Below are 129,891 nucleotides of genomic sequence, written 5' to 3' on the forward strand. Positions count from 1 at the left end.
TGTTACTTTTAGATTCTCAAATTCCAGTTAAAATGCCTATCAGATAAAAGGACTTTAATCTACAACTGTTAATGAAAAATTAGAAATTATTCATTAAAGAGCTAAGCCAATAGAGAGAAATATAGCAAATGGATACTTGCTGGATGACTTTGGGCCACTCTCTCTCAGCTGAAACAAATTGTCAGAGAATTTTGTACGGAATAGTAAGTATACTGCTTTGAATTCATGGGCAAAGGCAGAATATAAATAATCTAGCAGATAAATTCACCTCTCGTTATGTTACCTACAGATATCTGTAGCGGATTGTTATTAAAAAGACATAATCAGCATCCCCACCTAAAAACTGACAATACATTCTGAATTTGGGTATTCCTTGCTTTGCTCTGAATTGAGGATTAATTGCTTTCCTTCATATAAAGAAATAGCTGTCATTTAAATACCATGCACGAACATTCCCAATTTTCACATTTTGGATTTCATTCCATAGCACAGCATCTACCAGTCTATAATAGGGGCAACATTTCTTGCAAGTTAGGATGGTTCAAAATTCAGCAATAAACTGCACCGTAAAGTGAAGTTTTAAACCTAGCTCTTCCTGGCTGTAGTTCATCAACTAACCTGGATATTCTATAAGGAGGTCAAAACCTCACTCTTATTCCTGATACTAGTTGGCTTGATCTTCACTTACAGAGATGATGAAAAAAAATGCTCCTTTTTCAGCCTTTCTCTTACTTTGCAACAAAACAAAGCCAACTTGGTTCAATGTCTTGTAGGGAGACTACAACCATCAATAGTTATTAACCACAAGGATTATATACAGTATTAGCACAAACATGAAATATATCTCAATAGCAGCTGCTGAACAATGCAAGCAAGTGCATTGTAATTGCTTCCTCATACATGGTATTACACATATATCTGATTTGCAACCTGCCCAGAAACTTCAGTTTGCACAATAGGGAAGAGAATGCTAGGAAATATAATATGAAGCATTTATCTGATTTAGTAGGAAGCGTATTTGTTCAAAGCATCCTTGAGCAGGTTACTTAAATCAAAAAAGAATGAGTGGGGGAGAAATGGCCATTGTCTCCTCCCCTCAACTTTTCTTTAAAGTACTGTTTTTACATGGTTCCAAAGCTAAGCAATTTGCTGCTATATCATTGTGCATAGAATTACAATATGGGATATGTTGTCCTTTCCTCCAGAAAAAAAACATTTATTTATTCAATTATTCTTACAAACTGTCTACTCCATACAATTCTAAGTGGGTTATAATGCTAAGATTACAATTACATGTAACCACTTCTAGCCAAAATGCAGCAGTATGCATAAATAACATCTTTCCATCCATAAAAATTTAATCAAACCAATAAAAATCATCCATCAAACAACTGGACAGAAGGACAGACTTTGGGCTCACACTTTCCTGGTTTGTTACAAAAATGGGAAGATATTAATAAAGAATATAGTACATGAAGGTTTTAAAAGTCTTCATAAAATTCCCTTATATCTCTTACTCCAGTTCATTGCATTCAAGGCACTGTTAAAATTTAAGAGATTAAATCTTGTTTGTTGATGCTAAACAGGTCTGTATGATGCTGAACAAATTCCTCCATGTGACAATACTTACCAGGACTGGTACATCTGTGGTTCAGCAACAATTTTCACCAAATGTAAGGCTGCTGTTTCCTCTTAAATCATCACCATCCCCTCGTATTTATTTGGCATGAGGAAGTAGCATTAAGGATGGGGCCCCCAGGGAAAGGACAATCTTTTTTATTTCCCATATCCCCTAATGCAGGGGTGTCAAACTCAATTTCATTGAGGGCCGCATCAGCATTGCCGTTCCCCTCAAGGGGCCGGGTGGGTATGGCCAGGGTGGGCCTACTGGGTGGGCGTGGCTACAGTGCATATGGCCTACTGGGTGGGCATGGCCAGCTCTACATTGTTCGCATCAAGGGGGCAGGAGTGGGACAGATCTGAGGGTCTCTGGCAGAAGGAGGGTCTCTGGGCCAGGGCCAAGGCAGTTGGGGCCGTTCCCTCACTGTTTCCAGGATGGCTTCGTGGGTTGCATGAAACCACTCTGTGGGCCAGATCTGGCCCCCGGGCCTTGTGTTTGACATGTCTGCCCTAACGCTACTCCAGCGAGTCACTGGAGGAAATCCAAGAGGCAACAAAATCGAATCATTCAACTTAAAGATCCAGGCATAGAGAAAATCATTAGAGAGCTTAGTGCAGGGGTCGCCACCTCGGCTCTTTTATGACTCGTGGACTTCAACTCCCAGAATTCCTGAGCCAGCATAGTTGAAGTCCACGAGTCATAAAAGAGCCGAGGTTGCCGACCCCTGGCTTAGTGGGATCGCAACACAAAATTGCTCACAAGAGGGGTGCCAGAATAATTAAGATGGCCACTGCCTTTTGACTTTTTTGACACATATACCCCCCTCACCAAGATTTCTGGATGGGGACCACTAGCGTCTCTCCCCGCTCTTAAAGATATTCAACTTCAGGCGAAGACATAGAAATAAAAGCATTTCTCTTAGCAGAGCAACGGTCAATGGTTCCACCTCACCCGTCGTGGTTACCAAAACAACAGCCGGCCGGGTAGCGTGAGCAGGAAGGGCCCTGCTAAAGACGCTACGAGGGGCCTTTGCACCAGCTCTTTCCTGGGAGCGAAGCGCGCTTTATTTCGCCCGCTGGCGGGAAAACAGCTCCGCGTCGTTTCTTTCCCGCGCGCTCTCTACCACGGCCCCCCCACCTCGCGGAGAGCGCCTGCGCGAGAGGCGCAAAATTCCCTTCTAGTTCTGCCCTGGAGGAAGTCGAGGGTATTTGGGCTGAGGGGGTCGAGGAGGGTAGCGGAAGTAGAAATAGCCAGGCAAATTATGCCCTTTCCTAGGTCCTTCATCTAGCCCAGGGGTAGGCAACCTCGGCTCTTTTATGACTCGTGGACTTCAACTCCCAGAATTCCTGAGCCAGCCAAGCTGGCTCAGGAATTCTGGGAGTTGAAGTCCACGAGTCATAAAAGAGCCGAGGTTGCCTACCCCTGATCTAGCCTAAATCTGCGATTATCTTTTTTTGCCTCAGAGTTTTCCCGCCGTTCTTTTAAAGCAGGGGTCTTCAAACTTGGCCCTTTTATGACTTGTGGACTTCAACTCCCAGAACCCCTCAGCCAGCCATGCTGGCTGAGGAATTCTGGGAGTTGAAGTCCACAAGTCATAAAAGGGCCAAGTTTGAAGACCCCTGTTTTAAAGGAAAATGCGCTATCACAACTACCCTCTTCCCCTGTCACTTTCTACGCAAGCCCGGTTTTCCATCCTACTCCACGGTGGGGGAAATAACACAAGGCTGCTGGAGACCTTCACGAGCTCCTTAGGCCCGCTGACGCTCAGGTCAGCGCCGCAGAATGCGGGGGAACAGACCGGCGTGGAAACCTTTGCGTCACGAGTCTGCGTGGAATTAAGTTTTCCCACCGTGTTAGGAGAGGAGAAATTGCAACCATAATGGGGAAGGAGGGAAACCTAGAGACTAGAGGGGGAAATGCGAATTCTAGGAGAGCGAAGACGTCCGAATGGTTCCCAACAATTCCGCGAGGGGCAAACGGGGTTACTTGGTGGGAAACTCGACTCAGGAGGGGCGCTGAGCTCAAGTTCAAGGGGGGAAAAAAATCCGTCTAGGGCAGGCGCTGGAAGTTGAAACCGAGTTAGTGACACATCAATTCATTTGGTTCACGCACATCGCATTGTGGGCAATCAATATTTACTCGAACCAGTCAGAAAACACACGGATGTTACAACCCAAGCAGCTTTTACTGAAACACAAAGAAATGCAAAGCGCAGCTCCACGCGCGCATTTCCTTTCCATTAAACCAGGGGTCTTCAAACTTGGCCCTTTTATGACTTGTGGACTTCAACTCCCAGAATTCCTCAGCCAGCCATGCTGGCTGAGGAATTCTGGGAGTTGAAGTCCACAAGTCATAAAAGGGCCAAGTTTGAAGACCCCTGCATTAAACAAAGTGTGTGTGTGTGGGGGGGTTTCCCCTTCTGAATCAGTACACAGAGGAGCCGGATACGTGGCAGTATTTACCGCCGCTCCCTTTTTTTTTTGTCTTTTCGTTGTTTCGATATTTAACTTGCTTCTTGCCTCAACCGAGATATCAGCCCAGGGCTCTGCAGCCGCTTTGTTCCTGCCCCTGCGAAGACGCTCCCGCTCCCCCGCAACTCACCGAGGATGCCACCCGCCCAACTTTCAAACCTTCTTTGCGGGAGGAGATGCGGAGAAGCCGCCAAACGGCAGCCTGTGCGGCCAATGGCCGCTGGGCGAGGGTGTTGCTCCTCCCGGCGGCTTCCTTGAGCCAATCTAAAGCGCAGAAGGTGGGATTTCCTCGCCGTGCGCGGCCTTAACCCCTTGAGCCCCCCTGGGAGGTTAGGCGGGGAGGCTGAGTAAAAGGCGGGAAAGTTGTGTGGTTTGGACGTCAGTCCAATATCAGTCCGAAATTTTAGCCTGCCAGTTGCGAAAGATAGAATCTTAAAAACAATCTGAGTAGCGAAACTCGTGGCTACGATACAGAACGTAATTATTTTAGCTTTTTTTAAACTTTCTTTTCCATTTTCCCCACCCTGCTGTTGCGATGCCAATGGCTGGTGAACAGATTAGGTTTTAAACTAGGTCCTTTGTGATCAGAGAAGCAAACTTGAAAGCGTTTGTTTATCAGGTTTAGACACCGGACTTTCGCTATCCAAGTGACTCTGAGTGACTATTAATGAATAGATTATGTCTGTTGGTCCAGAAGAGGGGTAGGCAACCTCGGCTCTTTTATGACTCGTGGACTTCAACTCCCAGAATTCCTGAGTCAGCTGACTCAGGAATTCTGGGAGTTGAAGTCCATGAGTCATAAAAGAGCCGAGGTTGCCTATCGTTGATCCAGAAAGTATGGATCTGACTGACAGAACTGATCAAACACACCCAAGATGAGCGTCCACAATCAGTTTGGCCAAAAACAGAGCAATAAGGATCCTGTAATTTTAGCACCTTAAGTGCAAGGAGGCAGAGAATATAATGTAAACCCTAAGGAAGCATGGAGGGACATTGCAAAGAAGTGCCCACTGCCTACAGTGGACCGTATGTAGCAATCCCACTAGAAATATTTAGACCAGCTGGGCAAGTGTATTTTTGGAAATGATGTCTAGTGTATCCCAGAACTTCAATTTATAGTGCTTTGTAAGTGATAATCAGCACTTTGAATTAGGTCTGGAATTCTATTGTTAACCAATGTAATGATGTAAAAAAATGCTGGTTTTTTTACAGTGGGGAGGTGGGGTTGCCTAGCCATAGTTTAGCTCACTGTATTTCAAACTTGGCAACTTTAAAACGAGTGGACTTCAACTCCTAATGTGTTGCTGGGAAATTCTAGGAATTGAAGTCCACACATCATAAAGTGCTCCTGTGAGGCCACCAGAACCTCTGAAAAATTACACAAGAATGAGGCATGTCTCATGTGGTTTGCAGAGGCTGAAGTTGCTTCAGAAACAGGCCTTTGTGTGTCTTGAACCAGCCTCCATTAAGCTGCTGGAGCCTATTAGCAGGAGAACACTGCTGAAGGTGAGTAGCGTGCAGTAGATGGGGAGTGCTGGGCTGTGGAGTCAATAGTATTCCCAAAGGTCTCAAACCTGGGTGAACAGTGCAAGGCAGCCTTGCTGAGTGGCAGCAGTGGTAATAGGGCTGAAGTCAGACCCAGCCTCAATGTTACTGCTGGGTACTGCTGGTCAGAGTGGGCTAGATAGGGGGGAGCACAAAATTGGTTCATTTGCTTTGGTGTATGTTTGTGTATGTGACATGCCAACAAAGAGGCCACTTGTGGACTGACAATTTTGATATGTTAATATCCTGGGTGTCAGCTTCCCTTACCTTCAAGATATCTTCTGTGGACATTCAATGCCCCAGGTAGCCTTAATACTTGAAGATAATCATAATCATAACATAGCCTTGGTGTAGCAGTGGGCTAATGCCTCCTTAAGTAACACCAGCTGCCTGCAATTAGTGCAGGTTCGCATCCCACCAGGCTCAAGGTTGACTCAGCCTTCCATCCTTCCGAGGTAGGTAAAATGAGGACCCAGATTGTTGGGGGCAATTAAGCTGACTTTGTAATAATGCCGCTTGGGGGGTGTATGAAAGCCCTAATAAGCAGGCATATACATAGAATGAAGGCTACTGCTAAGCTTGTAAGCCGCCCTGAGTCTTCGGAGAAGGGCGGGATATAAATGGAATTTTAAAAAAATCATTAATTTGGCAGTCAGGTATTGGCTGTGGTTCCATCAGAATTATAAAAAGTTTTTAAAGAATTCATCACAAAATTCAGGCTGTAAGATGTAAAATTGATGTTATTGTAGGGAATGAATGGTGCCTCACCATCATAGATCAAGTGAGAAAAATAAACTTCAGTGCAGCAGTGTGTACAACCTTTTTATTCCATTTTTGTAATATTTTTCCTGATGTAGCAATTTGCAAGGAAACTTAATTTTTTTCCATCTGTCAAATTATCAGTCTTAAATGTTCTCCACTTAACGAAGCAGTGAGAAGCCCATCAGCTGCATTACAAAACAATAGATATTTATGGTGCCTTTCAATATCTATTTAATAATATAAGTGGAACAGAGCAGAAACTAATGGACATTTTTACACAGGCAACAAATTTGTCTCATTGGTTTTCTGGAGAGTTATTTTACTTCAGTGCATTTTGCCTTGACAAAACTCTACTAGTTTAAAACTGGCTGGCTCCAAATGGCTCCTTCCCATTTTTTCCAAGTTCCATAGGCTATAATATTTCAAATACTGGATAAAAATTCTCATGACAGGAAAAGAAATACTGATGATAAATCAATGAATCTAGCGCTTAAGAAAGGATATTGTCATTTTATCCCTCTTTATATTACATAAATTCTTGGTCATTCCAGATTGATTGTATCTTTGGCCAAACTAGAGAGTAGGAGAGAGGCCTTAAATTAGGAAAAGATTAAGGATATAAGTAAAAAAAAGAAAGTAAAACAAGTAAAAGCTTAAAACAAAGTACAACCCCTTAACTACAACTGCACTCATCAACATAGCTTAATATATATTTGCTTCCTATTGTCTCTTAAGAAAAAATGGTTCAATTCTTAATTCTAGTTGGTGATATCAATTCAGATAACTTTTTTGCAGAGAAAATGTGTACTTATACGTATATGTAATTACCTTAATTTAGCAAAAAGGCCCCCAAAAAGTAGACCAGAAGAAAAAAAATAGTTAATTATAGCATAATCTCATTTTGATGCATCAGTCGAGGGTTTATTCTTTACAAATGGCATGTTGAACATAAGAGTTGATCATTATGGTATTTTATATCATATTTGTGATGTCATACAAATGATGCAATGGCACCATTCATGTCATTGATATAATTATATCATTACAGATTGAAATGAATTACCTCAGATGGTGACACTGCTGTTCAGAAAGTCTGTTGAAGTCTATAAAATTAACATTTCCTTGTAATTTTCTTTTTTTTCTTGCTATTGCTGTAAACATTAACATTTTTCTTCATTTTTGTCAGTGTTGGCAATACTATATCTGCCTTTTACCTTTCAACTTTTATAAACAGAGTATACAGGGGTTTCCCCAGAACTTTTGTGGACTGGACTCAACTGTGAAAATTTAGAATGGGGAAAGTATTTCAAAGGCCCTTATGCCACAGTTCCTGACACACATATTGTTTCACTAAGTTTATTTAGACCAGGACTTTATTCTTTGCATTATAGGCCTATTTTTGTTCTTAAAAGCAATTAAAGTATGGCATGAATGTGATACTTCAGTTATAATCAGCCTCTGTTTCAGATTCTCCTCTGAGGTACACTTACTTGTATTGCAGCTAAGCACACCTCCTTGTATGATTAGGGCACTGTAGATTCTCAGTGAGGGACACTCTGGAGTGGCCACTTACATTATGTCAAAGAACTTAGCTACTTGTTTAGTTTAGTCTTACACAAATGTTGTTGTTCCCTGAATAAAAAAAAGATTTTTTTAAAAAAAAGTTAAAGGAAGTAAGAATCGTAGGTAGGTTTAACAGAGACCAGAGTAATATTGAATAGGGTAAAAAATATGAAACATAAATGGGAAAAGTGGTTTCCAGATAAATACTGAGTGAACTTTGAACAATCCAATCTGGGAAACTACATCCATGAGGGGAAAAATGTCTGTTACAGATCACCATAAGTCTAGTGTTCCTGTCTACTTTGCTTTTACCAGGTCATTCCCATGACTTCCTCTATACTACCTGTAACCTTGTTGATAACCTAATTTGTTGTGTCCCTTCTCGTTTTGTATTTTTGTGGGGGCTTTTTCAATATGTCAATTTGTAGAATGCTTACTGAAGTTGTCCAAATCCCACAGGAGATGGGGCAGGGAGCCAAGACAACACCAAGAGAGGTTGCCATGGGCATTCTGTTGAGGACCCAACCCTGCCTAATATTGAAGGCAAAAATGTTTACATCTAATACACACTTTTATGCACTATGCTTTGATAGATATAGGATAAAATCAACCTGAACAAATGAAATTCCCAGTGATGGATTATCATGGGATATATCTGTTTTAAGATAGGGGTGGGCAAGTTGAAACCCCTTTTGCAGCCTTTGGTGATCTGAAAACTGACAGGATAATTGCTTCCCATTTTGAAATGTGGAACAAATGGAAAAAAATAAGGTATCATATAGGTATTTCATAGTTAAAAAGCAAACAAGACCTTCAGAGTTATCCCAAATCCTGTTCTACTCACACATTAGATGTGGTCCTTAGCCTCTTCAATATCTTAGGCTCAGTTCTTGGTCCTGAAAGGTTGCCCACCCCTGCTTCAAGATACCACAAGACTATTGCTTGTTGTAGCCGATTAACACTGCTAATCCATTAGATCTGGTTCTTGAGAATTCAATGAAAAACTCCCTTTATTGTCTGGGCAGTAAAGCAGTCTCAGTCCACAAACTGCCAGAATTATAGAACTGTGGCTGCACACCAAAGATTTGTTGCAACTTTGAGATGGCCTCTATGCAGGTCTTTAAAATCCCACCATAAACATTTCATGTTAAACAATGAAGGTCATTACCATGTTTAAAAAGGTTGTCCAGAATATTGTTTCACTTAAGCCTGTATGAATCAAAGAAGATGCAAGCCACCATTTTTAATAAATGTTCCACAAACAAATACGTAAACAATAAGTTATAATATTTTTATTCATGTTAGAATTTCTATCAGTGTTTGAACATTAATGTTTAGAGAGTTTGTACAAATTTTCATTTATGATTTAAAATTGAGAACCACACTAGATCACAAAATGGTAATCCTAAAACAGTTCAGAATGACATGCAATATTCCACTCTCCTTAATACTGTTGACCTTGATTTTGTTTGCAAATGGGGTATCATGAAAAGTGTGCATTGTATTTTATGTCTCAGCATTGTTCCAAAACATAATGGTATCAAATGTCACATATAAACTCTTTTAAAAATATAATTCTGTCAAAAGAATTGAGGACTACTATGTACACTACAAAAATAAATTTTCATATAAATAAATTATATGGCATACTTTTATCTTTGTAACTGAAATACAAGCCCATTCCTGCTAAAAACAGGCAATGAGAACCAGTCTGAATATTTTTTTCCTTTCGACTTCTCACTCTAAAAAAACTACTGAATGAGCTCTTAATGTAACTGTTATATACTCTCTTGCTATTTAACATTAGTAAACATTCTATACAAATAAAAATTTCAATTAAAAAGTAAAAACATAACTGTAATAGTGTTTCCAATAGAAATAAAATCCCTGCATTTTGTTTGTTATAAACTGGCTTGACAAATACTGTAAGAAAACATTCTTATGATACAAAAATATAAATATCAACAATTTACCATTTAAAAACATAGAAGAGCTGATCACTGAAATCTCCTTTTGCCAATGTGACAAGAGAAAAAGGTCTATACTATGCGCCAAGGAGTAGGCAATCCCACAAAAAAGCAAAAATATCTCTCACACACACTCACACTGAGGACTACTGAAAACTACATTCTTGTTCATTTTCTCCCTTTCTTAAAAAATAATAGGAAGCAACTAACCATCATAACTTGAGTCACCAGTACCTGACAGAAAATACAGTTTACAATTGGTACCAACTTTGCAAGATTGTTTCATTCTTTTTAATAATCTAATTTTACCAAGATTTGCATATTTAGATGCTTCTGTGGCGAAATAAACCTATAGGGTGAGATTTCCTGCCTTTTCGTACCACTGAGACAATGAAATACCCAGCTGCTCTTGAGAAAGTTTTCTTTAGACCAGGGGTCTTCAAACTTGGCCCTTTTATGACTTGTGGACTTCAACTCCCAGAATTCCTCAGCCAGCTTTGCTGGCTGAGGAATTCTGGGAGTTAAAGTCCACAAGTCATAAAAGGGCCAAGTTTGAAGACCCCTGCTAGACAGATGTCCACAACCACTTTGCCTCAATGTATTACTAATGTTGGAGCTGTAAGGACCATACTGGTTAATGTACTACAGGAAGAAATGAGAAGCTGTGAGCAAAAGACAGGTATCATTCTATTCAGTGATTAAATAGGGAGATTAATTACTGAAATAGTCATATCAGGCCCACACAATATGGGCCACCAAGGTTTGTCTGTACAACACTGCTTCTTACTAAAATTAAGTCAAGCTGAATTTAGATATTACATTGATTGATGTAAAATCGCTTAAATATATAATTCCCGCTTTAACTCAAATTATATGTAGGAGATCTGTTTGCATGTTATCTCTCGTGCTTCTCAAGAGTTTTGTTGAAAAGGAGAATTCTCTGGTGGATACGCTGATGTAAGGGCAGCTCATGCAACATGTGGAAGAAACACAGGAATTCTCTTTTTGAGAGATCAGGACACAGCAGTGAAAAAGATTTTCAGCCTCTGTTACTATGTCAAACTAAGATGGAAAATGTTAACAAAGACAGTAGGGAAGCCATGCTGACTCTGTGCTGTTCATGTAAGTTACATAAGTAAAAAAAAAAGTTTTTTGTTTGAAATGCAGAAAGTGTTTAAAATTGAAAACTTTAAGAACATTTAATGAAGGAATAAAACTTTTAATAAATTTTGATGAAGACCTTCAAGTTCATGTAGCTTTATATGGAACACATGGCATGTATTAATTACGTGTATAGCTTACATCTTCTGGTACCATTTCAAGGCTTTGCCTTTCTTACTTGATTGCTGACCTTCCTTCCTATTTTACCATATTTTCTTTTATACACTTGTTACTCTTTCACTCTAAGAAATGAAAGCCATTAAAAAAAATAGTGTTAAATGAACCATCTTACTTTCTTGGTGGGCTAAGCCTAATTTGGCAACTTTTCATTATTACACATCCCAGTATAACAAATTTGAAAAATACTATTCATTATTTAAATATCTAAATTATCAATACTTCAGATCTATTAAGACAGTGTTTCTCACCGTGGTATCTTCCTGATTAAAAGGCCTATATAGTACAACACACCAAGGTTGCCAGCTTGGAGAAGACAATATTAAAAGGGATGTTTTTCAGATCTGATAACCTGAATAGAAATATTCTTTGACTAAGTTGAAGGTTTCATAAAATGCTAGGGACAGAGAAGATCAACTACGTCAATTGTGTTACATATTGCATATTGCAGCCATGACCATATGTGATCATGATGATCAAGTGCAGTTCTAAAACACACCAAACCTTTCACCATTTAGCTTCCAGCATCTCTTTCTTAAATTCTGCTTTGAGTAGGTGGGATGATGCAGTGAGGACAAGAGGCTATTTTATTCTCACTGGAGATATAGCCATGGTACAGATCAACAGAGGCAGTTTCTGTAGTTTGCTCACACCCAAATACAATACTTCAGAAGACTAGAACCTACAAATGCTGGCTCCCAAGCATTCCACTCTTCCTTTTTTTGATGGTGATATATTTTTTTTAATTCCATTTATATCCCGCCCTTCTCCGAAGACTCAGGGCGGCTTATATTATTGCTAAGCTCCATTATTATTATTGGTGGTTTGTCACACAATCAGCCAGCTATTTAGATTGGATGTGGAATTTTATTATCAATTATTATTGACTGATTGCAATCTTACAAACACTTGCTCACACATGGAAACTTGCACTAATGCCGATTGAACTGAAAAGTAGAAATCTGTAGCCTTAGCCAGCATTGGTAGGTTATTTAAAGGCAAAAGGGATTATACAACAGATAATTTTCTGGCCAAAGCTCTTACACGTGAGCCATTAGTTAGATATGAGAGTTATAGGTAAGTCACATACTTTCAGTGCTACATTCATTTCAGCAGGGCATATGTTAGAAGTTCACAATAATCTGTTCTCCACACAACAGTTACAGTACACAAACCACACAGCTATGCCTACTTCAGTCATTAGCGTTAAACACACTGCTCTTCATATCTGCTCATTAAGGAAAAAAACAGAAAAGAAACATTATCACGCATAGCGTGTTTGAAAGTTAACAGAAGTATTCCATACTACCACAGGGCTGTGATATGAAAATTTTAAAATAGTTTAACACACCCTCTCTCTCACACACACACAAATATATATATTTATGAAACTTTACACAAAAATCTCCTAATACATTATCAATATTTGCATAGAATTATACATGTAAATCATACAATTTTTAAGCAGCAGCAACATGCTGAAATTTATGACTAGTGTAAGCTTAATGGTGGCATAGAAATTCAAAATACAGTAAGCACAGAGTACAAACAACAGTCCCCACTCTGTTAAACAGGAGTTTAACACAACTCCAGATTATACTACTTTACAGTTTCTCTCGTATATTACAGATGTGTACATCTTTTAAATATTTATAGAAATCATTCACAAAATTTTACAATAGATTACAGTAAAGGGGAATATTTGTCCTGGTGCAGCATTGTCCTTTTTTCCCCGTAACTCGAAGTAGTTTCTCTTCAAGCGTTTCTGGAAAGACGAGGTCTCCCATCTTTGGCCTCTTTCTTTGCTTCAGTTATTTCCCTGTACAAATAAAGACAAAAAAGGAGCCCCCCTCTTCGCTTAAAGTTCAGCAAAGATAAATAAATCATCTCAGCCAAAGCCATTCAGCAAGACTGCAATTAAAAGTCACAAGACTCCGTATGTGTGTGTGTAAAACACAAGTTATATATATGACTCTGGACTTTTCTGAGTGCTTTAATATGGACATAGAAAATTCCAAGAAAAGCAATTTAACCACCTCTGTTGTTTAGTCATTCCCTTATTAAAATAATGAAATTGTATTTTTCCCCATATTGTACTGCCATCCTATATTCCATAACTTCCTTCAGGAGTCCCAGTATGCTGAACCAGGACTATGTGCTTCAGGCTTCACTCACAGATTTCCCCTCACCCCTCCAGTGTAACATTAAAGGGGAAATAGAAAATATTTGCTTGTTTCTCTTCTTTTCAACTAATTTATCAGCACGTTCAAACTGGGTTAGCTAAATCACAGCAAAGGCAAGCAGCTTTTTCCTTCTTAATCCACCCTGGCTGCCATCAAGTGAACCCAGAAAACTAAGATATTGTCCCAGTATAGAGCCCTTAAATTTGAGTCTAGACCAGTGGTGGCAAACCTTTTAGAGACCGAGTGCCCAAATCGCAACCCAAAACCAATTTATTCATCGCCGGGTGCCGGGTGGGCGTGGCCAACTGGGTGGGCGTGGCCACAGTGGTCACGGCCGACTGGGTGGGCATGGCCATGGTGGGTGTGGCCACCTCGATGATGCTCGTGGAGAGGGATGCCTGTGGGGGCCAGACAGGGCTGGGGGAGATCCAGGGGGTCTCTGGCGGATGGGGCGGTGGGTTGGAGGCTTGTCCTGCAGGGTGAGGTGAGGCGAGGCGAGGCAGGGTGGGTGTGCCAATTGCCGCAGGGCAAGGCAAGGTGAGGCAGGGGCTGGAGCAGCTGTTGCCTGACACCATCGCCCCCCATCATGCACAGAGGCCAGTGAGTGCATGGGGGCCGACGGTGTCCGTCAGCAGCCACAGCCTCCTGCATCATGGCAGCCCCATTGGTGTGGGCGGAGACAGTCCTGGGATGGCTGGAAAGGAGCCCTCACCTGGTGGGGTCCTGTCTACATGGTGGCTCTGATGGGGGCTGTGGCTGTTGCTCCTCATCCTGCTCTGAGCCTCTTGACCAGCCAACCACACCGGTGGTAATGCCTGCATCGCCAAGCCCAGTTGGCCGCAGATCTGGAAGTGAAGCTGTGCCGCCATCCTTGCAGTGGCGGGGGAAGGTGACTGTAGCACACGCCCTTCCCCTCCCTGCTGCCACCCCACATCATCCCGCATGCATGGCCCAGAGGCGCACATGGGACAATGTACGGCAGCACATGTACAGCAGCAGCGGTAAAGGATGGCCGCAAGCCAGATCCTGCCTTCCCACCGCCACTGCCCCCACCAGTGCGAGAATGGTTGACAGAGCTTCGCTTCTGGACCTGCTGCCTGACAGTATCAACCCCTGACACTATAAGCCCCTGCACACAGAGGCCAGTGAGCAGCGCCAGTCAGAAGAGCGGGGCCCTGAGGCGGGGTATGTGTGAATCTCACTCCCTGGGCTGCGAAGCATAGAGCAATTGGGGGTGGGGTGCAGACAACACACAGGTAAGAGACCTGAGAATGAGAAAGACGCAGGCGGAAAGTTGCCTGGCCTGGGCGCATCCACTCGAAAAATCTGACACAGGTGGCTTCTGCTGCGGCTCTGACCGGTCAGCTAGGCAGGGAAGCAGGAGGGGCAGCGGGTGCGTGAATCTGCTGCCTCGTCGGGCTGCTAGCGAGCAGCTGAGGCAGCTCCAGACCCCCAGCTGCCCCTCACTCCTCCTGCTTCCCTGCATGGTTGACTGGTCGGAACAGCAGAAGCCACCCCCGTCATATCCGTCAAGTGGATGCACCCAGGCCAGGCAAGGGCTTTCTTCCGGCTGTCCTGGAGCCGTTTCTGCCCGTGCTGAAGGGGCTCTGTGGCCAGTATGCCATTATGCTGGGCAGCCAGCATGCTGCTCGCTGGCCTCTGTGTGCAGGGGCTGATAGTGTCAGGAGCAGATCCAGAAGCGAAGCTCTGCCGACCATCCTCACACTGGTAGTGGCGGGGGAAGGCAGGATCTGGCATGTGGCCATCCTTTGCCGCTGTTGCCGTACATTGTGCCATGTGCGCTTCTAGGCCATGCATGCGGGATGATGTGGGGTGCCAGCGGGGAGGGGAGGGCGTGTGCCACAGTCACCTTCCCCCGCCGCTGCCCCCACCAGCACGAGGATGGTGGCACTGCTTCGCTTCCACATCTGTGGCCAGCCGGGCTTAGCAATGCAGGCATCACCACCGCCACCTCCTGCTTCCCTGTGTGGTTGGCTGGTCAAGAGGCTCAGAGCAGGAGGAGGAGCAACAGCCACTGCCCCCATCAGAGCCACTGTGTAGACAGGGCACACACCAGATGAGGGCTCCTTTCCGGCCATCCCGGGACCGTCTCTGCTCAGGGCGATGGGTCTGCACTGCAGAAGGGAGATGGTGGCTCTGATTCCCCCCTGCGGATTCCCCCAGCCCCCTGCCCGGTGCCCCTTTTATGCAATCCTATGTGATGCAGTGTGGATGAGAGGCTCAGCCGGTGGGCGGGGCGGCTTTTCTCCGCAGAGGTGTCCCGGCTTTCCCGCCAGCCCCACACAGACCCCCTCACCTTCCCCCAGCTGGGACCTGACGACTCCCACCTCCTGCCCCTTCCCCAGTCAACCCCCCGAGCAGCCCAGCCCAACAAAGACAGAGGGAAGGCAAAGCAGAAAGCTGGTTGTTAAAATGATTGTAAACCCACCACTGGTCGCTTCCAAAGGCCGTTCACTCACTCTCCCGCCCAAACTGCTCCTTTTATAAGTTCCCTGACCCCACCCAGCTCTCGCAGCTGTTCCTGGACTGCGCATGCGTGGAGAGGGGGAGGGGGAGAAGCCCGGCTATAGTGTGCGTCCCCACAGAGACGGCTCTGCGTGCCACCTGTGGCACGCGTGCCATAGGTTCACCACCCCTGGTCTAGACTCAAGCCCCTTTTGGTTTTTTGAATTCATATAGTTGCCCTTCTCATTTGCATGTTCCCCTGTATTTTAGAAATTCCTTAATACAATAAGAAATTGCTTAAAGCTACAGGAGGCTATAACAACAGCAATAGCACTTAGCTTTATAAACTGCTTCACAGTGCTTTATAGCACTTTCTAAATGTTTTACAGTGTCAGCATATCTCTCCTAATAATCTGGGTCCTCATTTTACCAACCTTAGAAGGATGGAAGGATGGGTCAACCTTGAGCCAGTGAGGACTGAACTCCTGGCAGGTGAGCTGAATTAGCCTGCAATACTGCATTCTAACCATTGCGCCACCATGGCTCAGTGCCAAGAGATGGGTAAGAAGTGCATGCATGCTGGCAGATGGTGTGAGTAATGCTACCCACTGGGGATGGAAAGTGTTACCTTAATTTGAGCCCTCGCCATGAGTCCTTTCTTCACATTCAACATCTTGCAGTTCTATGATTTCTATTTTAGAGTTCCTCCTCTCACACCGGACATTAAATGGCACGTGAGGATCCTCAAATTGTCCATGCTCAGCTTCATGGTGTCTCTCATAGGCTGGAAAGCTTCCTCCATGAGGATTGTGGCTGTGCCCAGCAGGATGTACAGCTACAGTAACTGAAGCTGAGGCAGTCACGGTAGTGATAGGCTGGCAACATGATGGCACAGAAGAGCCTGTGGCAGTGAAGGCTGGATTTCTGATGTTCTGACAACGAGTTCTCTGACCAGAGCAATCCCTGTTACTAGAACAGGAATGCCCTTTAGTAAAAGTTTCAAAGGCATCTCTACGTGGCCGGTAAGGGGGTGGTTGAAGTCTTTCCGTTGGTTCTCTTTTCAACTTCTTGCTCTTATGCCATGTTTGTTGGATTCCAGGGTCTTGATTAGAGTGTACCTTTGGGCTTGATGGATAATAGCTTGATTCTGGTTGGATCACCTGGGAGGGGGGAAAAAAGGCAGGGAAACCTTTGAGCAATATTGTGAACCAAAAGCTTTTATCTGGTTCATGAAATAGTTATTGTTGCATTAATTAAATGTACTTTGCCACAGCAAATCTGACAAAGTTACTTAGAAGCCTGGGTGCATTCTTGCTCTATAGTAGCCCTTTTACTTCATAACAAGCAATAAAGGGCACCATCGCAGTGAAACAAAAGTTCGTGCATACATCCACGGAATTACTTTCCAAAACTTTATTCAAGTGTGCGCATGTGCGTACATGAGCGCATGCGCAGAACAGGGTTTGAATGAAGAGTGGAGCCAAGGCAAGATATGCACCTACCCTGCATATTTGAATTGATTGGTTGAACTTTTTTAGACCCACTTTTTTTTTTTTTGGACTGCACATGGCAGAGGACTGGGAGCCGCAGGAGTCGGCTGAAAGAGCCGCATGCGGCTCCGGAGCCACGGTTTGCAGACCTGCGTTCAAGTGTGTTCTCATTAATCCGCTTGAGTACAGTTTCTCCTTTTGCAAAAAAAGTGGAATGGAAACATTTTCTCGTGTGGCTCCATAAGCAAACACTTGATTTTTTGGCAAGTGATAGAGTTCAAGTAGATATTAATGAGATGGCACATTTAACTGATGAGTGATTTTTTTTAAGCATGTAGAATACAGAATCCTTTTAAATTAAACACATTTGATCTAAAAGGGTATCTCTACTCAGGGCATCCACAGGTGGGGTCAGTAATATCAAAATGGCACAGCCAGACAATCCAACTCCTGCCCCTTTTTAATGTATGTTGTTCTCATGTAAACAGGGGTGGGCCTTCAATTGCCCTGTCACGCCTGCTATTTTGATCCTTTTGATTTCTCCCTCACCACCATGGATGCCCCGGATTCTACTTCTTATTGTAATGGCTCTAATTACCTATTCTTCATCTCAGAAGCAGAAGAAAAGAATCCCTTTTTACTTCCTAGATTAGCTTGTTCAAAGATAAATATGAATTGGACACGGTTTGGAAAAAACACTTTGATAAATATTCATCACTTGTGTCAACTTATATCCAGCTAGATTTTTTTTATTTTTGTTCCTGCCCCCTTACATGCAAAGGCTACTAAAGAGAACCTGGCAAAAGTCACTTTTTTACTTAGAAATTATCTCAACCAAACTAGGCCAACCCACTTCCGTACTCAAATCTCTGTATCAGAAGAAATTATACAAATTAAACCATTCATTTAGCACTGGACTATTCTAACACTTCACTTTCTTTCCTTTATTCAGTTGAATTTTGTGATAAGTACAGTAAAAATACAACTAAAGGACAGATGAAAGTAGATTTTGTATTTATTACCATTTTTTGTGTTCTGGAGATGAGATTACGAACACATGCTTTGGTCATTAATCATCTCCTTCACTTACAATCAATTACTGTTTTTTGTACCACTTACAGTCACATGAAATTTATAAACAGGTGTTACCTAACAATGTCCCTTGTTTAAAGATTTATAATTTAGTATTTTTAATTGTGATCATTTTCTATTTTACTCTATCATAAGTATCCTTTCCTGAAATAAATTGATTCCCTACTTCAGGATTATTTTTAACAATAAATATATGGGATCAGTGGTACAATAAATTAAATACCAAAATGGGACTTCAGTTACTCACCGTGGATTTGGCAAACACTGGACTTTCAGTTGCTTCAACAATGACTTGATGGACTGGGGCCCCAGTTCTCTGAGGGCCCTCATATTGATGTAGTTCCTCACTGATTCCTGATACTGTTGTCTGAGAACTGTATTCAGAATCAGATGTATCTGAGCCATTTTGACCATGAGTCGGTGGAACAGCAAACCTCACAATGCTTGGGGGAGGTTCAGAAGAAGGGGTAGGTAGTCTTCTCCTTCCATCAGCTGGAGAAACCTGAAGGTAACATTTTTAAAGCTCTTAGTAGTAGATCAATAAAAGCCTCAGGCATATTCTTAAGCTTGGAGAAATACCCACGATCAGTCTTTGAAGAACTGCAGGTAAATTGTGTCGAGTGTCATTTTCCACTTAATAATCCTTGATGAACAGTGCAGGAGCGTGACATATAAATTAAGATTTGACACACTGTAATTTAAATTGTGTTACTGCACGATACATGGGTTGCTGTTATGAAGTAAAAGGGTTCCAATTATTGTAACCCCACACGCTTCTGTGACATTCTGTAGCATAATTCTGAAGTATCTTCCACAACATACATCTTTACATTCAACTCCTATTCAGTCCACTGAAAGATCAGCTGATCTGTCTTCTAATACTTTTTCATACAGGACTTGTTCTCTCCCGACATTTTTTCTACCTTCACTCTTGTTGCTTTCCCTTATTTCCTTTTCTCCCATCATTCACTAATTTTCATAGTCTCTCAGCATTATACCGTATGAACCTGCTAATTGGTCAGATGCCAACAATATGGTAATCTGGAAAATAATCAGCAGTTTAGGTTCCTAAATTAATAGAGTGGTATAAGTATGCTTGGCCACTGATTGCACTTCTGGCATTCTGGCCACTGATTGCACTTGTGGCATTTGGTCAACATTGAGCCTTGGTGGAGCAGTGGGCTAATGCCTCCTTAAGTAACACCAGATGCCTGCAATTAGTGCGCATCCCACCAGGCTCAAGGTTGACTCAGCCTTCCATCCTTCCGAGGCAGGTAAAATGAGGACCCAGATTGTTGGGGGCAATTAAGCTGACTTTGTAATAAGCCCTAAGAAGCAGGCATATACATAGAATGAAGGCTACTGCTAAGCTTGTAAGCCGCCCTGAGTCTTCGGAGAAGGGCGGGATATAAATGGAATTAAAAAAAAAAAACATTTACCAGAATTGACCCAAACTGTCTTTGCCATTAATAGGGGATGAATCGCTATGTAAAAGCCTCAACTGAATAAAGCCATAAAAGGAACTTAAAGAGTGTCTATGGATCCATCTGGCATGTGGAAGATTGTGTTTTGGAATGTAAAAAAAACAGTGAGGGAGGGGGAGCGAGGGAAAGAAAAGAAGGAAGGAAGATGTCTGTGAAACAAAGAGGAAATAATCTGAATGAAAGTGGTCTCATTTTTAGACTGGAGCCAATGGATACATGTATGACAGTAAAGGTGTAGGTTCAGTTGTGAAAAAAGGGCTAAAATATGTGTCAAAAATATGAATTTCTACCATATAGTAATTCTGGTGAAGTATGAAAAAAGGAATTCAGAGATTGGGATCTTCACTATAACATTATAATGAACAGTAAAAATTTATGGAGAAATTCTGAAAGAATGGGATTTGAGGGGGAAAGTTCTTTTGGTGTTATGAAAGGATGAATGGGAATGAGACACGATAGTTTCAAAAATAGTTATCAGAGCTTTAAAAAACCTAAGAATTAATTAGAATGGTGATTCTTCCATGCATACATGCTTTTTAAAAAGTCTTCTGTTTCAAGTACTTGGTTTAAGTACATAATTTGTGTTTAGAAGAATGCTACCTGAAACACCTCTATGGATACTGCATGCAGTACATTACTTTTCAAGCAGGCATGCTGGTATCCCAGCAGCTGTCTTCTGGGCCTGCAACCGATCAAACTTGATGTCATCATCTGTGCTTCTCATGCCCCCCAAAAATGTTTCAGAAGAAAGGGAAAAAAATGTGAAGATGGCAGCAACAAACCTCCTAAGAAGTAGCTGCAAGTGCTGGAATGAAGTCGACCCTGATTAACAGCAATCAATTGGGGACACTAACTATGATGTATAGAGAGGACTTTAATAGATATATTTTTATGCTTTGTTAAATTTTGTATTATTTGTCTTTCCACCCTCTTTCCAGTGTTCTGTTTTTGAAAAAGGGGCACACAAATGGAAGATAGCAATAGCTGGGCCATAAAATAATATTTCTGATATCCAATCACAAAAGTTCTCTTTCAGAATCAATTTTTCTATATCACAAAAGTTAGATCTGTAAAATGAATTAAGTTTTGGATTTTGAATTATGTCTCAAAGTGCCAAATATTATAAAGCAATATAATTTAAAATGGTAAAAGTACAAAATATGTGTCATTATAATAATACTGACCTCAGGATATGGTCCAAATAGGGAAAGGAGAACAGGAAGCAGTACCAATCCATTCAAAGCGCCCAAGATAGTTAAAATTGCCAAAACAGCAAAGAAATACCTGAAAATTTTAAGATATAAACAGTTACAATCAGAAAGCGTGTTGAGTACTAAAAACAGAAAACAAGGCAGGTAATATACTTTCATTAAATATCCAAGCAAGCATGCTAATATAACATTCATTTTTTCCTATTTAATGAATAAACTCAGCATGCAATTTTGTGTGTGTGTTTTTTTTTACCTTTTGGATTAGAGAGTTCTACGTTCCACAACCAAAGTGTTAGTTCAAAAAAGGAAAGAAAAAAAAAGTTTGTTAATTTGCCAGAATCTTGCAGCATGTAATGTTATTTATGAATGTGTTACACAAACACAAAAATATGGAATGCAAACTGAATGACTGAAAGGATTGAAAGCACAAACACAATGAAAGAGGCCCTCCATTAGTGAAAATCCAGCAGAAGCAAACAAATGAAGTGAAGGGTGTAGAATTTAAACAATTTAGCCTAGAAGGAGAAAGAAAGTCCACTTCTCCCAGCAACTAATCCAGTGTGAAATGCTCCTGCATCTAACAGCAAAATCTCTAATTAAATCTCTAGTATATCAGGTAAGGCTTTCCCTTGCCATTCATTAATCATAACTTTCCGCCTTGAATTCTGTGAGCTCCACTTTTACCAAATAGCTCAAGTTGCAACCTTTTTAAACGCGGGAACCCGGCTTTTGCAAAGAAAATGCGAGCCATTCTGTGGTAAGCCAGAGTATTGTACTGCATAAGAGCCCTCTACAATAGCCAAGCTACATTGCAGGCTAATCTTTTGTTGAACAATTTAGCATCTCTGAACGCTCTTGTTTTGTGTCACCCAATTCAAACATAAAGGCTGGAGGACTATGGAAGAAGAGGAGAGTGCACAAGTGCTTGTCCTTTCCCACCATTGAGGGCTAAGGTCCTTCGTGAATAACACGGCAAACCTGCCAGCCAAGAGGAAAGCTGGACTAGCAAATATCCAGCACGGGGGAAAGTGGGGATGGCAATAGGGAGCAAGAGAAAGGGAGAGAGGGAGTGAGCAGGGAGAAACAGGCTAAACCCAAAGATGCATTTAATGGTGCAGATTTTAGGCTACTGTTTGAAGGTGAAAGGAGCAGGAGGAGGAGATGAGTTGAGTCTTTTGTCAATAGTTTTGCTCACTATGTGGCTTACAACATTTATTTATTTATTTATTTATTAAATTTTTATACCGCCCTTCTCCCGAAGGACTCAGGGCGGTGTACAGGGCAATAAGTATTAAAAGACAAAATACAAAAGTTAAAAAACAATTAAATGTTATGCCCGATATATACAATAATTAAAAACCATGTTTAAACCCCAAACCCAAACCCATCAAACCAGGCCAGATTGCTCAAATAAGTAAGTTTTTAGATCCCGCCGGAAGGAGCGAATCTCGGGGGCCATCCGGAGTTCAACCGGCAAGCAGTTCCACAGGTCTGGCGCACCCACAGAGAACGCTCTCCCCCTGGGGTCCACCAGTCGACATTCTTTGATCGGAGGCACCCTGAGGAGGCCCTCTCTGTGGAAGCGCACTGGACGGAGGGAAGTTGGCGCCGGCCGCAGGTGTTGCCGTAGGTAATCCGGACCCGTGCCATGTAGGGCTTTGTAAGTCATTACCAACACCTTGAATCTCACCCGGAGGGCAACCGGCAGCCAATGCAGCTCGCGGAGCAGAGGTGTAACATGGGAGTATCGGGAGACTCCCAACACAACTCGCACAGCTGCATTCTGCACCAGTTGGAGCCTCCGAGTGGTCTTCAAGGGCAGCCCCATGTAGAGAGCATTACAGTAGTCCAAATGAGAGGTCACGAGCGCATGAGTGACTGTACGCAAGGCATCCCGGTCCAGATAGGGCTGCAACTGGCGCACCAGACGAACCTGGGCAAAGGCCCCCCTAGTCACAGCTCCAATATGATCTTCTAAAGAGAGCTGTGAGTCTAGGAGGACCCCCAAGTTGCGCGCCCTATCAGGAAAAAACACTACAGCTATCCTCCTGTTATGGAAGCATTACATCTAGAAGTTTCTGGTCTGCATTAGTGGAAAGGGGAGGGGAAAACAAACAGCCAATTTCGTACACTGATGTAAAATGAACACAACTTTATACTAGAGTTAATACACCTTCATATAAGACTTGCTGCAGTCAATGGCATCTCATCAGTCTTGCTCTAGAATAAACAGGCTGATTACAGATCTGACCACTGAGTATATAAAACCTCTACCCAGATGTGCTGTTGAGCTTAAAATCTATTCCTTGTGGGGAAATTGTAGTCTTTCTCAGGTCTTGAAACAATGCCCAAGCTTTGCTTTATTTAGTTTCCATCCCTCTTCAAAAGAGAGAGAGAGAAAAAAAATAAACTAAACCCAGATTGTGCTAGAAAATAAGAAAGCCAAGCTCAGTTTTAAAGACACTACAAATAATTATTTGAAAAAGTAATTTTTCCAGAGTAGAGACCTAAGGGACAATAGTGACCACTAGGTGTGCAATGTTCTGTTCTCACAATAAAATGTGAACAGAAGCCCCACTGGTATAAATGAAAAATGCACATCACTAGTAATCTCTTGCCTGAAGTAAATTACAAGGTGGCAATGCCCTTCCCTAAGTTCCACAGATAGAAGCGATAGACAGGTGATTAATATTTACTCCAAGAGGTAAGATGGAAAAGCATCTCTGACCACAGTCAAGGGAAGCAGATAAACCATGTGGCACAGACAACTGCTCTTCAATATCTTTCTACCACTTACTATTATGCTCTGCTATTTTCTTCTGCCCAGTATAAACACAGTAATCAGGATTGCCCAATTGCTGAGGCTGAGTACCCACATGCCCTAATTGCTTCGTGATGAAATCGCATCTGGAGTACCTTGTGTAAACACTGAAAATGCAGGAATGCAATGAAGAACTGAATGAAGGGAAGAGAAGAGGAAAGTGATGGGAACCTAGATGTAAACTAAGTTCAAGTTTGAAGATCCAAGAGGGGTACGATTTCAAAATGTTTTGAGAAATGACATTTCTATGGTGTTCTTTTGACTTTTACTATATTTAGCAATCTAATACCAACAATAGGTTGTTCTCATAATACTCATTCACCTTATTCTGTATTGTGTCTGCAGTGCTATACTGTAGAGAGTTGGTGTTGCTTTTCTGCTCAAAAACTCTGCCTAAACAGCAGATAGGACCCATTTCTAGTATCCCTCCACAGAGTTCTCCTAAAGCAAGAATTAGTTTGATTCTTTTTATCTGAGAAATGAATATCCCTAATTAAATCCACCAACTTCCTTTAGGTTCCAACAGAAAGGCCAATAGGCAGTTTTATGGAATTTACAGGACATCCTGTAGTCCTGCTGACTTAACATTCATTTCTAATTTTCTTTTTTAATTTTGGTCGGGAAAAGTTTTTTATAAACTTTAGTTTGGGGGAAAAAGGGGAGATAAAGATCCAGGGTGCTTGTAGTTTTATAGGCCTCTCAACTCAAAATTATCCTCTATATAAATTATTCTAAACAATGTTTTGGTGAAAGGTCATCTGTGGTTAATCACTTGCAATACCTAGTCTTAGATACCAACTTAATGTTTTTATTAAATGAGAGTATTGGCTCCAAAGAGTCTTTCTGAGTTTAGTGAGATTAAAGTAACCACTAACACAGTACAGTAAAAAACAGAGGCACAAGATTGCAGGCATGTTCAATTATTACAACAGCAGGTATATGGAAATGTCCAAGTTCCCAAAACAGAAATAGGCAAAAGAAATTAGGAATTGTGATAAGCCACAGCCATTAAGGGGGCTGCATCTCTCCCCGTCTCTGTGTGTGTATCATTAATCCAGTTCAATATTAAAATCCCAACACCCATATTGAGACCCCCCCAAAGCTTGCTGGGGAAAAAGGAAGTGAATTATCATTGGTCCACCTTGGGTAAGACAAGAGAGAAAAGAGAGGAAAAACAGTTAACAAGTAACTTCTCCTAACAGTCTTGCCTACAATCCATAACTGGATGATGCCTTTATTACAATAAACCAATATTTTACAAAAAGAGGGGACAGGCAGTCCTGAACTCTTTATCAAGCAAGATGTTATAAAGTATAGAGAAGGGGAAAAAAAGTGTATTGTAAACTTTACAGCTAATTGTTGGGGGTTTTGCTTCTTATGTCCCCCTTGCTTTTGCTTGTAGAAGAATTCTAGAATACTTGACATTTGCACAAATTTTTGTGTCCAGCCATGTAGTTTGGATTTTATTTTATTGACAGATATGGATAAAATTGCTTTTCATTGGTGTAATGTTGGCATACAGTCCAATAGAATATTGATACTCTTATCCACATGTCTTATTAGTTAGTCAATTGTAAGCACATTTGAGTAATCAGATAAATGAGGTTCAACTGCATTCATTATGTTCTCATAAAACAGGGGAAAGACGAAAATGGGTAAGCTCTACCTGACAATAAAGTCAAATTCAGATCCTGCAAGCATTAATACGCCAAGTAGTGTAGACACAGCTCCATCCAACACGGGTGCAAACATGTGTTCTAATGCAAGGATAGTCCTACGATTTTTGTCTCCTATTGCTGTTAGAAATGCCTAGAAAAAAATGTATTAATTAGTAAGCACAGTTTAAGGATACTTGACTTTCCTCACAGAAATCAAAGATGTATTATTTAAGGAATAGAAAAGTTCTTCAACCTGTCATAAAATGTAATTTATAAATTAAGGAGCATTATAATTCATCCCCAACCAGAAATCATTCCCAATCTCAGATATTTAAAGGTTAGCTATAATTATTCTTTTACTCATTTGGGGAATTGCTTCCAGAGTAGAGATAATTCTTAATGCGTACTTACAGGAATTACGACTCATTTCTAGGGATTCTTTGAAGAGGGTGTTTATAATTATTCTAAAATATTAAATGCACCAACTAAATACAAAATAGTTTAACCAAACACTGCAGATTACATTATATTGATGTTCTTTCTTCCTCTTTTGTGTGTCACTAAAATTTCATCCATTTCACCTAACAAAGAGAACTAGGGTATCACTGATGCTGTATATTGTTCTTCCCAATATTTAACATTACTTGTCTTTCTTCCATTTAAAACTTGATGATGATTTCACTTTCCCTTGCATTAATATTTATGCTGGAGCATCTTTCACCCCTATATTCTTAAAATGTGTAACCATACTCCCTTAACTGTACTTTTTGACCATACCATCTGGGGTTGGAAAAGGTGTTGCACCACATATTGTTATACAGCAATATAGTACAGGAAAACATCGTCCCGATAAGACAATGTCTTTCTGATTTTTGTATTGCAATATAGAGCACTTGTACGTTAATGGTTTGGATTTCAACTTCCCTTGACCTTAGCAAGCAGGGACTATGACAGGCCCATGTGAGAGCTGTAATTCTGAACATTTGGACAGCATTGAATTCACTGAAAACATGTACATCGTAGTTGGGCTCATAGAAAAAAATTAAAGAGACAGAGCTTGGGAGTTGTACATGCCGATAATGGATGGATAAATAGTCAGAGCATTTTATAAGATCTGAGTTACAAAAACATGCAGTGTAGGTTTCAGCACGCTAAAATGAATGCATGTGTGAGATGTGAAAAAAACAACAGAAGGGGAGAATTGATATGAATGAACTATTCATTTGTAGAAATTCCTTTTAAGTACTACATACTGAAATTTACTGATAGCTAAACACTGAATATTTCACATTCTGTATGACTTTATTCTTTATGTTCAGCCAGCTATCCTCACTCTTTCGTAGTTTCCCTGTTAAACTTTGGCTGAGGTTTTTCATTTGCAGTTGTGATTCAGGAAGAATGGTTTTAAAATATGTCTTCTATTTTAAGTAAAGCTCTATCACAATATTAGAAAGCTGACATCTAAGTGCTGGATCAGCAGGCATTTTTAATTTTAAAAAGGGGATAGAAGACAGGTGACTAAAACATTAACTTAAGGCTACCAAACAGGACTACAAAAAAATGGTAACATAGTTAGGGCTTTCTGTATCTTGTTTTGTTTTTTGCAATCAAGTGGCCATTCTCAATTCTGCAATCTAAGTTAAAAAAAAATAAAGACACAAACTGGAAGAAAAACACTCTAAAAGAAATCTGGTAGCTTTACTCTAATTCCTACATGACAGCTGCCTGAAGTATTTTGGTACCAAAGGACTACAGGCATGGAGATAAAAGGCAAAAGTAGATGAGATATAAACTAATCACCTTGAGGTATGTCAGCATTTTAAAAAAATAGCACCTGGTGTATTTTGGGGGTGGAGTGTACGAGAGAAAGACAGAGACAGAGAGGGAATGACACAGAAATCTGCAATGCGTGGGAGAGGATATTTAACTTGTTACACCTTAAACTGTAATTCCAACAGCAACAAAAGTCCACAATTAGTGCTATGTAAAACACCCTCCTATAGGTGCCAAGAAGATAAGTGAAATTTACACAGTAGCTTAAAATTTCATCGCTCAAATGGCACAGATGGGAAAACTAGCACCTAGAAAATTTCCACATATGCGTACATATGAGTATGAATATGAGTACATAGAACCATCTGATTCAGGCAACAGGACCAGAATGGGTCGTTTAGGCATGGACCCTTGGCTAAACAGAGGGGAGGGCGGACAACATGGGAAGCCCCTCCCTACTGCTGCTTGCCTGTTGCCCGCTCTGCACAGAGCTTCTGACAGCTTAAAAAAAACCCTGCAGAGTAGCAGCTTCTTTTTTTCCCTTCCATTCCCCCCCCCACCTCCGTCCCATTGCCTCTGCGCCTGGAATCCAGCCTGACACCGAACGGGCAGTTTGTGCACCACCTCTGTTCATCTGCACTGACCCCACATACATACTGCCCACAATTGCAGAAGCCACGCAGTCCTTGCCATTCGCCTGCGCTCTCTCCCATGCCATCTGCAATTGCAGAAGCCGCGCCAGCCTTGCTCCTCCTTGCTCCCTCCCCCAGTGGCTTCGGTGACTGCTACTCCTATCACCACTCCCCCTCTCTCCGGTCCTGGTGACAGATCTACAAGGGCCCAAAACTTGTAGAGCAGCCGCAGTACTTAAAAAAAAAAATCTTAGGTCTCGCGCTGTCCCCCCACAGCCCCTGCAATTGCAAATCACCAATCACACACTGCCCCCCCCCGAAACCATGGCTTCTGCCTGCCACCCCATTAGCTGGGAGCTATTTGTCCTGTGCAACCAAAGGCCCGGGTCAAATGGTGCCTGGGTGAATGGGCCAGGCCAAATGGCGAGGAACGGAGGGCCAGGGGCTCATTGGCCATGGAGAATGGAGAATGGCCGGGGGAGGGCAAGAGGAGGAAAGCTGGCTGTAAATGGGCTGAGGTGGGTGGCAGGGGGGGAAAGGAGGCATGGCCAACTGTCCGTGCCTAAACGTCCTAAACCCAACAAGCATTATAGATTATGCCATGAATTTACTCCTAATTTAAAGGCTTGGTATTTGCTTTCTTCTCAATATAAATATGTGAGCATCTGTGCAAACATGTAAAAGCACATACACTCCACAGCAGAAGTTCCTCTTCCCATTAAATAGATTTTCAAAAAAATCTTCAGCATTACGGGGTGATAGACAAACCAATTTGATTACAATGTCATATATTACAGTAACTCAAATGCCTGAGATAAAGTATATGAATTAATCTGAAAAAATAATTGAGTACAGTGTGTGTGTGTGTGTGTGTGTGTGTGTGTCCTCTCGATAACTTCTCAAAAAAAAGGAAAATACATATATTTAAACATGCACGTGACATACTGTTATACTTCTAGTTTATATGCATTAACTGAGAAATATCTAAACATTTTAACACTTGCATGTACAGTACTGCATGTACAGTATTTGCAATTTATTCACATACTCATATTGTGACATACAAATTTGTACTTGGATTTTGGAAAAGCTGCACAAATCAATTTCCCCCACACATACATGGAAGGTCAGAAATTAGAAGGCACATTGCCACTTACCAAAGCAATATGAACTGTGAATTCCACTCCAATTCCAACAGAGGCAATCAGGATGACGACAGGAACTGCACTTAGCTTTATTCCAATTAGACCCATCATGCCAAAGAGTTCCACTGTCATAAGAGCCAGTACAACCACCTAAAAGATTACAGATGGTGGTTAACTATTTATCATGTTGCAGAAACAAAAGCACAGACAGAAAGCATAACTTCTTTTTTTTTAAAAACCCTTAACTTATTTAGTGTAAGTGTCTGTATCCTTACAAATATTATATACTATAGTAATTTCTTCTCAAGGTAAGCCTTTAATTTGGCACTGCAATCTAAAACTTTGTTAGCCTTCTGCTTTTTTTTTTTTGCATGTTTCACCTCTACTAAATTCAGTCCTAGTGCAAAGATAGATACATAAAAAGATACAGGATTTCCACTAAACAGATAACTGGAGGAGGAGGAGGAGGTCTAAAACTTCTGTACAAAAGGTAAAATTCCTTTCTGTAACCCAAACCCACTTCTGTAGGAATCACAATAAATTATTTTATAAGCTAATGACTCATGACTGATAACATACACAGTCAACCCTTAGACAGCTCTTCTAGACTAAACATTTACCTTTTTACATACCTGTTATACAAATCTATGGGCCAAAAACCAGTAATCATTTTTTTTACCTCTACCATTTTATAAGCTGCAGAGTTCATAAAGTTTAAACAGAATGACATCAAACATTCTGCTTGAAAAGAATACAGTGTGCTGACAGATGTCTGGTGCTTCGCAGAACATATAAAAAAGTCATCTGTCTATACAGTTTATATTCACCATTTTATTTATTTTTTAACACCCTGCCGCACTGTGCCACTTTCTTCCCTTCTGTTGAAGCTGAACATTGTTATCAACAACCAGACTCCTCAAGAGTAAACGAGTGGCACAATACCCACTATAGTCTCTAGGGTTATAGTTACCCTGAGGTAAAATGGGCGGCCTATAAATTTTATAAATCATAAATTATGCTAGCACTAGAGGTCAGTGGGTGGTCAAATGCTGGAATCCAAACAGCCTGCGAGTTTAAGGAGAGTCATGCTTTGGTGATACTCTTTCCTTTCTCATCCGGGATGCCTTAAACCTGAGAACTAACAGCAAAAGCTGTATAGGTTTAAATTAAGATGTTTCAAACTAGAAAATGATTCCCTAAGCCAAAACTGCCCATAACAAATATATACTATACTGAACACGCTTATAAAAAAACATGTTCTAATTTTGATTCCCCCCTCCCTTCCCCCCAGGAATTTAGATGGAAGCCAAAAGTTTAGCCACCTTTATTTTTAAAACTTCAATTTAATACTGGGTCAAAATATTAAGGTTATTAAAGCATATGTACCTTTAGCAGGAAAACCTGCCCCCTCAAGTAAGTAGAATAAATATATCATGAATGGTGCAATATGCACACTCCACTAGTAGCTCAGACATAAACAAAACCTTCCTGAATGTAGCTAGAGCTGCGCTAAAAGGAATTTGACTTCAACAAACTTACAATGATCCCAGCTGTCCAGGGGTTCAGAAGAATGAGGGCACACACCAGAAATGTGCAGGCCAGGACCACGCTAATGGATAAGAGGAGCCAATGACGAAGGCTTATATATTGTTCCCAAAAGAGAAAAGGATACCCGTTTGGATAACTGGGAATCCCAAGGCTTGTGTAATTATTGCAGATTGCTCTCACTTTCTCTATAGCTTCCACAAAATCAGAGGTATCGCGCAGTCCATTGAGGTAGAAAGGAAACTGAGCATATTCAATAGGCTCAGCTTCTGGGACTAAGGGGGAAAAAAAGACAATATAAATACAAATATTTTATACATTTACGTAGAAAGAATCATTAATGCGGAAGGAAAAAGATGGGTGTGATTGTTTAGATGTTCCTGTCTTAGCATAAGGCTGTGTACTAATTTACATTTGAATATGACATTGGATACACCATGAAATACCACACATACAGGTCACTGAATCATAAAAAGGTATTGGGTATGTCAGATTTCATTCATGCATGCCTCCATGCATATACACTGCTTCTATGCAGTGTATATTCGAATGCTGCAAAATAATCCCAAAAGGAACACTCTTTTAAAGGGAAAATAGCAACGGTATTCTAAAACTACTAATCTTTTGTGGCTGAAGTCTTTGTTGTCTCAGAACAGAAAAAAAAATCCTTCAAAGTTGATTTTTTTGTATCACATAGTATTTTTGTAACATTACTGCACATTGTAGGGAATTTCAGAGAAGTTGCTAAGTTTGTCCATTACTATAAAAGCAAAGATAAACATATTTTCTATGGATTAATTTATGTGAATCAGTCCATGAAAGCTGATGCCCTAATGCCTTTTGGCCTTTATGGTTCTACAAGATACTCTGTCATTGTTGTACACTAATTGCCTCTCCACCCATATTCTACGCACTCTCTGTTAAACTTGGAACCAGTTATCTCATAAAAATACCTCCATTGTTTACAAACTGTCAAGACATCAAATACCTCCATTTAAAGTATTTTAGATAGGAAGCCAAGCCACTAGGATGGAAAAGATTTTAAAATATCTATTCAACTTAATCTGTTACGTTTCACAATTTGCTATCAGCAAATACTAAGTCCTGAGTGACAACCGCACAAATATTTGGAGATTAAAATACGTTTAATATTTGGACTGAGGAGGATTACAAAATCTCAAGTACTTTTATACTATTCTGATATAAGGGTAATACTTCTGGAATCCTTGTGTTGCTGACAGCACTATAATCCCAACAATTTACAATGAAGCAGTGAAGAGGGCCAGGATTTGTAATCAGTTAAATATTTTGAATGCTAAAGTTAGCCAGTACATTTGTTACATTTTCTCTGGCTATTGAAAATTAAGCTTGAGAGCATGTTCCAGTCAGTCAAAGCAAGATTAAATACTTCAAGTGTTTAATTCAGGAAATACATAATTTTTATCCTTTAATGACATAGCATATCCACATTTTTCATGCTCTTTTTGAAAGCAATGCTAAGTCCATCATACAACCCATTCTTTCCCTGACTAAAGGAAGCTTTTTATAACTAGCTTTGGGGCACACTAGCTGTGTGTTCCAGACTCTGCAGGGTCATTCCCTTGACTTGCTAAACATGATTTGCCCTATTATAATCTCAACTATAAATTTTCATTAAGACAAGATTTGGCTGGATGCCCAAGAGCTTTAGGATTGAGATAGAAGGAAGGACAATTTCCTTGTTATCCAGTAAATACAACTCCTCTTCTTCCTTCACGCCTGCCACCAATAACTAGCCAGCAGCCCAACCAATAAATCAAGTGTCAAAGCAACATTAACTTGGTATTGCTATTTAGACTGCAGCAGAGAGTTGAGGGAAAATGCAAGAAGAGAGCTATCGGACTTTTAGATGTCTTCCCAACACAGCTCACAGACACAAGGCAGGTGTTAGAGAATGACCTAGTTTTCCAGAAATTCTTTTCATGCTGACAGATTCCTAACAAACATGCAATAATTCCCAACGGCAAAAACTCTGCATTTGCAAAGGCAACATCATGGAACTAAAAGCTTTCCCTTACTGAAATGAATGCGAGGTTTAAACTTTAATGTAAAGTATTACAGAATTCTTTTCCCCCTCAAAATGCTACCAAGGTATAGCGTTCTTCTACTACATTACACAACCACATCTATCTTCTGAGTTTTTACAGAGTAAAGCAATATATATTATGCTGTTTGCAGTCAGAGTCCTGGAAAATGTCAATGGACTTAAAAGCTGCTAAGTCTGGAAGGAAAAGCAGAGACATTTGAATAAATAGCAAGATATTATAATAAAATGTTCCTTACTGGTTACTGGCATATAGTCTGCTTTATCATGAACCCATTCTGGACGATGGGGCCGTATGTTGGCTTGAGAGGCAGCGTATGCCACAGGATCGTTGCTAACCCAGGCTGTTAGATACATGTAGAATGCCTTTGGGTTAATGATTCCATCTGCATCCACTAAGCGCTGTTTAGCCAACTGCAAAATGCAAAGTCTTTCAGAATCACTCTTGCTCAAATCTTTTAACACAAAAAGTCTGAGGCACACAGTAGATGTGCACAGTACACAGAACATATGTTTGTGAGAAACATATTTTTATAGAGAGACCACAAGCATATTATTCCCAGCATGGGAGATATTTTTATATCCAGATTTTTTGAAAGTGCTTGGAATGGTGTAAAACACTTTGCGTGCAATTCGTCAGAAACATTAAATCAAAAGAAGATTCCCGATGAATACTGAGCCAATTAAGCCTAAATTCTCATACACAATCTGCAGCCAAGAGGGGCAAATGACCAAATTGCTGAGAAACATATTTAAAGGTGGTTTTGAGGGAAGGGGGGGGGGAAGGGGGGAAGAATCTGGCAAGAGTCCTGTAGATGTCTGTGTGCAGTTAACCTCTGTTGTTAACACTGAAGGAAATGCCACCCAGTAAATGGAGGAGAGCTATAAAAATAAAACAACATCTGTATAAATTTTGCTAACGCTTGTCTCCTATGACCTACATATTTAAAAGATACCCAACATCAAAAAACAGATGAATGTATCCTGAATGTTCCCTTCATGGGGGACAAATGGGCAAATGAATTGGATGGCTTTGAATAAGATAATCTTAAAATTCTAGAGCAAAATCTGCTTTGTCAAAACTACAAAAATGGTGATACTCAGAAGGTGCTGAAAAAGAAAAACAGTAGGTTTGGGGAGTTGTTTTGCATTCTGCCATAAAATTCATTTCTAAGGTTTTCTAGTTATTTGAAAGAACAGTGGCAAACAATCTTTTTTTTTTTTTTAAAAAAAAGCTGGAATCTGGAATTAATTAATCCTCAGGACATGCAACAATTGTATGTCTTCAAATTGTTTCTAGAGTTACAGAATATAATTATTGGGCCCTGGGGGTTCCCATAGCACAATTTTCTCTCTCTCGGGCTGAGTAAATTATATCAGGAACCATTGCGCATTTGGTATTTTAAGTTTTAAGTCATCTTAAAATTTCATTTTATCTCCCCTTTCTTCCGTCTATTCCTGCTGAATTTCTTAATGAAGGCTGTCACACTAATAACATAAATATAGAAACTGACTTTTTTTTAAAGCCTCAAATGCCAACCATCATCATTTAACTTGGGGCAGGACAGGTTGAATTTATCCTATGCAGTAAAATATGGTGACAAAATTCTGCTTGTCACTGTCTGCTGGGAACTCAGAGGAGAGAGAAAAGGACAATGAGAAATATCCTATTATGATACACGGGAAGACTGACAAGAGAAAGATATACTTTGGATAATCTGGCCCCAGCCTTTCAAGGTTGAAAAATACAACTCCTGCCCAGAAAGCAAACAGAGAAAGTACTTTTGGGTTTGATATAAAATGTAGCCAAGGAACCATTCCAACAATTAATTGGGCAGCTACATTCTGAACTAACTGGAATTTCTGAACAGTTTTGCAAAGGAAAACAAACATAAAATGCATCCCGGTAATCTACTTTAGAAGCTACTCCTCTAAGAAAAGCTCCAGCCAGTAAATCTGCCTAAGCTGCCAATAAGCAGTTCTGGCTATGGCAACTATCCTGAATCCCATAATAAAACTTCCACGGCAGCTGTGCTCCGATTCTTGGAGAATGTGACTCGTCATCAACAAAAGAAGTATACCTTTTGGTTGGTTTCCTGTCATTAAAACAGGGGTGTCCAACCTTGGCAACTTTAAGACTTGTGGACATCAACTGCCAGAAGTCCCCAGCCAGCCAGAAGACCACCCACTGTTTCCAAACATCTATTCAGAACTTTCACAGCTTTACATGATTCTGCTATAAAGAAGAAATAGAGCTGTATCTTCTGCGTACTCATAATCAGAGAACGTTAGACAATAATACCCAATGTCTTCATGAATATTATTACAAGCACACTATTACAAGCTCACACAGAGAAGGCCTCCTCAGGGTACCGTCAGCTAGGCAATGTTGGCTGGTGACCCCCAGGGGGAGGGCCTTCTCTGTGGGAGCGCCAGCCCTATGGAATCAGCTCCCCCCTGAGCTTCGGATGGCCCAAAACCTCCAATCCTTTCGCCGCGGCCTCAAAACACTCCTGTTCCACCAGGCTGACCTAGACTGACAGGCATTTTAATTAATTTATATTTAGTATTTTTAATTTATTTTTTTTAAATTCTCTAATTTTAATTTATTGCACAGATGTTCTCAATTTTATTTCTATCTTGATTTCTGTACCTATTATATGTTTTGCTGTTAGCCGCCCTGAGTCCTTCGGGAGATAGGGCGGGATATAAATCCCATCAATAAATAAATAATAAATAAATAAATATCACACTATACAAAACTCTGGAATCAAGTCCTTTAAGACAGAGAAGCACTTTTTGGATTTTTCCCAGTAGCTAGGAGCAAAGTCACCATAACACGGTAGCTACGGCCCTTGGTCTAATGAAGGCCTCAAAAAAGGCTACCACAGCACCAAAGATAACTAAGAAATATAGATAAACCTTGGAATCATATTATGATTCCTGTTGAATGATGAACAGGCTAGGAGCCATGCTGTCGCTGATAACCAAAAGTCTCTAGAGCTCCACAGCTACAATCTATTTTCTAGAGAAATATATCCAAAACCTGTGCAGTCATTTTTAAGGGTGAGAGGATTCCTGTGTTTTTTTTCCAGAAATTTCAAATTTGCTTTCCTTCAAGAAGGCAATAACAAATAGCACAAATGCTATTAATTCATCATCAAAACAGCCAGCTCAAGGCATACCACTTAGGCAAAGAATAGAATAGTGTTTTATATGGTGAAAGGAAGAAAACGCGGGAGAAGGCAATGTGGTTCATTGCCAATATAACATAACATCCATGAGGGACAATAGTATTTATTGCTCCACTGTGGTTCCTGGGAGGCTGCCCAGAGCTGCAGCTGAATATAACCAATCCCAAAGGTCAAAAAGCAAGCATACTAGTCATCAGCCGGATGTTTTCAACAATTCTAAGCACATTTTCAGCTCAGTGTAGTCAACTGAAATCAATTGGAACTCATTCTAGCAACTTCTTGCTGTGAGCTCATGGATATCTACATTGGTTAAAACAAACAATTTATCCTGAGCTTATTTCTACCATCGTTCAACTCATTACTTCTTTTGTTTTTAGTGTCTTAAATTACCGAGCAAATAAAGGGGTTTTATCATAAACAAGGGGGCAGCTCAGAGCTATTGTTTCCCAAGTTCATTGAAGTTTTAACAGTAAGTGAGTTAATGAATAAAGAAATATACAGTATTCTTCCATATGAAACCACAGACATAGAACCGTATTTTTGAACATACCTGGCTCACGTTCAGGGGTTTCTCTCGGATGTTTGAAATAGTCTGAACTAGAAGTTTGTAAGCCAAAACAGCATCTTCAGATCCATTTTTGTAACTGTGAAGGGTGATCTTCCCAGATTTCCAGTCTTTGTCAAAAGCCTCCTGAAGACCTGTTGGGAGGCAAAACTCCCACAAGTTAATAAATCATCATCCACCCAGCTCATAATGGAAGAGAGAGAGACAACAACACTTTTTTTCCCAACTAATAAAGAAGGTGTTTCAGGAACTCCAAGTTTTTCAGCTCTTAAGTGCTGACAAGGCTCGTGAGACGTTGCCATTACTTTCCTTGTGTTCTTTTTTGACTCTTAGTTCTGTCTTTTCCAGTCTCTCCCCATAGCCCTGAAACAAGAAGAGTCTGGCTAGAGAACTGTCACCTGCCTCCCAAGCAGATGTTTGGGAGGCAGCCCTAAACTTGAGACATTGGCCTCCCAGAAGTGCAGGCCTTGCATAGTTTGCCTTCCCCATCTTCCAACTTGTCTGTGGAAGGCTGCCAGGCCAGAGTTCCAGACAGACCTCCTGCTGTCTCCAAACTAGCCCAATTCTCCCACACCCACTTAGCTAAACTTCTCCACACGTGAAAACATTGACATCATAACACTACTGTGTGTGTGGTTGAACACATGGCTTGCGTATAACAAAACAAGCCTTTGCAGGCACTTCATGCGTGCAAAATTTACTCTGGCACTTGAGTTTACTTCAGCTATGTAGTGTTTCAAATTTGATCTCTAAAAGGTACTTCAGAGCATATGGAAGTGCAAAAACACAGCAGCCCCTAAAACAGCCAGATCCTTTAATGTGTTGCAATAGGTGTTATGTTCATGTACCTATCTGTTCCAAAATATTTCTTGGAGATCAGATATGAAGGACTGCCCAGTCTTAATGCTTATGCATACAGGAAGAGAACGTACGCAACTCGTACAGGTTTGGTAAAACATTTTTTTTAAACTTAAAAAAAACCCCTCCATATTCTGTGACAGAAATCAGATGAGCAGGGTTATTATACGTGCGGTGTGCTAATAAGGAAATGAGAATACACCACAGTAAAGAACCTGACTGGAAATCTATAATGAGAGAAATAAGCAGCAGGTAATTTGCAAACAAACACTTGGAGGGAAAATTACATTGCTTCATTCAAATACAATCCAGGGACTAAGCCAAAAAAAAAAAAACACCCCGTAATAACAAAATCAGAAATGGAGCCATTATCTTAAAAAAAGGTTTTATCCACTCACAACACTAAAAGGAATTACACAACGGGGAGGAGACACATAGGACTTTAGTTGTTTCGGCTACCACTAGGTGCTGAAGCCATAGGTTACACAACAACATGACCAGAAATTCCACCCCAAAGCTGGAGGAAAAAGAAACACACACCGCACCATTCAAACTTCAAACAGCAACCCAGCTCCTGCTTGAGCACAGCATGAGCGAACATGATTTTGTCAATTTGTTCCATCTGTTCAACTTGTGGAGCTAATACAAGTTGTGGGATCTGCTGCCAGCACGTGTAAAGATCACAGCCAACACCTATTCACTCTCAACTGTTCTTTTCCTCTTTGCCATCCCTTCCAAGGGAGAGGCTGGGGTGGGGTGGGGGGGAGAGAATACCTCACAGAGCAAATTTGGATTAGATTTAGAATAGGAAGCCGCAGCCCAGTGCAAGGAGGCTGTGTGAGAATAGATGAACCAACCGCAGGTCTAAAGCAGAGAAGGGAAGGGTGGGAGGGATACACCAACCCACCTCACAGCTGCACTGGGACGCTGTAATCAAAACCATCCTTACAGAGCTCCCAGGTTAGCCACAGCTATAAAGAGGGAAGAACCTTGGAAGGAAGGACGGGACCTGAAGGACACAACCACGGGCACTCATTCTTGTTTGCAAACCCTTTCTCTGTTTCCGATAGAGAAGGGGAGTCCAACCTCGGCAACTTTAAGACTTGTGGACTTCAGCTCTCAGAATTCTGGAGCCAGTCAAGCTGGCTGGGGGGAGTACTGAGACTTGAAGACGACAAGTCTTAAAAGTTGTCAAGGTTGGACCCCAACCCCCCCGCTTTAGAGTTTTCCACATGCAGAAATTTATAATAAAAGCTCCTCTTTGACATCCAGAATAAAAACACTGAGAAAGTGCAACCTACCAGACATAACATGTACAACTTGGCTAGAGAAAAGAGAGCAGCTAGTGACCCTAGTTGTTCAAAATCAATTGACAAAGCTGCAAAGCCCCTAGTGGGGAAAAAAACCACAAAGCTGGTTTTTAAAGAATGATTGGAATAAGATAAAGTGAGAAAAGCATTAGAAATAAAAAAAATCCTAATTTATATATTGAGGGTTTTTTTAAAAAAAAAATCAAATGCATAATATGAATTTATCTAATTAGCATCTGGCATTCTCTGAACTGTTGGGCAGGAAAAATATATAAAAGTAACCAAAGAAAGAGACAACTGATTAATCTGCATGAAATTAAGTGTACGTGTCTCAAAATGATATGGGTGGTCCTTGTTTAGTGACCATAACTGGGACCTGCAACTCAGTTATTAAGCAAAGTGGTCACTAAGTGAAACCCCATCTTTGCATATGATCTTACTTCAGCTTTCCTTTGCTTTACAGACCTCAGGGTAATAAATGTGAGGATTTGTGGGCAAATAAATCTGTATCATTTGTAAATATCTTGACTTTCAGAGATATTCCACAGGAGAAAAGCATCAGTCACAGGTACGATGCATTTAAAAGGCAAGAAGTGCATTTGCGAGAAAGATGTATTATTGCTGTTTGGTTTTACCTTGCAGCCAGTCTCTAAAATAATGCAACCACATTTTAGGGAGTTGCTTGTTTTCTTCCAATAAAACATAGGTCACGTTGCTGAAGCTTCTGTGAAGTTCATAAAGTAAATGTTGGATGTTAGGATAATCCGCTTTCTGGGTAACAATATACATATGGTAGAATGAGAAGTATTTGAACTGGGCTGCAATGAACTCGTACTCCCGAGTTTCCCGTGGCACAATGTCTGTGAGATCCAATCCATCTTTCACACGAGTCGTTCCGTAAAGACTAAGGCCAAGTAAACCCAGAAAAAGAAAAATGACCATAATCTGAAAAACAAAACCACAGGAAAAAAAGCATGCGTAAGTAAATGGATTTTAACATTAAAAAGAAAGTCACGGGCTACAAAAGTTACAAAAGGATAACGCATATGGAACTATTTAAATTTATAACCTATGACTTCTATAAGGACTTGGGGGGGGGGCGTTTCTCATGTTCCGTAAACTTTTTTCAGCAGAGCCAATATATTCACTGACTGAGCTGACAAAATTGTACCAAGTATACTATAGCTTGCTGAGTTTTGGTTTAGCATTTTGTGAACCCAGCAATAGTGGGTTATTTAACAAACCATAGTTAGAACAGTGATTCTGCCAATGTTTAGCCTAGCCCTCCCAACCTGGTGCCACCCACATGTGGCTGACCTAATAATAGTCTCTGTGCCATGTTGTCTGTAAAAGTATTCAAACTGAGCTAACTGGGACAAATGCTTCATTGAAGAATTTATATCCCCAAGTCCCTATCGATACAGTACCATATCCATACCAGAGACATCAGAAGGACAGCTGCAACTGCACATTCAAAGCCCTGCTTCCTTTACTTGCATTGTGTGTACATATAAAAAGGGGACAAGCTTCCATAACATGATCATGATCTCCGTTTTGATTTTGATTCCTTCAGATGCTCATGCTCTCTGTAGTTGCTCATTTTCAACCCAGAGCCAAGAATCTTAATGGTTTGGCAGAAGAAAATGGACAGGAGAAATTGAAATAACAAGAATAATGCAAAAGCTTGAGAAACAACTTCCTATAAAGGAAGTTGGATCTAGAACCACAAATGTCCACGCCATGCGTCTGACCTCCACACATACAGGTAGTCCTTGACTTACAACAATTCATTTAGTGACTATTCGACGTTACAACGGCACTGAAAAACGTGACTTATGACCATTTTTCTCACAAACAAAGTCAGTGGGGAAGCCAGATTCACTTACCAATCATATTACTAACTTGACAACTGCAGTGATTCACTTAACAACTGTGGCAAGAAAGGTCATAAAATGGGGCAAAACTCACTTTACCTTGCTTAGCAACAGAAATTTTGGGCTCAGTTATGGTCATAAGTCAAGGACTACCTGTATCTGAAAGAGAAGGAAGTAAACTTATTTAAGAGCTGTTTCCAGGGATAATCCAGTGTCATTTTTTAAAAACTGAAGTATCTATATATGGAGGCAGAATCCATCATGAACTTTAGAGACTTAGAGTATCTCTAGTTTTTCAAGGACGGCCAATGTATTTTAACTGTGACCCCAAAAGAGAGAGTAACCAACCAAGCAACTTTACCTTTGCTTTTGGTTTTAACAGGAGTGGCGCATACTGCTTTTCAGCAAAAGAGGAGAGTGTCCATTTGGTACAGGGTGGCTCAAGACAATGCAATGTAGTTTCGGAGAACTGAGAAAGAAGATCCCTGGTTGAACTGGTGCTTTCCGGGCTCTGGCAATTGAGGTCCTCCTGGGGCATGGTGACTGGTTGGACCGATATTTCTGACCGAGGTTCTGCTGTGGTGTAATAAACCTGAGTGTGTGGGTCGTACTCAGTGCGCAGCTGGACTGTAGACTGCATCGTGATTTGAGTTTCGTGGGCAAAACTGGGGCTGCTGTAGGGTGGTGGAGGGCTGTAGCGGAAGTTATCGCCAGCCTCTGCATATGCTTGAGGTTCAATCTGAATGACTCTGGTGACACAGGGGCTGAAAGAAAAACAGGGAAAGAAGATATATGCACTGTGTTTGTGGCCGGAATTGTTCTACGACGTATTCCCTGTTAACATTTAATAAAGTGTTTCTCTACAGCAGGGGTGTCAAATTCGCAACGTCATGTGACGTGTCACGACGTATCGTGACTTTTTCTCCATTGCTGGTAATGGGGTGGGCACGGTTTCAGCATGACGCATCCGGCCCGCGGGCTGGCAGTTTGACACCTCTGCTCTACAGAGTACGCCTGCATATATGGAGTTATATAACGTGCAAGAAACACAGTCCAGTGTTTAAGTTCCTTAACACTCACTGTGTTTCTGAAAATAGTACTGAATTAGCAAAACCACCACTGTTCTGTTTTGAAGCCACACAAAATGATTAGAGAGGAGAGTTACTGGTATTATTGGTTAGTATCCAATTATACCAGTTCACCAGCAGAATAAAGAAAACATACTAGACTCTCTCAAAGCCAAAACACATTATTGTTTAGTGATGTGTGAAGTGTATTTTGTGACTGCTATTAGAACTTCCCTAATGACATTGATTTAACCATAAGAAACTAGTCAACCAAACTCTTCCAACCATAGAGCAGTTCATGGCCACCAGGGTGCAATAATGCTCAGTTTGCTGCTCCAGACATTATAGCTCTTGCTTTCCATTCAGTTGGAATATAAGAAGTTTGAAAGTGACCTCAAATTCCACCACAGAACTGTAGGAATAAGTATCTCTGGCTACAGTAGTCCGTGGTAAAATGTCCATTTAAAATGTTGTAATATTTGTAATATTCCTTCCATCTCACCTTGTAAAACAGCAGAATATATCCAGCCTCCGATCTTCCCGGCGGTATAGGTCCATACTCAAAATAGCAGGAAAAATTAACAGAACCATGGCAAAGTTAAATACCACAACCACAGCAGCCTGTATAGTCAAAGAGAGAAAGAAGAACATCAACAATACCAGTACTAAGGCTACAGGAAGGAAGGAAGGAAGGAAGGAAGGAAGGAAGGAAGGAAGGAAGGAAGGAAGGAAGGAAGGAAGGAAGGAAGGAAGGAAGGAATTATTTTTTTAATAAAGTTGTATGTAACTATTGTTATTCCAACACTGAGTTATAATTAGGTTTCCATATTGTAAATGTACATATAGTAATGAAATATTAAGAATTAGATATTGTCCTAATAAGCATCCTTGGCTGTGTTACCAGATCTCAAATCCATTTCTCATGGGAAGAATTAGAACAAATAAAGAACAATTTACCCTCCCAAAATGTGAAAAGCTCTGATGTGCATATTAATTTAACTTTAGTATAATTTCTGTGTCAAAAAAGAGGAGAGTAGGAGAGAAACTAAGCTCCAAGTCAAGACCTACAACTCTACAACTTAACCACAGAAGTGTTCTTATGCTTATGAAACCAATTAGCCACTATTTAGTGTTTCAGAGCAGTGATCCATTCATTTAAACAATCCTTGATTTGTATCACCACACAAGGTACATGAGTCAGGACTTCAGTATCCTCTTTTGTACCTTACTAGGAAGAACTGTCAAAAAAACAAATGGCTATTTATTGATATTGACAGAGGCCTCTTTTTTGGATTTAAAATAGAGAAAGAAAGACTTTGCAAAGGTTAGCTAGGACCTTCATCACATTAGTGTTTTTTGTATCTCACCACATTCCTTCCCTGAAGTTTTTAAACACTTGTGTAGATACTTTGCACTATATTTTTCATCTCTCCAAACTGATTCCAAATGACCAAGGAAAAAAAATTACATCACAGCCTATTTTTGTACAGCATTCAAACAAATTCTTAACAATTAATGAAGATTCACTAGTTATGAATATCAGTTCAACTTCAGACCAAAATATATTGTAAAATATATATCCTTGGACATCCTGAAAGTTAACTCATAACTCGATCGCTATCCAATATGTACATTTTTCCCTACAGAATTCCTTCACTAACTAGAATTTACTCAAGAAAATAAAGAAAAGACAGGCTTGCTTAGGATGATATGCATAGTAGATAGAAAAAAGATGGCTCTTTTCATTTATTTGTTACATGTATGTATGTATATGTATGTAGTTTCTAGGAAGTCTCCTATCCCAGCATTGACCAGCATTAAATACTTTTGATTTTAGGAAAGGCATTGCATTGTTCAGTTCATGTCTTGGTGTCTAATATCAAGATATTGGCTAAGACTATATTTCAGTAATAAGGGACGCGGTGGCTCAGTGGGTTAGGACGCTGAGCTTGTCGATCGGAAGGTCGGCAGTTTGGTGGGTCGAATCCCGAGTGCCGCGTAACAGAGTGAGCGCCTGTTACTCGTCCCAGCTTCTGCCAACCTAGCAGTTCGAAAGCACGTAAAAATGCAAGTAGAAAAATAGGGACCATTACGGTGGGAAGGTAACAGCGTTCCGTGCGCCTTTGGCGTCTAGTCATGCCGGCCACATGACCACGGAGATGTCCTCAGACAAGCGCTGGCTCTTCGGCTTTGAAACGGAGATGAGCACCGGCCCCTAGAGTCGGAAACGACTAGCACACATGTGCGGGGGAACCTTTACCTTTACCTTATATTTCAGTAACCCACACTAACTTCGTCTACCTTCACCAATCTCATTAAGTCATCATTTGCTTAAACAGTTTATTATATACACAACCTTTGGTTACATTTACAATCAGGTTAGCTAAAAATCATGACTTGCAAAGATTTAGAATATGTAGCTAGTTTCAGTCGACACTGAAAGCCACAAAGACAAATACATTCCTGTAAGAATGAGGTCCTTAGAATTTATCAGGGATGCTGTGGGGAAGATAAAAAGGTAGCTTACACCAGACTGAAGCACTACCAGGACTGATTCTCATAAAAGGGATCCCTAAGACTCAAAAGAAATTGTTCCATTATCTCATGATTTGCTCAAATTATCCCCCTGGGTAGTTACCAGCAGTTTACGAACAGTTTTTTACAGAGTTGCCTGAAAACTACTTCACCCCTGTGTAACTGGAATAGCAAAGTTTCTTCAAGTCACCCATCAGTAAGAAGGGAAATCTGAAAGTCTCATACTTTTCCCTTTGGAGTTCCACAGACCTAGAGGGCAGCTATATTTCTTAATCCTAAAATGTAGAAAACTTCTGGCTTCATTGCTCACAGAGAAAGAACGGCTTAGTTGTACTTGACAGCTTTAATATGCATAGAATATTCATTCCTTTTTGGCTTTAGGAAAGCTGTGAAGGCCCATCTGTTCCATCTCGCAGAGTTATGTTATGATTGAAGATGGGGTTCACAGGCATATGACTTTTTGGTATTTCCTAGTTTTATGTTTTCTTGACTTTTTATTTTTGCACATATTGGGTCTTTGGGGATGTTTTTACTGATTGTTTGATCGTATTTATATGACTGCTCTCCTCATGCAGCACGATTCTAGGTGCTGTACAAACAACTATAAAAAGAATTTCAAGAACTTTCTAAGAGTATAAAGATTTAATATTATTAGAAAAAGCTAAAAGAAGGCATAAGATTACAAACAATGGAGCCATCTAATCCAATTACCATTCCCGTGTTGTTTTTGTTGCTGTTTTCGAGATTAATTGCCCAGACTCTTCAGGAACTGGGCAGCACCAAGTATAGTAAATATGTAAGTAATATTTAGAATATTTTATGTATAGGTTCCATGTTGACACACCATCTACAAATCAGGTTGATTAAATGTTTTTTTCAATAATCTTCTGCTTTACAATATGGTAGCTGCTGTCTCATGTATTTGCTGAAATAAGTTCTGAGCTGGAATTATTGAGAGATAAAGTAAAACAAGGCCCTGACTTATATACCGCAATATACTGTACCATTCTTTGCAGGCCAGCCAGAGTTAGTGGGTGTATTGTTTGATAAGAGATATTACAAATGAAGAGATCAGCTTTGCACTTAATTGCTAATCATATGCATCTCCATCCTAATGAAAATCACAATGTTATATTTTCTTCCTCTGTCTTCCTGCCCAGCATTTGCAACCAAAATTAAAGGTATTATGACTGGGACAAAAGAACTTAGGGAACTAGATGTAGACAGATGTAGCTATTCCATCCAGCCTAAGTTGGGAGTAAAATGATAAATGAGTCAGTGCAGCTGGCACTTTTACTCCCACTATGTACATGTACTTAACAGGGCACTGTGCATCATTAAGCAAGTGAAAAGAATATCTTTTTGCTTCTCACAAAGGCTCTTGCTACAGGAAAAAGACCATGCCACCGGGGGTTTTGCGAATAGCTTATGACGGAAGAAACTGGATGGTGTAAATCAAGAGTTCTTAATTGGTGGTATCCCTATCACAGGTGGAACTTAAGAATAATTGAGGTGAAACACTAGGGTAGGTCACTGAAACTTTAATTAAGTCTTTAAGACTTGCCATAAATGATGGGTGTAGTAATAAAATAAAAAAGTTGATCAGCAATTGACAGTTTCAGAACCAAGAGGCTTCTGTAAGCCAAACCTCCTTTTATGGCTTCCAGAGCTACTCCCAATTCACAAGTTTTAGAAATTGATGGTGTGGTTTCCTACGATTTGGAAGCAAAAGCAAACAGAAACTGAACTTGTAAACCTTCATTTTTTCCCCCCTTCTGTACAATCATGTCCAATTCTTAGAGGCAGCCTGGATAAGTCCCTGCAGGGATTTTTTTTGGCAGTTTTTCAGAAGTAGTTTGCCACTGCCTCCTTCCTAAAGCTTAGAGAAAGTGACTCACCCAAGGTCACCTAGCTGGCTTTGTGCCTGGGCGGGTGGGGTGGTAGGGGTGGGGTGGTGGGGGTGGCTAGAATTCACATTCTCCTAGTTTCAAGCCTGATGTTTTAACCATTTCACTAAACTAATCCCCTGCATAAAAAATAGATACCCAGATCCAAGCCATCTTGCATCATCTCATCCACTGGGCTGCTTCGAAAACAAAAAAAAAAAAATAAAGTCACTACTCATGTTTTCATTACTATGCTATGGTCAATTGATCTCCATGATCAGGGAGGTCCCCTATTCATATACAGATCAGTGAGGTACAGGTAGTCCTTGACGTATGGCCACAGTTGAGACCAAAATTTCCATTACTAAGCAAGAAAGTTGTTAAGTGAATTTTGCTCCATTTTATGATCTTAATTGCCACAGTTGCAAAGTGAATCACTGCAGTTGTTAAGTTAGTAACACGGTTGTTAAGTGAACGTGGATTCCCCATTGACTTTGCTCGTCAGAAGATTGCAAAAGGTGATCACAGGGCCCCAGGACCCCTGTCAAAAATTTGAACCAGCTGCCAAGTGTCTGAAGTTTGATCACATGACCAGGGGATGTTGCAATGGTCGTAAGTGTGTAAAATAGTCATAAGTCACTTCTTTCAGTGCCGTTATAACTTTGGTCACTAAAAGAATGATTGAAAGTCAAGGACTACCTATTTAGACATTAAATTCTTTATGCAATGGAGTCTCAGTATAAGGAGACATATTTTTGAAGTTGCTTATGTTGCCGTTCTGCAATGGGATGAATGGGGGGGGCAATGGTATAGTATTAGCAAAGTCCCAAGTAGCAGTACTATAGACTCAGGAATTCTGGGAACTGAAGGCCAAGTTGCCATAGTTGCCCAACCCTGATTTAAGGGATATAATATCATATAACTCCAAAGGTATTCAATCTGACAAAAATATTCAATTAACAGAATTTCTGAATGAACTTCAGTTGTGGGTGCTTGGGATCAGGAATGTCCACTGTGAAGATTAAAAAAAAAGTCAAGATTATGGCCACAATTGTGTTTGAAGCCCTCTCTCTTTTAATGTGTGTTGCCTCATACTACACACACACAAACACCCCTCCATGGATGACAGATAAATCTGAACAAAATAAAGATATAACTACAGAGAGAATTAATCTGGAGGATTGATTTATTTATGTTCTTATCCTATCAGGAAGTCATTTGTTCCTTTCTCAGCAGTTGGATTATTTTACCAATATTAAACTTCAAAAACCAATAGGGCTTTGATTGTTATCTTTTAGTGTCTCAGGGAGAATGAAAAAAGATAGAAGGTTAAAGCAACTTTCTGTTTAGGCCTATCTGATATAGAACGTCTATATAGAGAAACAGATATAAACATTATTGAAAAGAAAAGCAACGGTGTTACATTGCTATGCTTTCTTAACATGGCTGTGGAGGATTTACTGGACAGAGGAATTCTTCATAAAATAAATTTTCATTTTTAAATGAACAAAGGAAGGGTGGAGACCTATAAGAGTAGAAAATTCCACATTTTCAAACAGACCACCCAAAAGTAACTTGCATTCGCCCTTTGATTTTAAATACCACAGTATGCACCATTTGAATTTCACCATAGCTGGTAAAGCATGAAGTAAAATAAATAGCAACTGGTAACAAGAAAAAAAATAGCTTTCCTCTCCTTTCCTTGTGCATGGCAAAATATATATTTAGTGAACAGCATTAAAACGGGTTTCTCTTCAGATCATACAGTATGAAAACTGCACTATTGGAAGACAAAACATTAAGTGAATAAATCTGGCTCAGAAGAGATCATAAGAAAAAATGGCTCTATTCAAATTCCCCCACACACCTGAAAACCCCACAATAATAATTGCAATAAGAATATTTTCAATGATTGATGAACCAAGCAAGAGAAAATTGACTCTTGAGAAAATGCAAGTGCCAGATCTTTACTTAGAAAATATATATATATATATATATATATATATATATATACACATACATACATACATACATATACACACACATATTTGTTTTCTGAGGTTTTCGCGGGTGTTTGTATGTGGATCTTTGGTTATTTGGGTTATTCAGTAACTGACACCCACTATAAAAACATGGCACCACCACAAACACGAAGCCGAACAAAAGCAGCACAACTCACCAGCTCAGGTCTGGAGCTGGCAGCTGAGACCAGTCCATCCACTCAGAACACACCCCCACCCAATCAGAACACACCCACCATTCAAAACACACTCCCACCCAATCAGAACACACTTGGTCCCCCACCCAATCAGAGCACACCTCCACCCACAGAACACCCCCCCCCCTCTGGCAGTTTAAAAAAGAGGAACAAACAGCCACATGCTTCTCCCAGAAGAAGGAAGCTAAAGCCACCAGCCTGATGATGACGGATGGGATTCCGTCGAAACGTTGCGCCTACACCTTTAGTTGTACGCGGGGAAAAACCCGAATAACCAAAGATCCATATATACATATACATATACATATACATATACATATACATATACATATACATATATATATATATATATATATATATATATATATGTGTGTGTGTGTGTGTGTGTGTGTGTGTGTGTGTGTGTGTATACACACACACACACACACACACACACACACACACACACACACACACACACACACATATATATATATATATATATATATATATATATATATATATATATATATATATACACACAGAGAGAGAGAGAGAGAGAAAGAGAGAGAAAATGAGAGCAGGGTGCACATGATAGCATTTTGCAAGGATATTGGTTGTGATCCAGAATGTCAAATCCACATAAGCCAGGCTCTATATTATCAGTTCATATAAGAAAAACAATTTTGTTAGCTCATGGATATCTGTCTATATAAGTCACAGAAAACAGATATGGGTTATGAAACTAAATGCATTTTTAATCAAGGCTTACAAGGCTATCCACAGCACCATGGAATTAATCTAATCCTAGGAAGGAGAAAGCCCCAATGGAAGGTCTTTTTTTCCCCTTTTATGTCATAAATGCCAAATCAGAGCCTGTTCATCTGATTATAATTAAGTCTTGTGTCAACTGACACTTATATGCAGTAGAAATCTATGGAAAAAAAGTATGCATAGAAAGTTATGAGAGCACAAATTTGTTTTTCCAGCCTATCCTACTTATACAAATATGAGGAGAACCAGAAGAGAAGAGAGTATTCTGGGTGAGCAATATCCCTCTGACAAAAGCAGAGTAAAATATGAACTGCCATTTATAGTAACTAACTAAACAACCTGTGACCCTTGGGTCATCATTTCAGAGATGCTTTATTTATTTATTTATTATTGTATTTATCTAATTTATATAGCTGCCCATCTGACAGAATAAACAACTCTCAGCTGCTTACAGGTTAAAACAATTGATAAATACCCCAAATCATTAAGTGATTAATTTAATTATCAAAAACTATGAAAAATCTGAGCTAATGTAAAAGATGAAGAGATGTTAACAATAGCAGAGCCACCTCACTAGCTCACCTGTCCCCTGGAGTCCCCAGGCCTGCTGACACAATCAAGTCTTGAGGGACCTTCAGAAGCTCAGAAGAGATGAGGATAACTTGACCTCAAAGGGGGAGCAGAAGATTCCATAATGAGGGTGCCACCACAGAGAAGGCCAACTACCAAGGGGCTGCTAAAGCTTCCTACATGACAGAATCTATAACATCTGCTGGATCTAATAGAATGAGCAGATTAAATCAGGGAGCAGTGATCCCAAAAATAACATTTAAAGCCTTTACGGCATGGGTATAGGTTAACACCACCACTTTGAATTGGACCTGGAAACAAGCTGATAACCAATGCAACTTGTGAAGCAGAAATCTAAAGTATGTTCTTCAAGAAAAACACATAACTACTCTCACCACTGCATTTTGCACCAGGTGAAGTTACCAAATATTCTTCAACAGCAGTCCCATGCAATGTTCATTGCAGTAGCCAACTGGTTGTGAGTTATTGTGAGCAGGGCCCCTCAATCTAGGAAAGGGGGCAAATGGCACACAATATGAAATTGTACAAAGGTTGTCATGGGCCAGGATTCAGATTCTGATTCTGACAGTATTGCTCCAGCTGAGTTTGTGGATTGTCATCCTCCGGAATCTTAAACCATAATTCATCTAAGAAGGGTGAGCAAGTCAACTCCTGATCAGCTGGAACAGTCAGATGATGAGGCACAACCCACAAACTCCAAGTTTCAATGCATGCAGTGATGAGCAGAGCAATGCTAGTCAATGAGACTTCTCACTAGGCAAAGGGCCAGGCCTGAGTAATTATAGCCAGCTGCCTGCAGACAGGTTTATATAGCTGCTCTGGCCTTCAGTCTTTGTTGGAAACAACTGTTTGGAATCCTAGTTTATGACTTTTGTTCCTTTGCTTACTTACTCTTAAACCCCTGATTATTGAAGTGGCTGACTAGCACTCAGCACTTTAGCTCAGCACTTTAATTCCTGGAATGAATTTGGACCACTCTATTGCTGCTTAAATTTCAAATGGACTCATTCAGCCAAACATTCTTTGCACAGATCCTGATTTACAATCGTATCTACTTTATCTGCTTAACTCAAAACAACTATGTCTGCATGTGAGCGTCTGCAACCTTGCCACCTGACACAGAACAACCCCTCCCCAGCCACACCTGCAACTTGCTCATTTGATAAGTCCTGAGTCCAGGAGGACCCCCACATTGCACGCAGGATCTGTTTGGGGCTGCAAGACCCCATCTAATACCAAAGATTGTATAGTTCTAGAACCAAAAAGCTTCAAAACCCAAAGCTATTCATTCTTGGCAGGTTTCAGTTGAATCCTGTTGTATCCCATCCAGACTCCCACAGCCTTTAGACACTGGGATAAGATGTACACAGTATATCACTTAATTCACCGGGGGCTCAGATGTGCAATTAGATATCATCAGCATACTTCCTTACCTAAACAGAGAAACAGAATGACCATTTTTTTTAAAACCCTACACTATGAATGGGAGTGAGTTCCAGCTGGCTTCCCCATTGACTTTATTTGGGGGAAGCTGTTAAGAGTTAGAATTGAAAATAATGATCCTGTGACTACAACTGTCCCTGGCAATGTGGCAGCGTGGCAGCTAAAGCTGCCACATTGCCAAATTTCAATCCCATGGGAGTCTGGATCCTGGATCTTGGATGCATTATTTTGAGGTTTGTACCTGTTTGAAGTACATTGAATCAAATATTGTTGCTCTATGATACCCCATTTTGCCCAACTGAAGATGACAGAGAGACAAATAAACAGGAGAATTTTAGTAAGGTAAAGGTAAAAATGAAGTTTGGTTAAGAGGGCCAGTCACTCGCTCTCAGCCCAATCCACCTTACAGAGTGGGTTCTTGTGGGAAAAATAGGAGGAAGGAATATCAGGTATATTCAATGCATTGACATATATTAAAAAGGTAGGATTTTTTTAAAAAAGGAAAAAACAAGGACATTGCTATACATGGCATCTATAAATAAATCCTCATACATAAAGCATGTAACACAAATACAGATTTATTTCTGGTGCTTAGATCCCATTAAAAGCCTAATGGAGAACTTCATCAAAAATCACCTAGTAGAATCAGTATTAAAACCCTACAAGGCCAGAAGCTTGAGTGTGGGGGGCTGAATATAGGCACACAAATGTTTCAGTTAGTTCATTTGTACAGGCTATCTCTAAATTCTGCTATTCTGCTGCTTCTATAGTTTTTTTTTTAAAAAAGCTCTTTATTATTTTGAAAGAAGGAATAGGTATTACCTATATAATCCATCCTTCTAAATATAGCTGCTAAAATTCTGTTTCTAGATTTGGAATTGACATGTATGTTAAGATGTATTTTCTACAAACAGATGATACAAACTTACATAGATCTCTTCTTGGGTATGTTACTATGACAATTTAAGAATAAATCCAAAATTAGCTTTGAGGATACTGTGAAAACATTAGCCGGTTGTCAGGAAAGGCCCTCGTCTCTGAAACTGGGGTTTACTTCAAGACAAAGGTACATGTTTGAAAACCTATCCAAAGCAAAGCCAAGTGATCCACCTTTCTCTTATTTGATCACAGAATGTCAGACAACACAAAAAGTTGATATAGACACAAGATTATCATACAGATGGACAACCATATTTTAACATGTTAACTTTAACATTATAATTTACGGAGGAAGAACAGAATGTACCCTACATTTCCCTATGTCTTTAGACGATTTGTGACAGTGATAGATACATTACTAGAACCTATGTAGTTTATTTATTTTGGGTTCATTAAAGTCAGCTTGTCTACTGCCAATTTTGTGTCTACATGAGCCAGGTTTTTACGGCTTGTTCAAGAAACCACAGCTAAAAATCCTGGGAAAACATTATGTGCGTTTAATAGGCCATTTAATTCAGCTGATTAAATCATATAATTAAATGGCTTTCAAAGATCTTTAGACAGATCCTTTGCCAATTTAGGAAATCCACTGCTACCACATTTCCAAGAGTTTCCTAACGAGTCTGTCTATATACTGTACTGTAGAAAAATTTATTTCCTTCTGAGGCAGTCTATTTTCTGTTAGACAGCTTGAATAAGCAGAAAGTCATTTCAAAGGTTAGGTCAAAATCTTGTTTCCTTATTTGAGGAATTTGGATTTCTAACTACTGATTTGTATCCTATCGACTAGATCAAAGGGAAGAAATGGGCTTTATTACACACAAGCTCCATCATCGTTTTCTACCCTTTCAAATATTTAAGTGGGAATCTTTGACATAAATAAAAATATTGAAACATATTTACACATATTCTTCATGTCTTTAATATGTAAGTAATGTTATTAATTTTTTAAAAAAATTGTAAAATATTGCTGAGGCCCTCAGGGTTGAAACTCCTCTCCCAGAAATCCTCTGGATCATTACACATTGTTCCTTGGCCTGAATTGAGGTATCAGCTTAGCATTTGTTGTTGCCACTACTTATCTTTTCAGGTGTCCCTCATCTGATGCCTCCCCCTAATCCTCTCACATCCTGTGTTGCTCTGCTGATGATTAAAATCCCAAAATACAAAAATAACCTCTATTCTGCCACCTTCTGGCTTGGTGACTAGAGGATCTGGCCCTACTTTCCATCCTTTGGGAGACAGAGCAATCTCACCAGGTAAACAAACTAAAATTTTATTTTAAAAAAGAAAATACAAAGTGTAAAAAAACAACAACCTTCTTTTCTTTTCTTTTTTTAATTTTAAAATGCAAACATTCGGTGTGAAGGGAACTGGTCACACAATGGTTTATCAATCAGTAAAAGCAGAAAAAAAGGAGCAGGATTTAAAAAGAAAATATACTAACGCTTTTTAAAGACCACACTGATGGCAATCTGCCACAAGTGTAATATTCTCTACCAAAATCTCTGAAAAGATAGTAGAGTTTTCAAATTATTATTAGAGACCACAAGGAATCCTAAAGATAATTTCTATCTTTATGAACACAGCCTGAGATTTGATTGAGAACTGATTAAACATTCCATTTTGCATTGGTACAGACATAGAAAATCTGAGATTTAGCACAACTCAGCATACAGAAATAAACCATCTTGCACAAATTTCTGGCTGGACGCCAAGAGTCACTGATGGAGATGGGTGGCTATAGAAATTGAATAAAATAAACAAATAAATGCTGTAGCTATTTCTACAAAATCCACAGATTCCTGAAAGAAATCCTTTCCATTTTTCCAGCTTCTTGGAGATTCCAATTAATTAATTAGAAAATGCTGGGGAGAAAGAAACCCCCACTTTCTATTAATCTATGTCTATGGAACTCTGCCATCAAGTTCTTTATTTTAATAAAATCAAACCTCTTCAATAAACAGAGGAAAAAAGGATCAGACTAATTTTAATATAAGAACATACATGATGCACAAAAACCTTTCAGTATAGAGATGTGGATTGTGCATCTGAATTTGTAATGCAGGCTACATATAGAATAGTAACACATTTAGAGAGTCTATCAAAATGTAGTGTCTTTTTGCCCTTCTTTTCCTGGCTTCTGCATTATAACAATAATTCTATAAGTTCTAGTTCATTCCATCAAATGAATGCTACTTTCCTTTTTTTAGCCCAGCACAGAATTCTAAATATTGTGGCTAGGAACTCGCAGCCACAAAGCTACCGCACTGTTCATAGGCTCATCTTTAAAATCCATTGTTCATCTTAAAAAAGTATATTTCTTCTCCTCTAAAAAAATAAATGTACTTACTATAGAGTCAGTGCTATTTTCAGAACTTTTAAAGTACATTTCCAAAAAGGTTGCTAGCATACTCAAGTTCAACTCAGTGTCTATTCTGTGTATCAGGTTTTTTGAGAACTAGCAAATCTTTCACATTTTAAAACATAGACTCAAAAATTACACGAGAAGGATAACTGCAGTTTCAAGTCAATCATATTCATGAAAAGAAGCACGTCTAAAATTAAGAGTGCTCTATAATTGCTCTTCCCAAACTGATGCCCTCTCGAATTGTGTATTAGAGTCATTATTGTCTCCAGTTAGCCTAGACAGACATGTCAAACACAAGGCCCGGGGGCCGGATCCGGCCCGCGAAGTGGTTTCATGCGGCCCGTGAAGCCATCCTGGAAACAGTGAGGGAACGGCCCCCACTGCCTTGGCCCTGGCCCAGAGACCCTCCTTCTGTCAGAGACCCTCAGATCTGTCCCACTCCTGCCCAGGCCCCCATAGGCACCCTTGATGGGAACGATGTAGAGCTGGCCATACCCACTGTAGCCACGCCCACCCAGTAGGCCACGCCCACCCAGGCCATACCCACCCATCCCCCTGAGGCCAACTGTAATGCTGATGTGGCCCTCAATGAAATTGAGTTTGACACCCCTGGCCTAGAGGAAACTGCTCTTACTTATATGCTTCTGATAGGAAGGTCAGTGCAGACCCCATTGTCAGTTTGCTCCCTTCAGAATCATTCTTTAATTGGGAATTTGTGCCCCTCGCCCAATCCAAACGCTATGCCCTTGGCTAACTTTCTCCACCAGTCCTCCCCAGTTGTGTTGAATGAGAAGTGCTTCATCTCTGGACTGTATTGAGAAATAATAAATTAAAAGTTATTTAGTTTTACTTTATGAACTTACTTGGAGTGAAAATGCCCGTAGAGCTGGAATGGGAATTAAGGCAGCCATGAAAAATGCAGTAACATTGCTAATAGATGTAAGGGCCACACTTGCACCCGTGCGTTTCAGACATTCCCCTGTTCTATCCTGAAACAAACAGACAAATACGTGGAATTAATTACTAATTAAACAGCGCATAAGCTATATAAAATTACAGTGCAATAGAGAAATAGTTATTTATTTACAGGCTGCTCTAATCAAAGATGCTGGGTGGTTCAAAGCAAATAAAAACAAATATAGCACAAATAATCATAAGAACATCACATATTAAGGCCAAAATTAGCCATTTGGCAGCAATCTTTTAAACTCTTATGTCCCAGAAGTTTGACAGAAGAGAACTAGCCATTTTTAATGATTACCAGGGAGGCATTCTATGGGGGAGGGGAGAGGGAGTTGATGTTTTATAAAATTTGCCAAATTTCAATTCCACAGGAGCCATGGGTCTAAGAGGGGTAGGCAACCTTGGCTCTTTTATGACTCATGGACTTCGACTCCCAGAATTCCTGAGCCAGCTGGCTCAGGAATTCTGGGAGTTGAAGTCTATGAGTCATAAAAGAGCCAAGGTTGCCTAGCCCTGGTCTAAGATTTTGGACACATTCTGTAAGTTGGTCCATTTGAGTTACCTTGGTTTAAAATTTTATTATTAAATTTTTATCCCACCCTTATTACTTTATAAGTAACTCAAGGCAAGGAACATACATAATACTTCTTCCTCCTCCTATTTTCCTCACAGCAACAATCGTGCGAGGTGGGTTGGGTTGAGAGTGTGTGGCTGGCCCCAAAGTCACACCATTTTGTCCACTTAAAGCAGGGGTCTTCAAACTTGGCCCATTTATGACTCGTGGACTTCAGCTCCCAGAATTCTTCAGCCAGGCACGCTGGCTGAGGAATTCTGGGAGTTGAAGTCCACGTGTCATAAAAGGGCCAAGTTTGAAGACCCCTGAGTTAAAGGTTATGGAAATGAGAATCTTAATAGTATTATATATAGATACTATTACATCTGATTCTACTGTACAACAGAAATGGAAAACTACAATGGAAAGTTAATACAAACAACTTTTTAAAAAAATTTCTAAAGTAGACCGTAGCAGAAATAGCCTGATATCAGAATGCAAAATAAGACTATCAGTTCTCAAAAAATTTGGGAGAATAATTGAAATTTCAATTCAATTTATCCAAATAACTTTTTGAAGAATAATAACTACTTTGACAAATAATCACAAACTGACAACAAATATAATCCATAATCAGCATTTCATTCCTCTAAAATAACATATTAATCATAAGATTTCCAGATTCTTCTGAAGGGGTAATCATATATACATCTCTGCTGATAATGCCAACAGAGTTACTCATTTTTGTCAAAAGTGAAACCATTTAAGGGTCTTTGGTCATTTATACTGCTATTAGTTTACTCTGCATAGTTCTAAGATAAATAACCTGGGGCAACCTAAGAAATGATTTATGTTGTCAGCTGCTAACTGAAAAACTAAAGTGTATGTTTAATGAGCTTGCTGAATGGTAAATAACAATTGCACTTAGACTTATATATTGCTTAACAGTGCTTTACAGCCCTCTCTAAGTGGTTTACAGAGTCAGCATATGTAATGTAAGAAATATCAGAATTTACCTCAAATGGAATTCTCTTATTCTGCCCAGTTTCACTAAATGCATGTGCCAAAAGAAAGACATCATCTACCCCAACTCCAAGAGCAAGAAAGGGTAAAACCTGCATAAAAAGAGACAGCAACAACTATTTTATAACCAACCAAAGAACAAGTTAATAAAGTAGGACAAAGAAGTGCAATCTTACATTTCACTTTAGGCATAAGCAGAAATCTTGAGCCATTGTAGTTAGGAGGGCACAATTCTTTATGCACATAATTTTTTTACACCATTGGGTGTTTCTCTTCAATTACTGATCTCCATCATATTGTCAGGCCCAGTAGAAATTAACAGGTCTTCATGTGGATTCGTAATAACCAAAGGCTATTTTTACAATCCAGTTAAACGAGCCACTTGCTTTGAGCAACTAATATTAGAGGATATGTATTGCAGGATCTCTTTTTTCCTCATTTTAGCTTGCTGATTTCAGAAAGCAAGAGCTTTATTTTAGCAGCTCAAGTACAAGCTTTGCCATCTAATTGCATAAAGGGAAAAATTCAACATGTACCAAATAACAGCAAATGTCCCCTTTGTAGTTAAAAGGATGAAACAATTGACCATTTGATCAATGGCTGCTGCAAAATTCCGCAAATTGATTACAAGCAGTGTTATGCCCAAGTTGCCAGAATTATTCCTGGAAATTTTGTCAGAGGTTTGGATTTGAATGTAGTAAAAAATACTGGGACCCTCACATCGAGGAGGTTTTGGAAAAAGTGCAGGATTAAAATATTATTGAAGTTTTAAGATCCAAACAGACAGGCATCTTGTTCATAATATGCCTGATGTAATAGGAGTTATTGAAAAGAAGAAAATCTGGTTCATTGATGTTGCGATTCCAGACGATGCTAAGATTGAGGAAAAACAACTGGAAAAAAATTCAAAATACCAGGACCTGCAGATTGCAGCTGAACCTTATGGAAAAAGAAATCCGTTGTGATTGGAGCCCTCCAGGCTTTATCTAATGCGCTTTCTCAATATCTGGAAATATTCAATTTGTCACTCCCGAACACCCTGTGTTTTTTTTAAAAACCCTCCACCCACCCTGCTTAATGCTACCTATATTCTTAGACATTACCTTAATAATTCGTAGGTCCTTGGTTAGGACTTTAATTATTAAACTTCCTTAGTCTTAGACTATGAATCCAACTGTCAATTATCCACACATTATAATAATTTCCTGGAGAGAAGATTTTAGCCAATTGTATCACAGTATGCATTTTCACAGCACATATGTCTGCACACCCTGCCTTTGGAAACAGGGTTTATTCAAGCACAATTTGAATTTCCCGGGTCATTGAAATTTTCAGCACAAGTCTTGAATATTCAGCCTTTCCCTCTCTACTTTACGGTTAACAACAAGTTCCTTTCAAAAATTTCAGTGCAAATTATAAAGCCCTTTTTGTCCCTCATTTCCTCTGACATGACATGCCAAAACCTGCAATTTTGTTGTGTGTGTGTGTGTGTGACATGTAAATATACATCCCATAAAACCATACTGTATGCCATGTTCAGAAGTCTTCTGGGCTTAAATAACCACAGCTATGACTAGTTTTAGGTAAACATATTAATTCAAACTTCTGAGGATTGTTCTCTTAAAGTCCGTCCTACTCCCCCATGCACACACCACCCTTAGTATGAGACATTGCAGTACATCGTCTTGCAAACTGTTTGTTTTAATACCTGAGTTGTGGCAGCGTTAAAGGAAATCCCAATCAAGGAACACAGTCCCAATCCGGCAGCTACTGAGAGAGCAACCAACAAGACTCCTGCCAGACCCACAGCACCCTGGGATTTAGCACAGTCCCACCTCAGCATGGTTAAGCAGGCGTAGGCAAGCTGTAAGCAGAACAAAAGAGCATTTTTTTTTCCCAAACCAGGCCTGACATCAGAGAAAGCCAGTTTTATGTTTCCTTTTCCTGACCAAAACTTTCAACAACAAAATACACTTTTAATAGAATACAGATATTGGAAGGCACTGCTCAGCAGTGAGATAGAGCAATGGCTTTGCTTGTCTGATCCTGTCATTAGGTCTGAATCCCACCTCCACACATCTCAAGCAGACGTCTCCTCAGCTCTGTAACCATTTAAGAGGAAACCACAAAGAACAACCCCGTGGCCCCATCCCAAGCCAACTTTGTGCTCACGCTAATGAGCCACAGATCTTCCATGGATCGGAGACATACGTGAGCAAGTGGCATAAAAATGCAGATTTTAAGGCTGTTAAAAACATTGTAAGGATGATTTGTATGACAGCTTAGCATAAAAAAAACTCATGTAGTGGTACATCATGAATTACAGATTTCTCCAGCCTGGTCCTTTCCGTATCTGGATGGCATGAGCTTGAAGAAGACTAAGGAAGAATAAAATTAATATTAAATCTATTTTACCATTAATAGATAGCCACTAGCAACTCTGATGACGCTGACGTCAGAAAATGACTTTAGGATGTCCTCCAGAGTTGTCGTCGTAAAGGAAAGCACCTTCTGAGTAGAGTTTTGTGCAAGACTTTGATGAGCAACCTATGAAAAGAAGATGGGAGCTGTAATTACAGAAAGGAAGTCACTATGATATACAGGTAGTCCTCAACTTACAACAGTTCATTTAGTGACCGTTCAAAGTTACAATGGCACTGAAAAAAAATGACTTATAAACGTTTTTCGCATGACCATTGTAGCATCCCCACAGCCACAGGATCAAAATTCAGATGTTTGGAAACTGGTTCATATTCACTCACGCGCTCGTGACCTCTCGTCTGGACTACTGCAACGCTCTCTACATGGGGCTACCCTTGAAGACCACTCGGAGGCTCCAGCTGGTACAGAATGCAGCCGCGAGAGTTGTGTTGGGAGTTTCCCGACACTCCCATGTTACACCTCTGCTCCGTGAGCTGCATTGGCTTCCAGTTGTCTTCCGGGTGAGATTCAAGGTGTTGGTAATGACCTACAAAGCCCTACATGGCATGGGTCCGGAATACCTTGGGGAGCACCTGCGGCCGGCGTCAACTTCCCTCCGCCCAGTACGCTCCCACAGAGAGGGCCTCCTCAGGGTGCCACCGGTCAAAGAATGCCGACTGGTGGCCCCCAGGGGGAGGGCGTTCTCTGTGGGCGCGCCGGATTTATGGAACCATCTTCCGGTCGAGCTCCGGATGGCACCTGACCTCCGCTCCTTCCGGCGCAATCTCAAAACCTACCTTTTCGAACAAGCTGGCCTGGCCTGATGGGATGGGGTTGGGTTTTATTAATGTGTTTTAACCTACTTTTAATGTGTTTTAACTTATTCGTGGGCATTTTATTTAATCGTTTTTAATTTCTGTATCTTGTTTTTGATATGTATTGCCCTGTTCACCGCCCTGAGTCCTTCGGGAGAAGGGTGGTATACAAATTTAATAAATAAATAAATATTTACGACGGTTGCGGTGTCACTGGGGTCACGTGATTAGCTTTTGCAACCTTCTGGCAAGCAAAGTTAATGGGGAATACAGATTCACTTAACAACCATATTACTAACTTAGCAAATGCAATTATTCACTTAACCAATGTGGCAAGAAAAGTTGCAAAATGGGGCAAAACTCACTTAACCAATGTCTCACTTAGCAACATAAATTTGGGCTCAATTGTGGCTGTAACTCAAGGACAACCTGTATTTCTGAAGCAGACTTCTATTGACACTAACTTTTTAGTTGTTGCTCTCACTTTATCTGTTGCTCTCTCTTCTCACTCACCCAGATCACCCACAGGCGTTCTCATCTACTAACACTACCGCTGCATCCTTGACCCTTTGTCAATATAATTGCCATACCCAATGCAGAGCCACAGCAGGCTGCTTACAGATCAAATAGGAACGTATACCTTGGAAAAGAGGGAAATGTCAATTTATTTAAAATAGTGAAACTGAAGAAGGTTCATAGCTCACTCGGGCCCCTCCTGCACCCTTTTCTGCATTCCATCCAGAAGTCTACAACTGATTTGTTGTTATACCCAATCTAAAAACAACAAATTCTTAAGAGTAGCCCTCTCTTTTTTCATTGGCTGGACACTTCAAAGAGGTCACAAGCAGCTCAGCAGAGGTCAATGCCTGGGAAACAAAGGCCAGATAATGTCACATGACCTCACCAAGGGGACTGCAGCTGTGAACAGATTCTGTGGCGGGCTAATGTTTTCCAGACACCTTTGCTGGGAGCGTGTGTGTGTGTGTGTGTGTGTGTGTGTGTGTGTGTGTGTGCTCGCATGCAAGAATCATCCTAACCAAATGCTCACTTTTTCTCCTTAAGCTTCGGCAGCCCAAAGCAGCTCAAGACAATGGATTTTAAAAGCCATGCATTCTAAGAAACACACATTTCTCTTTCATTTTACCACAGAAGAACCAGCAATATTTCACTCAATTCTTGCTGTGGGTGGCAGGTTTTTTCATGTATTTGTTTCTTCTTAAAAAAAAAAGGTTCTTACTCAGCCAGACCTAAGCATGCCTCTCTCTTTCCTCTTTCTAGCCAGCATACTGGCTGGGAATGACAGGGGTTGAATCTCCATCCTCTAGCTATCTCCTAACAAGATGCACTATCTCACGGAAGATCCCTGAAGGACTGCGATGACAAGAGCTAGCATGGTTTACAATGAAAGTTAGAAAGAAACCATTCTCCAAGCAAATGTCCATTTTACCTCAACATACATCCTCTGCCATGCTTCCAGGATCGCAGCTGCCTTGTCCTCATTCCAGTTGATGTGCGAAACGTAGTCGTAACCCTTGAAGTGTTCATACATTTGCTTTGGAGTCATTAGCTGAAACATGGTCTGTAAAGCCTGAGCACTGCAAGAAAGAATGGGGGATTTAGAAGGAGAAAGGGGCAACCACAGTCTCCCCCTCCAAAAAGGGGGGGGACTGGTTTTACTGCGAGGTGTCACCAAATGCACAATCTTTGCTTACGGGATGGAAATGATCTTTGCTGGGTTTGGAAGACTGTTCTTATGGGCAGCAGAAAGCCAGAAACTGGCCAGCAGAAAGCCATTTCTTCAATATTTTCTTTTTATAATTGCTCTACACATTTTATTTAACTGAGAATCATTTTTGGTGTTGTTTAAAATGGAGGGAGAAATCTAAGTTATAAACTGGGGGTGTCCAAGCTTGGCAACTTGTGGACTTTAACTACCAGAATTTAACCAGCCAGCATTGCTGGCTGAGGAATTCTAGAAGTTGAAGTCCACCGGTTTTAAAGTTGTCACGGTCAGACATTCCTGTTGTAAAACCTCTTTATCTTCTTATATCTTGATATAAAAAGCTGATCCTATCATAGATGTAAAGCAGATGCAGAGACATTGGAATATAAAAAGCCTATGAGCTACCGTCCAGTTTCTCTATTAAAGGGCTGATCTGATTCAGTCTTCTTATGTCTAATCTCTCTGTATAATTTAAATAAGGCACCATTCACAAAGCAGCGGGACCTATAGGGGACTCACACCTATTAAGGAGATGGTTTGGATGGCAAACAATCTGAAGAAAATTGAAGTCTTAAAAGTGAAGTTTTTTTCCCCAAGAAGCATAAAAAGTACACAAATTAACACAGTTGCAGCAAATGGGATCCTTCCATATGCAGTAGGATCCAACAGAAGTTTCTATCACTGAAAAGGATTCTCATCTTCGGTCCAGAAAAGGGGAGGGGGGAGGGGGGATCCTTCGTAATAGCACGTGATGTGACACGGGGGAGAAGTAACAAAGTCATCTCCACCCTATTCCAGAGACCAAAATCTCCAATGGATCATACAAACATTAGTCACCAAAAGATAACCGTGGGCTACATAGGTATCATGAACTCTTCACGTACAAGTGGAAAAGGAGTAAAACTACGAGAGCTCAAATGGGGGATACACTTTGCTGAAAACTGTTGCTCTCTAATTTAAATCATATGCTGCATGGGTTTTTTTTCCTTTGCATTATATGTACTAAGAAGGACTTCAATTTTAATATTTTTACTAAACTTTATCCCCACTATCTCATAAACAAAAATGCATTTTATTGGTATAATAAATAGTAGTACTCTCACTGAGAGTCAGTTTGGTGTATTAGTATTGTTATCCTTGGGTTGATGACACTGTTTGATGAGTGGTGTTTTTTTTTCCTTTCAAGAATGGGCATCGGAATTTCATTTTAATGTGTGCCATTGTGTATACAGAAAAATTACAATAAAGTTCATCTTATCTAACTAAGGTGTCAGGCTAAAAAACTAGGTGACGGTGAGTTCTAATCCTGTCTTAGGCACAAAGCCAGCTAGGTGACCTTTGGCCAGTCAGGAAAAGGACGCAATGGCAAACTATGTCTGAAAAACCTTGCCAAGAATACTGCAGGGATTTTTCCAGGCAATCTCCAAGAACTGGATATGACTGAATGGAAGAAAAAAGAATTCTCACATTACCGACAGTAAATTTTTCACTCAAAAGAAAACAATAGTTGGATTGACACTTCACATTAAGCCATGGTTTGTTTAAAGCAAGATCCGTTGACTAAGAACAGCTGGCTGTAAACCCTGACATATAGAACAAAACAGCTAAGTTGTCACAAGAATTTAAGCCAAGACCACCCAAACCATAGTGCACTCTAGAGCTGTGTAGACCCAAACCAGGATGTCCCAGGCAGGAATTACTGGATTAGGAGTGCTTACCTGACAAGTTTTCCCCCAGTACCATTTTTAACAGTGCCACCAATAATCAGTTCTTCTTGCCAATGCATGTATTTTTTTGACAGCCCATAGCATCCACCGCTTAAAGCAAGGGCAACATCAAGAGGCTGGAAATATAAAAAAAAAGTGTTACAGAATCAAAGACAGGAAAGTTCACAATTCTGGAGGATCACTGATGCCACTTTGGATACCCCTGAAGGTAAGTTTTCTAATATGCATAAATCCTGCAAATATCCTGCTCTGGTTGCAAACTCTGAAAGGGGCGGGGAGAGACTAAGAATGTTCTTATGGAAGTATTTTCATGCTTCCAGGATTGATTCTGGAAGATGTAGCTTTGCATTTTCTCTCAGGTTGGTAGCTGTATATTTTTATCTTTTTCAGGATGGTTTCACCTCTAAGTAGAGAGAAGAAGTTAGTTGCCTTAGGTCAGGGGTCTTCAAACTTGGCCCTTTTATGACTTGAGGACTTCAACTCCCAGAATTCCTCAGACAGCGTGCCTGGCTGAGGAATTCTGGGAGTTGAAGTCCACAAGTCATAAAAGGGCCAAATTTGAAGACCCTTGCCTTAGGGAGTAGATTTTGGTTGTCATGAAAAGCTAGCAAAGGTTGATTTAGTCTGTTTTGTACTTTTATTGCAGCATTTGAGGGATTTTTTTTTATTCATGTGGCACAACAACATGATTATTTGGGGTACCTGAAGTCTGTATGAAAGGAAGCCATTTATTTTCCTTAGGCAGCAAATAAACTTCAGCTGCCTTGAGTTGTCCCTGGAAAATTTATTAAGCGACAACAACAATAATAAAAGCAGAGAATCAAGAGAGGAAAAAAGGAAACTTCACTCCAGCATCACAGTAAAATCTTTATAGAGAAGTCACTCAAATCCTGTCTACTTCCTCTCTACCACTGAAGGAGCTCCAAACTATGGACATTTTGACTTTTTCTATTTTGCTTTAAATCTAAAGTTTGCACAAAAATAATACATTCATTTTTAAAAACAAGTATAGCATAGTCCATTAAATATCTCAACAAACAAAAAAGGCCCTACTTCAGTTTGAGTGTTTAATTTCTTTAATATAAATCTAAATGGTAGAATAAATATTTGTTTTATTAAGAAAACATAGCTACTCATATTATATACCATAATGCTGGGTGGCTTAAAGCAACAACAATAGAATCATGTCAGAAAGAGTTTTACAAAATGAATTAAAAAAACAGTGCTTGGTATCCTAAAGCAACACCCCTCAATACTTCAGACTCCCTCAATCTCAATGTTTGGGGGAATTTCAAAAACTAGAATAAATTTCTTGAGATGACCTGGAATAAAATGCAAATATACCAATTACAGATATTTGTATTTGTATTCTGTAATAAAAAAGATGCTCTTTTGGAAACTTGTTAACTACAAAAGTTTCCATTATTTGATACTACAGCATTTGTATATAGAACTTGATTGGTAGCAATTTGTTCAGTCATATCTATCATTTAACACTGATGAGTATTTAGTGGCTTTGCAAATCTAAGTGCGTTAATATTCCAATATCCCTTTCTCTGCAGTACAAAATTTAGAATATAATATAATATATATTATATATATATATCATTTCAAAGCTATTGTTTGTTCTTAAATCCTTGAAGCTTGTTTGTTAAAGTAGGAATAAGTAGGTGTCTTGGTCTGGAACTCCTGCTAAGTAAGCCATACAAATGGTCATAGTTTCCTTATTATTGCCTTATTTTATTCTGTTAGCAGAACAATTCAAGTCGGTGTGACCAACCATCATTTTATCAACTCCAGAATTTTGAACTTAACGCTGTATGAGAGGATCAAATACTGCTATCCTGAAACTGCATCACATTGTTGACAATCATTTTATGATATGGAATTACAATCTGCTTTGTCAACACATTTTTCTCCTTTGCCTGAAAAAAAGAAGAATTAACTTACTTTGGTTGAATTTTTGTTGGGGGCAGTTATAGGACAGTCGGGATCATCAGGGTTTAGGCAAGGTCGATCCATATATCCATGGCCAACTTCTGCCTTATTCAGCATCTCCTCCCAAGTATCTACTTGGGAGTTTATCTTCTTCAGCTCTTCCAAGAATTCTAAGGGGTCAAAGTTGGTCCACTGCAAATGGGGTTTTCCTCTGTCCCGTGAAGAGAGAAATGAAAAGATATCAAGAGTTGCCAGACTTTTGTAAATATTTATTTACTGCTTCCTCACTCCGACTCACATTCATATTTTTTGGAAACAGAGTTCACTGACATGTGCATAATGATATTTAAAACATTGCCACAAGATTTGTCACAGAAAAGGTTGCTGAAAATTCTTATCTTAAAGCTGGTTTTTAACCGACAAAATTTCTTCTTCACATGAGCATCACATCCATGCCTAAGTAAATGCTAGTAAACAGAGACTCTTGAATCTAATAGTTTGAGGGGTTTTAGAGGTTGCAGTTAAATCTTTATTCTTACCTCAACTATTACATTGTGCCTCTGTTTATTCATTTATTGAATTGAGATAATCAAAGACCCTTGGTGGAGCAGTGGGCTAATGCCTCCTTAAGTAACACCAGCTGCCTGCAATTATTGCAGGTTCGCATCCCACCAGGCTCAAGGTTGACTCAGCCTTCCATCCTTCCGAGGTAGGTAAAATGAGGACCCAGATTGTTGGGGGCAATTAAGCTGACTTTGTAATAATGCCGCTTGGGGTGTGTGTGAAAGCCCTAATAAGCAGGCATATACATAGAATGAAGGCTACTGCTAAGCTTGTAAGCCGCCCTGAGTCTTTGGAGAAGGGCGGGATATAAATGGAATTAAAATAAATAAATAAAATAAATAAATAAGCAAGAAAATTCGTATCTAAACTAGTATTTTAAGTACAATTTTTAAATGAATAATTTAGTAACTAATTGATGACTCAGAAAAAATAAGAAATTCAGCAGTCATAAATAAAGGAAATGTTCAAGTATCAGAGAGAAGTTCATATGATATTAAAAACTGTCTTTCTTTAAAATATTTGCCATATATTAATCAAAAACACACAGAAAGAAAATTATAAGCATTGTGCTCCTTCAGACATGGTAAACTTTTTTATAAACTCCTGAGCCTCTGCTGCTATTTTTTTTTTTCATTTCCACTTTTGATTTTGTGATGTTGCCAGACCATAAAGGCTTTTGCCTGACTTTTCTCTGGTTCAGACCACTGTATCTGCTTAACCAGGCTTAAGATATTATTCAGACTCTCCCAACCAGAAAACGCAAGTGCCTTCATTGTCCCGTTTTTAAAAGTCCACACTGAAAGTTAAGCAATAGCCATTGCATGTTGCCTTTACAGAGACAGACAAACTAGGGCAAAAACTGTACCATATAAATAAGCTATGCAATTAACCTAAATGAATTTAAACTTTTTAAAATATAGAACATGTTGAAAGTAACAATATCCAAAAGAGAGACTTCATGCCACTTAAAGGCCCAATAAAGAAAACTTGGCTTTTGCTCAAGTTTTCTATTACTGGGTTAATTGAAAGAAGCAATTTTCATGTTTTTATTTTACAAGTATTGTTAGTCCAACTGCTGCCATTATACTTTTCATTGTACTTTTATTTCCTCAAATATAATCACCAATAACCATCATATATCTGAGAATGTTGCCTTTGGGAAATGGAAAAAACTATGAATTGGGACCCTTGCCTTTTCTCTCATAAGCATGTTTACAGCATAGTATAAACATTGAAAGAACCAAAGCAAAAATAAATAAATATTCAAATTACTGACTCTTTCTGTGGTCCTGAGATTCTGCCCAAAATTTGGTGACAAACCAGTGACTAACCGATAGGATTTCTGCTGTTGTTTTAAGCAATGAAAATGTTCTGATAAGACTAATATTCCAGTTCTTCTTAAATAAAGGTATTGAAGCCACAAAATTGGAGGAAGAATCAATCATTCAATCAATCCCCTGAAAATGTCACAGCAATCATTACCATATTCCCCCACAGCTTAAAAGCAGGGGTTTCGTACCTTGACAACTTTGTGGACTTCAAGTCACAGAATTTTCTAGCCAGCCATGAATTCCGAGTATTGAAGTCTACAAGTCAAAGCTGCCAAGGTTAGGCATCCCTGGCTTATAGCAATTCATCAACAAAAGGCAAGCTATTTTGGCAATGGAACAGGACTACTCACCATGGCAACTCAATGCAACCAGCTCACTGCCTCCAGCTTGCCACTGACAAGTCGCCTCTGCAAATTCACAGCCGCCAAGGGGTTGCAGGACAACTACACATGGCCAATTTGCCATGGGGACAACTTGCCATGGGCAGCTGGAGGGAAAGTCAGGTGGTAAGCAAGTACGTGGGCAGAACGCAGAGCAGTGGCGGCGCCGGGGGCGTCCCATTTTCACAGACACCCACCATCACCACCGCTGTCACCAGCCTCGGTCTGAAGCTTGGTGTGGTAGTGGCGGGGTGTGTGAAAATGGGATGTCCCCTGGCTACCTCTACCTCCCCGCTACCCACCCCAGCCACTGCCATCATCTCTGGCCTCTTCAGCCCAGAGCTCAGTACCACACTGAGTGGTGGCGGCAGTGGTGGCGGCAGTGGGTGGGTGTGAAAATGGTAAGCCCCTGGCCGCTGCTGCCACTCTGCACTTAGCCCACCCACCCATTCACTCAACCACCCAGCTCTCTCTCCAGCCATGAGTTGTCACTGCAATGAGTTGACTATGTGGAGTTGTCCTGTGGTGACCTGGTAGTGGTGGCATGTTGGCAGAGGCAACTTGTGGTGGCAAGCTGGCAGCAGTGAATTAGCCGTACCGAGTTGCCCTAGACCCTTTTGGCAAAGGTACCCACTGGGAATGGAAAAAGGGAGCAACATTCCATGCATAATGAAAAATACCCAAATTGCATATTTGTACCACTACTATGTTATGATAACTTTATAATACACTTTGATGTAATCATGGCTTCTGCAGGATCTTTGCATTATGCAAGGAGGATTTGCTTTCCTGTGAAGAGCTGTAACCAAGTTCACTTAAATGCTCTCCTTATAGATCTTTTCCATCATAGAGAGAAATCAGAGGTATCAAATTATAGCAAATGTCCTTGTTGTCATAACAGAAGCATTTGAAAATATGATGGAAGTTGCCAGAAGACACAGTAATTGATTTGGGGGTTCTCTTGTAATAGGGCAAAGACCATTTTTTTGTCATTATTTAGTGAGTGCACGAAAGAAAAGAAACTGTTGTATTGATAGATATGAAAAACATAAGCAGGTGATATACCAATGTTGGACACCACTGTCACATACACTTCAACTCATGCAAAACTCAGGACCTGTTATTGTAATTTCTCAGATGTTCAGTACACACTCCGATGACCGAGTTCACTGAAGGTCCTCAAAACACATTGTTTAAAATGTTTTACTCTCAGTGAAAGCTGATACTGAAATGATTATGTCAGTATCAATTCTAACTGAAAATGAAATATGAATCTAGTTCAAATACCTAAAGCCAAGGATATCCAAGGGACCAGATCTGGGTTGAGGGGAATTGTCAAAAAACCAAGATGGCAGCTGCAGAAGTGTAATCAATGTCCTGTCCTTTTACATATATTGTGAGATGCATGTAAAAATGTAATGTAACTTCAGCCATATGATTGTGGCTGCCATCTTAGGTGGTTTTTTTTTGGTTTTTTTGCCTTACAACCTCCAACTTCCAATGCGTGCCCCTACCTCAATCCATATTAAATCATTGAGAGTCTGAGCACATTTTGTGTTCAGTCCAACATCAGAATAAACACTAGCTAAGTGAAGCCCCATTAAACTGGTAAAAAAATTAGAAATCAACACACATTACTCACGGTAGATATGCAGTCCCAGACTGTAACTTTGCACCCTCCCAGAAGCAGTCCAGTGGTGTGATAATTAAACAAGGATAAAGGTGTTCTATAATCTGTAAAAGAAACAGAAAAAAAACCCTTCAAACTATTGTTATACATCTAGTGGTTAAGGCACCAGACTAGAAAGCAGGAGACCATGAATTCAAATTCCGTCTTAGTCATGAAAGCCAGCAGGGTGACTAGGGGCCAGTTCTTCTCTCTCAGCCCAAATCACCTCACAGGATTGTTGTGGAGAAAATATAACGAAGAAAGTTCACTGCCTTTGAGTTATTTGTAAAAATAATAAAGGCAGGTTATAAATAAGTAAAAACGTAATAAATACATTGTCTCTACCTTGTCCATGTAACCTGTTTCTGTGATGGGTTCCCCTGATTTGTGACATAAATGTTCCAATTTCCATTGTCTGCAAAAATGAAGAGCAAATTACATTAACAAATGGTCATAAGTTGAGAACTACCTGTATTTTCAAAGGGGTTTTTTTTGTCACTCTTAGGAGATGCTGCTGTTCGAATTAAATTAGTTCACCTTTATGGGTATAATCACCTTATGACAGTAATAATAGTTAGATTTTGATGGCCTGCTGGTCCTTTTAGCCTCTTCTATTGAGGATCCTTCCTGATTCTAACCATGCAATTCAAATTTCTCAGAAACCACCAGGCAAGATTAATGGAAATTGAATTTGCAATATTGTAGGTCAGACTTTGCCAAACTGGTACAACTCCAGATGTGAGCTACATCTCATGTCTGCTAAAGAGCATCAGAACTTTGGCACATCTGGAGGGTATTAGGCCGCAGAACGGTGCTATAGAGAAAATGCCCATTCTCTTTACCACTTGGTGAATGCAAAGGACTCCCTGCTGCGTTGAACCCTTCCCGTATGTCAGGGTAAATTTATGCTGAACGCTCATCTACATTGGATCAAAAACAGTTTTGAACTTTGCAAAACAAACTCACTGTAAGATCCCTTCAAGATAACTTGAAATTTGTGCTTTAATACTAGCTTAAACCATTGTTTAATATTACTGACTCCCACAACTGGGACCTGTTTGTACTAGATATGTCAGCAACCCAACACAGTCCGAAGTTATACTTTGAATGTTTTATGGCAAAAGGAAAAGATTATTTTTTTAACTTAATAGCTGAAAGCACAATGGTTTCAAACATTGTAAACTATGATGAACATCTAGAGATGTGGCTAAATCAAGATTTTCCCCAGGTCCCAGTTGCCAAAAGAAACAGGGTCAGAGGCAGTGGGGCTCAACAAAATCGAGAGGGTAGCTGAAACCATATGAAAGTTACCATGTTGATGTTTTTTTTAACTGGTCCTGAACTGAAAAATTAAGGCTGAACCATGCAAATATTGCAAGTAGTTCTTGATTTACAACTGTTCATTTACTGTCTGTTCAAAGTTACATCGGCATTGGAAAAAGTGACTTATGACTGTTTTTCACACTTATGACCGCTGCAGTATCTCCATGATCACATGATCAAAATGCAGACACTTGGCAACCGACTCGTATTTATGAGGGTTGCAGTATCCCAGGGTCACGTGATCAGCTTTTGCGACCTTTTCCAGATTCACTTAACAACAGTGTTACTAACTTAACAACTGCAGTAATTGACTTTAACAACTGTGGCAATAAATGTTCTAAAGCAGGGCCAAAGTCACTTAACAAATGTCTCGCTTAGCAACAAAAATTTGGGGCTCAACTGGGGTCATGAGTTGAGGACTAGCTCTCCAGGAAAACTAGTAACTTTGCAAATGTTGAAAAGCAAATGTTCAAGGAAACGCTGTTCTTACAATAAAAGAAATTTCTAGGGAGCCTCTGAATTTCTTCTGAATGAGTTCTGATTCAAACGTTACTGCAGAAAATGACCAGGTTGGAGCAAACCATTCTCACAACTGCTCTGAGATTTGAAGGAGCTTTGTTCTTTCCATCTTACCTGTTGTACATATATACATGTATCTTGCTGGCTTGTAGTGCAGAATCAAGGTGCTGTCTGAGCGCTTCTGTTGTTAGTACATTAGCAGTCTCTTCTTGTGGTGTCTGAATCATCAGTTGAGGATTAAACATGGCCTCTTCTCCAATCTTTTGCCGTGTGTAACTTAACTCCCGACTCACTCGCCCACCAACTGACAGACAAATATTTACAACTTGGGATTAGCCAGCAAGAATGGACTCTTTATACACATTCTAAAAGCTCGCAGGCTCACCAATAAATTTTCCCATATGCATGGAATAGTTTATTGTCTATTAAGAGCTGAAGCAATTTTAAGAGAGCTAATTTTGTGTACAGTGCAAAAAAAGCCACAGACATTTTCCTTACTTCAAAAATAAAGTTCCCGCTAAACACATGCATTTTCAGTATCATATCAAAAATCCCACACGTACAAAGTTTGTTAAATAAATAAATAAATAAATAAATCCTTTTTTCCTTTCAGACCAGACCAAAATATTTCTACGTTACAATTTCTTACACTTGTATAAACAGTCTGCTGCAATGGCACATTTCAGGATAAATGGCTTCAATTTACACTCTTCTCCTAAATAATTTGGCAAAAGCAGAAAGGAAATAAACGCAGCTAGGAGGAAAAGAGTAAATGAATATTAGTATATCCTGCTGCTGCTACTTAAAATGTAAAAATATTGTTAAGTGAAGGTCACTTAAAAGTGCGGATTCAGAGGACAGTCAACTTACATTTAGTAAACTACCAGGAGTTTCCGTGGTGAACTTTAGCATATCGGAATATGGATTTCATGACAAATTAAATGGCAATAAACTCAGGAAGACAGCTTCCCAACCTGGGTGCCCTCCAAATGCATGGATTTCAATATCCAGAATTCTCAGCAATGGCCATACTAAGTGCGCTTTGAAGCCTTGCAGCTTCATGATCATTGTCAAAATAACATTTCAGGTCTTGAAGACATATAAATAGGTCTTCTCTTTCATATTTTTGTAAACATGTAGGGACTTGTAGATTGTCCTCGACTAATGAGTGTTCATTTAATGATGGTTCAAAGTTACGACAGCCTGAGAAAAAGTGCCTTATGACTATTGCACCAACCCTGTGGTCATGTGATTACAAGACACAGTTACAGCATCTTGCAGTCACTTGATTGTGGTTTGCAACCTTCCCAGTTGTTTTCTGACAAAGTCAATTGGGGAAACTGGATTCACTTAATGGCTGCATGATTCACTTAACAACAGCAGTAAAATAGTAGTAAATTCAGGTCTGGTCACATAATGACTCACTAAATGACCACATCACTTAGTGATCAAAATTCCAGTCCTAGTTGTGGTGGTAAGTCAAGGACTATCTGCACTTCATCTATTACAGTCTTCATTAAACCTCTGTTTTTCACAGATGTGTTCAAACTGACAGAACACTAATTATTTCAAGAGCATTTTTAACCATGAATTTTTAAAATGGTTTTTCCTTTAAACACTGCTGTATAATGTTCCAAGTAGGAGCTAGAATGTATTTTGTTTCACATGCTGTCTCCTCTTTTAATTTATTTGCCAACAAATGTAGGAATGATGAGCCCTGGTGGCACAGTGGTAAGAATGCAGTATTGCAAGCAAACTCTGCCCACAGCTAAGAGTTTTGATTCTGACCAGCTGAAGGTTGCCTGGTGGCACAATGGTAAGAATGCAGTATTGCAAGCAAACTCTGCCCGCAGCTAAGAGTTTTGATTCTGACCAGCTGAAGGTTGACTCAGCCTTCCATTCTTCCAAGGTCCCAGATTGCTGGGGGCAATACGCTGACATCGTAAACCACCCAGAGTGCTATAAAGCAGTATGGGGCAGTATATACTGTAAGTCTAAGTGCTATTGCTAGTGCTAATGCTATAGTGTTTGATAGGATTCTTAGTGCTATATCCTTACAACACATTTAAAGCACATTTGTCTAACGAGTACAAACACATATGCACAACCTCCTGGAGCAGGGGTAGGCAACCTCGGCTCTTTTATGATTCATGGACTCAGGAATTCTGGGAGTTGAGGTCCATGAGTCATAAAAGAGCCGAGGTTGCCTACCCCTGTCCTAGAGGAACATGGAATCACCCCGGGCTCATGAGGAATCAATTTACACGTGAGTTATCTTTTCAATTTGTTTCCTGATACACTATCAAGGCCCTCAGCCCAACCAATCCTCTTGCTGTTATCTTTCTCAGTATTGCATTTTTTTCCTTTATTCTGGGCGACCAGAGTTTTGGTATGCCATGTAGATTGTATGCTACACAGACTGAAGTGCACTCAGCCTTGCACTACTTCTAGAATTCTAGCTACTTTCAAAGTCTACATACAAGACTAGGCAGAGGGACACAGCAGCACATCTGCCTTAGAGCGGAGCTGGTGAATTGTACCTCCTTTTGAGATATATTATGGCATATGACATAAATTAAGAGGGGAAGAGAAAGACAAAGAAAAAATGATTGTGAACAGCATGATCCTGGCCCCCCAAAAGTTAATGTATGAAAGAAGTAGCTTTTTAGGCTATTTCCAAAGAACAAGATAAAAAATGTAGAATTGTGAACAATTACAGAATTAATTTCCGTTAAAAAAAAATACAGGTAGTCCTCAACTTACAACCACAATTTGAGCCCAATATTTATGTTGCAAAGTGAGAAATAAGTGAGTTTTGCCCCGTTTTAGGTCTTTTCTTCTCACATTTGTTAAGTGAACCACTGCAGTTGTCAACTTAGCAACACAGTTCTTAAGTGAATCTGGCTTCCCCATTGACTTTGCTTGTCAGAAGTTCGCAAAAGGGAATGAAGTGACCCCAGGACACTGCAGCTGCCATAAATATAAGCTAGTTGTCACACATCTGAATGTAAATCACAGGACCATGGGGATGCTGCAACGGTTGTAAGTATGAAAAATGGTCATAAGTCACTTTTTTCAATGCTGTTGTAACTTTGAACGGTCACTAAACGAATTGCTATAAGTCAAGGACTACCTGTAAAACGAAAGGCAATGATAAGAATTAGAAACTGCAATGCAATGAATTGTAAAAGTATTTTTTTCTAACAACTGCAGCTTCTGCCTCTAAATACCCTGCCTGGGCTCATGTTTTAGACACAGCAAAAAAGAACATGAATTACTCAATCTTCTCATTTGTGCAATTGCAACTAATTATTTTGATATTAGGAAATATTTAGTGAAATAGTTATAGTGAAACTATAATCTTGTAAAAGCTCTAATTGAATTTCAAATGAATGTAGAAGTTCATGAATGTTTTCAATGAAAACAATATTCCAAATTACAAAGAAACTATATGTGTATACATGTGGTCATATAGATAAACGTATTGTGTAAATGTGTCATAATTTCATTTATTAAGACAGAATGCAAAATTTGCATTATGCAAATCAATCAAAATATTACAGAAATGTCAAGTTTGATTTTAAACCTCATTTCAAAAAAAAAAATTGGACTTCCCAGCAAATCATGTCCGATTTTATTTTACAATGTGTAGAATAAACAACCTGTAGATTCAGATTACACTTGTTACCATTTTGTATGTAAAATACATGCTCTGCCATCTATACTCAAGTTTATATACTATTTTATTTCTGGACTCATCAGAATTTCTAACTTATTTCAACTAAGAAGACTAATCTATGCATGCCAAAGGACAGCATTATAAGTGGCCAACTGTTTAATATCAATGGACCTGATTGCCTGACTCAGGATGCTGTCAAACTCTATTAATCTCACTTAACAAGGCAAATTCAAAGCAGCAGCATTATAAGAAGAAAAGTGGACTTTTCCAACCTTGCATAAAGCCAAAGAGAAAATGATAGTAATAAATCAATAGATGGGAATAAAGTTTTTAGAAGTCTAAAGAAATTATGTTGACAGCAGATCTTTTAGTACTGATCAGTTATGAATAAAATTAAATCTGGCAACTTATTTTGAGATACATTAACAGCTTCAATGTATTTCAAAAACAGTATATTCAGATAGCAGTTGAAAAGTAACATTTCACTAAGTTGTAAGAAGTGGGGGGGGGAAAAAGAGGCACAGGAGAAATTCATTCCACAGACATCATCTCCAAAATTCAGACAGGTTCCCAAACCTTATCATTAAGAAGGAAAAATGTCGCAGTCGTAATACTACTTTTGTAAATGTCTTATTCAAGTACCAAACCAACATCATACCTTTTACAGGGGTAGGCAACCTTGGCTCTTTTATGACTCGTGGACTTCAACTCCCAGAGTTCCTGAGCCAGTATGGCTCAGCTTGGAAACCTCTCCCTTCCCCTCAGCACAGCTGGCTCAGGAATTCTGGGAGTTGAAGTCCACGAGTCATAAAAGAGCCAAGTTTGCCTACCCCTGGGACACCACCATTTGTAGAGAAAGGGCCAGATTAATACTTTAAAAATAATTGCAGGTCACAAGGAATAGCTGGTGTGCCAATCAGTTGTTTGGTGGCTAGCAGAGCAGTGGCAGCAATGGAGTTGGCAGTGTTAGTGAGGCTTGGAGGTGCTCTTCAGTGTGTCTTTGGGGGTGGAAGTGACAGTAAAAATCAAGATGGCAGATCTTTCCTAGGGATGGCTTTGTTTGGTGGCAGTGAAATGATTATTTTTCCAAAACACTGGTAGCCTGTGAGCTTACATGTTGTGCAGGTTTGCCTCAGTACTAAAGGAATGTCAAACTGGTTTCTGAAAATGAAAGGAACTAGTCTATAGATTAGTATCTAATTCTACTCATATTTTTTTTTATCTACGATAGAGACGTCCCATCTCTGTTGTAAAACAACCCATATTTAGCTTAGTGCTATAAATTTATCAGTCTTCCTGGATATAGCATAACAATGTGTTTTCCCCTCTCAAATTTCCATGGCAAATGAATTCTTTGAAGCAAAAGTTGCAATGCTCCATGTTGTATCAAATACAAAATAATGCCATAAGATGGTATGTCAAACTCATTTAGGTAATTTTCTGTGTAGAACATACAAAAACAAAAACCCAACCACCCTAAAACTTATTTTACCATTTTTTTCCTTTTTCTTCTACTTCGACAGTCAAAGAGACAAGCACACGTCTTTAAAGGTTGCATGCGTTATATGTAACAATGTCCATCTTTCAAATATCTGTGAGCACAATTTCAGCCAGCACTGTACTGCAACACATCAAAAATGAGGTCTTCCATTATGGGAGATTTGCCTGTCTAGATCTCAGGTTTGGCATCAGTGACAAGCCTAGGTTAGGTGAGGTTGTAGCCAGGAGATTCTGATGGCGCCAAAATTCATGTGTGGTTATCTTTCAATAACCATACATGAAATTTCATTGGAGAAATTGAGTTCTAGAGATAAATTTGGATTACACCTCTGTTGTAAGGCCTTTACTACAGTATGGAGGTATCCCTACCCAGGTTGTTCAAACTCATTGCAAGCAGTGGATTTTCCCAGGGTTATAGCAGTTTTCTTTGCCATGGCAACCATGGTCCTAAACCATTCCGAGCTGAACTTATGTAGGAAAGAACACACTAGATCTGATGTTTGTCTTGAGGCAGACTTTTGATACCATTAATCATGGTATCTTTTCTGATTGCTTCCAAGGAAAAGGATTTATCTGTTTTGTGGTACTTCTCACTTACCTAAAAAAGCCATCAGAGTTGGCAGCATTATAGGGAGCTATAGGACTTTCTGCTTTCTCAACTCTTATTTAACATCCATATGAAGCCACTGGGTGATCTGTTCAATCAATATGGTCAAGTATCATCAGTATGCAGACAATATGCAACTTTACATCTCAGCCCTAGGCCAGACAGGTACTGCTCTGATCCTGCAGCCTATTAGGATCTGGATGGAGAAGAACAATTTGACTAAGACAGAGCAGAGAAATTTGAGCTTTGGTTCTAAGATGGGATCATGCTCCCCCAACAGAACTGGCTTGAAATCTAGAAGTCATCCCTTCATTCACAATTTGCTTCAATCACAATTTAATCATGTCTCACTTGGACAGTTGTACATAGTTCAAATAGAGTTGGCTCTATAAGAGCAAGTGGAAAGTCCAAAATGATGTGGCTCTAGTAGTCATGAGCACATCTTGATTTGCCCCATGTAACACCACAGCCTCAAGATCTGTCCTGATTGCCAGTTAAATTCTGGGTACAATTCAAGGCAATACCTGACTTTTAAAAACCCTTACATGGTTGGGGATCTTGGTACTTTTGAGACTGTATACTTTCAATTTTATCTGCCCATACAATAAGATCTGGTGGCATATCCCTTTTCCCAAGGAATGTTAACAACAACGATCACCAGAAGTGATTGTTTCCATGAAAATCAGAATAGCTCCTAACCTTTTGGTTTTTAGGAAGTCATTACAATTTGGCTGTTCCAGCTGGTTTTGGAAGTTGGGACATGTAATATACTTCTTTGTGAGACAAGAGGTAATCAGAACATTGCTAAAGCTAAAACTATCAGCTCAAGTAAAACTGGTAAAAATATACCTCTGATTAGATTTTTAGATTATCAAAATCTGTACTTTAGATTTGAAAACTACAAATCTCCCAAGAATAAGTTGCCTATCACTCATACAGACAGATATGTCCAGAAATGGTGCTTCTAAATTCTATTTGCTGGTCCTAATCCAATCAATTATTTTGACTACGTACCCAGCACTTCTCCAGCTCACCAGCCATACCAAAAGCAAACCGCATTTAATCCATTTAATTTATTTAATCCACAACTGTTCTGGCACCTGAAGTGACTTATACATTGATCAAATAAATACATTAATAACATTTCTCTAGTTACACCATCTGCTCCTGCAACTTTACCATTTTTGAACATTCCTGCTGAATTTATTATGTCCTTCCCTAACTAGCATTTGTTTCAAATTCAGTCTTTGACACATCTCTAACATTCCCTTGCAAATCTCTAAAATAACAATCCCAAAATTCCTTCCTTTCAATCTCATTCCAAATCATTTCATCACTGCTATTTGTAATTCCATTCACTCTGCTGGAGGCGCCTTGTTTAGCTGTCAACCCGTTTCAAAACAATTTTTAATTTCTATCAAAATTGCTCTGTGTGTTCTCTGCTTCCTTTAGTCTTAACTGTTTCCTTGCTCCCTTTGATTATATTTTTGCAATGTTCTCTCCATCAACATTGCATTACTTTTCTCTCATTATTTGAAACAGTAATTCTCATTTTTTTTCCACCATAGCCTTTTCAGTTCATCATGCCATCAAGTATCCTTTTTCATGCTTAGTGTTGTTCCCAACACCTCCTTCACTCGGTAACATAAATTAATTTCACTGTATTCCAACAAGCACCTTCCACATCTTTTTTCTTCGTCATACTTTTTCATATATTTTACACTTCCTCTTTCTAGATTCTACGTTCTATCTACATTCTACTTTTGTTCACTTTTCCCCCTTTCTTCTATTTTTTCTCAAGATCTATTGTTGACATTACTAAACTATGCTTTAATACACATTCAAAAATGTCATTATCTTTATATATACTTCTTTCATTACTGGATTTCAGCCTTTCATACTAATTGAATCAGAAATGTAGTTTAATATGATTTTCTCCAAACCAACGGTCACTGACTTTTTTTATGCAGATGTTCACCAATAGCATTGTTCCTTAATCTTCAAATGATCCATCCATCCTTTCTGTATTCTCGCATTTGTTCTTACATAACCATTCATGTCATCTAATCATCCCTAGACACAGATACTGGCCTCTATTGCTAATTATGGTGTTGATTTATTAAGGCTTTCACAAAACACTTTCCAGTAAGATAGAAAAGGTACAGAGTAGATTACTAATCTTAATCATTCCTATGCCACATACAATATTGCCTGCTATCAGTAAGTATAGTACCTGTTTGTTTTGACACAATTTGGGCAATATGCCAGCAGCACAACCCAAACTTAATTTATCCTTAGCATGCCTTAATATTCTATAGAAGCTAGCATTTCTAATCTAGAGACAAATGTATGAGGCAATATACTGTTGCCTGCATCCTACCAAGTGGAAGGTACCTAAGGTGTATTGACATGCTCAGGATACAATTTCTGGATCTTTAAGGACTTCTAGATCTATTAGGAGACCAGAAAGGCATACCGTATTTATTTATTTTCAAGTTTACAACATTCACAGTGAATCAACAGTAAAATCAAAACCTCCCACCAATAATAATATATACTGCTCAAAAAAATAAAGGGAACACTTAAACACCACAATGTACTGTATTTAATAGTAGGAAGTCTTATTTTGTGTTCCCTTTGTACTAACCCCCCTCCCCACCAATCAATTAAAAAACAAAAGTAAACAGCATTTTCATTGGGGCCAGTTGTCAAACTCCTTATGTGTTTTGGCCTCTTTATTAATGTTTATATCCAGCCTCATATCAAGAGAACAGGAGCTTGGAGAAGGACCAAATTAATCACTACTTCACAATCCATCAAAACATGTTCTCTTCTGCAGATAAAACTTCTGCTTTGATAATAGATTTCTTATAAACAAATGAACAAGCAAAACCCTCATAATTGACACTAGGAATACCCAGCAAAAACCCAACAGCAGTGTTGCCATAAGAATATGAGAGAATACTGTTGGCATTTGATCAAAATGTGTCAAAATGGACAGGTACTAATTATTTAGCAGGCAATGTTGTATGTGGGACAGGAATTTAATCTGCAAAAAACTCTACATTCACACCTGGGAATGTCAATACATCAGGGTACATCATAAACCATTAAGTAACCATGTACAAAAAGCATTGGGAATGGGAAAAAAGCATTCCTTATATAACATTAAATCTTAATCCTGAATGACCTGAGAGTAACAACAATGTACAGTACTATTAACTGATTTGTTTGCTTTATTTTCGCAGGAGAGTAGATAATTAATTGAATGTTTATGAAGGTACCTAATACAAACATAAAACAGGTAACTAGATCAAATTTCTAACAGGACCGAAAAGCTAATCGTCTGACATTCTGAGACAAGTTTCAAAGGCTTATTATTCCTCCTATTTCAATCTGTCAAACCTAACTGCAGATAAATTGGATTTTCCAAAGGTTAATACCACAGTCCAAATATTAATCCAAAAGGTCAAGTACAATATTACACTGGAGTTCAGTGTATTCTGCAATATGGTATAGTTCTTACAAAATGAAGATCCTGAATCAGAGCTCTTTGTGCTCAGGAAGCTCAGAGGGCCAGACAAATCTATGCTGTAATCTTAGCCTTCAATTGACAAATCTGGAAGCAAAATCCAGTCATCCAGATTAAATAAATGAATGACAGGTACAGGCAGAAAGCTTCCTGGTACCCAACATATTTTCCCAAGTGATCATCTCCTCCCAGGTGAAAGCCACACACCAACTTTTCAGATCCTCAGAAGGTAGCTCTCTCTCTCTCTCTTTGCCCTAATATCACTGGAGACACATTTGGCAGAAACGCATTTGGCAGCCACTCTTTGGCTACCAAACTCCCTGACAGAAGACATCTGTTGTCCTTCTATCTGAAAGCAAAAGCATTTTTTTGGTTCAGAAAATTTAAATTGTTTGGTTGCTGAACTATCTTTTGAACTGTTGGAGACTGTTACTAATGGATTTTTATCAGTGAGTTTTTAGTTGATGAATTTTAATATTTAACTGTAACTTAATTAGTTGTCTTGCATGTTATCGGAAGCTGCCTTGAATGGAAAAATCAGGGACTTCACTCCATTAGCAAAGCACATACTCAAGACAGCATTACCACTAAATGTCAGAGCTTTAGGCTAAGACTGAAAAATTGGAGACCTTGACCAGAAGAAATCAATGGCAAATACCGTCTAGATTTCTGCCAGAAACCCCTCCATGGGCACCTCCATGAAGTCATCAAGAATCAAGCACCACTCATGGCAGACCTTCATTTTTCAATTGCATATATTGGAAGGATTTTTTTTTCTTGTAAAGCAGCAGAATTTGGCTGTCTTGATATTCTGAGAGTTGTAGTCTCAACACATCTGGATGGTATATGCTATTCTAAATTCTTGAATGAGTGGGACTATTTTTTTTTTAAAAAAAACTATATTGCATTAAGGCTATAAGTACAGCTATTAACACAGGGGTCTTCAAACTTGGTGCTTTTACGACTTGCAGAATTCAACTCCCAGAATTCCTCAGCCAGAGTGAGGAATTCTGGGAGTTGAAGTCTGCAAGTCATAAAAGCACCAAGTTTGAAGACCCCTGTATTAACACATGAAAACAAGATTTTTTTTTTCACTACTGTGAAAGAACAATTCATATATATATGGTCCTAAAGGAGATCAATCCTGACTGCTCTTTAGAAGGCCAGATCCTGAAGCTAAAACTCAAATACTTTGGCCACCTAATGAGAAGGAAGGACTCACTGGAGAAGAGCCTAATGCTGGGAAAGATCGAGGGCAATAGAAGAAGGGGACGACAGAGAATGAGGTGGCTGGATGGAGTCACTGAAGCAGTAGGCGTGAGCTTAAATGGACTCCAGAAGATGGTAGAGGACAGGAAGGCCTGGAGGAATGTTGTCCATAGGGTCGCGATGTGTGTGTGTGTGTGTGTGTGTAGGTCTTGGCATATTCGGGTCTTTTCCCATGTAAGACTGAGAGTGTCTTGGCGACGTAAGACACTCTCAATCTTACACGGGAAAAGACCCGAATACGCCAAGACCTACATACCTGTACCCGTGAAAATCTACGAATATATATAACAGGATAAAAATATAACTGTGTCTTTGTGTAGTTGTTTTCTTCAGTGGTTAAAGTCAGTACTTTAAGCTGTCCTTACTGGGACATAGACAGAAGAGATGATGATGTTCTGAAAAATGTATATGTCCATATTGGAAAATGATTTTATTTATTGGAGGGTTAATTATTTTTAAGCATTCATAAACCTAGGAAAACTAAACGAGTGAGAATATTCGCATTTTACAAGGTACAGTTCTTTTCAAGTACTTGCTTATACCAGCTGCTTGCTGTACCATCTGTTGCTGGCTGAGCAGCTTCTTTTTGAATAGCTTTAAAGCAGAACTGCTCTCACCGTGGGACACAATCGGGTCAGGTCAGCAGTCCCTCCCCATCCTCCACCCCCAAACCTGCAGTTTGCCACGGCTTCCTCCATCTTGCTATTTCTGCTTTTGGCATCAGCTCCCAGGTGGAGCTGCTTCCATCAAAGGACTCATTTTTCATATTTTCACTAACCAATCACACTTCCAAAACCTGGAAGTGGGTGATACGTTGGAAGCTCTAATCCAAAGTATTGTCAGCAAATTTCGAACACACTTGGCTTCATTTGCCTTCGGGGACAGATTTGTTCCGACCACAAAATTTTAATGGGGGGGGGGGAGAGAGAGAGAGAAAAAAAGTTCCTTTTTATCCATGAAAATAAATCATACAACCTAGTACTGCACTCTGTTCAGGGGACTTGCACGAAGCCAGATTTCTTACTTGCAATCTCTAGGACTGCATGCAAGCCGAGTACTCACACAGCCTTTGCCAAGACGCTTAAGCTTGTTGCATAACATTAACCTCAGCTCCCTTCTCTCAGCAACTCGGAGCTGACATCACCTCTTAGCTCTAAGCCCTCTTCCCTCTATTATACAGCCAAGTTCCCTTTTCATTGGCTTTCCACTTGAGGCCACATGGGGCAGAACAACAATAGATGCCTCCAGCTTCACACCCAGGCTCCCCCAGCCTGTGAAGATCACCACACCAGACCGATCTCTTTTCAGCACGGTTCCCTTCTCTTTGCATCTGTGCAGGGAAACACACATCGCTGGGAGCCACTTCCATGATTTTGTTGCCATCAGGATTAGCTGGATTAGGGGCCGAGTCATAAGGACCCCCTGTGGCTGTGAGGAAGTTTCATCACAAGGTCAGTGTGGTGTGAACTATATTCTGTCAACACCACCACTCCTTATAGCCAACCACGCATGCAGGCAGATACTTACACTGTTACACACCTCAAAAGGGGCACCAAGAGAGAAAAGTTGCAGATGTGAAAAGAAGAAAAGAAAAGGTGAATTGAACAGTTGACAGCCAGATTTCCCAATGGCCATCAGCCCACGTTTTAATATTTCTTTACAGTTTAAACAAGCACACATCATTAGGAACCTGCAAGAGTCCTTTTTAAATGAGAAAAAAAGAAAGATGATTTCGTTGCTAGGGAATAAACCGCAGAGGAATTTTTTGGCACCTCCTCTAGTCGTGAAGTTTGAAGGCTGATGAGATTTTACTGCATATAATACTGTCACCTTCAACTTACGAAGCCCCTTAAGTGCAGTCCCATAGGATTCTTCTGTTTTTAAGTGAGGGGGAAAAAGCGGGGACCAAAAGAGAAAGAGGAAGATGAAGCTCTGGATTTACAATTATGAAATTTGCATTTGTCTTCCCCCTCCCCTCAAGGAAGATCAAACCAAGCCAGTAGAACTCTATGCAGGAAAGAGAGAATTGCTGCTAGAAACAGAAAAATAAAAAAGGCAAGAGTGTGCACATATATTTTAAACAGCACTCTCTGCTTGCACTGAACTAGGCTGTTCAATCAAAGCCTTATCTGTTATATTCCTGCCTGTCTTTCTCCTCTGTTTAGCACATTCACCCACAAGAGAAAAGGAGCTGTGCAATGGAGCTTTGACCTGCAGCTGTAACACAATACTTTCGCACAGCCCTGTCGACCCCTGACATAAATTTTACACCGCAGCTGGCATTTACACACTTAGCATTACCATATGTATAGCCTACTCTGTGCTAATTATGCTAATCACCTGTCTAACTCTCTGCTGCGAAAAAATGGTTGTATTTAGCAGTCCACTGCCTACAAATGCAGCTTACTGTGTGGCTGAAATGTACATTCAGACAGCTCTGAACGGCAAGATTTTTCCACGTTACTGGCTTCATTCAGGGCACAGAAAAATTTATTCAAGTCAACTGGTTTCGGTCTGCAACAAAAAAGTTAGGGGAAAAAAGTGAGTGTGTTCCTGCCCTAACATTCTAAGTCTGCTTGCAAGCAAAATGATAAATCAATTGGTGTGGGAAACAAAACGGGAGAGATTTCTTTTGCAAGCCATGTGAAACTGTAGCCTATTTAAAAAAAAAAAAGAGAGAGAGAGAGAGAGAGAGAGAGAGAGAGAGAGAGAGAGAGAGAGAGAGAGAGAGAGAGAGAGAGAGAGAGAGAGAAAGGTCACTCTAGTTTCTCAAATCTGTAGGGAAAAAACCCCTAGATAATAAGATAGTTAAGCCGGATCAAAATTCTCCTAAATTTAATTCTGTTTTATAAGCCTTTAGCTACAGATATAAAACTGAAAGCATTCTGATGTTATTTTCAAAGATTACACATACTTCAAACTAGCACCGTGTTAGAATTTCCCATGGATTTATTTCCTTGAAGTAAGCCAACATGAAACCATAAAAAAAAAGTTTTCTGCTAATGAATTCACAAATAAATTACCAGAAGATAAACAATTAGAATTTGTGTGAAATATATATATATATATATATATATATATATATATATATATATATATATATATATATATATATATATGTAAAATGCAGTATTAAATGTGAAAATAAAAATGGAATATGACATTTATTAATTTCATTACATTGGCCTATCATAAACCAACAGTGGTGATTTTGCTCCCCCTCCTTTTGAAAGGTAGTTTTATTGCTGAGTTTCATAACATACTTTTAAACTGAAACATGCTATAATAACAAGGCCAGGGAAAATATTGGGCAATTACTTATTTAAAGTTTTATATGTTTTTTTCTTTTAAAACTGAGTAAGATGGCTGGTACTGAGGGGGGGGGCTTCCTCCAGGTATTTAGTGCAATTAATCACATACAATTGTGTTTTCTATCATCTACATCAGGGGTGTCAAACTGCCAGCCCACGTGACGGATGCCTCATACCAAAACCGCGCCCATCCCATTGCCGGCAATGGGAAAAAAGTCACGATAGGTAGCGACACGTTACATGACATCGCAAGTTTGACACCCGTGATCTACATTTTCACTCATCAAAAGGAATCTTTCATGTAACTAGTGATCTCCCATTAGATAACCCACCACTCAGAGTGATTAGTTGGGTGCTTCCCCCAAGACCCCTATATTGGGCATTCATTTACTATCACCAGCCATCTCATAAGATAGTCTGCAAATATCCAAATGCATTTCAATCTATACTTTCAAAAAGTGTTCTGAAACTCCAAATAGTTCATAACCAGGCATCAGACCATTAACCGGAGCAAGAAATGTTTATGTTTATTGGACTTATATACCGCCCTTCTCCCGTAGGACTCAGGGCGGTTCACAAGGAATTTAAAATAACAATACACATTACAAAAGTTAAGAACAATTAAAATAATTAAATTTAGTCCTTGAATAAAATAAAACCCCAATTAAAATCCAATTAAATAAAATTAAAATTAAAATTAAAAATTACAATTAAAATTCTCAGTCCTGGCCGGAAAGCTCAAAGAGCCAGGTCTTCAGGTCCCGGCGGAATGAACGAAGGTCAGGGGCAGTCCTGAGCTCTACAGGCAGCTGGTTCCAAAGGGCAGGCGCACCCACAGAGAAGGCCCTCCCCCTGGGTGTTACCCGCCCGCAATCTGGGAGCGCACAGGACGAAGGGAGCTTGATGTCGACAGCAGGTGTTCCCTCAAATATCCCGGACCCAAGCCATTTAGGGCTAATATGTAGCACATATTAGTCCAGAGATGTACTATCATCATCTCTGATTAACAATTGCTTCTTTGGTTCTTTAAAGCCCTGTCTTAGATAATTCTGTAGTATTTCCTTTTATCAATCAAAGAGAATATTTGTACCTCAGGGTTGAAATGAGGGTGCTCTCTGATTTTGGCTGTTCTTGCAGAGATTTCATTACCCAAACTAGATAAGATTATCAGTGGTAATGATGTTACTTAGTTTGGGTAATGAAACATCTGCAAGAAAACAACCAAGCTCAGAGAGTACCAAGGACCACCCACCCACACACACATTTTTTTATGCAAGCTCACTGAATGTTTAGACCGGGGTGGACAACAATAGCAACTTTATGACCTGCGGACTTCAACTCCCAGAATTCCTAGCCAGCATTGGTAGCTCAGGAATTCTGGGAGTTGAAGTCCACAGAACTTAAAGTCCTCCTAGTTGCCCATCCCTGATTTAGACATAAAGTGGACAACCTGAAGACTAGAAGACATTTCCCAGACCCCTTTTTTGCAGTTATCAGTTTGCACTGCAAAACTCGATGACCAAACAGTTGATTTTTGCAAAAAAATTTCTCCCTCACTCCCAGAACAAGGAGGTGTAGGGAACCTTCGCTGTAGATTAACACACTGATTTCACACCTTTAGATCTCTATCATTCCTTCCACAAAACAAAACAAAACCAAGAGTCACTAGGGGTTTAGCCTCACCCTTAAGAAGTCATTTGAACCTCTGATATCATCAGAGACAAAGTTTTGGCTAAAATTAATCGATCAATTAATCATGGATTCCGGAGTAAAAAACAGGTTGCTTTCCCTTATTTTAATCACTATCAAGAGCATGTTTACAATGGGATGGCCTGTGTTGGTGATTCAAAAGCCTTGGCCAGAGCCCTTGAGCTATTGGTCCATCTCTGCTGGTCTTTCAGAATATATTTAAATCAGGGGTCTTCAACCTTTTTGGACTGGCGGCCCGATGGGAGGGGCAGGCGTGTGCGTACAACCAGGCTGCAAGGATGTTGTTCTGTACCAGCCTACTACCGGCCCTGCAGATAAGGCAGGGACAACCCCTTTACAAGAAGGCAAGAGGCTAGAACTAAGCCTGCCAAATTTATGGACACAAAAGCAAACAGAGCAAAAACAAGACACAAACCATGAAACAGAAGCTAATCAAACGGTTGCCTTCAGCAAACCAGCCCTCCCACGCATTCCCCTTTTAAACAGTTCAGGGCGTGGCTTCTCTCTGCCTCCTTCCGAGGTGCCCCATTGCCTTCCTCTGTTTACTCCTGATTGACTGCCTCCTGCGTCGGGCGTCCTTGAACAGGGCCAGCTGTGGGTCATCTTCATCCACGCTGTCAGGCTCACACAGCTGGGTCTGCGTAGTGACCAGATGGGAGGGGCCTGGCTGAGGGCTCTCATCAGCAAGCTCTCCAACACCCTCAGCAACCTCTCCAACACCCCCCTCCTCCTCCTCTGAATCGTCCGACCCAACTGCCGAACCCACAAGCTGACCCTGAATCACGACAGATGTGCACCAAGCAAATAGGGCTGTGAACATGCGCGCAAGGCTCTCAATGACGGTGGACCTTGTGTGAGGCTTATGGCACTGCCGCTGCCAGGCTCATGGTAATGCCACCACCAGCGCAAGGCTTGTGCTGCAGCCCGCAATGATGTCATCCCCGGCGTGAGGTTCATGCTGCTGTCCACGCACGAAGATCACGCTGCAACCCACAATGATGCCACCCCGACACAAGGCTCATGCCACCGCCCGTATGCAAGGATCGTGCTACGGCTCACAGTGATGCCGTCCCAGCATGAGACTCGCGCCGCTGCATGACGATCATGCCGTGGCTCACCTGCTGTTTGCGGCACTGCCGCCAGCCGCACAAAATTCGTAGCAATGCTGCCAGATGCGTGTGGTGTGCTGCTTCCCACTTGCTGCTCACAGCACTGCTACCTCCCGCACAAGGTTCATGGTGTGGCCGCCGCTCATGTAATACTAGTGGCGCTGCCACTGCCTGCACAACACTCGGAACAGTGGCATGAGGGGGGATGAGCACACATGTGTGTACTACCCAGCGGCCAAGAGGCCACAGCCTGGTAGTGGGCTGCAACCCATAGGTTGGCGACCTCTGACTTAAATCATGGGTCTTTTGTAAAGCATTTCAAAGACTCATGTCTGTGAATTTGTTAGGGTTTTTTAAACTTACATTAGCTCTATAATACTTTCTTATACATTACAGCTTCTTTATTCCCACCCCCTACCCTCAAATTCATCACTTTCAGAAATGCAGAGCTGTTGTATTTATTTACTGATCAAGAGTTTGGGGAGATAAATCTATTTCTCCTTTGTAAAGGACAGCAACAGAGTTGCTCTTAAATGGTGATTTCTGTTTGAAACCTCCAAAGTGAAAATTCATACAACTGCTTTTTGTCATAATCATGGATTGTGCATGCTCAATATTATTTTAAACAATCAATATACATGGCTGAAGTCTTCAGACACAAGCACACTTATTAACGGTGTGTAGGACAGAGGGTTTCTTCAAGATTTTGATTCCCAATTCCCTACATTTGGTTATTGTAGAAGAATTTAAAAAAATAAAAAAATAAAATCTAATTGACTAAAAACAAAGGGAAATTCTTGAAATTACACCTTATATTTATTTTTAAAAATAGCTTCACAATATAAAATGATATTAAAAATCTTAAGAAAATGTTTTAATTTCCGCAAGATGGGTACCAATGGAAATGGCTCTACGGAAGGTTGGACACATTCATAATGTAGGGTGATAAATTGATACTGATTCACTAATTATGTATTACCTTATTAATCAAAGGCAGCTTATTACTTGATGCTGGTTGCCAGTGAGGAGGAACAAGAATGGGTCATTGCCTTCATATCCTACTTTAGTGCTGCCTGAATACACTTAGTAGACCAACCACAGAGGGAAAAATACCACAATATCAGACAATACAAACCTTTGGGTCCAATCCAGCAGAATACTTCTTTTATGTTTAACTGACCTAAGCAAAACCTATATTTCTCAATATTTGGAAATAGGATCATCTGTCCCCTATACACAAAAGCTCATTCATACATCTGCGTTCTCTCCTAAAATGGTCAGTGCTGTTCTCATCTTTTTATTAATGATACACAATTTTACTCACATTTATTTTACTCTGTCCTACAGCTAGCTATAAGTATAAATAGTTAATTTATCAGTCATTATTCTCTTTTTAAAAAATAATATGCTTGTTTTAATTAACTGAAACCAATAAATGCCACGTTTTGCTTTCCAGCATCTCAGTTTCAATTGACATTCCTTGCTAGTCCAAAGTATTAACTTATCTGGGCTTTGGCAGCTACAGAAACGTAGCTGTGCAGCCAAGAACTCAAACAACACTACAACTACTGTGCTCTTTTCAGAGCAGAGAGATTTCCCCCCTCCTCTCAAAAAAAAAAAAGAGAGAGAGAGAGCGAGAGCAAGAGAGCAGAGGACATGGACCACCCTGTTCTCATGGCACAGAGCACTGTTTACATTGCACGACTTGACTGTGTAATACATCTGGCATTTTTGGGCAGGATTCCTGAGCTAGAGGCCAGAAGCCCTTAAGCAATGATTTGGGAGGGAGGGGGAAGGCAGAGGCATACTCAACAAATTGACCCAAACACAGCTAGTTTGTGATGTGCAGCACTTCGCTTTTAATTACTGATGAAACAGGTTTAAATAAGCTGATCCTCTAAACCAGGGGTCGGCAACCTCGGCTCTTTTATGACTCGTGGACTTCAACTCCCAGAATTCCTGAGCCAGCTATGCTGGCTCAGGAATTCTGGGAGTTGAAGTCCACGAGTCATAAAAGAGCCGAGGTTGCCGACCCCTGCTCTAAACAGAAAGAGGAATCAGCAATCCATTTCTTCCAGATTTCTTTTTCTGTGAATGGGGAATCAAGGTTTGGGTAGAAGCTACTGAATATGTATAACTTAAAAACATAAATCTTCACTTGTGGACACCTGTTTCTGAAGCATAAGTGTCAGACATTATGACATTTTCCCCCCCAAGGCTATAACAGTGCTCAGAATCCATATGCCCGAAGCACACTAGTTCTCTTCTTTTCATGAATGAAGAAGGTGTGCACTGGAAGTGAAGTACTGTTCTTAATCATTTTTAAATTACAAAAACAAAGGACTTTTTAAAACAAGTTTTTTTCCCCTTTTCAACTAAATAGATGTTTTTACCAGTTTGCTAACCCATGCTGTATTTTATCCTACACCACCCTTACCTTCTATTATTTCTAAAAGTTAGGTCACTTCCTGTCAAAATGCACAAAGAGCAAAGGACACCGGAAAAAATCAGTTGGATTTTAAAAAAAAGAAAATAAAACCTATGCATAGCATGGCAGTTTTTTTAACAAACGCTAAACCTTATTTGAATGAGACATACAGCACTTAAAGCATGAGCTTTAGTCACCCACTGAAATCAGTAAAACCTCAACCCAAGCAGTTTTGTATGAATCAAGTCCATCATTTAAACAAAAAGCTTTCTATTTTTGATACAGAAACCCTATACATTAAAGAAATATACTTTACTTAGATAATTTTTCCTGATAAAGCCATTTGTGCCACACATACAAAATAAATACAGTGATACAAGAATATTATTTCATGACAATGGAACCAATATAAAGAAGCAGAACGTAAAACCAATACAGTATTATTATGTAGCTCTGCATTATACCTCCTAATTATCTAAATTCAGTCAAATTTTGGAGGTTACTACTACCTGATATGTGGCTGAACAGAGCTAAGTATTAAAAAACAAGTAATTTCTAATGCCTTTTGATAATTTTATAATAAATGCAACTTCATAGTACATTAAGGATTGTCAGCATTTTGGTACAATATGGAACTCAAGGAAAAAAAGGAGGCTAGCCATGTTCGTACATGATGCTAAGCCAACATTTTCAAGACTATGAGCTTACCCTGAATAATCAGTGTATTATCATTCCTCTAACCACAATCCTGAAAATCAGGAGCTGCTGAACAAAAAATGGAAGGTGTTCTTGTTGTTAATTTACTGTGGGACCACTTACTTGCTTCTTCCCTCTTTTATTGTTGGCTTACTATTCTAGTTTGTTAGGAGGGAAAAAGCCCGATTTTTGGTTTACCATGGAAGGAGCTAACTTGATTTGGTTAGATATCCCTGCCAGCAGAAAAAGTGAGACATGCAGTGGGCTAGTCTGCACCAGCCCACTGCTTTTCCCAAATAAGCCAACATTCATCAGAATTCTCAAGAAACATGTTGTAGAAACACAGCCATTGCCTATAGCATCACAGTGTCAAGAGTTTAGAAACATGACTCACATGAAAGGACCGACATGTTCTGGATGATGCATTCACGGTTTACCCAAAAATATGAAAAAGAATGCTATTGTGGGCAAGTTAAACCTGGCATCCTAGTGGACATGGTTTTAGCAGGTCACGGCAAGGTCATCTTGAAGGAGAAATCCATATGAAATATAAACATGGCATTGTGAAAACCAGACAAATCTCCCATAGCTTCATCGAGCCAGCACTAATCTAAGCATCAGCTTTGGAGCATAATCTAAACAAAAGGATCAGTCAGTTCAGACATCTGGAAGTTGTCATATTTTGGAGTCTCCTAACAGTAGAGCACGTAACCAAAGGATCCAATTGCACTTTCAAACCTAGTGGTCAAAGAACCAGCAGGAACACAGAACTACCAAAATCACTGATGTCATCAAAAGCAAATTTAAATAACAGAAGGGAGAAATGGATGGGGATGAACTAGCCAGAGTTGAGTATCAAGCTTTTCACCGAGTCCTCAGGAAAGAACTCATGAGAGGACATTGCTGTAGGAATTAGCACCACCAAGGAAATATTATTTAGCTATTAAACATCAGATCCCCAAAATAAGCAGCTCCTACTGTAGTCTGAAAGTTGGAAACAAACTGCAGATTTTTTTACACTGCAGATTTCCCCCCCACTTTCCTATTTTTTTCAGCAATTGTTGCCTCATACAGTTTCCAATGTACAACTGTATTCAGTTTGAACCAGGGCTTGCCAAACCTGCTCTGAAAATAGGCTGCTAACCTTACCCCAGTAAATCGCTTAGAGAAAACAAGAATGGGGATAAAGGACCGTGTGAACTCACAGCAGATAGTGAAGCCAGCTCATTTCTCAAAAACAGAAACTACACTTCCAACCTTTTATTAGATTTTATGCGATACCTTTTCTGTAGCAAACACGCAGTGAAAAGAATCCTCTCAGACTTTATTCTTACATATTAAATGTACTGCTGAGTACAAAAATCAACATTTAAAAGCATGGAGAAAGCAGCTGAAAAATAATGCATCAGTGAAAAAATCGTTTTGGTCTGCAACAGAAAACTAGCACAGGGATGATCTAGAAATTACCCCCAAATAATAGACACAAAAATATAATCAATTCAGGTTTTCTGTTTCAATGATACGACTATCTCACCATTCAATTCCCATTGTTAAGGAATTTCCTGAAACAGATGCTTAAACTGCAAGCAAATAATTCATGGGAGGGGGGTGTGTGCTCTTCCAACATCTCAAAATGTTGAACTTGGATGAAAGCAAATCACTTGTACCAATGGCTGGTATGCAGCAAAAGCTGCTAAACTAGCATTTGCATCTACACAATTTACTTACAGAACATCAAACTATATCCTACCTACAGTATTTGGAAGGACATCAATTTTTTAAAGAAATTGAGCAGATGCTTTCTCCAGCCCAGCTTCAAAAAACCAAAACCTTTTGCCCAAGAATTTTTAAATAAAGGAGTCAGGAATTGATCTTTTGAACAAGAATTATATTGTTTATTTACTTCCATCCCCATAGTTAATGTAGAGATAGAAAATCCCTGGTCCTTAAGGCTGCTTTAAATTCCGTTCCTCACCCCTTCTGTTTTTTTGTAGCCTTTGATTATATTTTAGACTGTACTGGAACTGCCCTTCAAGTTTGTGGGAACTTAACAAAAATATATTTTTCATGCATTATACTATGACAGAAATGACTAAACAGTGATTTGTTGAACACTTGGCCTGATTTACAGATAACATTAGGCCATAATGGTTCACACAACTGGTTAAGCTTGCATATTTTAGAAAATGCAACAACAACAAAAAACAAGAAGAAAACAACAGATGATATCTGGTGATATCGTATATCGCTACCTGCCCAGATGAGGTGCTCTGCTTCTGGAAAAGTTGTCCAAACTGAGTTAAAAGACTGGCCATAAAATTGGGTTCTCTTCCTCTCAGTCCATTTCCCTTTCTCCAGTTTAACTCCCAGTATTAACCCTGTTGTGTCTGGACCAATGGTAATCATATTAATGGCAAGATTTGTTTAACCACCTCAGATTCTATTTAATGTGATGCATATTCATACATTCCCAAGTTGAAGCAGGAGTGCCTTCTTCCTTCAATAACTGCATGCAGATGCTCCCACTCTGAGGTTCCCTTGGGAAAAAAACCCCACATTCTTGGAGATGTCAGGAGGAGGTCTGATATTAAGGCAGGAACAAATACATGACCTCACTTCTGCTTCAAATCAGAAATGATTTCATATAAATAATAGCTATAGGTGAAATCATAGCAACTAAACTTAAGGCTATACTGTAAAGGGGAAGAAGGCATCTAAATTGTATTTCAAAAAGGAAAAGAATGTTTGTTATTTTAAGGCTATGAGAAGGGACAACTATATAGTAAGATGTAAATTAACAACTCACAGGAGATAACAGCTCACCTTGTGACAGATTCCAGCTTTTTATATACTGTTGCAGCTATTGTGGTCTTAAAATGATAACTTACCAAAACACACGTATGAAATACATACATATGCCTCACTTCTGCTAATAGACTACAGATTTCTGCCTGGGAATGAATGTGTAGTACAGTTGTTCTCAACTTAGCACACTTTTATAATGTCCAGCTAAGATGCTGGTTTTCTACTCCTGTAATTCCTAGGTAGCCTGATCACAGCAAGGATGGAAAGTGAAATCTGTCACATCCAAAAAGCAAATACAAAATGCAGTCCTGGAGTACATATTGACACTACTTGGATTCATTCATCTCACTCAGCTACTACATTGTGAAATATAATTCCTTCATAGAGCATGAAGTGATGTGAGTGCATCGCTCAGTGACAGCAATCCTGGCCAGTCCCTATTGTCACTGCTGAGCAAGAATCACGGATCATTAAGTGTGGATCTCCTCACAACTTCCTGCCAGCTTCCAAAAAATAAAAGTCAATGGGGAAGCTGGCAGGAAATTGCAAGTCCCAGGCAGCTTACAAGTAAGTAAGCAAGTAATACGCATGATTTCAGGCTTCGAGCTGGCTGCTGCCAGAAGGGGGAAGGTGTGCAGGCAGTTACGGTGGCATGGATAAACATTTATGGATCCAGAACCTTCCCTGCCACTTTTCCCATTGAGTTTGCTTGTGGAAAGCCAGTAGGGAAGATTGAAAATGGTGATCACATGGCTGTGGGGTGCTGCAACTGTTGTTAAGTGCAAATTGGTTGCCAAACAACCAGACAGCAATCACATGACCGCAGGGTGATAAGATAGCTAAAACTTTGAGGGTCCATCATAAGTACCACTCGTAAAACACCATCACAACTTTGAATATTGGCTGAATAAATGGTGGGTAAGCAAGGACTACCCGTTGCTGCTTTTTGGGTGCAGCTGAGTAATAAACAGAGTAATAAGCAGAAAATTCAAGAAGCCAGTACAGAAAATTATACATGAAATCCACTATTCATTTTTATTTTTATTTTGCTATGGCAGCATTTCCGTTTGTACCAATTGTGCAGTTCAGGTTTATGTGGCATAGATAGTATGGAACAATGACAGAGCCTATGCTTTATGAAAATACTAGCCAAAGTCTTTAATGAAAAGTGCATCAATAAACCAAGATCTGTATAAATCATTAGTTCAAAAAATGCCAACATTTTATCCACTTTCATTTATAGTGTATAATTCATCTAGGTCCTAGAATTTAGAGCAGGGGTTTGGACTAGAGGGGCAGATGTGAAGTTGGGTGGCAAAAAGGGGGGAACACCTACATATGCACCTTTGCACATTCATCAAGCCACACACAAAATCAATCCTCTTTAGAAATCTCAGTGTATTTGAATGTACAAGGATAGAATATTAAATTTTCCCTTTATTACTTACTTATCAATGTTGCAGTCCAGCAACTACAGTATGCAATCTATGAAAATGCATACTTTGGCTTCTGCACTGAAAGGAGTCTATGGTCATTGGCTCTGATGGAGAAGACTGGATGGTAGCCAATGGCCTTACCAAGACTCTACAAGTTACATACAGTATGTGGAAGGACCTGCCATCTCCCCATCTAGTTTTTGGGATATGACACTTTTTAAAAATTAATTCCTTGATCATTTATCTTTTATGATCCTAAAATTAAAGACATCATTTGCTATTTAGGCATGAAATATAAAAAAATTATTCATTATTTAGCTGGAAAAAGTATTGTTGCAGTTAACTTTGCTTTAAAGCTATTTATTTATGCAGCGTTTTATAGCAGCTTTCCCCAAATGGATGCTTGCCACTGTGTTGGCTACGAATCCCATCACTCCTACCCAACATTAACCTGCTATCAGAAACCCAGAGATTGGTGTAATAGTGATGAGACACTATCTTCCATCTATGACAACGAATAACATTTCCTGTAATACAAATCCTTCCCTGAATGGCAGAAAGTCCATTTCTACCAACCTTATTTCTCCCTTTTCCTTGTCAGAATCATCTAATGAAGAATGAAAGGGCTTGTAAGAGGCATGGCCATCAGCTTAATATTTCTAGCCACACAATTTCTTTCATGTCTTATGTGGTCCAATTGCTAACCCAGTTCATAACAGTGGCAAGGCATTCGTGCTTTCTTAATTTCGGATGTGCTGAGATGACAATTCCTAGAATTCATAGCCAATACAGACAATATATATCTGGACAACACTCTAGTCTAGTCTAATCCGTGTCCACTAGCAAGGCATCTGTCTCAAGTGAGTCATTATAGGCATGAGAAGCTTGGTAAACTGCCTGGGAGCTGAAGTGAATCCAAAAAATAGTATGGTGTTGTTGAAAGCAAACAATGCATTTCAATATTAATGTACATATAACTTTGCAACTGTGGAAAGAAATCACAGAAAAATGGAGATCACTGGGAAATGATAGACAGCAGCAATAAAAACAAAGCATACAGTACACTGAAAACAATTTTTATCTGACATCAGAAAAATCTAAGCATCTATGCCACACATCCAGAGGTGAGACGTATGTTTCACAGTCACAGACCGCCCCCTCCACCCCGAAGAGAATTCTAGCACCTAATCCCCACATGCTCATCTCAGCAAATCAGATTTTAAGATATGGACAAGTCTAAAATGTACTGCTAGCCAGCAACTTTGCTCTGGTTTTATCTGAACCAACTGACATTTTGGAAAGACTTTAAGTTCCAACGTGTGACCTGTTTTTAATAGAAAACTCCAGAAAGCACATTAAAACTGAGGTAAAATAAATGGGCCATTGTAAGGTAGACCACTCTATGGTACGAGTAATCCTTAACTTACGACCGGTTGCTTAACAACCATTTAAAATTCCAATAGACATATTTGGAGGGTACTTATGACAGATTCGAAATTCTAATGGTGCCTCCCCCTGCAGTCCCGTAACTGCACTGCAGGCACTCAGCAACTGGGTTGCATGTAGCCATTTGCAGCACTCCAAGGTCACATGACTGCAATTTACAATGGTTTTGCCAAAAACCAATATTTACTTACAGGTTTTTGGCAAAACTGGCCCAAAATTGGCAATTGCTTAAAAACCACAGCAAAAAAAGGGACTGACCCGTTTTACTATGAGTTATCACCATGATAGGTAGGCTTCATCACAGTCATAACTAGAGGACAACCTATTGTCAAGTCTGTGATACCTTTGCTGGGGAAGGGACACTTGGAAACATTCTAAGAGGGCAACGAGTTTCAAAATAAACATGTACATTAATATGTTTATTGCATATTGAGTTTTCTCACTATCTTCCAGACAACATATAATAATGATATGAAAGGAGATAGAAAAATAAAATGATTCTCTAGCATGATGGATCTGTGAAATGCTAAATTAAGGCCTCCATGCAACAGGGGACAACAAACAATGCATATTTTCTCTAACTTTGGTCATACTGTATCTAATGAAATTGTTTTTTTCCCTAAACTAGCATGTTAGGAACTGCATCACAAGTTAAGTGCAACCTCAGGGCCTAAAGAAAAAAAAGAAAATAAACATGTTATGTAGGTTTAAGATTTAAAGAATTATTAAAATTGGTCTATAAAGGAAAGATAATTTATAGTTCATCTAAGACACTGATAAAGCTGATTCAAGAGTAAGTGACTCATTATGTTTACAGAAGGTTATGAGCATTGGCACAAAATAGTAAGTTGGAAAGGAAAATGGTTTTAAAATGCAGTGTTGGTTCTTTAGATCTCTGTTTTCCTCATCTCCTCTTGTGTTTTTTCCCCTGAGATTCTGCCTACCAGGTGGGTTTTTACAATCTTTATATAAATATTTCAAGCCCTAATAGTTTTAAACATATACTACTAATCACTCATCTCGGTGTCTGGATGATCTTAAAACTCATTCAAACTTTCTTCTCAGGATAAAGTTTGAGCTGGGATTTCGTAAGTTGATCATTCACTTGCTTGCGGCTTCAAGGGCATGATATCTTCTGACACCGAGTTCTCTCCCACTCTAGATGACATTACACGAAGCAGACTGGTCTCTAATATAAATACTGACAATTTCTTGAGAGGCAATAATTTTCCAAAAGTTTTAACAACAACAAAAAAGTGTCTTTAATGCAACGGCCACAGAGATCTATTTTAAGACATTTGAAGCATTCACCTTATTTGGCCAATTCTATTCAGTATATTCAAACTTTCAAACACTGGGGGGGGGGGAGAGAGAGAGGTGGAGGGGAGAGATGGGCTGCTATGCACAATAAGCAGAAGGCCTGGCTGGTCAGAATTCTGGGGAATTGCAATTCCACAGGAAGGATGCTCTTTCCAAGCCAAGAGAGAGGCCAGCGACTGCCAGTCTCAGGGGATAAAGCTAGCAATTTGAAGAGCACAGCACACCCCTCAGTGTGATCAAGAGATCACACTTGATATCTGTGAAGAAGGAATGATACTATTTCATAAATCCTTTGATAGTGCTATTTTTTAAGATCCTAAAACAAAGGGGAATTTGCTCCTTAGCTATAAATAAACCAACATTTATTATTACAATGCTGTATCTATTATTCAGCAGCATGATACAACACTTGTAATCAGCTCTGGTTTGGATTCCTTCCTTCCTTCCTTCCTTCCTTCCTTCCTTCCTTCCTTCCTTCCTTCCTTCCTTCCTTCCTTCCTTCCTCCCTCCCTCCCTCCCATTAATGCAACACTCAGTAGCAGCCTTTCTTAAATGGATCCTTGTCTTTCTGGGTGATGGAAATGGGAGTTGTAGTGCAGCACACATGTTGTTGTTGTTGTTGTTGTAGTTGTGAAGTCGTGTCCGACCCATCGCAACCCCATGGACAATGTTCCTCCAGGCCTTCCTGTCCTCTACCATCGGACTATCCTTTCACCACCAGACACATCCACAGCTGAGCGTCCTTTGGCCCAGTCGCTTCATTCTTTCTGGCGCTACTAGTACTAACCCTCTGCTCTTCCCCAGCAGCATATTGGACGCCTTCCGACCTGAGGGGCTCATCTTCCAGCGTCATATCTTTTTGCCTTTTGGTACTGTCCATGGGGTTTTCATGGCAAAGATACTGGAGTGGGTTGCCATTTCCTTCTCTAGTGGATCATGTTTTGTCAGAACTCTCTGCTATGATCCGTCCGTCTTGGGTGGCCCTGCATGGCATAGCTCATAGCTTCACTAAATTACGCAAGCCCCTTCGCCATGACAAGGCAGTAATCCATGAAGGGCAGCACACATGTAAAACTTCACAATTGGAGAAGACTGACTAAATGATCACAAAGAAAGTTACACAAAGCAAGTATGTTATGTTTAGAGAGACAAAAACCTCTTAATAGGCTTGCTGAAAAGTATTTGTTGATAAATGGGAAAGAAGAGCTCTGGGGGTCTTCTCTATTATTTTACATTATCTTCTCCAAGACCACCCCACCTAGGAATTATAGGAGTCCAATGTGACTCAAGGATTACAGATTAAATCAGATTGTGTCTGCAGAATAATTGCAGGGTTATTGCAAGTCATAATAAACATTTGTGAATGCTCTTTTTGACTTAGTCCTATTAAAATGAATGGGACCTTCCTCTAATTTCAGCTTACCACAATGCTTCTGAGTTGTATGAGACCACTTCATTGTTTTCGCTTGTACTAATGAGCTTTTGAGGGCATCCCTTCTCTTTCTATAACAGAGCATATTTGATATACTCCAGTATACACCATTAATGCAACAATCCCAATTCCTTTAGTTCAGTTCTCAGACAATCATGAGTATTAGCATCACTAGCTTACTCAACAAGCTATTTTAGCTACCCTATGAATACAACATTACTGTTGAGCACCTTAAAAAAATATCAGAACCTTGCACATGATACAGATGGAAAAGTGAGAAAGCAAAATTAAAATAGATTTCCTCTTTCTCAGATTTTGATAAAAAGGAATTTAGAGAAATGACTTGCTTATTTCTTCTTGGTGGGATGTCCTGTTTGCAGACTCAGAGTAATGTTTGTGGGAGAGCCAATACCTTATTTCTTTATGGCATGTGCAAAAATTTCAATTAAAAGAACATTGATTGGTCTTTGGAAATACAAGATATCTTTTTTTCCCTCCTACTGCATAGTCATTTACTAGACAAGAAGTCATTATTCTGGGAAGACTCTAATTGTTGTCCTGCCAGGAAAAAAAAATTGTGCAAAGGAATCCAGACACCTAAGCAGAACTTTCATTCAAAGCATTTCAGTGGAGTAAATCATTTGGGTTCATGCAGAGAAAAACGAAAAACACAATTTTTCTCATTTTCAAAGAATATTGGTAGGAAAACTAGCTTCTCCTGCTTAATCCATTACTCTGTGCTCTTTTCTGTTTATGCTTTTACTCATGGAAAAATGCAACTGCTCCTCATCTGTTCATGGCCATAATATTTACATAGGAGTCTCTACTAAAGACAAACATACTGTACATGATTGCCAATGGTATTTTTCCCATGCTGCTGCATTGAAAGAATAATTAAAAAGGGACCAATTCAAATGAATTCCATGTATTTTAATTAACTTTAATAGAACCACAGTGACTTTTCAACATAGAGTTGCAATTTTTATGTTCTATGTCCTAGCGATACATAATGTATCATATATAAACCATGACAGCCAAATTTATTAGAGAGGACAAAAAATACTGAAGTCAGTATTGGATTTTGACGGTAGGGGAAAAAAAAGCAATGGGTAAAAACTGAAGAGGACAGGATACTGGCAAGCCAAGCAATTTGTTGAGAGAGAAATTGGCAGGATTCACTGCTTTTGTCAAAACGTAATTGCAGTGCAAGCTCCACTCCTTCATACATGCCTGTGATGTCACAAACATATATAAAGGAGGGGAAAGCTTAGATCATATCAGGACAGTGCTACTTTCATCATTTGCCTCCTCGGTGGAGGCTGCTGTTTGTTGATCACAATTTTTCTCTTTCCTACTATTAAAAAAAAAATAGATTATCCATTCTGTCAAAAAGAAATGGCCACTCAACTTTTAGGAAAAACTGGTGGCATAAGATGGCACAACCGGTCTTGAATGAAGATTACCGTAATCAACCAAGTCATGATTTCAGACCTAAATCCATCCATCCTTCCTTCCTATTTATCTATCTATCCATCCATCCATTTAATTAAGAGCCTTGGTGGAGCAGTGGGCTAATGCCTCCTTAAGTAACACCAGCTGCCTGCAATTAGTGCAGGTTCGCATCCCACCAGGCTCAAGGTTGACTCAGCCTTCCATCCTTCCGAGGTAGGTAAAATGAGGACCCAGATTGTTGGGGGCAATTAAGCTGACTTTGTAATAATGCCGCTTGGGGTGTGTGTGAAAGCCCTAATAAGCAGGCATATACATAGAATGAAGGCTACTGCTAAGCTTGTAAGCCGCCCTGAGTCTTTGGAGAAGGGCGGGATATAAATGGAATTAAAATAAATAAATAAAATAATTTGTTTGCCGCTATCTCATCTGGGGGTGATTCTGGGCAACTTACAACATTCAAAGCTATAAAAGCATAAGACATAAATATTTTCTAAAAACAATAAAAATAGAATTACAATCAAAAGTAAAATTATAGTTAAAATATGGAGAGGGAAAGCAGAATGCACAGGGAGAAGAGGTGGAAGTTTCTCTTAATCTATCAATTACCTCCGGCATGACACTTGCCCATTGAGGCCCCAAGCCAGCTGGCAGACCCAGATTTTCAGGCCCTGTCAGAAGGGTAGGAGCAGATCCAATGCCATTCATGTAAGCCTGGTGCCATGAACTAGATATATGAACATGCAGAAGAGTTCAGGGCCAAAATTCAAATTGCCAGAAACAGAATTTTAACACTTGATCAGTTACTATTAACCTACAGTAAATTAAGAACTAAATGAATTGGCTATCCACTGAAGGATTCCAAATAAGAAACATCAGTGCTGTCTCTACCCAGTCTTTTCAGTCAGAAGAACTTGTGAAGAGATGTGCTAGATCACACCAATGCTTTGCCTAAATCAGCAGTTTTTCCCCCAGTCTTTTTCAAAAAGTGACACTTCACATGAGTTGTATTCAAACATACACACTACTGCTAAATCTCAAAAAAGGATAAAAGTAGCCCTCTCTTAACAACGGTAACTAGGACAGAAATTTCTGTCACTAAGAGATGCAGCCATCAAGCTGATAGCACATGACTGCACAACTTAGCAATGGCAATTCCAGCAAACCCTTGTTATCATCATTAAGTGAATCACTGCCACCTGTTAAAGTAGCACCTCATGTAACTATGACCTGTGAATTCCTGCTAGCTTCCCCATTCACTTTGCTTGTGGGAAGTCTTCAGGAAAAGCTGCAAATTACAAATGACCCTGGGATGCTGTTTCAGTTGGAAATCCAAGTTAATTATCAAGTGCCTGAATCGCGATCACAGGACCATGGCATCATTCTGACGGCTAGAACTTTGATGACCACTCATTTTATTTAAGCAGGACTATCAAAGGTTCAAACAGTGGTTGAAACAATGGTCATTAAGCAAGGACCACCTTGCTTAATTTGTTTACCCTCAATGATTTGTGTAACTGCTTAAAAAAATAATTAAATGCATCCCATCATTTCATTTTGTGACACAAAATTTCATACTGGTTTCAAATACCAGAGAGATAGATGTTCCTGTTCCGTGATCATTTTGGTTGCCTTTTTGGGAATCGATGCATTTTCTGCGTTGTGACAACCCAAATATTCTAACAAGTTAAACCATATCACAGATCTATATAATGAGATTTTGAAGCTGACAGTTTCATTTTTTATTCTTTCCTACTGGTCATAAATTTACCTATTATAGTTCTGCAAATTAATATATTGATTGAAATAACAACCATCAATTTAGACCAGGAATATCCAATCTTGGCAATTTTAACATTTGTGAACTTCAACTCTCAGTATTCCCCAACTAGCATAACTTCATGCTAGCTCAAATGTGGCTGCTTCATTACACATACATAAACCAAATAATCTATAATTAACATAAATTGTACAATTGAGGTGTCAAATGGGGCAGAATTGCACTGCAATTATAATAAGCCTGTATCTGTCCTGTAACTTAATATAACACAGATCAGTTTGTAGAAGTGCCACCAGTTTGTAGCAGTTGTGGCCTCCAAATGCTTCAAAAAGAGATTCAAGGTCAAAGACTTCAAAGGTTTAAGTCTACATGAGGTTTACCAGAGTGGTTATGGATACTGTCTGTACAAAGATCTCTCTAGGATGCCTCTGTTTGAACAACTACCAATCATGCTTGTGGTATATGGCAGTCAAGGGAAGACCCCATCAAATTTAGCAAGAAAGGCATATTCTGAGTCCCTTCCATTAAAAAAATATCATTTTTCTGGACCCAGGAATCATACCTTCTCTGTTACAGTGACAATCTTGTGGAACAGCATCCCTCTGGAGATGCAGATGATCCCAACCTTGTCAGCCTTTCACAAGACATTAAAGAATTGTCTGTTCTCCCCCAGGCATTTGGCCAAGGACGTTAATCTGGCAGATGTTGTTTAACTTTGAACTAATCTTTGTGGATTTTGACAATTATATGAATTGTTTGCAAATAGTTTGCATAAGTAAGTAAATAACTAGAAAGGATAGTTAGTCTCCATGCATCTGCCAGACTAGAATGGTCTTTTACAGTACTCAGTCAACTATAGATCTTCCTAACACTTTTTAATTCCTCTAAATAGTAGCATGTATTTGTCAGTCACTGGGCTTCAGAACATACTAATCTAATTATTACATTATTATTTCTCAAATTCCTACATGACTGTGCCCAATAGGGTGAGCCAGTCACCACACTTGGACTACCACCCTCCTCCTCCTCCTCCATCCAGCTGGCCAACATCCTTATTCTTTATCTTTAACCATCATTATGAAAACTGCCATGTTCATTTGCAGGCTGAATTGTTTCATCATTTTAATAAAAGCCAGTTAACATCAGACATCATATATATTTCTTGTGCTCGCTTTGGCAGCATATATACTAAAATTGGAACAATACAGAGACATCATATATATTTCTTCAATGGCCAGACGGCCAGAGACCAACTAAGACAACATTGTGGTGTTACAGTGGGTTGTTTTGAGACAATAAAGGGAAGAGTATTAGGACATTTTTCCATGAAACGTTTGAATTTCCAATGGATTCAGTTAGTAAGAAGTTAGTTGTGACTGCTCTCAGCTTTACCTGATTCTGTATCAACTCTGGGGGCAATGAAATGGAGAGTTAGATATGGTTAATAACTCCATCCCTTCCCAGTTGCTCCACCAGCACATCTTGGCCTATACAACAGGTCAGGATGGCAGATTTCTGTAACCAAATATTTGGCAGCAGAAAATGTCCATCGCATCATTACCATGTTAAAATGTTATCTACTGAATTGCCATACAACAAGCCTGATGTAAATTTTGCATCAAGGTGCCAGTCTCTATCCTGCCTTAGTATTCAGAGTCACTGCTGAATGCTATTCTCCTGACTTGTGTGTTAGACACAAGCAACCAGATCCACATGTATAGGATTCAAACTAACTACTTCATTGTATTCTGCCTATAATACAAGAATTTCCCCAGACTGCTTGCCTTACCTTAGGAACAAACAAATGGATAAGGTTCCATGGAGCTTATTGGGAGAAGAAGGGAATTCCTGGATCTCTTACCAATGATTCAAGGCTAATTTGCCTGAGTCCTCCTCCCTGCTTGGCTAGGCAATTTCCAACAGACTGTACCAGTTATTACAGGCAAGCTGATTGGTTTTCCTTCAGGCTATGCCACCAGGCCCTTTTAACACATCTCCAGAAGCAGAGAAAATGACTAATAATCAGGGCCCTGCAGCAGAAATAGGATGGGCTATGACTTCTGGACTTAGCCTGGTCGTATTCAGACTAGTTTGCTTGCCCTTCTTTCCACCCTCCTCCCCACTTCCATCTGGATCTCTCTCAAGCTTAAAATTATACAAAAAAAAGAGCAAAGTATGAGAAAATGGTAGGGCACAAGTAGTCACAACCAGTATAACTGTCAAGTAATGTAAAGAAGGATCCTTGAAAATGACTACTTGCTGAGCCACCATTTCACATCACAGAGTGGTGGTGAAGTGATTAAACCAAGGAAATATAAAGGACTGATTAAAAAAAGGGGGTGTGTGTGGAATCTGGTTTAATATCTCTCTGATTTCTGGATACCATACTAAGGAAAAACTGGTCTGTTGCATTAAAGGTAAAGATCCCCACAGCTGCCATTCAAAATATTGTAAAAGTGATGTCCCTCTTCTCACATAAAACTGCATGCCACCCTTAAAGTAGAGTGGCACAAATACCCGCCTCTTCTTCCCAATATAAAATATTGGGGGTCTGCTCTTTTCTCTGGTTTTCTGGAAAGAAATAGGGTCAAGGTGGTAAGCTCAACTGAGAAACTGCAAACGCACAATACAAACCCTGAGAAAGAAATTGACTACTTTATCAACCAGACAAAGAGGACATGCTCACTGAGCCCCTCAATACACTCCAGCTACATGTCTGATCGCACCCACACAAACCCCCCCAAAAAACAACACCTGACTGCCTCCAAGGTGATAAGCAAGAAAGCATTGCAGAATTTACACACTCTGAAGCTGTAATGATATCATGTCAGCTTAAGAGGGAAAACTATACTTAAGCTGTTTCACTCATGACAATTTACAGCAAAGAGAAAATACTGATATTGTCAGGACATGAATGGGCTGAGATAATGTACAAGTGGGGAAGACTTTGGGCCACTATAACTGTCTCTAACCAGCGGCTGCATTGTAGGAAAATTGCACTGCAACTTTAAACCATTTTACTATTATCCATTTTCTTTGGATTAAGTCCCATTTAACCCACTTGGATCTACTTCTAAATAAATATATTACAACACTGTAAGTCTCTGTAGTCCTTTTCTGTGAAGTAGAATCCCCTCCCCTGCCCAAATGACTATTTTGTGTAATACACTGTGACTTTGGAGTTGTGAGGCCCCTTTAATGAATGTTATTAGCAAAAACCTCAGGGAATAAACCCAACCTAGGTTAGGTACCCAACCTAAGGACTCAGATAATTTTTAAAAAATGACTTAACAGATTGGTCTATACTTCTCCCAGAGAATTAAAAAAAGAATCTGCATAATTTACCATTTTAAAAAACAAATCAACAGATTTTTTTAAAATTAACAATCATTATTTTACCTCTGGGAAAATATGGAAAAGTAGCCATCCCTGCTTCCAGTTAAACCAGCCTCCCTCCTGAACTGAGGGAGAGCAGGAATCTGCTTTGCAAACATTCCAACATGTGTCCAGTCTGTGCTTCACTTTTCCATTTTTTTTTAACCTTGAAACAAATGTTTTTTCCCCCCTCAAAGCTGAAAGCTGTCCAAAAAAACAGGACCACACACAAGCACAGCCCTACTGAGAGCTGTGCAGATCACGTTCAGCCTGTTCCTGCGGCTGCTGCTGCCGCCGCTGCTGCTAACAGGACACACGCACGCACATACACCCCCTACACACTCCCTCCCTCCTTCACACACACACACACACAAAATGGCGGAAGAGGTGAGCTGCTCTGAACACAGACTTTCTTTTCACGCTCTGCAAGGGAAGAGAGGCCCTAATTGCCACCAGCTCCGTGGACACACAAGCAGAATCGGGGAGGGGGCCAGGAGAATGGGGGGGGGAGCATTTGCAGGGTCCAAAGGATCCCCCCTTTTCTTCTTTCCCACCACCCAAGCAGCCACCCTCCCTTCCATTCCCCAGCTCATCCTCACAAGGTACCACTTCCAGAAATGGCTTACAAGACCTGAGAGCGTCCATCTGGCCTTCAGCCAACCTCAATAAACCACCGCGCTCGGCCCCTGAGTGAAAGGAAGGTTCCCTCAGCCACCCCCCGGCTGTCATTTGGGAGGAGGAGGAGGAGGAGGAGAAGCCAGGCGAGGGATCAATCCTTACCTTCTACCCAGAGTTCCTCCACATTGGTCTCCAGATTGGCCGCTCTTAATCCCACCGCAAAAGCCCCGAAGATCAGAAGGCCAACCACTAAAAATTTCCCGCAGTTTTTTTGAATGTAACAGCCCAGTTTAAATAGCAGTCTCTGAAATTTCGCTCTCAGCCACAGCGGTGCTTTTCTTCCAGTAGCTCTCCCCTAGAAAAAGCAAGGAAAGGGGGAAGAAATTAAGATTGGGAAGGGAAGGGGAGGGGAGGGGGAGGTGGGAAAGCGCACGCCCGGACCGGACCATCCGGCCCCAAAGAAAAAAAACCACAATATACCGGCAAGAAAGCGGCTTGAGAAGGGTCCCGGCCGGCAGTTCGGGGCAGGGACGGGACAGACCGGGGCAGCCGAGCAGGCCGGCCAACTTGCAAAGCGTGGCAGATGCCACACCGCCTCCCCTCCGGGTTGCAAGGGGGGGGATCCACCGACCGCCCGATCCGCTCCTTCTCCTCACGCACCACCCCATTCCGAGACCCTTCAATTCAAGCCGGCAAAGCGCTACAGCCCGGAACGATCGCCTCAGCACCGGAATATAAATCGACCTGTCAAAACAATCCGGGGATGGAACGGAGAAGGGGGATCCCCTCTTCTGGAAGAGCTGAAGCCCCCCCCCCCCAGCAAATCTTGTCATCCCCTTCCCCGCCTTGCTTCCTCGGGCTCCTGCTTCGCAGCAACTGCTTAGCCCCACGTGGTTACCGAACGAGCTGGCAACCTCCTAAATTTTAAGGATCGCAGTCTACAATTGCCGTTTGGGCGTCGCTGGGACGCTCTTCCCTTTGGAAACCGAGCAGCCGTCGATATATTAACCACAATATTGGGGAATGGAAGGGACCGGCCACATGGACGCTTTCCTTCTATTTAAATCAACCAGCAAACCCATCTTTTAATCCACATACTACTACTGCTGCGTTCGCTTTGGGTTGCTGTTGTTCTTACGGGTCCGGCGAAGTGGAAGCACTGCCAAACCTGTTCTCTCCCTCGAGTATTGAAGGGGAGGAGTGAGTTATCTCGACCAGGACAGGAAAGGTGGAAGTGAGCAATTTGCTTTACAATTTTCACTCTCTTGACTTGCCGCTAAAGAAAAAAAACGCGACATTCATTGAAAAAAAAAGAGCTCTCTTGGAAGGGAAATCACACTTCTACACTTTAAACCGGATAACAGGAGCAGAAGTGGGGGGGGCGCACAGAAGGAGCAGAACTTTTTGGGGGCAAAACTTGGTTAGAAAATCAAAGCCTTGGAATGGGAGGGACGAAGTGCTGCCTTTCTACCTTACGGGAGTCAAGAACATTTCCCCCACCCCACCCCCACCCCCCCACACCTTTCAGCATTTTATTGGCGATTCTTCCCGCCGCTTCTGAGAAAATGAGATTTAGAAGAGAAATCTCGACAAAGCACCTTTGCTATCTGCTCCAAGGCGAACCCTGCATCGCAGTAGCTCGGCCGCTGCAGATATTCCAGGTCGGGCGGCGCGGCGCGTCTATTCTCCACTAGCCTTCTCCGCCTTCTGCTGCCGCTTCTCCCCAGCCGATCTGATACTCTGCAGCCGCCGCCGCCGCCGCCGCCGCCTCCTTCGCCGCCACCACCACCACAGTCGCCGTTGCTCTCCGGCTCCGAGGCATTAACAGCTGAGGCCATGTTGCCGCCACAGAGCCGCCGCCGAGGCTGCTGCTGCTGCTGTTGTTTTGGCGACCCAAAGGCTGGGTCTTCTGAGGTTTCCCCCAGCGCGCTGCTGCTGCTGCTGCTGCTGCTGCGAGACGATCCGGAGGGACCGGGGACTGGCTGGGTCGGTGGAGATCCGCTGCTGCTGCTGCTGCTGACAGACCGCTTCATACGGCGTTGGCTGCCGCTGCTGCCGCTGCTGCCGCCGCTGTTGCTGCTCCCGGCGAGTCAGACCCCGAGCCTTCCATTGCAACATTTCGCGAGGATCCGGAGGTCTTCGCCGCTGCTGCTCCCCGCATCCAGGGTGTGAGGCTGAGCGGAGCCAGGGAATCTCAGCGCGCTCGCCTTCCTTCCTCGGACCGCTTCGCCGGCGGCTCGACTTGCTCTCCAGGCTCTCCGCCGCTCGGCTGCTGTGGAAGCCAAGCCGGACTCTGCCCGATCTCTTTCTCGCCACAGCAGCGAAGCCTGGCCAAAGCCTTGATCTCACAAGAGCCGCCGCCGCCGCCGCCGTTGCTTCTGTTGCTGCTGCTGCTCCGTCTCGGTGCGCTGTACCATTCTGTCTGGGTGCGGAGCTGTCTCTTAAGAGCTCTCCCGGCTGCTTTCCCCCCCGCTCTTTCTCTCCTCGATGCGTGCGTCGCGCTCTCTTCTTTCTTCCTCTACTGTGTGCAGCAGCGAGCAGCAGCTCCCTTTGCTTCAATAGATGAGATGAAGAAGGGGGAGAAAAAAAGGAACTCTCTCCATTTGGATAAAGAGGAGGAGGAGGAGGAGGAGGGGTGAAAGGGAGAGGGGAGAGAAAGGGAAAAAGAGCTGAAATCCCGCCCCTGGGGCTGTCAGATGGCTTCGGTTTCTGGACTGCGATTGGCTCAAAGAGGGCAGAAATTACTCAGCAAACATGACTATTATTAGCTGCTTAGCAACAGCTCACCAAAGTAGAGAGACCACCCAGGCAGGCTACCCTTGTGTGTGTGCATCTCCCACTTCAGGGGAGCCTTAAAGAGATCCAGCCCTCTTTCCATGCCGTACTTCCATTAAGGAATGCTTCTCTTTTCTCCCTACCCCCTCGGTTCTTTTCAAGAAAGGTTTTGCTTTGGGTTTTAAGAAGGAAAGGACGTCGCTGCTGTTGTTTTTTAAAGGGAGACGCTTTTACAAAATACTACATCAGGATTACTTCACGGAGCGACCTGTTAAAATACAGTTTTTTCTTTCTTTCTTTCTTTCTTTCATGAATTGGTTTGGGGGGAGGCGCGCGAAAGAAGAGACTTAAATGATATCCGGAGCCCTTCAAGAAAGTCCTTTTGGGGGCGCCTTGGCCTCGAGCAGCCACGATTCCTGGGAGGTCCAAGCTGAATTCCCAGGGCTGCACAAATAATGACAGGGTGGTGGATCCTGCGGTCTCCCCCTTTCTCCTTTTTTTTTTTTTTTTGGAATCAAAGAAAAGTCCGCGTTCCTACAAGAACAACCGGCCGCGTTAAGAAAAAAGGCGACATACAAACCTTCATACTTGAAACAGTACTGCCACTGGCGGATAGTTTAAAGGCTAGGGCTCCACCAGCCTTGTTTTTTGTGCGTTCAAAATGTTCGGCTTTTAAAAAGCGTCGCATGCAAAGTTTCACGCAGATCATTGTGTGCGCTTTATTAATTTTTTTGCTTGTGTTCCAACAAAGTAATTTGGTATTTCGACAGAAGTGACGCCAATGGGGGTCGGTTTCCTATTTTTCAACCTTCCCTCGTTGCCTATTATGTTGACCAACTTTCGCACGTGCCCATCTCGGCTATTCGATCCGCCATGAAGAATTTAAACCGGGAAACTCTGTCCAAGGCGCGTACAAGCTTGGTTTCCCTTTCTCGACATACGCGTGCGTATCCAGTTTTTGAGCTCCACAATCTTTCTTACGAGAAGAGAGTACGGCTCCGTTAAAAGCTTTGAAACGGGGGACTGTTGCTTTAAGGAACGAACTCGCGCGTGTTCATTGAAGGAAAAAAGTGGAGGGGAGCTAGAAAAGACCGCACATTCAGAAGGGGAAGGCCGTGGAGGCGGGCTACAGTTTTCACGTGACTGGCTGGCTCTGGCTTATGCACACCAGGATGGGCTTCCCTCCATCGCGGATCTGGCGGGGTGGGCTGCGGTCGTTTCTTCGCTTGGAACGCGGGGCCTTAGGTCGGCAACCTCGGCTCTTTTATGACTCGCGGACTTCAACTCCCAGAATTCCTGAGCCAGCATAGCTGGCTCAGGAATTCTGGGAGTTGAAGTCCGCGAGTCATAAAAGAGCCGAGGTTGCCGACCCCTGGCTTAGGGCCCTCAAGTTTAAAACGCCATCCACACGAATGCGGCCTTAGCCTCGCAGCGTAAGAGAAAGCAGCTGCTACTCGCTCCTCCCCCACCCAGGAGAGGAAAATACCAGACAAGCCATAGTACATTCCTAAAGGAGGTCTCTCCCCTTTACGCTGCCCAATAGCAGTCTACGTCGACGTCTGTAGGCCAATGGCAGAGGAGCAAAAGACGTTTCCATTCAGCTCGATGCTACATGGAGGGGGGGGGGAGTGTTGCCACGGCAGCCGTGTAGGAAGGCTTAGAGAAGCCGATTCTTCGCTCGCAACCGCCTGCTGCGTCCCGAACGCCAGTAGTTTACTCCTGCGGATCTTTGAACATTGCGTAGGACCGGCCGCAGAGGTTTACCCGATAGCGTCCTTGGTGAAGACTCTCAATCCCTCAGCCACTTTAGCAGCCTCGGGCAAAGACATCGAAGTGCGCTCCGATCCAAAGAAGTTTCAGTTCCTCCCGAAGGCACGTGTGGACCTCTCCTCCCCTACTCGCAGTACCGACAGACGTGTTACATACAATCGGCAACCGGAGAAAAGTGGGAAACTCGGCTGGCTAATTATTCTCACGACCTTTTTTTTCTTTTGCTGGCCTGATGTGGGACACTAGCACTCAGCTGTTTAAGGAAATCATGGAGGCAAAGTTTTTTTTTTTAATTTTAATTCCATTTACGGTATATCCCGCCCTTCTCCGAAGACTCAGGGCGGCTTACAAACTTAGCAGTAGCCTTCATTCTATGTATATGCCTGCTTATTAGGGCTTTCACGCACACCCCAAGCGGCATTATTACAAAGTCAGCTTAATTGCCCCCAACAATCTGGTTAAAACACCTCTCGGCTTTTAGCCACAGTACTTCACTTCATGTGTTCCCCTAGCATACGGTATCCTCCAGGTGACCTTGGATTCCTAATTAACCAAGATTCCTAACCAGCGGAAGACACGTAATTGGGAACGGCGGCACCGACTTGATGGCACATCACTATCAATTATTGCCATGCTACTTGGGGAATACTGAACCGAATCTACACCGAAATGCAAATATACAGGACTACGTTGTTAACTATGCTTCTGAATAAGTGGCTTTGTGTATTTGAACCCATTCCGGTTTAAACTTCCCTGCTTTCAGCGTATAACTTAGTAAAATACATATTTTGCTATGAAAGGTCTCAGTTCCTCCGTGCCAACTGCGTAAAGAAGCCTCAACCTTCCCTGCGTGGTGCCCTCGGCCGCGCTGCCTGGGAAGAAGCTGCAGGGTGACCGCGTGGTGTGGGCGCCAGGTTGGGGCTCTGTCAGCGGTTGTACAATAAACCGTGAATTTACTGGCCAATCATGTTTCAGCCAGGCACGTTCTGCGATCCCACCCGCCATGATTAGTTTGATATTCAGTGTAACCTGCTGCGAATCCGAATATTGACTTAATTGAGTAAAATCCAATTAAACTAACCGTGACAACGCATGTTGCCTTAGGAAATGGATAAGAGAAGCCTTAAAAATGATCTGCATACGTCTAATTTTGTTGTCATTTTAAACACTGTATTCAAATCCCCATTCTATGCCCTGAAAAGCACGCTAAAACTCTCTCTCTTCTCAATCTTAGTATACATTTACACAATAATTTAGCGCCACGTGATAACCTCCAGATGTATTAGAATGAAACTCCTTTCAAGACAGGACTTTTTAGCCCAGACTCCAAACTGGGAAAAGCCTATTGTTTATGAATATAAGGGATGGTATGGCTGGTAAGGGGCTAAAACAGTTGTCTAACGGAACAGGATTCACCACCTTTGCCCATGATTTACTGATACCACGCCGCGTTCCTCAGTAAGCTTTTCTTGTACGCCACAAAATCTTACAACAGGTAAGATTTTCAAATGGGCTTACTTTAGCGTAAAGAAGGTGGTAAAAGTCAACTCACACTTTCCTTGATTTCATTTCCCAAATCCACACTGCAGAATACTTTCCCTCTTCCTTTTGCAACCCTCTGGCTGCATCTGTTAAAACGTTACTTCCAAAACTGAAGCTGGATGCTTAAATTTAACAAGCCCTATCTTAATACCCTTCCTCCCCGCAGCCGCCTCTTTCTCCCCCTCTTTGTGGTCTGGTTCATTTCACACACAAGATGAATTACACCTCTAATTGGCTTTGTTTTTTGGGGGGGTGCGTGGGGGGGTGGGGGGGTGGGGTGGCTGGGCACACCCGCATGCGGGCTTTAAAGGATGAAGCGTAAGTGTAAACGTCTCGTCTCGACTTGGGTGGTCAAAGCCAGGGATATCCCCAGTTTACCTCATTGCTAATGCACACGAAAGTGGGCTACTTGCTTCAAAGCTACAAGGGGGTTCCAGATCGATCCAGTCTCCGTGTTCACGTTTAACGGCATGGCGGCCTATAGGGCGCACGCCCTGTGTTGGTAGCCTATTTGGGCCACACGGTTCGAAGCAGTGTGAGAAGGCAGGCGTATGAAATACACAAATACACTGGCTGGGCGAGACCCCCTACGGCTCGGCATTTACACTTTGCCTTTCTCTCTCCACTTAGTTCAGAGAGAGAGGAAAAAAAGCCCTAGTTTATAGGTCACACAGCCACGAGTGTGGTGATGAGGAAGCAAAGCTATACAGTACACGATGCTGAGACAGAGTGATGGCCCAATGACACTAACATCGCTATTGAAAAAATAGCCCATGCCTGATTTTCTCTTCTTGTATACCTAGATCTATGCATCATCTACACCTGTCTCTGGCACTACAACTTCAGCTACCCATGAGGTATCCCTACCACTCACATGTACCAACACGCCTATCTCTACCTTAGATTTGACCTAGGCAGCAACAAGAGGCATCCAAAGTTTGGATGAACTTGAGTTTTGAGCAGCTGTCCTCAGTCTGGCTTCTTCCAAAAATGTTGGCCGCTTTATTCCCAGCTGGATGTTTCAGAGCGTCTAAAGTTGCACAAAACTGTCTTGGAATATAGACAACAAAGAAGGATGTCATCCCTTAATTCACACACTGAAGAAATACTGTTGCAATGAACTGTCTACTTCAAATTGCCCTACCCAAGTAGCAAAAATCAGGCAACCATTAGATGGCAATTTGAGACACAGAAACATTGACTTGTTTGCTGCCCTCTGGTTGTCATCAGGTTTTGTAGCCTAGATATAGCCCTCCTAGAGTGTGAAAGGGTTTGGTAGAGCACAAAGACTCAGAGTCTGAAACAATATTAGAGAGCTGCAATACTCTATTTTCTGTGCTTCCACTTGCACATACTGTTCCTGCTAGGGCAGGAGTAGGCAACCTCGGCTCTTTTATGACTCATGGACTTCAACTCCCAGAATTCCTGTGCTAGGGGGTGCAGCCTAATCCAAGTGCAAATGCATAGAAGCTTGGACCTCCTGTATTCTGTGAGTCTCCAAGTGTTTCCATATAGGCTTCCTATTGAAACCAGTCAGTTACTTCCCAGTATCAACAATGTTTTCTTTTAGTAAGAAAAAGATGGAAGGAGGGAAAAATAAGAAGGTTGCAAATTGATTACAAAGTTATCTAGCTTCCCTGCCATGAGGGGAGGGACACGGCAGTGTGTAAATTACACAAAAAGGTTGCATCTGGCAGCAATCTTCTTCCAGGAGAGTGGATGAAGTTCTTCCTTGTTTACAATTCCATGCCCATAGCAAGTGGCAGTGCCTAACTGATGGATTGGTTTGGAAGCAGCTGGGTTAGACCTGTTAATCTGTTTATGGGTTAACACCAGGAGATCCCAAGAATTTAGGATAGAAGAGGATGTTAAAAATACAATTACCAGGAGTTGACCTCAACTCTAGGAAATCTATATCCTGTTATATCCCCTTCTAGATGGTTGGGTTTTCAACTCCCATGAATTTTATTGTCTAGGACAGAGATAGGCAACCTCGGCTCTTTTATGACTCATGGACTCCAACTCCCAGAATTCCTGAGTCAGCTGACTCAGGAATTCTGGGAGTTGAAGTCCATGAGTCATAAAAGAGCCGAGGTTGCCTACCCCTGGTCTAGGAAGAGCTGTATTCCCAATGCCACCTGGTGGGCAATAGATTGAGAACTGTGGTTTATGTTGTAGGAAGCTGATTAGTTGTTATGTGGGTGTTTAGGCTTTTGATATTTTTACAGTAACAGAATTAGAACTACTACTATGCAGTGGAACTCTGCATAGTCACAAATGTCCTTGTGGTCACAGCAGTATTGAAAGAAAAACAGCATTTAAGGTATGTTCAGTGATATGTAAAAAAAAAGGCAAATGGCATCCACAAATAGATTATCAAACCCATTTTTTATGTTGTACATAAAAAAGGGGTGGGACTTTAATCACATGATCATGGCCAGCATCTTGGCTTTCTTTATCCCCACCCCCCCATAAACACATCTGCCATTCTTCTGTCTTGATAAGGAGACAGCTAAGAAATACGATTATTACAAGATTTCTGTATACAGGTAGTCCTTGACTTACAACAGTGATTGTTCAAAATTACAACAACTTTGAAAAAGTGACTTATAACCCTTTTTCACACTTGCGACTGTGGCAACATCCCCATGGTCACATGATCAAAATACAGATGCTTGGCAACTGGTTCATATTTATGATGGTTGCAGCGTCCTGGAGTCACATGATCCCCTTTTGTGACCTTTTGACAAGCAAAGTCAACGGGGAAGCCAGATTCACTTAACAACCATGTTACTAACTTAACAAATGCAATGATTCACTTAACAACTGTGGCAAGAAACATCATAAAATAGGGCAAAACTCACTTAGCAAGTATTTTACTTAGCAACATAAATTTTGGGCTCAACTGTGGTCATAACTCAAGGACTACCTTTATGTTCTTCAGAGAGATGGAGGTAAACCCTTCTTAGATAATCAAATATGACTCTAAGGATCGTATTACAGTACTCTGTTATTTTATTTCTCTTTAAAGGATATTTTTGTCATGGTTAGTCTAAGTTCAATTTGGAGATAGCTCAAATCAATGTCAGCAGTAAGTAGAATGGACAAGCTAGGTTCTTTGAATCCATGCAAAGTATTTTCTCTTCATATTTGTTATATTTTTTTAACTTGGTTCAATACATAGCTTTTCATCCCAGATTGTGCCTGGATTCACACATTATGCTAAGACACTGTGTCCTTTGTCATGCTTCATTGGTGAAACAAACAACAATTGGCAGCATTCACACAATACAATAAGCCCACACCAAGCAAACCATAGTATGCCTTACATCATGTGCGTCTGATCAACAACTCAGTTTTTCACTAGCTAAATCCAGAGACAGGGCATGGTTACTTGTGGGACCACTGGTTTCCCATAGTTACCTGCCTGGCTGGCCTATTTTCAGGGTTGGCACACTCTGTGTCCCAGGGTTCCTTCCCTTACTCAATACAGGCTATCAGGAAAGCTCATCTTCTCTCTAGCAGCGTCTGCCCTCTGGAATGAAGCTCCCCCCAAGATTCAAACAGCCCCTCCTGCCTTGCTGAGATTTCAAAGGGCTCTGAAGAGCAGCTCTTCGCCTAGGCCAGGCAACCTCGGCTCTTTTATGACTCATGGACTTCAACTCCCAGAATTCCTGACTCAGTCCATGAGTCATAAAAGAGCCGAGGTTGCCTACCCCTGGCCTAGGCCGCTGGGGAGCGTGATTGATGCTTCTTTTCTTGTTTTTCCTTCTTCCCTTTACGTTTGTTCTCTCTGCCATCTCTGCTCTTTGGATTTGCCTCGTTTTTGTCTTGTTCCTTTGTTTTTAATAATTTGTAAACTACCCAGAGTTGCTAGGAGTTGGGTGGCATATTAATTTAATATACTCTTGTTATGGTTTTGTTGCACAGTCAGCCAAATGTTTAGACTGGATTTGACATTTTTATCCATCCATCAAGGACTTGGGATAGGCAGATATTGTTATTTGATGGTATAAATTATTATGTATTAATAAGTTATCATCATCATCTTTCCTTTCACCAAAATTGCTTGCTGAAACTTGTTCTTTCAGATTGTAATCTGAGAACAGAATAGGTAAGTTTAGCTAGGCTGAGAGGATAGGTTTTTCAAGAAATAGGTGGGTTTTCCAAAACAGCTAGGGCCAACCTCAGTAATTTAATCAATAATGCATTTCAGACAGGATACAACAGTGTCTGTGGTTTAATTGCCATTTGGCTAAAATATCTCATAACCATTCATTTAATAACCATTTGAAGTTACAACGGAACTGATTTATGACCAAGTCTCATGACCATTGCAGCATCCCCAGTGACATGACCAAACATTGGGTGGCTTGGCAACTGGCATATATTTACAATGGTTGCAGCATCCTGTGGCCCTGGGATGGTCATTTGCAATCTTTCTAGGGAGCTTCTGACAAGCAAAATCAATGAAGGAAGCAGATTCACTTAAGGACCATGTGATTCACTTAACATCTGTAGTGATTTGCTTAACAACCATGGTAAAAAGGTCATAAAATAGGGACACAACTTACTTAACAACTGTCTTGCTTAGCAATGGAAATTTTGGGCTGAATTGCAGTCATATGTTACGGACTACCCGTACATAAAAGAATATTGTCTGTATTATTTGTAAATAGGCTATAGCATGATATCATTCTTTAAAAACAATAGATGACAATTAGCTAGTACTATAGTTATATGTTTTAAGTGTATATGTGTGTGTGTGTGTGTGTGAGAGAGAGAGAGAGAGACAGAGAGAGACAGAGAACCCTATATATATATATATATATATATATATATATATATATATATATATATATGTGTAAATTACTAACAAAGAATTAAAGGGAAACTGAAATGCATTTCTGACTCATTAGTCGTCATCAGCCAGCCATACCCTTCTGAGATTCGAACCATGGGCTGATTGCATATGAGGCAGTGTTATTTGCCTCTAGGCCACAAGGTCTCTCTCGCTCTGTTAGCTTTTTTTCTGCAAGGGAAGATATGTTTCAAATGTTAACTCTTTAGATTACCTTGCTAGGCCCCAAACATGGGGCAAATCTTTATTTCCTGTTTTCAGCCTATCTTGAAGGCTATCGAACAGGCAGTAGTCACACCGGACAATTCCTATATTTGTGTAAATTACTAACAAAGAATTAAAGGGAAACTGAAATGCATTTCTGACTCATTAGTCGTCATCAGCCAGCCATACCCTTCTGAGATTCGAACCATGGGCTGATTGCATATGAGGCAGTGTTATTTGCCTCTAGGCCACAAGGTCTCTCTCGCTCTGTTAGCTTTTTTTCTGCAAGGGAAGATATGTTTCAAATGTTAACTCTTTAGATTACCTTGCTAGGCCCCAAACATGGGGCAAATCTTTATTTCCTGTTTTCAGCCTATCTTGAAGGCTATCGAACAGGCAGTAGTCACACCGGACAATTCCTATATTTGTGTAAATTACTAACAAAGAATTAAAGGGAAACTGAAATGCATTTCTGACTCATTAGTCGTCATCAGCCAGCCATACCCTTCTGAGATTCGAACCATGGGCTGATTGCATATGAGGCAGTGTTATTTGCCTCTAGGCCACAAGGTCTCTCTCGCTCTGTTAGCTTTTTTTCTGCAAGGGAAGATATGTTTCAAATGTTAACTCTTTAGATTACCTTGCTAGGCCCCAAACATGTCAGAAATGCATTTCAGTTTCCCTTTAATTCTTTGTTAGTAATTTACACAAATATAGGAATTGTCCGGTGTGACTACTGCCTGTTCGATAGCCTTCAAGATAGGCTGAAAACAGGAAATAAAGATTTGCCCCATGTTTGGGGCCTAGCAAGGTAATCTAAAGAGTTAACATTTGAAACATATCTTCCCTTGCAGAAAAAAAGCTAACAGAGCGAGAGAGACCTTGTGGCCTAGAGGCAAATAACACTGCCTCATATGCAATCAGCCCATGGTTCGAATCTCAGAAGGGTATGGCTGGCTGATGACGACTAATGAGTCAGAAATGCATTTCAGTTTCCCTTTAATTCTTTGTTAGTAATTTACACAAATATAGGAATTGTCCGGTGTGACTACTGCCTGTTCGATAGCCTTCAAGATAGGCTGAAAACAGGAAATAAAGATTTGCCCCATGTTTGGGGCCTAGCAAGGTAATCTAAAGAGTTAACATTTGAAACATATCTTCCCTTGCAGAAAAAAAGCTAACAGAGCGAGAGAGACCTTGTGGCCTAGAGGCAAATAACACTGCCTCATATGCAATCAGCCCATGGTTCGAATCTCAGAAGGGTATGGCTGGCTGATGACGACTAATGAGTCAGAAATGCATTTCAGTTTCCCTTTAATTCTTTGTTAGTAATTTACACAAATATAGGAATTGTCCGGTGTGACTACTGCCTGTTCGATAGCCTTCAAGATAGGCTGAAAACAGGAAATAAAGATTTGCCCCATGTTTGGGGCCTAGCAAGGTAATCTAAAGAGTTAACATTTGAAACATATCTTCCCTTGCAGAAAAAAAGCTAACAGAGCGAGAGAGACCTTGTGGCCTAGAGGCAAATAACACTGCCTCATATGCAATCAGCCCATGGTTCGAATCTCAGAAGGGTATGGCTGGCTGATGACGACTAATGAGTCAGAAATGCATTTCAGTTTCCCTTTAATTCTTTGTTAGTAATTTACACAAATATAGGAATTGTCCGGTGTGACTACTGCCTGTTCGATAGCCTTCAAGATAGGCTGAAAACAGGAAATAAAGATTTGCCCCATGTTTGGGGCCTAGCAAGGTAATCTAAAGAGTTAACATTTGAAATATATATATATATATATATATATATATATATATATATATATATATATATATATATATATATATATATGTTTAAGTATTTGTCAAGGCTTTTTGAATGGACCTTGCTAATTAACTCTTTCATTCCTGTTTTGGCCCGACTCAGGGCTTATCCACAGGACATAGTCAACTTATGACAGCTCATTATTTGTGCAAATTATTCAAATTGCTAATAAAGAATTTGGGAGGCTAAGATGATCATTTCGAACTCTTTATGTTCTCATCAGTTAGTCATACCCTTTATCTGAGATTCGAACCTGGGCTGATTATATATCAGGCAGTGTTTTAACTTCCTGAGCCACGGGTTTTTTCTCTCTTTTATTAGCTGGAAGGCAAGGCAAATGTATGTTTAAGTATTTGTCAAGGCTTTTTGAATGGACCTTGCTAATTAACTCTTTCATTCCTGTTTTGGCCCGACTCAGGGCTTATCCACAGGACATAGTCAACTTATGACAGCTCATTATTTGTGCAAATTATTCAAATTGCTAATAAAGAATTTGGGAGGCTAAGATGATCATTTCGAACTCTTTATGTTCTCATCAGTTAGTCATACCCTTTATCTGAGATTCGAACCTGGGCTGATTATATATCAGGCAGTGTTTTAACTTCCTGAGCCACGGGTTCTTTCTCTCTTTTATTAGCTGGAAGGCAAGGCAAATGTATGTTTAAGTATTTGTCAAGGCTTTTTGAATGGACCTTGCTAATTAACTCTTTCATTCCTGTTTTGGCCCGACTCAGGGCTTATCCACAGGACATAGTCAACTTATGACAGCTCATTATTTGTGCAAATTATTCAAATTGCTAATAAAGAATTTGGGAGGCTAAGATGATCATTTCGAACTCTTTATGTTCTCATCAGTTAGTCATACCCTTTATCTGAGATTCGAACCTGGGCTGATTATATATCAGGCAGTGTTTTAACTTCCTGAGCCACGGGTTCTTTCTCTCTTTTATTAGCTGGAAGGCAAGGCAAATGTATGTTTAAGTATTTGTCAAGGCTTTTTGAATGGACCTTGCTAATTAACTCTTTCATTCCTGTTTTGGCCCGACTCAGGGCTTATCCACAGGACATAGTCAACTTATGACAGCTCATTATTTGTGCAAATTATATATATATAAACCCCATATTTCTTTTTTTTTTTTTTTTTTTTTTTTTTTTTTTTTATTGAAAAGTTTTATAAAATACAATTTTCCCTTAACAACCCCCCTTCCCCCTCCCTCCTCCCCTCCCTACCTCCCCCCTACCTCCCCCCCTCCCCCTCTCCCTCCTCCCTCCCCTACCTCCCCCCCTCTAATTCCCTCTCCCCTCCTCCCCCTCCCCCCCCCCCCCCCCCCGACTTCCCAGAGCAAAATACAAGGTATATATCTAAAAGGCAATCATAAACAATCATATACTAACAATTATAAACTCTAAAATCCATCACTCTCTAGCTTATATAAGGTAAACCAATCCTTAATAATACTAAATATATATAAAAAACTAAAATAAAAGAAAACTAACATTATTCCCATCTATGTTCTTCCACAATTCACTATTACCTAGACATACTCTCATTTACACATCACAAACACCTATCCCTGTTAACCTCTCTAACCAAAATAGGCTATAATAGATAGCTCTTACCCAAATTAACCCACATTAAGCCAAAAAACTTTCTTCCTCTTCCTCTATAGTAAGTTATCCATTAATTCCAAATTAGAAAAAAAATCTGTTACCACACATAGTATCCCAAAACCTTTAATAACACAACTACCACTTAACTATAAATGTATTGTGGAAGTTCCATAGATTTCTACTGGTCTTATTTTTTAGTCTTTTTTGAACGTTTTAAGGCAGCACGCGTCACCCTCTGTTCTCTAAGATCATCCAAAAGAGTTGCAACTTGATTTCCTCCTGCACCCTTCTCGTCCATCTGTCCATCTTCATCCTCTTGACATTCTCCTTCTCCAGATCCCTCTGCAGCTTCCAAAAGTGTTGATGGGGTTAGTTTCAAAACATTGTTGTAAAAATCGTGCGCTTGCTTCACATTACTCAAACAGTACCTTTTGCCATCATACATGAAGCTCAACCCATCTGGAATCTCCCATCTGAACCTTATATCTCTTTGCTTAAGCTCTTGCACCAGGAATATAAAATCCTTCCTTCTCTTTAAAATCTTTGGAGGAATTTCTTTTAGAACCAAAACTTGTTGGCCAGCAATCATAACTTTGGTATCATAGGCAGCTTGTATAACTTCATCTCTAATTTCCCTTTTTACAAAATAAACCACCACATCTCTAGGCAACTTTCTCTGTTTAGCAATCCACGAATTCACACGAAACACTTTGTCCATACCTTGTTTTAATTCAGATGCTGGATGGTTCAATACCCCCTCAAAAGCCTCAGAAACCAACTGCTTTAAATCTTCCTTAATATTCTCTTTTAGGCCTCTAATTCTCACAGCAAACTGCATCTGGTAAAATTGGGCCAAACTCTGTTCACTGTCCATTTTGTCTTTTAAATCTTCCAATTCCAATACTTTTGCTTCTAATAAAACATTCTTTTGAATTAAGTCTTGCACTTGATCATCCAGCATCTCCACACATTTAGCAACTTTTTGCACAGAGGACAAAATGTCTACCTTCATCTCTCTAAGTTTCTGCTCCATCCTTTCTTCCATTCTCTGCTCCAATTTCTCCAATTTCTCCTCCATCTGTAGAAATTTAACACCTATTGACTCCAAAATTAACTGGGTATGTTTTTCCAAATCCTTCGATGTCAGTACATCAGGAGAATGCAACGCCTGCAGTAATGATTGTTGTTGCACCGGAGAATTTCCAGCACTCCGAAAAGCTCTAGGGGGAGGTTTAGCCGCCATCTTTTACTTACAATTGTGACGCACTTTCACTTTAAGTTTTAAGCAAAGTCCATCAAGCTTGAGAGTAAAACAAAATAATCCTCTTCATCTCTTTATCTTTCCTTCTTGCACTGCTCTGCCTGCTTTTTTCCTTTCATAGTCTCTCCTTCAAGCAGGGATGGTCGCAGACGCCTGGCTCTGCTCCGTGAAATCCGGAGCAGAGACGCTGGTCAGCTGGGAGCAGCCCAGGCTACGGGGGAGTTCAAACCTTCAGCCGCCCAAGCTCCAAGCTCAGGCGGCCCCGGGGAACTCTACCCCTACCTGGGGGCTCACCCCCTCCTCTTCTCCCGAGGAGGGGGCTTCAATTTCGCCCGAACAGCTGATCGGCGCTGTTTCGGGCGAAAGAACAACAGCTGAGCCGCGGGCAGCCCGGGAGGGCTGTCTCCGTCGCCGCGGAGCCACCGGAAGTCCCATAAACCCCATATTTCTTAATGGAGTTACTGCTAAGTGTAATTTAGAAGGTCAGCTTGTGATCCTATAGTACCTGGAAAACAGGGGCTTTGTTTTTGGGGAGAAGCATATAAAGAGCAAAAGAGATGACCTTGGCAGAAATATTCAAGAAATATTAAATAAGCAAAGAGGGTTGAAATATTCTTAAAATCTTGGCAAGCAAAATAATATTCAGAAGCAATAAAACAATCTCTCCCCTGCTGCGAATATGAGACGTTGAGGATGTAAAACGGACTTGCAAGATTCTGCTTTAGTAATCTAACTCAATAAAGTACAATTCTAGTTTTCCCATGAAGTTGATTGTCTGGTCTACACAGATGGGCTGACAGACGAGCGGTAGGTGGAACTTAAATCAGATCAGAAGAGAGTAGATCGTTACCAGAACAGATTATTGATATGATTAAGCTTCATGGCAATCAACACGATTTCTTTTAGTCCATTTGATTATTTTTTATGGTCTGTAGGCTGATATTTCTCTCCAAATAAGCATACATAAAGGGCAGAAGACAGCAAAATATGAATGTAAGAAAGAATTAGATTTAGACCGTATGCGTGTGTAGTCTCATTCATATACATGCACATCTGTACGTATATTTCATCTTTCTAATCAAATGATTGGTTTTGTACATTGAGTAAAGCAAATTGGTAACACATTCCAAAACATTTGCAGTGCCTATTGCTGTTGGATGGCCTTTCCATACCTTTGTCTGGTTGGCAAATGATGTTTCTGCATCCTGACCGGCTGCCACTGTAGGAGCGGATGAGGTTTCAAGAGATACACTTGGCAAGCTGCAAGCAGGGTTTAGGAAAAGCCTTCCAACTACAGGAATCAAGTCTTATTCCTCTCACTCCCCTCTGGCCTTCCTTCGTGGTCTCTTCTTTGGGAGCCTAAGGAAAGGAACTGCTCCAGCCAACTTGTCAAAATAATGCGACTAATTACTCCTGATCTCCTTTAATGGAAAGCTGCTTCTCATGCTACAAAGGAACACATGAGAATTCTGCAACACATAGCATACAGGAAAGAAAGTCTGAAGTCCTGAAGAGATTTTTGTGACAGCCCAACCCCCAACCCCTAAAAACCTTAAATTCACCAAAAGGACAGTCCCTTTGATAAGAAATATGGGAATCCTATATGAATAGCTTTGGGTCACTGGGGTGCAGTGGAGAACAGCATTTTTCCCCTAAAAAGCTCAGCAAAAAAAAATCTTCTAAGGTACATTTTCAGGAACATTTCTCATTAGATTCTGTCATTTGTTTTAATGTGTTTATATTAATGCAATCAAGATGAGATTTCTTTTTATAAAGAAAACTGAACTCCTAGTCTCAAAATGTTCAAGGATATTTGCAATAAGAATAGAAAGAATACCAGTAAAAAAGGAAAACAGGCTCTCCTGCATTAAATTATGTGGATTGCCCCCCATCTTGCAGCTGTTCTATTATACATGAAACATTGTACAGAATAATGTACAGTGTATGATTTATAATGCTTTCTACAGGAAAAAAAATTGTCTTTTGTATGTGGTAACAAAAGAAGGGAGAAGAAAAGAATCATTAGGAAAAATAAAAGCAAACGGATGAATAAAAGCTGCTGCTCTGGGAAGGAAGTTCTCCAATTTGTTCACCAGATGAATTCAGTTATGAATCCGTTCACCCAAACCCGTATGATTATTCTGGCTGGGGATGATGGGAGTTGTCAGCCATCATCCCCAGCCAGAATAATCATACGGGAGTTGTCAGTTGTTTGGAGGTTAGAAAAGGCTACTCTGAATTAAAAGTTTGGAAAATCGCTCCATGTTGAATAAAATTATTGGCTCATCCTGCTTGGTTAGCACGGCTGTTAGCCACGAATGCAGGTAACGTGTCAGGGTTTTAGGCAGGAGTTTGTCTGTCTTCCTAAAGAAAGCTAGCAAGATGCTGCCTAGAGAGAGAGAATTCTCACAGCCATTCCACCTTGCTCAAAATGGTTTTGTCATAATGACAAGTGTTTGGAAAAAACACATCTGATAATTTTTAGGGCTGAATTAAGAGACTCAGCAGTTTGAGTAATAGGAAAGTATTTGGGTTCCCCCCCCTCTTTGTTTTCTTTCTTCTTTTGAATCCTCAGGCATTTTTCTTAGGAACATCTTTTTCTTATACCTAAGGCAGGAAGAGCTTTCTGGTTGCTTGATTTTGTTTACTGGGAATTTTGCATTTCCAGAGATATAGATTTTTTTTCCCCTATGATCTTCATAAAAATACTCTAGAATAGCTCATAGATGTTTTATTTATTTAAAACATTTCTATAGCCACCCATCCTATAACAAACTCTGGGCGGCTCCCAAGCAAAAGTTAGAACAGCATAAAATTTATACTAAAATTATAAACTAAAAACTTTTTTTTAAAAAAAATAAACCCTGGCACCAAGCCAAACTTCTGATGTGCAGTTACCTAATCTTATCCCAGAGCTTGGGGGAAAAGCCAGGTCTTCAAAGTTTTATGGAAGGCTAGGAGGGTAAAGGCTTGCCAAACTTCAGGGGGCAGAGTATTCCAAATAGCCAGGGTTGCCACAAAAAAGGCGTGCTTGCTGGATCCCATCAGATGACAATATTTAGGGGAAGGGACATGGAATGTCCCTACAGCATCTGACTTGGTAGGATGGGTAGATGCCCTTAAGAGAAAGGCAGTCCTGCAGATAACCTGGCTCTGTGCCATGCAAGGCTTTAAAGGTGATGGCTAGCATCTTGAATTGTACCTGGAAACCAGAAACTAGTGCAACTCATGTAACTATGGTGTTACATGAGCAAGCCCAGGACCCCCCCCCCCCATTACCATGTAGGTTGCTACATCCTGGACCAGTTGGAAGTTTCCTGGTAATCTTCAATGATAGCCCCATATTGTACATTGCAGCAATCCAAATGGGAGATGCCCAAGGCATGAATGACTGTGATTAATGTGTTGATCTTTAGGATAGACACATGGTCTATCCTTTTGGTCAACTAAGTCCAAAGTCAGTATTTTGAACTTTATTGCTGCATGTTTGAAATGTAAAAAAGCTTCATATATTCTTCTCCTTTTTCTTCCATCTAGTCTAAATTTTATAACTACCGTAGGAGCCTCTTTAAATAATAAATACCAAAGTGCTAAGAACTTACTGCATAGCTAAAAGTGTTGCCCTCCAGACAAAGGTGCCCACAGAGTAAAAGGAGGTAAAAAAGTAAAAATGTTGGCCATAACCATGCCATCAAAGCTCTATCCCTTTTAATGTGCTTCATCCAATGACACACATCAAAAAGTGGAATGGACATCAATTGCACTGTGACTACCATCTTGATATTTTTATCATCCTGCCAACGTCCTGGCTCCAGATGGCAGTTCTCTTCGCTGACATATCACTGTCACTTACCTCCTGGCTTTGCAGGAATGAAAGCAGAGATAAGAGTAGAAAGACAGTGGACAGGAACAAGTTCCCAGTGAAGCAATGTCTGGTGTATGCCACCCACAGAGGTAATAAGAGGAAACAGCACTTAAATAGAAATTAGAAATAGACAAAAAAATGGAAAATAGAATTATGCATCATTTGAGCTGTGATAAAATTTCCAATGCTTTTCGTGTAGGGAAAAGTTTAAAGATACAGATATTAATCTTCTGACATGCTTTTATGTGAGTTTTGTATATATATATATATATATATATATATATATATATATATATATATATATATATATATATATATATATATATATATAAGAGCCTTCAGATCTAGGAAAATATTTGATGTAAGCTAACCTGGCTTTCATCTGTTGATACAGATGAGCCCATGACACGTTGACCTGCCTTTCCCAGCCCCAATCAATACCAAAAGCTGAGCTGTGTGTGACACAAAAGGAAAAGGCAATGGACATACTGCCTCAGAGCGAAGGGGGAAAGAAAGACACATTAACTGTTTTTTGTTTTAACACCTCCTGGGCAACAAGAAAAGAATGGTTTCTCTCCTCTTGTCAGTATCCCGATTGAATCATATAGAAGAAATACATGAAAGCAAGGTTGCACAGGCCTTGGGGCTACATCTTTTGGGAGGAAAATTGGGGAAAGTACTGGGGCCACAGCGGAGGAGGCAATGAAGCCCATCATTGAAGTGGGTGGGACTGTGCTTTTCAAGTTGATTCAATATTTTAAACCTATGATAAGAGACTTGGTTACCTTACTCTCTTTCCTATTGAACAGAAAACAATCTTCCCAATTACTAGTGGGAAACTGGCACATGTTGTGACCTGGCCAGCAGAGGGCTCCTGGGAGATGACAAGGGTTCTTCATTCTGGCATCCTGGAACTCAATCTGAAACAATTCAGTCTAGAATTCCAGCCCTGTGTTCTTCTAGGTCAGGGGTGTCAAACTGCCGCCCTCGGGCCGGACGCATCACCAGGATACCACGCCCACCCCATTGCCGGCAATGGGGGAAAAGCTCTGATACATTGCGCGGCGTCACTTGATGTCGCGAGTTTGACCTGTCTGTTCTAGGTGAGGTGCTGGGTTCTAGACCCAAACACAGCAGATGAACTCTACATTTAATTTTGTGCTTGCATTAAGAAGAAAACAGGAGTGTTCTCATCCAATGGATGATTTCTTATCCAAATACAAGTTATTGGTCTTGTTCATTTACATTGCTGCCCTTTTGGTGAAAGCCAGCACGTTGTTTATGTAGTTTGACTGAATCTTTGAGGGAGAAGGGGAGAAGTACGCTGCTGGATCAACACATTTAGTAGATATACAGACATGAGAAATGATCATTCAGACTCTGTATCTGCCTTTTTTTAAAAAAAAATGTTGCAAATCTGCTTAATGCAGAGATTCCCAACCTTAGTCACTTTATGACTTGTGGACTTCAACTCCCAGAATTCCTCAGCCAGTGGCTGGCTGAGGAATTCTGGGAGTTCAAGTCCACAAGTGGCTAAGGTTGGGGATCCCTGGCTTAATGCATTGCGCGTCCATCTCTCGTTATTTTGTACAACTAGTACAAGGAGAGGAAATAAAAGGCAGGTCCATATTTGCAATTAGGATAAAATCAGAGAAGACTGATACTTTAATTCACTTTAATTCAGATGGAATTGTTCCATCAGTTTTCTATCTATTGCGTCTGAAAGCAAATAGGAAAATTGTAAAAAAAAAATAGAGGGGGGGTGAGTACTTTCTTTTCCTTCTCAGCATTGGATCTTGGGAAATTAATCTTCTTACCATATGCAGTAAGATTACAATGATCCTATGCCACAAATAAATGAACATATAAATTGGATGGAATGAATAGAGGGGGAAATACTTATTTAAATATGTTTAGCTAGGCATGGCCTATTGCCCATTAAGTGAAGGTGAAGGGGATGTTCCAGCAACTTGGTTTTATTTTTAACTACTTTGAAACTTTAATGTCTAAAAATATGTTTTTTAAAAATCTAAAGTATGTTTTTAAAATATGTTTTAACAAATCAGGAAGAAAGCACAGCTTGTCCAATGGAAGGTTCTATAGACAAAACCTCTATTGATTTTTGAAGGGTCTGGAATCCAGGTTAATCCACAGAACACATCATGTCCTGTAACTTGTGGACAACCCATTTGCATGAGGAAAACAGAAATAAAGATGTTGACATCTGGATGAATTGGGATGAAAAGCGGTGTTGAAAAGTCCCCTGTTCTGACAGTGATGCCAGGAGCCAAGAAGGAAGACAAATTGCACTGAAGCCAAAGTCTGGTTATGAGGCTCCAGTGTTTAGTATGCTTTGAAGGTTGCTTAACCACACTTATTTACAGTGGTAAAGCCAGAGGATTGGACAGGATTCAGGAGAAGGATGCCTCAGTTCCACAGCTTTAGGGCACACACATTATGCCCTGGGTGGCCCAGAAAAAGACACCGTGTATAACAATTTGTTAAGCTATTGCGTTCCAGGTGTGTTTGGATTTATAGTAATGATTATGGAATTTAAGATTTGGGAAAGTCAGTCTACAAACTTCCACCCTAACCATATTTATTTGAAAAAGAAGCAAGTTAGTTTGTTTCAAACTGCTTAGTAGTATGGGTAGATGGCCAATCTTGAACTACAGTACACATTCCATCTATAAAATGGGGGCAATCTGTAAGAATGCAGGGAATCAATATTCTATTGTATTTGTAAAATACTTTCCACAATCAAAGGAATTAAAACTGACACTATGGTTTTGATGTGGACATAGGTCCTACTGAACAAAATAAGACTTACACCTCATGGATCTATCAAGCTTTACAAAAATTAAACTCTCTAGTCTAGGCAAAACAGAAACAGTGCTTAGAGTGTTAGCTGTTGCTGCTACTATTCTTTCTATTACAACTCCTTTTCTTCACTACTTAGAGACTGATTTTTCACACATCAGATGCTTCATGTATACTGCAGACCCATGAATGAACCCACAATTGGCTGAGTTCATATGTCATACACACCTGAAAACCATGCCTTTCAAATCCCAAAAGGATAGGTTCACAGAACCTATTAAAGCCACACCAAATTAACCACCCCAAGACTTAATACAATATGCAGATGAAGATGTTACATGATAGAAGCATATATAATAGCTTATACAAGTGATCAAAACTAATACAAGTAATCCTTGACTTAGAACACTTTAGTGACTGTTCAAGTTATAGCAGCACTGAAAAAAGTGACTTAT

General features: G+C 40.4%; 1 protein-coding gene across 1 annotated transcript; it reads right to left on the bottom strand.

Moving 5' to 3' along the window:
* Nucleotides 1-16,545: 16,545 nt before the first annotated feature.
* On the bottom strand, nucleotides 16,546-71,663 carry PTCH1 (patched 1; the record flags this gene model as incomplete). Its single annotated transcript, XM_083353499.1, has 21 exons — nucleotides 71,518-71,663; nucleotides 69,907-69,976; nucleotides 69,535-69,626; nucleotides 65,630-65,828; nucleotides 63,671-63,795; nucleotides 61,677-61,824; nucleotides 59,409-59,540; nucleotides 58,702-58,857; nucleotides 56,987-57,085; nucleotides 55,318-55,443; nucleotides 42,221-42,339; nucleotides 41,013-41,415; nucleotides 39,413-39,722; nucleotides 36,595-36,743; nucleotides 33,090-33,264; nucleotides 30,762-31,042; nucleotides 29,235-29,372; nucleotides 25,681-25,823; nucleotides 21,167-21,266; nucleotides 18,746-19,000; nucleotides 16,546-17,076 (listed from the first exon to the last, which is right to left on the bottom strand). The coding sequence occupies exons 1-21, from the start codon at nucleotides 71,646-71,648 to the stop codon at nucleotides 16,546-16,548; spliced, it is 3,882 nt and encodes a 1,293-aa protein (XP_083209625.1). The 5' UTR covers nucleotides 71,649-71,663.
* Between the last annotated feature and the right edge of the window lie 58,228 nt (nucleotides 71,664-129,891).

This window comes from Vipera ursinii (genome assembly GCF_947247035.1).
Source record: "Vipera ursinii genome assembly, chromosome: 2".
In the NCBI taxonomy this organism is placed as follows: domain Eukaryota; kingdom Metazoa; phylum Chordata; class Lepidosauria; order Squamata; family Viperidae; genus Vipera; species Vipera ursinii.